This window comes from Pinus tabuliformis, chromosome 1_2 (genome assembly GCF_031772625.1).
Source record: "Pinus tabuliformis cultivar Carrire ecotype Pingquan chromosome 1_2, CPIR1, whole genome shotgun sequence".
In the NCBI taxonomy this organism is placed as follows: domain Eukaryota; kingdom Viridiplantae; phylum Streptophyta; class Pinopsida; order Pinales; family Pinaceae; genus Pinus; species Pinus tabuliformis.
Genome location: NC_142298.1, coordinates 377,618,338 through 377,762,516, shown reverse-complemented (window position 1 = coordinate 377,762,516; position 144,179 = coordinate 377,618,338). Strand labels below are relative to the sequence as shown.

At 39.7% G+C, this 144,179-nt stretch overlaps 1 protein-coding gene and 1 pseudogene across 4 annotated transcripts; one reads left to right on the top strand and one right to left on the bottom strand.

The window, feature by feature from the left end:
- Positions 1 to 21,994: 21,994 nt before the first annotated feature.
- LOC149205950 (E3 ubiquitin-protein ligase BRE1-like 1 pseudogene) lies at positions 21,995 to 22,453 on the top strand (annotated as a pseudogene).
- A 12,644-nt stretch (positions 22,454 to 35,097) lies between these two features.
- LOC149205949 (uncharacterized) lies at positions 35,098 to 113,776 on the bottom strand. 4 transcript variants are annotated; one of them, XM_089393594.1, is made up of 4 exons: positions 113,615 to 113,772; positions 105,899 to 105,994; positions 105,074 to 105,267; positions 35,098 to 35,335 (listed from the first exon to the last, which is right to left on the bottom strand). In XM_089393594.1, the coding sequence occupies exons 2-4, from the start codon at positions 105,976 to 105,978 to the stop codon at positions 35,283 to 35,285; spliced, it is 327 nt and encodes a 108-aa protein (XP_089249720.1). In that variant the 5' UTR covers positions 105,979 to 105,994; positions 113,615 to 113,772; the 3' UTR covers positions 35,098 to 35,282. The 4 variants fall into 4 exon arrangements, with proteins under 4 accessions (XP_089249720.1, XP_089249719.1, XP_089249718.1 ...); XM_089393593.1 differs by having other exon boundaries at positions 35,135 to 35,335; positions 105,899 to 106,030; positions 113,615 to 113,768; XM_089393592.1 differs by having other exon boundaries at positions 35,137 to 35,335; positions 105,899 to 106,030; positions 113,599 to 113,776.
- Between the last annotated feature and the right edge of the window lie 30,403 nt (positions 113,777 to 144,179).

The window sequence follows — 144,179 nt, the reverse complement described above, 5'->3', positions numbered from 1 at the left end:
ACATGGTTTTAGAGCTAAGGTGAACAAGGAAGGCAACTGGAAGGACACTAGAAAGAATTGTTGATCAAAGATAAGAAGTTGTCAAAGCCTGAAAGAAGAAGACTACAAGGAAAATTGTCTCTAGAAGGGATTTGGTTAAAGACTCGTTGGTAGAAGACCCTTTTAATCTAGGGTTTCTACATTGAAGAAGACCGAGACTACATCAATCTCGCAAAAAGGAAGTCTATTTTCAAGGCATCAATCTTGGAAGTTGTTGGTGGAGGAATCCTAGGGAACATCTTTCAAGGACATCATCAAGAACTCTCCGAAGGTCTTGAAAGAATCAAGAAGGTTCGAGACATCATCAAGAAGAATCTTGGTTACCAAAGTAAGTATTTTATTATTACACTATGTCTGAATCTTCAAGTCATATGGGTTCTTTTTGCAAGGAGAGAAATAACCTTATTGGGGCTTCAAACTATCTAGCATGGAAGAAAAGAATTGACTTGATACTCACAGAACAAGTAATGGATATGTTACTGGAGAAATCACTGAACCTGAGAAAGATAAGACACAAGAACTAGCAAAGTACAATAAAGGGGAAGTAAGAGCTCAAAGGATCATAGTTGAATCAATTAAGGATTCTCTTGTTCCATTTGTTGCAAATATGAAGACTTCCAAGGCCATGTATGACAAGCTAGTGAATTTGTATTCGGTAAGTACAACAAGACAAAAGATGTTGTTGAGGAACAAGTTGTACAAAATGAAGAAGTCAAAGGATGAGGATGTGGCATCCTTTCTCATGAGAGTCTCTCAACTAAGAGACCATCTACAAGGACTTGGGGAACCAATTACTGATTCTAAAGTAACCATCTATGTACTGAATGCATTGCCACCAAAATGGAGCAGCTTTGCAACAAGCATCTACTCCAAGAAGGATTCAACTCCCTTTGATGAGTTGTGGGCACAGTGCATATTGGAAGAATCAAGGATCAAGGTCAAGGATGATATTGGATTTGATGAGAAATCTCAAGCCTTTCTAGCCCGAGTCAAGAAGTTGAAGAAGGGAAAGTTTGGTAAGTCCAAGAAGAAAGACATGTCCAAAGTGCAATGTTTTGGATGCAATGAATTTGGACACTTTAAGAGGGATTGTCCAAACAAGTAGAACAACAAGAGAAAGGAAAGGAGTGAAGCTCATGTAGCTGAGGCAGTGGGAGAACCTGAGAAGAAAGCAAAGAAGGAAGAAGTGAAGGATCTTTACTACTAAAGAAGGTTCACTGACTGTCAGGTTCTCTGTGAAGTTTAATCTTTCTTTTAGGATAGTATGTTTTGCATAGCATCATAAAAAGAAGCATATGATAGTAGCATGTCTATAATTTACATGATTAAGTTGCTTTGTAGAGATCATCTAGATAAATGGATAGATAGACCATTTTTCATATTGATCATCTGAATATTGTCTAACATTATGTTAGAGGTTGTCATCTTGCTTAGTTGAATCATCATGATTTAGGAAAGATCATCATTTTGGAAGGTCTTTTGGAAAAGCACCATGACAAAGGTTAGTAGACATTCCATGTAATGTGGAATCAATACTGGTAAAGGGATAAAGAATGCAATGGCTCAAGATGCATGCTCTTTGTGAGATATATGAATAGCTAGATGATCGGATGAAAGCACAGGAATACATGGTAGATATAAAACTTTGGATAAGATTCGTGTAGAATCTTGTAGAAAGTAAGTTGGTCATAAAACATGCTTAGATATATGATGTTTGAAAGGAATAGGATTTGACTTACCTAAGAGTGTATAAAAGAATTTAAGGTTTTCTTTGGAATATATATAATGATTAACATCCAAAATAGTCTCCGGAAGAAAAGTTGTAACTTGGTAATCAAGTTCGATCCTTGGGCACTCTGATGCATGAAGGAAGATTCATATGGAGATGGACCAAGAGGATATTGATGGAACAAGAAGGTCACCATGGTAAGTTTGATTTTAATTATTGTTGGTTATATGGTTAACATATTATTTTGCTACCTGGAAGATGTTGCAAGAATATATGATGGCAGTTGAGGCAAGTTCAACTGTATGGATGAAGGATATTGAGGGAAGCTCGATATCTAGTACCTAGCAACTGTGAAGTCAAGATATGGACATCTTGGGATTAAAAGGTAGTAGTGCGAGAAGATAACTTGAAGGTCAAAGGAAGATCACTTTCAAGAAGAAGCTATGATCAACTCGAAGTATGGGAAGGCTCAATGTAATGCCTTCATATCGAAGAAGAAAGTGATGAGCAAGAAGATTGGCTTGGAACCTGTCACAAGATTGAAAAGAGAAGGTGGCTCCATGATACCTTGAAAGAAAGAAAGCTCGATGATGTAGAGGAAAGAGGGAGTCAGACAGCTATGAAGAACTGGTAGTTGATACTCTTATGAAGACAAGTTGTAAGGCTTGTGATGATGACTTCCCAAATAGAAAGGAAGTATAGATCTCCTCTGATTTTGAGAGGGAATAAAGGAGTCTCCTTGTATAGGAGCAAGGTTTTATTCTCAAGATTAAAGGAGAATAGGGATGTCCTCTTTGGTTGAGAGGGAGTGATGTTGGACATCACATGTGAATTCTCCTCTTCAGGTAATCAAGAGAGAGTGGCGGTGAATGGATTAGCATCTGTAATTTCCTTGAGGATATAGCATCCAAGAAAGGAAAAGGATCGATACTCTTTGAGAATGTGACAAGTATCCAACAGAAGAGTGGTCGAAGAGGATTGATATTCTTTGAGGACATAGGATTAGAGATCCAAGATAAGAATAGTCCTAAAAGGGCATACCTTGTAGACATTCGGATGGGGTATGTACCTTGTAGAGGTAGGGCGGTATCACATGTAAATCCTCCCAGCATAATGCTCTTGATTAAAGTAGAACTTGTCTAATTAGGCCTCAAGGACAATGTTCATGATAATGATGCTAATAGTATAGCTTATCAATCTGACTCTTCTTGTGAGAACTCTTTAGTTTGAGACATGACGTTGTATTGGTTGTACAATTATGAATACCTCCCTACCTAAGAGGGAGTGTTGAGAAATGTAACTAGTTTCGGTCTTCCTAATTATTGTACTCATTTCAATATGTATCCTAAGTAACAAACAAGAAAAGAAAAGAAAAAGTTATTATTATTAAAGCATGTGTTTCATGCTCATTATTGATGGTCTTCTCGTTAAAAGCATGTTTTTCGTGCTTCTAAGATTTGTTAGGTCATAGGATTTATCGTCATGAGTCAAAGGAGTCAACATCATGTTTATAAGACCCTTCCGGGCAAAATGAAATTATAAAAAAATATATATCTTGAGTCTAGAAAGTTTGGGAAACTCCAAAACTACAAGTCGGCCTAAAAGGAGGGAATTCGACCCCTTTAGAAGGCTATATAAAGAAGCAATTTGACCTCATTTGGAACACACTCACTCACAAGTTCGATCTACAAGAAAGAGTTTGATCTGTAGCTGGGAAGGATAGAAAAAAGGAGAGCGAAGGTCTAGAAAAAGTTGGGAGGACTAAATTTCTTGTTTTTTGGGCTCTATCTCTCTCACACGTGCGAAATTCTAAGGTTTATAGGTTGCAGAAAGTTCGGTCTTCATAATGGCATATGTAATGTTGATTTTATGTATTCAATGAAAAGAGAAAAATGAATTTATTACTATTGTTCTTAACGCATGGGTTTCATGCTCAAGGGAAATCTATTTTAGGTCAAGCTCCCATTGAGAGCTTCTAGGATTTGTCATTGAGTCTATAAAGTCAAAAGGGTCATTGTAATGTATGAATAACCCTTCTTGGGCATGTTACATATTGTAAGAAAATTATTTGAGTCAAAGACAAAGTCAAATACCCCTCCAAGACCTTGTCAAATGCAAAGGATCAAGTCGGCCTACAAAAGTGCAGTCGGACCTCTCTAGAAGGTAAAGTCGCCTAGTTTGAGGGCTTAAGAAGGGCTATATAAAGAGCAACTCGACCTCACTCAAGACACATTCACTCAAGCATACAAGAGTTCGATCTAAGCAAGAAAAGAAGTCTATTACCTGGCGAAGGAGGAAGGAAGAAGGGTGAAGTTTTTTTTTGATCTGTTTTGGGCTAATATTCCTCCACATGTGCAAAAACTAGGGCATCATCCTGTAGCTAAAGAAGCCGAAAATTGCAATCCCTCAAAGAAGCCAAAGTTTGGGTCAAGGAAGGTCAATTTGGCAAGCCAAATAGTCAAAAGGAGAGGAAAAGACCAAGCGAAGTCAGAAAGAGGCAAATCAAACCATATTCCAGCCACATGTGTGACCTAGGGTTTCTGTAGTAGAAGCCGAAATTGCAGGTTTGCTATAGCCACCTGAAAATTTTGAGTTAGGGCCGAAATTTGAAGTTGTGACACAGGTTTGACTAGAATTAACTTGGAGAAGAAGAAGTTCATCCAGAAGAAGCATTAACTTGGTCTTGGAGAGGTTGTAGGTCAAGGGTCAAAGGTCTAGGAATTTGTTAATTGAAGATTCTATAAGAAGAAGAATTTTGTGGGTTTTCCTCTCAAGCTTGGGGATGTTTTGGCCCTGGACGATAGCCTATATCTTGTGTCCTCTGTCTCATTGTTCTTTATGGTTTGGTAGCTATTTGATGAAGAAGAACACATAATAATAAACAAGTCAAAGAAGAACCTAGTTAATAAAAGTAAGGAGTCTTCACAAGCAGTTATCATTGCCAAGAAAACACCTCATCTCTCTGCCCTGGATTTCTCAACAGGGTCTTTGTCCCATTGTTGTCACTTGGTCTAGTAGTTGTCCCTTAGGTACCCCTCCAAGGATCCCTACAGGATTGTGTGGCAACAAATCCATAAATCCTCAATCAATATCAAATATATGATTATTATAATCCTTGATGTCTTGCACATGATATCTTATGGCAGATTCTCTATAAAGGATAAATTGTTTTCCATCAAAGCTGGGTATGGTAGCATAAGACAAGTCCATTTGCAAATGCCCACCTATCATGGTTGACCATTGTCTTGATAAGAGCATAACCTAGGCATCAGGGAAATCTATTAAACAACATCCGTGAGCATAGTAATGTCTGGGTTAGTTGCCAAATAAACCTTCAAATCTTTGATCAAACCATAAACTTGGATAGGTTTAAAATAAAAAGCACACACATTTCTATAAGGTCTTACAATTTGCAACTTTAATTGGTTCATGACCTTCAATGTCGTCACATTAGCAAAGGCACCAGAATCAAGCATATAATTATACATAATTAAGTCATTCATTATTAATTAAAGAAAGAAAGTTGTGTGTCCTTCATTTCTTCTATCATAATGCATATTTTGCAAAATCACAAGAGGATCCTCAAGTTCCCTATCAAGGTTAAGTATTTTCTTTATTTGACCTCTTTTAGGTTCAAGATTGGCCAATTCAAGAAAAGGAACATGAAAATTTATTTTAATGAGCGCATTCCCCAAATCAACATCTAAGAAGAATCACTATTCTTTCTGCTTGGAGTGGGTTTGGGGTTGTTACGAAAAGGTAAATATGTTTTAGTCCAATTCTTTTTAGTTGGGCATCATTATTGTTTGCCTTAGGGTTTTTTTATCGTTTGTTTTTCCTAGTATAGTGCAACCTTTTAACCTATTCCCTACTTCTATAGCAGTAACATGTTCATTTGAATTCTTTACACATCCTTCGATCATTTCATCATGTTGTTGCTTGGAAATAGAAAAAAATTATTTGGCACAACAAAGATCCTTTATTGAGTTTAGATGCTTTGAGTTTTCCTCGCTCACCCAATTAGGAGGACATTCCACTTCACAATGAAACGCATTACAATAAGGACACCAAAGAAACCCTTCATGATTGATCATGTTAGTAGGAGCAAGAGTGTTAGGCACATGTTGTTGAGGATGAGGCTTGCTACTACTTGGGCCTAGGTTCCTTCTAGGAAATTTGTCATTACTATAAAAAGGTATAGGGAGGATAACTTGGATGAGACCCTCTCTCTTTATCCAATAGAGTCAACTTATTCATCATGGTAATTTGACCGTGCATAAGCTCATTAGTCACTTTATCAAATTTTTGGGCAAAGGCTTGTAAGGTTGCGTCAACATCATTTATAGGTTTAGACTTGAGTTCAACCTTAGCTCTAGTTTATGAGAAGAAGTAAGCTTTGGAAGTTGCAAGGTTGTGTTCAAAACAAACAACAAATTCCTTTCCTTGATCCAAATTTGTAGGACCCTTGTCTCTCAGCGCATAGCCAAATTGTCCTTCAAAAGAAATAATGTATTACATTAGTATAGTATCTGCAGTGAGTTTGAAATTAGTTGGTATCTCCTTGACTAAGATTTCAAAACTTTGGTTAAAGTCCTGGACACATTCATTATATTTCTTGTTTATTTCATGAAATCGAGTCATTAACCGGGATAGGGGGGTCTGTACACGAGAATGGATCTATACCCTGCTTAGGACAGAGATGGTCTGGCTGCGTTTTTGGACAGAGTTTCTAACCTCAATGACAACAGGAAACCCCTGTGGAATAAAAAGACTCTGCATGTCAAAGATTTTCTTGCACACTATAGTACAAAGGAGCCTCTTATTTACGCTTCCATCTCTGAAATTTTATTTGGACAGTATGAGCATGCGACAAAGAAATCACAGTTTTTTCATGCCCCTTTCTGTACAAAGGCTACTTTATTTATCTTTATTTTTTATCAGAGGGTTTTGTCGAGGGTTAATGGTCCTTATCATTTCCCCAACAAAGGACTAGTGTTGCATGCAAGGCAATCCGCCCTTTTCACCAGGGTTGGGCACAGATCGAGGGGAAGAACAGAAGAAGATAAGAGGTGGGATTTATGCAGTATCGGTTCATGGCATCATCCATCAACAAAGGAAAGCAAAGGATTAATGCCGGATCAGAGGACATATATCATATCTTCATCAAAACCATATCTGGGAAATCGTTAATGATATGGGTTCAAGGAACGGATCTGGTGATCGATCTGAAGCAAAAAGCCCAAAAAGATACAGGTATTCCTATTTTATCACAAAGTTTGATATTCTTTAGGAAAGTGTTGCAGGAAGAGATCCAGTTGAAATATTATGGGATTCAACGTGATTGCACCATTATCCTGAATCTAAGATTACAAGGCGAGGCCACAGGAGCAAGCACAACAGCAAGAGAAAATCCGACCAACAAGGGTCAGGCCTCTTTCAAAGATGCACTAAGAGGGAAACCTACAACACAGGACAAACAAGCCTCAAATCTAACAATTCCAGGTCCATACATTGTAGAAAAGATGGAAAAAGCGCCAGATCTGTCCATTGAATTACCAGAAGTAAGTGATTTCTTCACTATTTTACACACAAACGCCATCATTTGTCGCTTTAATGGATTTTGGCCAAAATCTAAAGAGCTTAATGAATGGATCTACCAAAACTAGACCAAAGAATGTAATATTTACTTGTGCGCAAAAGTTTTTTTTGTGGTTCAGTTTGATACCCAAAAATATTACAACTACGTCATAAATGATGGGCCATGGTTCTCGGGAAGGGTGGGCCTCTTTGTAACACCATGGTTCTCTAGTTTTGATGCAAATACAATGGTGGTCACAAAAATGCCGGTATGGGTTAGGCTACATAACCTTCCGCTTCCTTTTTGGCACCATCAGGTTCTAGAAGGCATAGGGAACTCCCTTGGAAGGTACCTAAAGACAAATCGAGAAAGAATGGAAAAAGGGATCTTCACCTTTGCACGTATTTGTGTGGAGATGGATTTGAGTAAAGGCCTCCCTGATTGTATAAATCTGACACATAAATATTTTAAGTGGATACAATGGCTAGATTTTGAAAACACTGCCTTTAGATGCAAGGTCTGCCACCAAACAAGGCATTTGCAAAATACATGCAAACAAGAAAAGAAAAAAACAAAAAAGAGAACGCAAAAGCAAAAAGGATGGCAATTTCCAGAACCCCCTTCATCAGATGATGATGAAGAAGAACAGGATGAAACCCAGCAACAATAGGAGACAAAAAAACAACAAGGCTCATGAGAGATGGGAGATGAAAAGGAGGAAGATCAGAAGAAACAACTAGAGAATCCAAATAACTCAGTACTAAACCCGATACTTGAAAGCCAAGTAGAGGGAAATAACAACAACCAGGGCAATGGTGGAAATAAGAGACCGCATGTTTCCGAAAGCTCTGATTCAGACAAAGATATCCCAAATCTTACAAGCAATAATCAGCTGGCAATCGTCACTACCTCTCCACCTCCGAGGGTCTAGCAAGAAGTTCAAAAGAAAAAAGGCAAAAAAGACAAGTCCAGTTTAGCTGGCAATGTGTAATTTTATTTTTTATTTTTATTTATTATCTTTTTATATTTCTTGGTAGCTTTGCTACTATGTGTGTGTCATGCACACGGGTCCTTCGGGACAACCTCTGGAATGCTTCAATGCATCTACTAAATGTAACTTTTCATTTTAATTAATAGAAAGTCACTGATTTTTTCCTTGGAAAAAAAAGAAATCGTGTCATTAATTGTCTTCCATCTTTAATGGTTACCCATCTCTTGTTTAAAGCTTCATGGAATTGCTCCCAATTCCTGATCCCTCCGTTAAGCAAGTCTATGGAAAACAGTCTCGTGACAACATCTTCCTCTTTGATATGTTGGCCACCAACATGCCAATAAAAGAATATTATATGTTGCTCAATCGTGACCACATCATTTCCTTTGGACTTAGGCAACCATTCCTCAAATTTATCAGGCATTTTGTTAGTGAATCCCTAAATGGCACTCATGTCCAAGAGCCTAAAAACATTTGTGAGCCATGGCTTAGTCATCGTTGTTGAGGTAGAAAGGCCTTTGAAGAGGGCTTTAACTACAAGAGTCTTTTGAGAGTTCTTCCTTTTTGGTGGAATATTAGTTTTCTTACCAGGCCTAGAACTAGGGGCTCCTGAACTAAAATGAGATTTTGGAATCACCATATGAGAAATTTTAACCTTGGCTTTAGAATTGCCTCATCAAAAGAAATTGAAGAATAAATTTCAGACCATGAGGGCTCAACTACTCCTCGACAACGACGCCAAAAATGTTACTGCAAAATGTAGCACCTTAGTGCAAAACCTCACTAAGCACTCTAGATTAACCACCACTGGGATCAATGGGATCAACCACCACTACCACCTTAGTAAATGTTTCCTTGTTGTTTTTTGGATGGATATTATCCCCACAAGAGAGGCTTCCGCAGCATATCTTTGAGATTAGATAACCCAAGAACTCCAAGGTTAAATATCCTCCAAGGATTCTAGTAAATAGAACACCCAAGGTTAATGTTCAATAAAGTAGGACTATGGGGGAGATGAGAGATAAATCAAGGTAATGAGTTCAACGAACCTATTACCCCTCTATCAGTGGGGATACATAGAATATTTTAGTGCATCATTCACCACCATTGTAAGACCAAGGTCACAAGTAAAAGCCATGTAAAAAACCATGTGAGGCCCTATATGAGGTCTCTTAGACATGCATCTTGCCAATTTGAGTCTATATCTATTGTGTTTGGTTAGACCATGCCCTATCCCATAAAATCTTCACCTAGGCGATCTCATCCCTGATCGGATTGAAGGACCTTGGGAGGCTTCTAATCAAGACTCATGGTTTTATGGGAGCCTGCATTTTGTATGGGTGATACTCAGTCTATTTTTACCACCCCTATGGTGTGCCTTTTGCTTTAATGCTTTTCTTTTTCTTGCATAGCTTGGGTTACAAGCTTTCATTTATGCATCATTGACCTCTTAAGGATGAAGCAATTTATTGTTCATCGAGGTTGGGATATTCAAATTTCTTTTCATTTTGATAACTTATGCATTAGCCAGGAATTGGGTGAGGGCTAATAAGGGGGGTAGATCTCAAACTAGGATTTTGTCCATGCACTTTATTATATCCCAACAAATCTTTTGTGCTTTATCGTTATGGTTCATGCTCTTTCTTTTCTTTTAGTTGCATCAACCTCTTAAGGGGAAGTTTCTTGACCCCTACTCAATGGTGAGGAAAATAAGGAGCCAATACCGGTGATAGATAGCAATCATGTAATGTCCCTTCCTAATTAATTGCCCTAAGGGGGACAGAATAGTCTATCCAACCTCAAAGGCTGTTGTTTTGATAAAGGGGGAAAACCCAATTATCCAATGTTTGGGGCAACATTGGGCAAATTTTGGGTTGGCTAGGGCAAAAAATCCCAAATTGGAGTTTGCACTTGAAACCCCTCACATTAGAGACATCCCATGAGGGAATCCATAAATAGAGGAGAGTTGGAATCATTTTGGATCATCAATTTGGAATCTTGGATTGAGATATCTCTAATTTTCATGAACCTGAGACTTTGAGGGTTTTAAGACAACTCTTTGATTAGTTTCGGTAGAGGTGATCCCACCCTAGCTAATCATTCCATCTAGTTTCGATGGAGATGATCCCACCCTACCTAGACACCACATATTTTCTTGTTCTGGCACAATATAGAAATTGGAGCAACTCTAGCTTGGTCTGGTGGATTATCTGGTTATCAAATCTATACTATTGCAACATTTTCCCTTGAAGTAATTCAGATCCATTCTAGGACAGAAAACAACTTTCTATCGTAATCATATAGTCAGTGAGTTCCCTTTAAAGGCAGGGAAGGTAATTATGTGGAGTCTCTACTCAATACAACGTACTAGGCAGCATTCTAGGCAATTTGACAATGCTATCAGGAGACTGCTAGGATGAGGGTTGCAGGGCTACAGGGGTCGCAGACTAGGGCCGCAAACTTGAATTTCAGATATGAAAGAGCGAGTCAATCTGAGAGCAGCAAGGAAGGATTTCAGAAATCAGCAATCAATTCCGCAGACAGTGATCAAGATAAGAATAGTCCTAAAAGGACATACCTTGTAGACATTCGGATGGGGTATGTACCTTGTAGAGGTAGTGCAGTATCACACGTAAAGCCTCCCAGCATAATGCTCTTGATTAAAGTAGAGCTTGTCTAGTTAGGCCTCAAGGACAATGTTGGTCATGATAATGATGCTAATAGTATGGCTTATTAATCTGACTCTTCTTGTGAGAACTCTTTAGTTTGAGACATGATGTTGTACTGGTTGTACAATTATGAATATCTCCCTAGTTAAGAGGGAGTGTTGAGAAATGTAACTAGTTTCGGTCTTCATAATTATTGTACTCATTTCAATATGTATCCTATGTAACAAATAAGAAAAGAAAAGAAAAAGTTATTATTATTAAAGCATGGGTTTCATGCTCATTATTGATGGTCTTCTCAGTAAAAGGATGTTTTTCATGCTTCTAGGGTTTGTTAGGTCTTAGGATTTATTGTCAAGAGTCAAAGGAGTCAACAACATGTTTATAAGACCCTTCTGCGCAAAATGAAATTATAAAAAAAAAAATATCTTGGGTCTAGAAAGTTCGGGAAACTCCAAAAGTACAAGTTAGCCTAAAGGAGGGAATTCGACCCCTTTAAAAGGCTATATAAAGAAGTAATTTGACCTCATTTGGAACACACTCACTCACAAGTTTGATCTACAAGAAAGAGTTTGATCTGTAGTTGGGAAGCACAGAAAAAAAGGGGAGCGAAGGTCTAGAAAAAGCTAGGAGGACTAAATTTCTTGCACGTGCGAAATTCTAAGGTTTATAGGTTGCAGAAAGTTCGGTCTTCATAATGGCATATGTAATGTTGATTTTATGTATTCAATGAAAAGAGAAAAATAAATTTATTATTATTGTTCTTGAGGCATGGGTTTCATGCTCAAGGGAAATTTATTTTAGGTCAAGCTCCCATTGAGAGCTTCTAGGATTTGTCATTGAGTCTATAAAGTCAAAAGAGTCATTGTCATGTATGAATAACCCTTCTTGGGCATGTTACATATTGTAAGAAAAATTATTTGAGTCAAAGACAAAGTCAAATACCCCTCCAAGACCTTGTCAAATGCAAAGGATCAAGTCAGCCTACAAAAGTGCAGTCGGCCTCTCTAGAAGGTAAAGTCGGCCTATTTGAGGGCTCAAGAAGGGCTATATAAAGAGCAACTCGGCCTCACTCAAGACACATTCACTCAAGCATACAAGAGTTTGATCTAAGCAAGAAAAGAAGTCTATTACCTAGCGAAGGAGGAAGGAAGAAGAGCGAAGTGTTTTTTGATCTGTTTTGGGCTAATATTCCTCCACACATGCGAAAACTAGGGCATCATCATGTAGCTAAAGAAGCCAAAAATTGCAATCCCTCAAAGAAGCCAAAGTTTGGGTCAAGGAAGGTCAATTTGGCAAGCCAAATAGTCAAAAGGAGAAGAAAAGACCAAGCGAATTCAGAAAGAGGCAAATCAAACCATATTCTAGCCACACGTGTGACCTAGGGTTTCTGTAGTAGAAGCCGAAATTGCAGGTCTGCTACAGCCACCTGAAAATTTTGAGTTAGGGCCGAAATTTGAAGTTGTGACACAGGTTTGACTAGAATTTACTTGGAGAAGAAGAAGTTCATCCAGAAGAAGCATTGACTTGATCTTGGAGAGGTTGTAGGTCAAGGGTCAAATGTCTTGGAATTTGTTAATTGAAGATTCTATAAGAAGAAGAATTTTGTGGGTTTTCCTCTCAAGCTTGGAGGGGTTTTGGCCCTGGATGATAGCCTATATCTTGTGTCCTTTGTCTCATTGTTCTTTATGGTTTGGTAGTTATTTGATGAAGAAGAACACATAATAATAAACAAGTCAAAGAAGAACCTAATTAATAAAAGTAAAGAGTCTTCACAAGCAGTTATCATTGCCAGAGAAATCACCTCATTTATCTGCCCTGTGTTTCTCAATAGGGTCTTTGTCCCATTGTTGTCATTTGGTGTAGTAGTTGTCCCTTAGGTACCCCTCCAAGGATCCCTATAGGATTGTGTGGCAACAAATCCATAAATCCTTGATCAATATCAAATATATGATTATTATAATCCTTGATGTCTTCCACATGATATCTTATGGCAGATTCTCTATAAAGGATAAATTGTTTTCCATCAAAGGTGGGTATGGTAGCATAAGACCAGTCCATTTGCAAATGCCCACCTATTATGGTTGATCATTTTCTTGATAAGAGCAAAACCTAGGCGTCAGGGAAATCTATTAAACAACATCCATCAGCATAGCAATGTCTTGGTTAGTTGCCAAATAAACCTTCAAATCTTTGATCTAACCATAAACTTGGATAGGTTTAAAATAAAAAGGACACACATTTCTATAAGGTCTTAAAATTTGCAACTTTAATTGGTTCATGACCTTCAATGTCATCACATTAGCAAAGGCACCAGAATCAAGCATACAATTATGCATAATTAAGTCATTCATTATTAATGAAAGAAAGAAAGTTGTGTGTCCTTCATTTCTTCTATCTAATGCATATTTTGCAAAATCACAAGAGGATCCTCAAGTTCTCTATCAAGGTTAAGTATTTTCTTTATTTGACCTCTTTTAGGTTCAAGATTGGTCAATTCAAGAAAGAAATAGGGAAATTTATTTTAATGAGCGCATTCCCCAAATCAACATCTAAGAAGCATCACTATTCTTTCTGCTTGGAGTGGGTTTGGGGTTGTTGCAAAAAGGTAATTATGTTTTATTCCAATTCTTTTTAGTTGGGCATCATTATTGTTTGCCTTAGGGTTTTTTTATCGTTTGCTTGTCCTAGTATAGTGCAACCTTTTAATCTATTCCCTACTTCTATAATAGTAACATGTTCATTTGAATTCTTTACACATCCTTCGATCATTTCATCATGTTGTTGCTTGGAAATAGGAAAATTTTTATTTGGCACAACAAAGATCCTTTATTGAGTTTAGATAATTTGAGTTTTCCTCTCTCCCCTAATTAGGAGGACATTCCACTTCACAATGAAACACATTACAATAAGGACACCAAAGAAACCCTTCATGATTGATCATGTTAGTAGGTGCAAGAGTGTTAGGCACATGTTGTTGAGGATGAGGCTTGCTACTACTTGGGCCTAGGTTCCTTCTAGGAAATTTGTCATTTTAGGGAGGATAACTTGGATGAGACCCTCTCTCTTTATCCAATAGAGACAACTTAGTCATCATGGTAATTTGACTGTGCATAAGCTCATTAGTCACTTTATCAAATTTTTGGGCAAAGGCTTGTAAGGTTCATTTATAGGTTTAGACTTGAGTTCAACCTTAGCTCTAGGATATGAGAAGAAGTAAACTTTGGAAGTTGCAAGGTTGTGTTCAAAACAAATAACAAATTCCTTTCCTTGATCAAAATTTGTAGGACCCTTGTCTCTAAGCACATAGCCAAATTGTCCTTCAAAATTATATTACATTAGTATAGTATCTGCAGTGAGCTTGAAATTAGTTGGTATCTCGTTGACTAAGATTTCAAAACTTTGGTTAAAGTCCTGGACACATTCATTATATTTCTTGTTTATTTCATGAAATCGAGTCATTAACCGGGACAGGGGAATCTGTAAACGGGAATGGATCTATACTCTGCTCAGGAGAGAGATGTTCTGGCTGCGTTTTTGGACAGAGTTTCTAACCTCAATGACAACAAGAAACCCCTGTGGAATAAAAAGACTCTCCATGTCAAAGATTTTCTTGCACACTACAATACAAAGGAGTCTCTTATTTACGCTTCCATCTCTGAAATTTTATTTGGACGGTATGAGCATGCGGCAAAGAAATCACAGATTTTTCATGCCCCTTTCTGTACAAAGGTTGCTTTATTTATCTCTATTTTTTATCAAAGGGTTTTGTCGAGGGTTAATAGTCCTTATCGTTTTCCCAACAAAGGACTAGTGTTGCATGCAAGGCAATCCGCCCTTTTCACCAGGGTTGGGCACAGATCGAGGGGAAGAACAGAAGAAGAGAAGAGGTGGGATTTATGTAGCATCAGTTCATGGCATCATCCATCAAGCAAGGAAAGCAGAGGATTAACGCCAGATCCAGAGGACGTATATCAAATCTTCATCAAAACCATATATGGGAAATCGTTAATGATATGGGTTCGAGGAACAGATCTGGTTATTGATTTGAAGAAAAAATCCCAAAAAGCTACAGGTATTCCTATTTTATCACAAAGTTTGATATTCTTTAGGAAAGTGTTGCAGGAAGAGATCTAGTTGAAATATTATGGGATTCAATGTGATTGCACCATTATCCTGAATCTAAGATTACAAGGCAAGGCCACAAGAGCAAGCACAACAGCAAGAGCAAATCCGACCAACAAGGGTCAAGCCTCTTTCAAAGACGCATTAAAAGGGTAACCTACAACACAGGACAAACAAGCCTCAAATATAACAATTCCAAGTCCATGCATTGTAGAAAAGATGGAAAAAGCGCCAGATCTGTCCATTGAATTACCAAAAGTAAGTGATTTCTTCACTATTTTACACACAAACGCCATCATTTGTCGCTTCAATGGATTTTGGCCAAAATCTAAAGAGCTTAATGAATGTATCTACCAAAACTAGACCAAAGAATGTGATATTTACTTGTGCGCAAAAGGTTTTTTTGTGGTTCAGTTTGATACCCAAAAAGATTACAACTACGTCATAAATGATGGGCCATGGTTCTGGGGAAGGGTGGGCCTCTTCGTAACCCCATGGTTCTCTGGTTTTGACACAAATACAATGGTGGTCACAAAAATGTCGGTATGGGTTAGGCTACATAACCTTCCGCTTCCTTTTTGGCACCATCAGGTTCTAGAAGGCATAGGGAACTCCCTCAAAAGGTACCTAAAGACAGATCGAGAAAGAATGGAAAAAGGGATCTTCACCTTTGCACGTATTTGTGTGGAGATGGATTTGAGTAAAGGCTTCCCTGATTGTATAAATCTGACACATAAATATTTTAAGTGGATACAATGCCTAGATTTTGAAAATACTGCCTTTAGATGCAGGGTTTGCCACCAAACAAGGCATCTGCATAATACATGAAACAGACAAGGGTTAAAATACAAAGGAAAGAGTCAGACCTTCACTTTCTCAAGTTTATATCTTCTGTCTCTCTCCTTTGTAAATCAAGTCCTGATGATGAGTCTGGGTCTAGACTCGAAATGTTGACAAAGCAAAAATGAAAACTGTGGAATATCCGAGTGTAAATTCTAAAAAACCTGACCACAGAAATCTACAATCCATTACAAGAGTCTTTTGAGAGTTCTCCCTTTTTGGTGGAATATTAGTTTTCTTACCAGGCCTAGAACTAGGGGCTCTTGAACTAAAATGAGATTTTGGAATCACCATATGAGAAATTTTAACCTTGGCTTTAGAATTGCCTCATCAAAAGAGATTGAAGAATAAATTTCAGACCATGAGGGCTCAACTACTCCTCGACAACGACGCCAAAAATGTTACTGCAAAATGTAGCACCTTAGTGAAAAACCTCACTAAGCACTCTAGATTAACCACCACTACCACCTTAGTAAATGTTTCCTTGTTGTTTTTTGGATGGATATTATCCCCACAAGAGAGGCTTCCGCAGCATATCTTTGAGATTAGATAACCCAAGAACTCCAAGGTTAAATATCCTCCAAGGATTCTGGTAAATAGAACACCCAAGGTTAATGTTCAATAAAGTAGGACTATGGGGGAGATGAGAGATAAATCAAGGTAATGAGTTCAACAAACCTATTACCCCTCTATCAGTGGGGATACATAGAATTTTTTAGTGCATCATTCACCACCATTGTAAGACCAAGGTCACAAGTAAAAGCCATGTAAAAACCATTTGAGGCCCTATATGAGGTCTCCTAGACATGCATCTTGCCAATTTGAGTCTATATCTATTGCGTTTGGTTAGACCATGCCCTATCCCATAAAAGCTTCACCTAGGCGATCTCATCCCTGATCGGATTGGAGGACCTTTGGAGGCTTCTAATCAAGACTCATGGTTTTATGGGAGCCTGCATTTTGTAAGGGTGATCCTCAGTCTATTTTTACCACCCCTATGGTGTGCCTTTTGCTTTAATGATTTTCTTTTTCTTGCATAGCTTGGTTTACAAGCTTTCATTTATGCATCATTGACCTCTTAAGGATGAAGCAATTTATTGTTCATCAAGGTTGGGATATTCAAATTTCTTTTCATTTTGATAACTTATGCATTAGCCAGGAATTGGGTGAGGGCTAATAAGGGGGGTAGATCTCAAACTAGGATTTTGTCCATGCACTTTATTATATCCCAACAAATCTTTTGTTCTTTATCATTATGGTTCTTGCTCTTTCTTTTCTTTCAGTTGCATCAACCTCTTAAGGGAAAGTTTATTGGCCCCTACTCAATGGTGAGGAAAACAAGGAGCCAATACCGGTGATAGATAGTAATCATGTAATGTCCCTTCCTAATTAATTGCCCTAAGGGGGACAGAATAGTCTATCCAACCTCGAAGGCTATTGTTTTGATAAAGGAGGGAAAACCCAATTATCCAATGTTTGGGGCAACATCAGGCAAAATTTTGGTCGGCTAGGGCAAAAAAACTCAAATTGGAGTTTGCACTTGAAACCCCTCACATTTGAGAAATCCCATGAGGGAATCCATAAATAGAGGAGAGTTGGAATCATTTTGGATCATCAATTTGGAATCTTGGATTGAGATATCTCTGATTTTCATGAACCTGAGGCTTTGAGGGTTTTAAGACATTTCTTTGATTAGTTTCGGTAGAGGTGATATCACCCTAGCTAATCATTCCATCTAGTTTCGATGGAGATGATCCCACCCTACCTAGACACCACATATTTTCTTGTTCTGGCACAATATAGAAATTGGAGCAACTCTAGCTTGGTCTGGTGGATTATCTGGTTATCAAATCTATCCTATTGCAACATTTTCCCTTGAAGTAATTCAGTTCCATTCTAGGACAGAAAACAACTTTCTATCGTAATCATATAGTCAGCGAGTTCCTTTTAAAGGCAGGGAAGGTAATTATGTGGAGTCTCTACTCAATACAACGTTCTAGGCAGCATTCTGGGCAGTTTGACAGTGCTATCAGGAGACTGCAAGGATAAGGGTCGCAGGGCTACAGGGGCCGCAGACTAGGGCCGCAAACTTGAATTTCAGATATGAAACAAGTCAGTCTGAGAGCAGCAAGGAAGGATTTCAGAAATCAGCAATCAATTCCGCAGACAGTGATCAAGAACCTCACGGACCCTGTGCAGTAAGCCTGTAATAACCTAGTAGTAATAACTAGTTGTAGCAGACTTGATATAGCATAGCGAGGACTGTACTGGTTATATATGTATTAAATCAGCACTGTTGAAGGGTTAATGGTTTGGATATACTCAATTGTTATTGGGCAGTCAGCCCTGAAGTATTGTGCTCTGATTAAAGTATTAAAATTACTATGGAATTCTAGCATACATAGAAGATATCTACTATGGTGTAAATGTCTACTGTATGACTGTGTATGTGTTTTTGTCGCATGGAAAGGTAATAACCCTTGCTAGTTTTAGAAACCCTAAGGGAAAATTACCCTAGAACATTACAGTGGTATCAGAGTTGGCTCACCCTGCCAGCCTGTGAGCAATTGGGTTGATGTCATGAACCCAAGGTCTTCAGGTAAGGCTCAATGGAGAACGAACAGTTTTGGGAAAAGTTGTGGCAGCAGCACCAGCAAGTGATGTCTCAACTTCTTGCCCCACTTGGGATTAATACAGGCAGCAATCACTATGTTCCTGTTCAATTTAATGCCCTCAGGCAAACTAGCACTGGGATCAGTTTGCAAGGATCAGAGATTGCAAAGGATTGCAAGGGTCAAACACACGTGACTCCCAAGACTGATCAAGCACCTGAATTGAAGGATAAGGGCACACAGTAGAAAGCAATCAATGATTTTTGGGCTAGCTGCAGGAAAGACAGATCTAGTGATATTGATGGTAACCCCAAGATAGAAAGACAAAGTACAAGAGAAGTTGAAGCAGGGGCAAAGGCATGCCCAAATGATTGGTCATGGCTATACCCTCCTAAAAAGAATAAATGACCTCAATATTTTGAATCTGGTGGTATGAGAAAATCAGAATCTTTGCCTTACACTAGTGGTGGGGCTCAAAACAAGTCCAAAAATGGTGAAAAATCTGAACAATGATTATCAAAGAAACAGGATTCAGCCTGTAATGTTGAGTCCCAGCGTTTGGTTGATGAGAACCATGAGTTTGAATCTCAGGGTATCTCAATGGCAAAGAAGAAAGGGGTTGAAAATGATAGCCAGCCTGAGAAGAGTAGAGGCAGTGACTCATCTGGAAATGTAAACAGTGGGGACAAGCTTACTATAGGGAACCATCAAGAATCTCCAAGTCACACCACTGATGGAAATGCTTCAGAACTTGTTTTTGATGGTAGATATGTTGACTGTCCAATAAAACAATGGGATTTAGACGAAAATAACAAGAAGGATGATCCTGTCTATATCAGGAAGTTTGTAGAAGATGAGGCCTGTACTTTGGCTCATGGGGCAGATCATAATGTACAGAGAAAGGAAGAAGGCCAAAATATTGTTGATGAAGAAGTTAAGATTAATGTGGTGCCTAATGCTGAATAGGAATCTTATACTCGGAGGGAACAAACACTTATTGGTAAGGGTAAAGATACTGAAAACTGAATGCACAGACTAAAAAATTTACAAAAAATTGCCAAGGTTGGCACTGATAGAACAACCAATAATGACCAAAACAATGAATATCTTCTATAAATAATTCTGTGAAGTGAGGAAGATCGATAAGTGAGCCCCCTGTACCCTTTCCTTCTTTTCCTTCCCCATAAAGCAACATAAATGGATTAGATGGTGTGTTGCCATGCAGCACAGAGGATAGGGTTGTGGAAAATAGTTTAGTTGCAACTATGGACTGCTCTACTTCAATTAATGCTGCTTTACAATGCAACAATGAAATACAACAGTGTACTATTGACCTTCTTAATAGTACTTATGATGAACAGTTGTCTAGGATGGAAGTAACGAGAAGGGAATCTTCTGATGAGCCCTGTATAGAAGAATCAACAACTAGAAGTATTGTCATAAGAGAAGAAACTTCTGGCACTGTCAAGACAAGAGTGAATAGAGATACACAAAGAGCAAGGAGCAAGGAACCGTGCAGATTATAAGCAGGATGTAGAAAAAAGAAGTCAACAAGCATTATTAAAGGAAATGAAAAGCTTTTAGAGGGTACAAAAATATCTCAACCAAGTTTTAAGGAAGAGATCCCTTCTTCTGGAAAGCAGTCAGAAGAAAGTCCTGAGAAATGCTCCACTGACAAAGTTTTCAATGTTTTATAATCAGTGGGTAACCCCCATAATGGAGATATTGATCTATGTTGTCATAAGGATAATAACTTTCTCTCTGAAGACATGAATGGACAATAGGTTAAGGAGATGCGCCGTGGGAAAGATGACTTATTAGTTCAAGATAGTTTGGCCTCTGATTTGTGATGCCCCAATGTAATTGATGTAGCAGCAACCAAGGATCAGCAGAAGAGAGCCTGTGAATTAGTTTCAAAGATTGACAAAGAGAAAAAGAGGGTGACATCCATGGAAGTTGGATCAAAATGGAAGGACACTTCATTTGAAGAAAGGCCTCAACTTGGCAAGGATAATCAACATACATAGAAGTTTCAGCATGATCATGATCGCCCTAAAGAGCAAGTCATTCTTCAAGCTGGGAATTGAACTGAAAGGTACCTGGATGACCATAGAGGGGAATCACCTGTGCAAAGTTCTGACAACTCACTCAAGTCAATTGTTTTCCTTTCACCTATGAAAATGACTCATCAATCACCATCCTCATCTACTAATGACATGAGCCACCATTTGTCTTATGGAAAAACCAGCAAAAGAAAATGGTTGGAAAATGATTGTGGTTTTAGCAGTATTGCTAGTATGTGGGGGGAGACAAGGATAGGGAGAAGTGTAGATCGTGTTGTGGATTCAGATAGATGCAGGTCACATATAGATCATCCAGATAAAATGAGAGACAAAGAGTCTGTAATTGTTTGAAGACCGTAGTTGTAGGTCTCGAAGTAGAGATAGAGTTGGCAAGTCTCGAAGTACAGAAAAAGTTTTCAGTTCTCCCTTGAACAATTCAAAAGGTGATAGCTTCTCCATAACTCCATCAGTGCATGCCATGGACTCGACAGTTACTGAGCTACAGGATGATGCTTCTAATGTTGATCACTATTCCAAGCAGCCTTTCACTTCAGGCAATTCCTAAGTGTCTAATAATGGGCCTAATACTTGGTATCATTCAGATAAGATGATTACTATTAAGCTAGGCTGGTTTCATTTTACCTCAAATTCTAGGTCAGTTGGACCTCCTGTACAACAATGTACAACTTTTCATGTTCGGCCTTCTGTACCAAGGATTGACAATCCTTCTGTTTTGTGTCCATATGATTATGGTTGTGAAGAGGGGCATCGTTCTAAGGATCAAGGAAGAGCTAACTGGAACACTAGTGCCTCTTTTAATAGAGGTAAGTTCAATGAGATTGTCAGAAATTGGAACTCACAGGCTCAGGGACCTGGGTCAAGTAACTTTTTTATTCCATTTCACCATCAATCGGGTGATCATCCACCTGGAGTCTTCCATAATATTGGACAACAGCATGCAAGTCCACCCTTATTCAGAGGACTGAGGCCTCTGGTAGATATGGTTAACACTGGAATTATATATCATATGTGGGACAATGGAGATGGGAACCCTGCCCATAATGGTGCCTTTGGGTGGCAAAGACAAGCTGAGGGTTGGAATCTTGTTCAAGGTTCTCTTAATGGATGGGATGGGTGTGCAGAAGAATATATGATATATGGATGACAAGAGTGGTATGCAATTGGGCCAGGATTGGGTAACCATTGTTGGGACAGGTCAACTGGTATCAGGTACAAGATATTTAATGTTCAGTCCAGGAAAACCTATCATATGAGGTTACATAATGTTAGGATTACAACTTTCATAATCATAAACTGTTCAGAAGGATCCTATACATCACAGCAGAATTACATGGACTTGGATGCCATGGAAGCAAGGCAGGCAGAAGGAAAGGATTGGGCACAGGTGCATAACTTAAAGTGGGCCCTTGATGTACACAGTTTGGAATTGCTGGTCAAAATAGCCAACGAAGTTGAGGCACTCTACCAAAAGAGACGAGCTGTTGATGCAACTGAGTTAGCTGACTCAAGGAAAAAGCTTCATGATGCAAAGAAGGACGTATTAAGACTCACTGAAGCTCTGAAAGCTAAAAATGAAGAAGGAGAAGCCTATATAGCTGAGATTGAGACTATTGGGCAAGCATATGAAGATATGCAAACTCAAAATCAACAATTACTTCAGCAGATAACAGAGAGAGGTGAGTACAATAACAGGCTTGTATCAGAATGTATGAAGGCAAAGCAGGTTCAAAGTTCTCTTCTTATTAAAATAAGGGAGACAACAAAGCAATTGCAATTTGCAACAGGCTAGTGTTTCAGCTTAGCCATATAAGCATAAGATTATGTGCAGTGTTACTTGGGAGTGGGAGCGAAAGCGGGGAGTGGGAGCGAAAACGGGAGCGGGAGCGACATTTTCAGAAGCTCCTGGTTTGGGAGCAAATCCCGGAGCATTTTTTATATAATATATATATTTTTTATATTTTGATACATATATGTCAACAAAAACACATAGAATAATGAATTAGATATAAAAAACATAGATTGAACCATATAACAACAATCACCTAGAAGTTATAATCTTCATCAACCACGTCCACAAGTTAGTAACGTAGTAACATACAACATATTGATTCTCATGATTCATCAATCTTAAAGTTTCAAGCTTTCAAAATTCAATATATAACATTTATCATCATTGATCACCAAAGTTGTACTTGTAAGCTAAGTGTAACCATTACAACAAATAATATCTAACATGAAATGAAACAACTTTCAACTTTCATGAAGCATCATATTCATAATTCATTACTAATGAGTTATAATTGCCAACTTCAAACTTAAATTGTCATATATTGTTTAAAAATATATCATAATAAATATGAAAGAGTCAATAGTTATAAAAAGTACTAGAAACTAGAAAAGAGAAGTAAATCTATTATCTATTTCTTATGCTTAGGACTCTTGCCACCACGAGAAATGTCTAATTTTTTAGTCTAGGAAAATCAGGATTTTTGTCATTAATATCACCCTCTAAGAATTAATATCTAGAGGTATCTTTGTCATTACCTCTGTATCTGTATAGGGATCTTTGTCATTAATATCACCCTCTAAGCATTAACATAAGATAGAAAAAGCATAGCATGTCAAGTCAAGATTTTGTTTGAGTGATGCGTACATTTTTAGGAGGGTCATGATAGAGGAGTTCGACAACCAATGTCACTAACATCAAGGTACATAGAGGGATTGGTGCTCTTGATTAAATACGAGTTCCATACCCTAATACATGACAAAATTCAATGGAAACATTGCAATCCCCCAATCCTGAAATCCTAAAAAATTGATAAGTCTGCTGGATTTTGAATGAAATCTAAAATTCTACTTTCTCCATATGAAATCGAATGAGGTCGGAACCACTCTCAAACATCCTGAGTCATTTCATGGTAATGTTAAAAATTTAAGTAAAAGGATGAAAATGAAGATTAATTTCATCATTTTACTTTAAGAATTTAACATTACCATGAATAGCATATCAATACTAGGGCCATAGACTTCATCATTAAGTTGCCCCACTCAAAAATTATTTGTTTCTTTCAAAAAATATCGCATTTCGAACATTTATACGAAAGAAAAATTGCAAAAAAGGCAAAATGCTCCCGAAAAGGCAGGGAGCAAAAAAAATTTTAGGGAGCGTGCTCCCGTAATCGCTCCCGATTCGCTTCCGCCCGGAGCGCGGATTGGGAGCGGGATCGAGGGGGGGGGGCTCCCCTGCAACACTAATTATGCATCTTGAAAAATAGGTGAGAGTTCGCTTGGATCAAATGAGAAGGGTTGCTGAAGATGGTCAACAGTATGCACTTACTCTGGATAGTACAAAATAGAAATCCGTAGTAGTAGAGAGAGAGTCACGTTTCTCAAGGCTTGTCTTGAGGTTGTGCAAATGAAGATTGAATAATATGAACACAGAATTGTTGATTTGCAAATGGAGTTGAAGAATGAGAAGTCCTCATTCTAGAAAGCAGGGGGGCAACTTTTGCAGCATCCAAACTTGCAATTGCTTGAGGACAAGCAATGTCAGGAAGGGAGAACTGTAATGTCCCTCTCTAATTAATTGCCCTAAGGGGGACAGAATATCTTATCCAACCCGATTGGCTATAGTCTTGATAAAAAGGGGAAAAAACCCCAATTATCCAATGTTTAGGGCAACATTGGGCAAATTTTGGGTTGGTTGAGGCAAAAAATCCCAAATTGGGGGTTGCACTTGTTAAATTTCCAAACTATGCAACTACTTAAATGAATAACTGAAAACTCAAACTAGTTAACTTTCACCAAGATATAGATCCTCTTAACAACTTACAAGTAGCGGAATAAAAACATAGAGATAAAAACACATCACACAAATATTGACAATCTTGTATTCTTAGGAAACCCAATAGGGAAAACCTGCTTGCTTGATGTGGCTATTTTATTGATTTCCCTTGGAGCAATTGAATCTATTACAAAGCAATTTGTCTCTCTTGAGAAAGCGTTCTGCTTCTCACACAAATCTCAGCTAATACAATTGATCTTGGCCTGCCTTGATCACTACTTGATCTTGGTTCCTGCACACAATTCTTCCTTTGTTGCCTCCTTGACTTGCTCTGCAAACCCTGCTATCTTGCTTCAATTTTGCTCCTCCTTCCTTGCGCACTTGGCCTCCTTATTCCTTGCGTTGATCTCCTATTTCCTAGCGCACTTCTGGCCCTATTTCTTAGCGCACTTGAGCTCCTATTTTTTAGGACCCCAACTCCACACAACCTACACAACCAATTCTCCTAAATTCTAGTGCACTTGTGCCTCCTATTATTTAGGACACAATTATTGCACTCCACAATCAAGGCTCTCTCTCACAAACTCGTGAGTTTATTTATCTCACAACCTTGTGCACAAAACAATGAATAATTATTGTGCCTTCGTCCTTCTTTTATAGGCAAACTTCGATCCATGCAAGGAGGCCCAGCTTAATTTAGAACTCGAGCTCTAATAGCAAGTTAACTAAGAGTGTTACTCGCTCTCCTTCCAATCATCATTGGAGTTGTTAACTTGTGCTCTCTCCAATCAACACTAGAGATCTAACTTGCTCTTCCTTCAATCAAGATTGAAGACTAACTCGCTCTAATTGAACTACTAACTGCCACCTTGTTCTATAGTCAAACTAATGAAGACTCCACTTAACTAAAGCTCCAACTCTACGCATGCTAACTTGATGATTATTCCAGTACACTGTAAATAACTCATCCTAACTAAAGTCTAACTCATGAGGACAACTTGAGGTCTTCACTGGCTAAGGCATAACCCAAAATGCCTTGCTCGCTACATTTTCAACACTCCCTCTTAGCGAGGAAGGTACTTCTGGAAGAACCTCTTCCTCCTGGATCGGTCTTCAACACTACCACATTCTTTGTTGCTGCAGCTGCTCCCTCTGAATTAGAGCACTTACCTGCTTTCTACCGTGGAATCTGATATGAAGATCTGTTCTTTTCAACCATGTTTTGTGAGTTTATCACCTCAGTGATAAGTGCCATGTACCTCGTGTATCTTTATGGTTGCTTACTTTGTCTAAAGTTGGTACTAGGAGGTCCAACTCTCTTCTAATTCTCCCCAAACAACTCTTCTTCCCACTTGGCTCAAACTCTCCCTACACTGGGAGTCATTAACTGAGTGGTTGCCTCCACTCGCCCTAGGCTTTGCTCCTCATCATCTTGCTAGTCGATCTAACTGTCGACTAGCCGAGACTCAAACTGAGATACTAGTTGAGGCTCCTTCTTGAGTAGCTTCTTCTCAAGTACTCTAACTTGATCTTGCTCTAAGGACTCCCTCAGAGCTCTGCTCTCCTCAACCATCACTTCTCTACTCTAGCACTTCCTACCTTGTTGCTCAAGGCTACACCTGTCTCTACCTAGAACTTGTAGAGATTCTTCATCCTCACACCTATCTGCTTCTTACATCCAAAAGCTAAGTGTTGGAGGTAAGCCTTACCTCTGTTGAAGATGACATCATAACCCTTGTCCTCAAGGGTAGCTACTGAAACAAGATTTTGCTTCAAGCCTGGAACATAGAGGACATCTCTGAGATGGAGAGGATTACTTGACACCCTTTGAAAATTGATAGTATCAACTCCTCTAATTGCATACATGCCATCATCTCCTAGCTCAATCTAAAACTGCATGTCCTTCTCCTTCATGTGGCTAAAATACTTCTTGTTCCCAATCATGTGGAAGGATGCTCCTGAATCTATATACCATACATTGTTGTCTATTGAGTTTTCCATGCAAGTTATCAATGAGAAATCTTTCTCGAACTGGACAGAAAATGCATCTACCTCCGTTAATGCAGCGACATGATCCTTACTCGACTCCTTTCGATTAGGACACTTAGTGGCATAGTGTTCGAACTCATGGCAATGGAAGCACTTGATCTTGGTCAAATCCTTCATCTTCTTCTCGCCCTTCTGACTGGACTCGGCCTCTCCTTTGCCCTTCTTTCCATTAGCTCTGTTACCTTTACCTGCTAGGCAAAGTTCTCCTCATCCTCTGCTGGAGGTTCTCTACCAGCTCTCATCCCTCTCTAGATTTCTTCTTGAACACAGTCACTCCATAACCTTTCCCAATTGGGAATATTTTCTCTGCCACTTATTGCATCCTGGAAACTATACCAAGAATTATGAAGTCCTAGAAGTGCAAGAGTCACAAGGTCTTTTTTTGCTATAGTCTCGCCCATACCACCTAGCTCATCCTGAACCTAAGTAAAATTTGAAAGATGTGCGATGATGGGCTCTCCTTTGCTCATCAGGATACTTCTTCGCTTCTCTTTGAGAGCAAACTTCTTGCCATCACTAGAACCCTGAGACAAATCTAAGATGGCTTTAAACATCTCATATGTTGTCTTCTTCTCATGGAGATGAGGGATAATATGGTCTTTGATCCCCTCAAGAATGATCCTCCCCGCCTTGATGTCATTATTGTTATGCTAAGCCAATTGTTGGGCATCTATAGGTGGCACTATTTTCTACTTCACAAACTCTAGCACCCCACTGTCTTCCAACACCATTGATATTCGCTCCTTCCATGCGCATAAATTCAAGGCTCCCTCTAAACTGTGATCTGACCTTAGTCCTTGGAACGCCATACTGTTATCCAAAGAATTACTTTGCTCTTCAAACTCTAGCACAAACCTTCTGCTTGGTTTACGCTATCTACTAATTGGTCAATCTAGTGTTGGTCTTTATACTGAGCTTTGTGCTAATACCATGTTAAATTTCCATGAAACTCTACAACTACTTAAATGAATAATTCTAAATTGAAACTAGTTAACTTTCACCAAGATACAAAGCCTCTTAACAACATATAAGCAGTGGAATAAAAACATAGAGATAAAAACACATCACATAAATATTGACACACTTGTATTCTCACGAAACCCAACAGGGAAAACATGCTTGCTTGATGTGATTATTTTATTGATTGTCCTTGGAGCAATTGAATCTATTACAAAGCAATTTGTCTCTCTTGAGAAACCATTATGGTTCTCACACAAATCTTAGCTAATACAATTGATCTTGCCCTGCCTTGATCACTACTTGATCTCAATTCCTACACACAATTCTTCCTTTGTTGCCTCCTTGACTTTCTTTGCAAACCTTGTTGTCTTGTTTCAATTATGCTCCTCCTTCCTTCTACACTTGGCCTCCTTATTCCTTGTGATGATCTCCCATTTCCGAGCACACTTCTGGCCCTATTTCTTAGCACACTTGAGCTCCTATTTTTTAGGACCCCAGCTCCACACAACTTGTGCACAACTAATTCTCCTAAATTATAGCACACTTGTGCCTTCTATTCTTTAAGACACAATTCCTGTGCTCCACAAGTAAGGCTCTTTCTCACAAACTTGTGAGCTTCTCTGTCTCACAAAACAATGAATAATCCTTCTTTTATAGGAAAACTTCGATCCATGCAAGGAGGCCCAGCTTAATTTAGAACTCGAACTCTGATAGCAATTTAACTGAGAGTGTTACTCACTCTGCTTCCAATATTACTAGAGTTGTTAACTTGTGCTCTCTAAACAACACTAGAGATCTAATTCACTCTTCGTTCAATCAAGACTGAAGACTATCTCACTCTTACTGAACTACTAACAGCCACCTTGTTCTGTAGTCAAACTAATGAAGACTCCACTTAACTGAAGCTCCAACTCTACGCACGCTTATTTGATTATTATTCTAGTGAACTGGAGATAACTCATTTTAACTAAAGTCTAACTCATGAGGATAACTCGAGGTCTTCATTGGCTAAGGCGCAAGCCAAAAGACCTTGCTCGCTACATTTTCAACAACACTTGCAACCCCTCACATTTGAAAAATCCCATGACGAAATATACAAATAGAGGAGAGTTGGAATCAATTTGGATTGGAATATCTCTGATTTTCTTGAGCCTGAGGCTCTGAGGGTTTTAAAGCCCCTTCTCTTTGATTAGTTTCAGTGGAGGTTATCCCACCCTAGCTAATCATTACATCTAGTTTCAGTGGAGCTAATCCCACCCTACCTAGACACCACATCTTTTCTTGTTTTTGGCACATCATAGAAATTGGAGCAACTCTGGCTTGGTCTGGTGGATTATCTTGTTATCAAAACTATCTTATTGCAACACTTTCCGTTGGAGTAATTCAGATCTATTCTGGGACAAAAAATAGCTTTATGTGGTAATTATCTAGTCAGCAAGTTCCCTTCAAAGGAAGGGAAGGTAATTATGTAGAGTCTCTACTAAATACAGTGTTTTGGGCAGCATTATTGGCAGTTTGACAATGCTATCAGCATACTGCAGGGACGAGGGTTGCAGGTCTGCACGCTAAGGCTGCAGGGCCACAAGCCAGAGCCACAAGGGCCGCAAGCCAAGGTTGCAAGGACAAATTTCAGATCTGAAACAGCGAGTCAATCTAAAATCAGTGAGGAAGGATTTCAGAAATCAGCAATCAATTCCGTAGACGGTGATCAAGAACCTCATTGACCTTGCGCAGTAAGCATGTAATAGCCTAGTAGTAATAACTAGTTGTAGCAGACTTGATACAACATAGCTAGAACTGTGCTGGTTAAAAATCTATTAAATCGGCACTGTTGAAGGGTTAAAGGTTTGGATATACTCACTGTTATTGGGCAGTTAGCCCTGAAGTACTATGCTCTGATTGAAGTATTAAAATTACAGTGGAATTCTTGCATACATAGGAGATATCTACTGTGATGTAAATATCTATTGTATGAGTGTGCATTTGTCTCTATTGCATTGGAAAGGTAATAACTCTTGCTAGTTTTAGAAACCCTAAGAGAAAATTACCCTAGAACAATTCAAATCAACACAAAAATGGGACATGGATATAAGGTAGCGATGGAATGTGCTAAGCATGGATTGTTCTGGACATGCAACATCAATCAGTTCATCTTATTTGTACCACTCCTAAACAATAGAAAGAAAAGCCTCAAGGAAGGCCAAACTAGACTAGGGGAAAAGGATAACCACCAAGGTGAAGCACGGGAACAAGAATACAATCAAATGCGGTCATTCATCCAATTCAACCTATGATCCATACTAGAATGCCCTAAAACATTATGTGAAAGCACTTGATTACAAAAAAACGGTTAATGTACCTTACTAATAATTATAGATGACCCACCTTCATCTAATGAGTAATCCAAATGAAATAAAGCATTGATCAAAGCATGGAATGAAGGCCTTTGAGGCTCATTATCTATTAGAAATCCATGTACCCCAGGTCTGGTCTATGTCTTAACTAGAAATATAAACACACTATCAGTGCCTAACTTCAAACAATTTTGCACAGCGGAAATTACACCAGCAATCAAATCAAAGTATAGTACACACTATATATATGCCCAACTTGTTTCTTACAATTCCTTTAATAAGAATATCACATGGCTCCTGTACTAGGGATAATGGCCCTTGATATCCTTGTACAAATGCAAGTTTGTCCTTTGACCAAATACCTTTGACTGAACCTTTGTACTCTAAGCCTTTCCTCCCCAACACTTACACACCTACAACACTTAAATCACACAGTTGTAGCACTACTAGGGCTTTTATAGGCCACATTAAATTACCAAACGCAAATTAGCTTAGCTAGTAGGCTTTTCTTCCTTGTTGTAGCAAACAGACCTCCTTTTCCATGCACAGCAGCCCTCTGTCAGTCCTTACCATACTCAGATAGCTCTTTATGTCTTGGCTTATCCTTTTAGCCCTCGCTGCCACACAATTGCACCTTTCAGTCTTCTTTTTTGGCCCTCAGCAAGCTCAACGGATTTTTTGTCCTTCCCAACCAGGCCTGTGGCCTCCTTGTTTCATCCTCGGCCCTCCAAAGAACAGTCTTCCACAAGGCCTGTGGCCTTTTTTCCTTGGTTGCGGCCTCCTTTGGTTGTCTACGACCAGTTTTTTCTCCAACAATAGATGCCTTCCAGCCCTACTCAGCGTCCTCTATGACCACAGAAACTTAGTTGTCCTACTCGGCCTCCTCTTCCTTGGTTATGACTCCTTTTGCTGCCCTTTCTCACTCACGAGAGAATTGTCCTTTATGCTCCTTGTCCCTTATAACCCCGAGGGTCATGTCTCTTGGCCTTGCTAGACGCACTGAGCCGACTTGACCCTTAAGTTGCCTTGTAATTAAATTAGATTTATAAATGTTTTTCCTTGGGTTCCAAGCCCACTCCTTTGGGTCCAAAACCCAAACTTTAGGTGCAATGCCCACACATCATCCTTTGTGGGTGTTTCTCTCTCACAAGTCTAGCACCAAGGGCATGTGAGAGTACCTCCCGATGCTACCCAATTTCAACCTATCTATGGATCATCATAGGTATTGGTTAGCAAGCTAAACAAAAAATATTATCCAAGGGGTTACCCACTTGGATGGGTAACAATGCTCTCATCATCAAATAAAGGTTTGGACACTAACTAGACTAAATCTTTTGAAAAATCCTCAAGTACAAATGAGATTGCAAAGGAGTTATCTCCACAAGGCATCAATAATAAAAATCAGAATGGTTAGCAACAACAAGGGAGGAAAACACCGAAGGTAAGAAAAGGTCATGTCAAGTGGGTTCCCAAGAATAATAATGTTCTAAGAGATAAGAGTAAAGAGCCTCTCAAAACCAAGGAAAGACTCTTCAAACCACCTTTTATGAAAATGATGTTTCCATCGCAAGTGGGTTCCTAAGAATAACAATGTCTAGAAGATCACACTAAAGAACTCCCAAAACTATAGAGAAAAATCTCTTCAAACCACCCCTTATAAAAATGATATCATAGCGAGTGGATTCCCAATAATAATGATGTTTTAGAAGATTAAACTCAAGAGCTTCTCAAAACTACAGAGGAAAGGCTCTTCAAACCACCCCTTATAAAAATGATGTTGTCACTACCATAGGTAACACCACTAAAGCTACTTTTTATTTCAAGAATCGATCTCCTTGAGGGAAGGTAAAAGCTTTAATCATTTTACTTCTCTTTATATTAATAATGCTTTTGAAGCTCTTCAATCAACCGATAGGAAATTCAATAGGTCTGTTGATCCATTTTTTTATCTAGCTTATATCTTGCTTACCAAATCAAAATAATTACATGCTTAGTTTTATGCATGAAAAACATACAATAAGGTTCAATTAGGAAAGGTTCATTTTCGACATGTTACTCACCAAAATGGGTAAACCCATAGAAGAAAACTTTTCTCCTACACTTGACAGCCAGTTGGTCAGCCAGACAGCCAACAACCCTTGCCAACAACCATTAGTTGATGATATGCCATGTATCTCTACCATTTGCATTAGTAATGTGCTTCTCACCCACTAGCACTAGCACTTGGATGAAGGTGGATTGTCATTCAAAATGTACTTTAATCCAAGGTTGCTTAGAAGCGAGAGTGGAAGCGGGAAGCGAGAGCAAAAGTGGGAGCGGGGAGCGACAATTTTCAAAAGCTTCTGGGTCGAGAGCGATTTTTAAATAATATATATTTTCATAAATTTTGATGCATATACACAACAAAAGCATGTAGAATATGAATTAGTTATAAAAAGCATAAAAACTTGGATTAAACCATATAACATCAATCATCTTGTAGTTATAATCTTCATCAACCACAGGTCCACAAGTGCTCATCATGTTGGGTCTGGAACCTGATTATCTCCCTGATTTAGAGGTCTTGTTTTGGTCGTGTTTGAATCCTAGTCCATGGCAAAGGGTGTGGGGGGGCTTCCCCCCCACTACCTTTGAGCCCCCCCAGCAGGGGTTCGGTGGCAGCACCCGTGAAAGGAATTTTTTGAGAAAATTGCCTTGTAAAATATTGTAATTTTGTAGTCAATCTGGACCGTTCATTAGGTAGAAGATTTGACGGTAGAAGTTATGTTAATTTAGGGTTTTTTTCCTTAGAAAGAACCCTTTGTTTGTATGAGGGAATTGTATTGTGGCTAGGTATTATTTTGTATCTATTCCTATCTTTTGCTAGCACTTGATCACAAGTTTTGACTCATACAATCTTATTTTCATCACATGGCATAATCTTGTAGAGATGCTTTCTTACACAAGTATATGAACTAGTGTAGGTTGTTTTACAACCGGAGCATGTAAAATTTGTTGTTCCAACCCTTTTCCTTCTCACTAGCTTTGTCACATACTTTTACAGCGGTGTTAAACAATAGAGCAAAATTTTTTTTGCGAAGAAAAGCTAGGGAGCATAATTCTTTTGCAGGAGCGTGCTCCTGAAAATCAATCCCAAATGGAAAAGATTCAAGAGCGTGCTCCTGGGGTCACTCCCTAAATGCTTCCATTCAGAGTGTGCTTCAGGAGCGGGAGTTAGGGGAGAGGGGTGCTCCTCCGCAGCTTTTTTTTATCATTTTGCAATCGCGTGCTTATACTTGTTTGTTTTTTCCATTTGGGCATTTAGTATGTATTATGGGGTGATCTAGAAGATTGATAGACCTTGACCATGACCTTGTTCTCTCACCTTACTTGTAAGGCTCTAAGTCATTTAACCAGAAATGTAAAGCTCTAAAACATAATATGTGTTTTCTTCAAATCTGCTTGCAACTTAAATGACTTAACCAACATTCATATAACTAAATTACTCAGTTTGGTATGGAGTACCTACCTATATTCCTGCGGTTGATGATGCCTCAAGCTGCTTCCGCTTTTGTTACCAAAAGACCGAAACCACCCAGCCAAACTGAGCATAACCTCGATACTCAATCCAGTAAGCTTCTCAATTGAAGCAGACTGTTCCCCCGTGCCCAAAAACCTCAGAACAACAAGGCTCTCCTTCTGTTGGTAACTCCGGTTTATAAATTTCGCCCCTCTTCAGTATGTCTCTTCCCTTGGTTCTTTCTTCTGCTCCCGATGCCCCTCCAAAACTGTTCCCTGCCCCCTATATGTTGTTTCTTGGTGGTGGCTGCCCCCTCCACCAGCAACCCACCGCTTCTCCTTATGGTGACACCCTTCCCATGTCACATGATATGTATTTCTTTTTAAAGGTATATTGATACGTATTATGAGTTTTGGTTTAATATTCTTTTTTGTTTGTTTTTAATATAAAGGTCCTAGGTTCATACTAGGTACCTTATCTTTAATTTTTTTTTATCATTTTATTAATTTATTAATATTCTAAGATATATAATTATATAACCATCTTTTAAGATTAGCTTAATTTTTAACATCTATCTCTTTATAATTATTTTTACGTTATACATTTTAAATTTATATCATTGGTATTTGCCCATTAATCATGATGCATTAAGCAATATGGGTGTTGGTGGGTGAATATATCTTCTATTTGAAATAGTGTCATGATATTTAATACTTATAGTTAATTTAGTATATAAATACTAGTGCGGTGCATGCGATACATGCATATGTAGCTATCATATGCATGCATCGTATGCATGCTAATATTCTTGTGTTCTCTATATTATAGATAGGTCATTACATACACCCCCCTTTAGAAAACTTCGTCCCGAAGTTAGAGTTTTTATCTTATATGAATACTTATGATAGCAATTAGTACATTCTTCTTAGGATTGTGTATCGAGGTTAAATTATTACTTAATGTGAGGACACTATAAAATTGGTGTTTTGAATACTTCTAGGTTTATAACTTTAATGATCATGCCTTACTTCAATCAGGTTCCCAAGCTATTACAAAATCATCCTATCCTTCCTAATCTCTTCCGCCCCCATCCTATCCGTCCTCTACTGGAGTATGCCATGGCATCAGTTATACTGACCTAACCATTCATAAACTCTAAGGATGGCAGCATCGGCTATACCGACCTAATTCCCAGTAGGCATCTGGCAGTCATCATCACACGTCTAGGGGAGCGTGATTCGCATAGTCCTCCCATGACTCCAGGGTTCGGAAGATAAACAGTGGGCAACACCTCCATCCCTCCCAATAGAATCAGGGTTAATACCCTATCATGGAATCTCTTTGAGCCTTAATTGTTCTGAAGTTTCTGTCATCACGTGGTCATTTTGGTAACGGATATTATCTGCAATCATAAACACTTGTCCATGCATTTATAAAATGTGCATTAACATATTCAAAAACAAATAGCTTATGTATAATTCATACATGTCAACTACAGTATAACATACTTTGCCATATTCTATTCATGTCATTAGCTTTCATATTAAAATGTAATCATTCTTTGATTTCTATCTCATCAATCATATTGATATGCATAAATGAAACAAAATTATAATATCTTAATTTTCATCAGCAGCAAAATTACTCAAATATTTAAACTTTACCCTGATAACTAAAATTGAGTAAGATCAATAACATATTCCGTCTTGGTATCCATGTACTAGCGGAATTAAACAGATATCATGTCATAAAAGTTCATGTTTATATATGGTCATTCTAAAATGGTTCTGAGTCTCTGATTTAAAGTAAAGTAAATATATACAAAACATGGTTTAAAGTTCTTCAAAATTGACACAAGTTGGGGTATTTTTGACATATGATCTCTATATCTTCCCAAGTAGCTGATCCAAGACTATACTTGTCCCACTGGACCTTAACTTGGTCTACCAGATGATTCCTAAGCTGTCAAACCCTACATTCCAGTATACGTAATGGTTCGACCGATATGATTCCTTCGTCCGATACCTGCAGTTACTTCCATTGAAAGTTATGAGATTGGTCAGCTATGTAATGCCTTAATACAGATACATGAAATACATTATGAACTTTATGCAAGTGAGGTGGCAGTGCAAGACAATAGGCGACAGGTCCAACTCTTTCCATGACTTTAAATGGTCCAATAAATTGGGGTGATAATTTTGTCCCTTTTTCCGAATCAAATAGTACTTTTATTCGGTTTGATGCGGATGAAAACCTAATCCCCTAATTCATACTTCCTATCAGTTTTGTGAGCATCAGCATAACTCTTTTGTCTATCCTGTGCTTCTTTTAACCGTTGTTTAATTTGTTTTACCTACTCTTCCATTTCTTGGATTAATTCTGGCGCTACTGTCACTCGATCTTCTAATTTGTCCCAACTTAATGGTGTTCTACAAGGTCTACCGTATAATGCTTCAAATGGAGGCATTCCGATTGAACTGTGATAACTGTTATTGTATGCAAATTCGACTAAGGATAAATACTTTTTCCAGTGTGATTGTTGATCCATAACATACATCCTCAACATATCTTCAAGTACTTGATTTACCCTTTCTGTTTGCCCATCAGTTTCAGGATGATAAGTTGTGCTTAAATTTAATTGAGTTCCTAAGGCTGACTTCATGCAAAACCAAAACCTTGAAGTAAATCGTGAATCTCTATCTGATATAATCTTCTTAGGTACTTTATGAAATCTGATAATTTCGTTTATGAATACTCGAGCTACGTCAGCAACTTCGTAAGTATCTCTTATGGGAATGAAATGGGCGCTTTTCGTTAATTTATCCACTACTACCAGAATGGCATTGTGTCTTTGAGAAATAAGAGGTAGCCCAGTGATGAAATCCATAGAAATGATCTCCCATTTGGTCATAGGAATGTCATGAGGTTGTAAGAGACCCGCTGGATGACAATGATCTGCTTTTACTTGTTGACATTCCAAACATCTTGCAACGAATTGAACAATATCACGTTTCATGCCCGACTAGAAGAAGAGTTTCTTGGTATCCGTATACATTTTCTTTACTCCAGGATGTGCACAATATACTGCTTTGTGGGCTTCCTTAAGGATGGTGTCTCGAAGATCCCTATTATCAGGAATATACATCATTCCATGAAATCGTAAGATTCTATCATCTTCTAACTCATATCCTTCAAACTTAGATTCTTTTGGCTTTTTACTATCAAGACTAGATCTTACCTTTAAATACTAGCTATCTTTTATGAGATGTTCTAGTACTCGTTGCCTTAAGTCTACTTTGATAGGTATGAGGGAGAATATCCGTGGTCTTTTGCTTAAAGCATCTGCTACTACATTTTCTTTTCCTTTAATATATGATATTCCAAAGTCATATTCACTTAGGAATTCACTCCATCATCTTTGTTTAGCATTTAAGTCTCTTTTGGTGAACAAATATTGTAGACTTTGATGGTCGCTTTTAAGTGTAAAACTTCGCCCCACTAGATAGTGTCTCCAAATTTTTAAAACTAGTACTACAACGGCTAACTCTAAATCGTGAGTAGCGTAGAGTTCTTCATGAGGCTTTAACTTTCTTGAGACATACGCTATTACTCCTCTATCCTGCATTAATACTGCACCTAACCCATGTTTGGATGCATCAGTACATACCGTAAAATCTTTGTCCATATCAGGGACTCTTAAGATTGGTGCATTGGTCAGTAGTCTTTTGAGTTCAGAGAATGCTTTATTACATTCCTCAGTCCATTCATACTTAACACCTTTACGCTGAAGGGTTCTAATCGGCTTTGCAATTTTGGAGAATCCTTCCACAAATCTTCGATAGTAACCGACTAAACCCATAAAGCTTCGTACTTCATGTGCGTTTTTCGGTATTGGCCATTCCATGATTGCTTTTACCTTCTCAAGGTCTACTGAGATCCCTTCACCGGATATGATATGACCTAAGTAATGAATCTTTTTCTGAAAGAACGAACACTTGGATAACTTTCCGTATAACTGGTGTTCTCTGAGACAGGATAATACTATCCGTAAATGGTCTTCATGCTCTTCCTCATTCTTAGAGTAGATGAGAATATCATCTAAAAAGACTTGTACAAATTGATAAAGATATTTGCGAAAAATGTTGCTCATAAGATTCATGAATACTGCTGGTGCATTAGTTAATCCAAACGGTACCACAATAAATTCATAATGCCCAAAGCGTGTTCGGAATGCAGTCTTCGAAATATCGCTTTCGGAAATCCTTAGCTGATGATAGCCTGATCGAAGATCAATTTTTGAAAAGACAGCAGCTCCTTTCATTTGATCGAAGAGATCATCAATTCGAGGCATAGGATAACGATTCTTTACTATAGCTCGATTTAAGTCCTGATAATCTATGCATAATCTTAAGGATCCATCTTTCTTCTTGACAAAAATTACAGGAGCACCCCAAGGTGATATACTGGGTTGAATATGTCCTATATCCAATAGTTCCTTCAATTGAATTTGTAATTCTTGAAGTTCCGGAGCTGTCATTCTATAAGGTGTTTTAGAGATTGGTTGAGTACCAGGTTTCAATTCTATTGTGAGGTCTAGCTCTCTTTCGGGGGGTAATCCTGGTAATTCCTTTGGAAATACATCTGGAAATTCGGCTAATACCAAATATTGTTCTAAGGATGGCCCTTTTTCTTTACTTACTTCCTGAATTATATAAGCCTGACACTCTTTCCTTAAGCAACGCTTCATTTTCATTGCAGATATGCAGCGTAAAGATATTTTTCTCTTGATACCTTGAATTTGGATCGCTTCTCCTTCATCATTTATACCTAGAATTTTTTTCCCATAACAGTCTACCCAAGCTTGATGAGCTTTTAGCCAATCCATACCTATGACAAGATCATAAGTCCCTAAGGTTGTGACATAAACTTTCAATTTAGTCAAACAGACCCCTAGGTCAATTTTGTATTGATCCACACTTAAGTCTACGGATTGGAGTTCTCCTAAGGCCATTTCTACTTGTCTGAAATCATTTTGTCTGCAAGCTACCAACCCACATTTGTTTAATGCATATGACGAAATGAAACTATTTGTGGCACCAATATCAAATAAGATTTTGAGTTTTATACCATTAATAATACCTGAAGATTCCACTACAGTGGATTGATGTGCTGCTTGATTGTTGTTGACTAATGCATGAATTCTATGATTGCCTTGGGTATTTGGTATTGGTTCCTTTCCAGTCCTATGCAATATACTTGATGAAGTTTCTGGACAATCACGTTGAAAATGTGGTCCTCCACATCCCCAACAATTAACCTGGGTCGGTCCTCTTGAATCATACTGTGAATTTCTAGATAAAGAGCTTCGTCCTCTCATGCTGCTTCCTCTTGAATTTCTTCCTCTATTAGCAGTTCCACGGGATTTCCATGGACTTGTGTTTGATGATTCAACGGCTATAGTATTAACTGCCATGGAAGCTCTTGTTCCTACATTTCTTGGGATAAATCTATTACCATAAGGTGGTCTTGAGCTACCTCCCCTGAAGAAATTTCGGGGAGTCTTTCCTGAAAACCCTAATTGTAAAGGTTCTGCTGGCCCGACATCCTTTTTGATTCCTAGATGTTCTTCTGCATAACGGCCACATTCTACCGCCTCAGCGACTGATGATGGTTTCCACATCCTCACCAAGGCCCTGATGCGAGGATTTAACCCAAATATGAAGCGTTCAGCCTGACGTTCATTAGAATCTAAGTAGTGAATGTATTTCACAAGCTCCATAAACCTTATCTCGTATTCCTCCACTATTTTATTACCTTGAACTAATGTATGAAAGGCTCCGGCTTGTTGTTCTTGAAAATATGGAGGTAAATACTTCGCACAAAATCTTTCCTCGAACAATTCCCAAGGAACATTATCCGTTGTGAGGTGTAGTTGTTTTTCCAGATTTCCCCACCAAATCAAGACACTTTCCTTTAATTGAAATACAACAATTTTTGTTTTTGCAGAAGAAGAGTATTCTCTTAATTTAAAACATCTGTTCATTCCTTCTAGCCATGCCTCAGCACATTCTCCAGCTCGACCTCCTGAAAATTCTGGGAGTTTAATTTTCTGAAGCTCCCTAGAAATATCTTCCTTTGATCTTTTATACTCAAAATTCTTTGGTTCCACTGAATTGGTTGCTAAGGGTTGAGGTTCTTCTTTGGTCTTAGCCATTGTTGACCCTTTTAATGTTTCCAATAAGGCTTCTAATGAATGCATTATCACATTCAACTCTGGTGCTGGAGCAATTGGTGTTGATGTTGGTAACGAGGGAGATGATGATGGTGGTGGCGATGGAGATGGTGATGACGACGGTGGTGGTATTAATGACGGTGATGTTGCCTAATCACGTCGTCGTCGCTCATATGTCCTTACCATTGTAATGTTTCCTGTATACATAATAAAATTTGTAAAAAATTTGAGGTATACATTCGGATTTAACATATAGTTTTTGCAATTTCACATTTACAAACGGGTTTAGTATTTTGCTATTTTTACTTACTAGGCAAGTCTTACTAGTAAGAGAGCGCCTGGAATGCCCTTTGAAGTGGGAGGTTTCTTTTGGTGAGGGCTTAAACATAAATTATGACATTGTGTTGTTTCTTTAACATGTCTACCTAAGCCTATTTGAGATTTGAGTCATTAGTATGACCATTATTCCCTCCTTGTTGATATTTGGAGATTAAACTACCAACTTGATTATATTTAAATTAATTGTCAGCAACTGATTATAATCTTAACCCATGTGTTTTCCCAGTTTGCTATTGCATATTGGTATTTCCAATATCCTTGCTTAGTCATGGGTTGTATCTCATACGCTTACCTATGATAACCCCTGAATGCCATAATCATATTATTTCCTAGCTAATCCCGCAAAATAAATCTACATCAATGACAATGATGAAAAAAATTATTAAATCATAATACATAAATATTTAATTAATATCAATTAATTTTATAGAATCCAAATTATTTTATGCATTGGCTTTTTAAAAAATAACGATAATTATATAAAATTAATTATGTAGAACTCATTTAGTCAAAATGGTAAATACATATTTTGAACTTCCCAGAAAATCAACACACTGTACATATGATATATATATTCTCTCGTAGGAGCACACGCATCATTGAAACCACAGTGACGTCTTGCAAATATTTGCCCAGCATACATACATTCCGACAAATATGAACCAGCTTGCATAGCGATGTTTTAACCATTGCAGAGAAGGGACCGCTTGTACCATTCAGCATAGAGAAGGAAAATCACAAGTGGGAAACGTGCAGATGGGCTAGACAACAGTCTTTAAGAATCAATGCATAGAAGGGATAATTTGAGATGTAACCAGCGTATATATATCAAGAGGGACCCGCTATCAAATGCACAAAAAATAGGGACATAGGTTATAGTTTAATGAAACGGCCAGACGAATAGTGGACGCTGCAAAGGAAGAGCATTTGACAATTGCAAAGAATGCCCAAAATGAAAAGAAAACAGGTTTACGCAGGGAAAGCCCAAAGTGTCTACCGACAAAACCAAAAGATAACAGATGTCGGTTAAAAAATGCGGTGAACGAACCTTCCAATGAATCCGCGGGCTGTACATCCGAGTACACAGAAATTTATACGATGCGTAGGGCCTATGAGGTCAAAAGGGTTTTAACCTGAGCTCTGATACCAAAATGTAAGGCTCTGAGTCATTTAACCAGAAATGTAAAGCTCTAAAACATAATATGTGTTTTCTTCAAATCTACTTGCAGTTTAAATGACTTAACCAACATTCATATAACTAAATTACTCAGTTTGGTATGGAGTACCTACCTGTATTCATGCGGTTGATGATGCCTCAAACTGCTCCCGCTTCTGTTACCAAAAGACCGAAACCACCCAGCCAAACTGAGCATAACCTCGATACTCAGTCCAATAAGCTTCTCAATTGAAGTAAACTGTTCCCCTGTGCCCAGAAACCTCAGAACAACAAGGTTCTCCTTCTGTTGGTAACTCCAGTTTATAAATTAAGCCCCTCTTCAGTATGTCTCTTCCCTTGGTTCTTGATGCCCCTCCAAAACTATTCCCCTGCCCCCTATATGTTGTTTCTTGGCGGTGGCTGCCCCCTCCACTAGCAACCCATCGCTTCTCTTTATGGTGACACCCTTCCCATGTCACGTGATATGTATTTCTTTTTAAAGGTATATTGATATGTATTATGAGTTTTGGTTTAATATTCTTTTTTGTTTGTTTTTAATATAAAGGTCCTAGGTTCATACTAGGTACCTTATCTTTAATTTATTTTTTTATCATTTTATTAATTTATTAATATTCTAAGATATATAATTATATAACCATCTTTTAAGATTAGCTTAATTTTTAACATCTATCTCTTTATAATTATTTTTACGTTATACATTTTAAATTTATATCATTGGTATTTGCCCATTAATCATGATGCATTAAGCAATATGGGTGTTGATGGGTGAATATAACTTCTATTTGAAGGAGTGTCATGATATTTAATACTTATAGTTAATTTAGTATATAAATACTAGTGCGGTGCATGCGATACATGCATATGTAGCTATCATATGCATGCATCGTATGCATGCTAATATTCTTGTGTTCTCTATATTATAGATAGGTTGTTACATTACTTGGGGGGTTAATCTTCAATCCTAGTCTAGTTGCAACTCACTAAAGGCCCTTTGGGTATTGAAGGGGCACTAATTAAGAAGCCCTGATTGAGATAGCGAAGTTCCATCTTCATATATGTCATAATTAACACTTTCCATCTTACATTACAAACCCATATCTCACCTCCATTCTTCGAGTTCAACTTGTCATTAGTTCTTTGGGATTTCGCTCTCATATGTCCGCATACCTTGGATAAGGCCCAAAAACTTAGCCCTGGGTGGTTTATGTAGCTAAAAGAAACGGAAAGATGATATCATGGCCACAACTAATGAAAGAAAGAAAAATCAAAATACAAAAGATGGTCATGGACATAAAGATTAGCACATGGGAAAAATCCTAGCATGAGCTCTACCTCACTCATGGCCATCGCCCAATTCTCGAGCACATGTTGCTCCATTACATCAAAGGAAGGAACGCTTGACCCCAATGAGCGATAAATTGACTCATCTTAAAGGGGTAATACAACTGCTACATCATACAAAGCAAGCTCTAACCCTTGAGCTATAAGCAACTATACAAAGAAAAATCAACAAGAAGTAAAAGGCGTGTTGTCGCACAAAGTGTCTAGGCACCACGACAACGCTCAAAGTAAGGGTTGTCACTCTAATCCTTACTCACTCCGTTTAAACTCTCTCCTAGACAAGTCAAGAGAGTAGTCCCTAAAGTGAATGAATGAGAATATCCTGTGAAACACAGGCTCTAGGAGACTTAAAGATGGACAACTTGATGAATTTAGAACAAATCTTGGTCAACTGAGATGGATAGAATAAAATAAGACACAACTGCAAGATAAAAATAATTATAGACCAGTGCCTTTATATTCAATTAAACATAGACTAAACATAAACAAGTTATCCCGAGCAGTTTATAGATGTGGCAAAGCAACGATTGTGAATAATTAAATGTCAACGCCCAAAACCTTATCACGCAAGATATTCTAGCAATTAAATCCTGTGAAGAATTATGAAATTTAAATGCTAGATAATGATTCCAGGTTTAAAATGATTTTCATTAATAACCCAGATCTAGAATAATTTATCATTCTCCAATAGTCAATGATTTTAAAACATTAATCACACCTGACAATATAGAAATCACTACCACGAAAGGACACCAAGGAACTTTAGATTAACAATTTAATTATTCCTTAGGAAATTAATTTGATGTGGTAAAATGAAGAGATTAAATTTTTAATGTGACTAAAAATCAAATCAAAAGACCTTAGTCAAAATTTAAAAAAATTATGGGCCATAGGCCACATAAAAATTATTTTTTTTAAATATGAAAGCTTAAGTTCTACTTTTGATTTATTTCATTAGCAATCAAAGTCACCAAAATTTAAAAATTTTAGATTTTTTTAATTTTTTTAAAGCAAAATCAAAAATAAAAATAAAAAATAAAAGGAAAGGAAATCAAAATCAAAATAAAATAAAAAAATCACAAGTAAAAAAAATGTGAAATCAAAACAAGACAAAAAAATAAAAAACAAAAATCAAATTTTAAATCAAAACAAATCTAAAAGACAAAATAAAATAAATCTAACGCAAATCCTAAACTAAACAAACACAAATAATAAAAATCAAAATTAAAATAAAAAATGAATAAGTTAACCAAAGTAGTAAAAAAAAAAAAGAAAAAAAAAATCAAATGAAATCAAAAGGAACTAACTAAACTAACCTAGCATAAATAAAAATAATAAAAAGTAAAACCTAAACCTAACCTAACACATACAAATGAAGCAAAGAGAAAAAAAAATCAAATGTTTGTTTTGTTGTGCAGGTCAACAGTGGATGGAGAAATGAACAGCGAAAAAGGGAGCTGGCATTGGTGGAGATAGTGGCAAGTCGAGAGGGAGGAGCAGGAGCCGCGAATCGAAGATTTTTGCAGGGACGACAACGAGGGATAGAGCAGGGATGGCAGGAAGAGCTGCGGTTTTGGAGCAGAAAAAAGCGGAACGATGAGCAGCGTAAGAAATGGAGAACGAGGGCAGCAAAGAAGATTTTTGAAAATGAAAGAAAGGATGCAGAAAAAACACAGAAAACGCAGGCAGAAAGAGGGAAAAAGGTTGGAGTAATGGAGGGATAAGGGTTTTTCTTAAAAACAAAATTGAAATTTTGCAGCGAATCGAAAAACCTAGTCAGCGGATCAGAAAACTCAATCAATAGATAAATGGTAGCCAAAAAACCCTTTAAAACATTTCCGGAAATTCTAATTAAAATGTTAAATCCTTTTGCTTCGGATTTCCCTGAAACCCTTATAAAAATTTCCAGATTTAAAATTTTCAAATCCTCGGACTACAAAAAATTTGAATAATATCCCTGGAAAATTATGTTGATAAACCCTAGAGATCTAGATCTTACCCTCTAGGGCCTAGGCCCTAGACCTGGACTCTACACAAATTTCTTCCTCAGATTTGTAGCTGCACGACAACAAGAAAACACCCAAACGATATATACAGTGATAAAAACTAAAACCCAGAAAAACCCACGTTAAAAAAAATAATTACAAAATTTACAAACTGCAGGCTCTAATCAGCCAGATCTATCATTATGTTGCACATAAATTAAAAGATTTTTAAACTTTAAAAGTGCTAACTCGAAACCTTCATGCATCAAAATAAAGAATAAAAAATCTTATGATAAGCCTGGGATTAATTTTGTTGGGCTCTTTAGAAAACACGGATCGGTAGTTGGCTAGTCCAACTAAAAACTTCCCCTAATACCCGAGGATTTAAAATCAAGATTTTCCTGCAAAACTCGATCCAACCATTAAAAATAGAGCAAGAAAACAATAATAAAACTCAGACAAATAGAGATACCTTCTATTACGTTTAAAATTTAGATTATTATTCAAACCCCAGCAACTGAGCAAGATACATGTACTCAAATCACTTTTTAAAAGTTATCATCAATGGCTTTAGAAAAAATTATGCATGAAAACAACACGTCTTACAGTATTCCCATGAAGAGTAACACCAGTAGAACTTAACCCCAAAGTCTTTCTTTATTATCCAGAAAAAAGATTACACAAAACCGTCTTGCTAAGCACACGACTCATAGGTCAGATGGATCCACTGACAAATGACCTTCTATTTAAAAATAAATCCTCCAACGGCTAGTTCGAGTGATCCTCGTTAAAGCAATCTCGACCGTTAATGAAGATTAAAATTTCTTTTAATCTCATCCATCGAAATATTTAAATATTTGGGGAAATTCGAAATGTTTAATTAAATGTATTTTAATTAACTCAAAAAAAAATTGAGTTAATTTCCCCAAAAATTTGACTTTGACTTAACTCCCAAGGATCAAAGGTTTAAAATTTAGCAAAATAATTAATTTACCTTAGTCTCGGGACCTTTTAAAATTTAATTTTTAAGGACCAACGAATTTTGCCTTTGGAGAATTTAAATTTACCTAGGGCCTAGAATGGACCTAGAATTAATTAAATTTCTGGCTTAGGATTTTAATTATTTTTTGGCCAGAAAATTTAATTAATTAACCTATAAGGGGATAAATTATTTTTTCAACCCTCAAGACACTTTACATCATGATTTTCATATTTTTTACATCATAAGGGGGAAAACTCATTTGCAATTGATCCTCACAGACTACCCATTTCTGCGACACAAATATAATCCAGCAAACCAAGCGATTTGTAATAAAATAACCGAACCTAATAGTCAGGATTATTCCCAAATTACTTTTACATAGACTCGATTTAGAACACTAGGACTCGCCTAAGATCCTAGCGACAAAATCCATTCCAACTTTGGGGTAAGACTGGAGGAAAACTTTGTTGACCATCCAAGAATGGATCAGTGAGACAAAAAAACTCCCAGAATGGAGATCGTCACTAGAAAAGTAGGTTTACCTAGGTCGTTACATACATGACACGGATCTGCTGAGATTATTTACATTATACACATGCAGAAAGGGTTTACATAACATCTTGGAAGTCAAGCTGATGATGATAGCTAGACGGCACAGACACATCGATCAAGTGCTATCCCTTTTGCAAAAAAAAGGGGTGTATTGCTATGAGTCGTTGACACGTAGTGGTCAACAAGGTGTACAAGAGGGGTGGAAAAAAAAATGTCGAGTTGGTAACTCATGCATCCACAAATGCTCCCTCTTCACATCTGCACACTCAAGATGTGAATGCACCCATCCCTTAGTTGGTCCCTTTAGCCATGGCACTTGGCCTTGGGAAAGGTTCTTACTTCTTCCCCTCGGGGGGTGGAAGCACATAATAGGGTCAACCTTTAGCTACCCCTACTTAGGGAGAAAACACCCTTGCAAGATCACAATCTTGATTTTGCAAGGGGATCCTTGTTTGAAGTATTAAATTGCCCTTAACATTCGAGTTTGGTTCACATAGATGCATTATTGATCTTGGTCTCGACGATTGGTTGCTTTCACTAGATTGAATGTTGTTCTTGTCATGTGGTTGAATAACCCAGGCCTTGGGCACCTACTCCACAGGTACCCTGATCCAGGTGGATATTGGTGGCCACCCGCCTATACCACTTGGACCTCCACCATTGTTTCTTTCAGTTTTTCAGTTTCCTTATTTGTAGCACAATTTACTATTTTTGGAAATGTTTTTGGGTCCTGAACTTCTAGAGCCATTTTGAGGCCCTAAACAATGTTTTTTGGGAAAACTGTGATAGATCTTTCTAACGAGGTATTGTGCACGTAAAACGGAGATCGTATGCCAAAGTTACAACCCCGGGAAGTTGATGTACCAATTTACTCAAAACGGGGCCCATAGTTTGGCGCTTCATCTCCTAGGGTTAGGTTTTTTTATGTTTAGGGTTTTCCATTGTTTCTCAACAATAAATAGGCCTTTGAGCCTCATTGTAAGACAATTGAAAGGCATGTAGCCGCCACATCTCTTCTCAGAAATAAGATACCATTCCTTGAGCTAGTTTATTTCAATTTATGTTTGTAAGCATATTTCAGTATTTTACATCAATGAAATGAAGTATCATTTTTGTTGCATATCTATATTTATGGTCATATCTGTAATTTGTTGAGTTCCTGTTTAAATTTGGATCAGTGGTATCAGAGCAGTCTTCTCTTTCTCTATTTTTTTTTGCATGTCCCCAACGAGGTCGGGATATAAGGAGTTAAGACTTGAACTGGTCGAACCTTTGCAAGACCAGCCTCGCAAATCTCGATAGCCTCCCATGGTGGATGAAAAGAAAGATGAGGGGGCAGGAGATCCTATCAAAATCTTGCTCGAAGAGGCCCTCGAGCGACAAAGGAACGCGATGATGGACAACTTTGCCCAGATCCTTCAGCAGCTACCCAGGGGCGACACATCTACTTCCAGCGGCTACTCTGGAAGCGCCACACCCTTTAAGGTACAAGTTAACTTTGACATTCTCATATTTGAGGGTCAGATAGATGCAGACGTTGTAGATAAATGGTTAAATCTACTAGAAGGGTATTTTTTTGTTCATGATTTTTCCGGTCGGGAAAAGATTACTTTCGCTCTTCTCAAAGCCGCCCCCCACATCAAGGACTGGTGGGAAACCTACTGCGAGCAGAAGGATGAAAATACGACCTCACTGTTTTCAACCGCACCCACTTGGAATTCATTCTGGAATGCCATCAAGGAGCAGTACTGCCCTGTCAGAAGCTATGAAGATAAATACATAAAGCGGACCACACTGCGGCAGGGAAGGGACCAAGACGTGTCGGAGTTTACCAATATTTTTCATACCCTTTGCACAAAGTTGGGTATCAAGAATTCTGAGTTGCATTTGGTACTCAAATATCGCGGATGCCTACACAGGTACATCCGGGACGAGATGGAATTTCTGGACATCTCCTCGCTCAGCACAGCGTACCGATATGCTGTCAAGATCGAGCAGAAGTTTAAACAGAAAAAGCGAGACTTTGGATCTGCGAATCTGACGCAAGGGAAAGGTGCCCCCAAACCGCTGAACAAAGGACAAAGCGAAGGCCGGGTGGCCCAGGACAACCCGCCAAAGCCGCAAGCAAAGAACAACACCGCAAAGCCAAAGAAAGACACAGAAAAGTGGTGTGAGTTCCATAAGAGCTCCACTCACAACACAAGCCAGTGTCGGGCCAAGCAGTCACTGGTGGCCGAGCTCAAGTCTTCGAAATCAGATGCATGTTCCGACTCTGAATCAGAACCCGATAAGGGGAATGAAAAAGGGAAGCAGATTATTGATGCGGAGACAAATGCCACTGTTGCCACCACGAAGATCCAGAAGGAGGAATTCGAAGATCCAGAGGAGGAGGAGCGCCTCTTTCACTCCTAGATGTGGGTAAAGGGTTCCCCGCTACAGTTCATTGTCAATAGCGGGAGCCAAAAGATCCTCATTTCGGCAGAGGTCGTGAAGCGGTTGGGCTTACCAACCACAGCACATCCACAACCGTACACCATCGGGTGGCTTCACCAAGGACGGGATCTTCGCGTGAGCCAGCAGTGTCGCCTTCCATACAACATCAAGCCCTTCACAAATGAGGTATTGTGTGACGTTGCTCCCCTTGATGTTTGTGATGTATTATTAGGCCAACCATACTTGTGGAAGCGACATGTTGTGTATGAGTCAAGGCCTCGTGTTGTTATTGTTACTTTGGGAAATAGTTGTTCAAGATACCGGAGGTAGCACCGCCTATGCCATCTCTTTGGTTACTGCAAAACAATGCAGTAAGCTCATTTCCAAAATCGGGAAATTTGTTTTCCTGATGATACGCCCTCAAGGAAAGAAGAAGACGGTGGCCATGACCTCTAGACAGGGCCCCTCTGCACGACAACAACAAATGAACAAGGTCGTGGAGGAGTACGAGGACATCTTCACCTCCCCCGCAGGGGTGCCTCTGCACTACCAGGTCAAGCACTCCATCGATCTGACCCCAGGTGCACCACTGCCCAATGGACCAATCTATCGGTGCTCCGTTCTAGAGAACAACGAAATCAAGAGGCAGATTCAGGAACTGCTGCAGAAAGGTCACATCCGACCAAGTTCATCGCCCTGTGGGAGCCCGATCGTGTTGGTACAGAAGAAGGATGGGACTTGGAGACTCTGTATTGACTATCGGGCGCTGAACAAGATCACTGTCCGGAATAGGTACCCGATCCCACGAATTGATGACCTTCTAGACCAACTGAAGGGGGCAAAATATTTCAGCAAGATCGACTTGAAGTCAGGATATCACCAGGTACCAATCGAACCCTCCGATGTGTGGAAGACTGCCTTCAAAGCCAAGGAGGGCCTTTTCGAATGGTTGGTTATGCCTTTCGGGTTGAAAAATGCTCCTGCAACCTTCATGACGCTGATGGATGACATCCTGAACTGCAGCGAAAGTTGGGAAGAGCACCTCCATCACATCCGACAAGTTCTCCAAACACTGCGGCAACACAAGCTATGTGCCAATTTGGAGAAATGCACTTTTGGCATGACCCAAGTTCAGTATCTGGGATACATTATTGATGAACGGGAAGTGCATGTGGATCCAGCCAAGATCCAAGTCATTCGGGATTGGACAGCTCCAACCACTCTGACAGAGCTCCGCAACTTTCTGGGTCTTGCCAATTTCTACCGCAGGTTCGTGTGGGGAGTCTCTCATATCACTTGGCCCTTGAGTCAAGTCACCAAGGGAGGAGCAAATGAAAAATTCTTTTGGTCTGAATCTCAACAGAAGGCAATCAGAAAGTTGAAACATCGCCTCTGCTCGGCACCAGTGCTCGCACTACCAGACTTGCAACAGCCATTTGAGGTCGAGACAGATGCCTCTGACTATGCTATCGGGCTTGTCCTTACTCAACACGGGCATCCAGTGGCATATCATAATGAGACACTTTTAGACACAGTCTGGAAGTATCCCACTTATGGCAAAGAGATGTATTCCATTGTGCGGGCTTGCTGACAATGGAAGCATTACATTTTGGGGAAGGAAACGGTCATCCACACAGACCACTGGCCCCTGTAGTTCATACAGACGCAAGGGAAGTTGCAGAACGATCGCCATCAGAAGTGGTCCACATACCTACAACAGTTCCATTTCAATATCAAGTACAAGAAGGGTAGCACCAATAATGTTGCAAACTGCCTCAGCCGACCATCGATCATGGCGTTAACCACCATGATCAACTCTTGTGGGCACGAGACTTCTGATTGGCCACTTCTCTACAAAAGCGACCCAGAATTCAGCCACACATACCAAACGCTCTTGGAGGGTCAACATGTTCTAGATTTTCACCTCTAGGATGCCCTATTATGCCACCTGGGTCACCTTTGTGTTCCTTCAAGCGAGCGTGCCAAGATGATTTGGGAAGCGCACTATAGTCAGGCTGCTGGGCATTTCGGGGTCGAGAAAACGATGGCAGTACTGCAGAAGTATTTCTATTGGTCGAATCTTCGACAAGATGTCGGGAAGTACATCAGATCCTGCACTGCTTGCGCCATTGCCAAACCAACCATCAAGAAGCAAGGCCTCTATACTCCACTGCCTACCCCTAGTCGCCCTTGGGAATCCATCTCCATGGATTACATGTCGGGCCTTCCTTATAATAATCATGGAAACGACTGTGTTTTTCTAATCATCAACAGATTCTCGAAGACGGCCATTATGGTGGCCTGCAAGAAGAATATCACAGCAGAAGCCACTGCTAAACTCTTCTTTGAACAAGTGTGGTACACTTTGGGATCCCACAATCTATCATCTCAGATCAAGACAGGAAGTTCCTCAGTACATTTACTAAGTCCACAGCTTTCCATCCCCAAACCGATGGCCCGACAGACGTACACATTCTGCACATGTACAACTCAAAGCATCCACGCACATGGGATGAGAGCCTCCCCTATGTCCATCACAACTATAACCGGGCTCTCCACAACTCGACTGGCCACAACCCCTTTTAGGTGGGCCTGGGATTCCAGCCACTATGTCCCATTGATGTGGTCATGCCATTTGCAGCTACTCAGGCAGATTCGGCTCATGTCCAGTCCGAAACCGATAAGGCAAACAACATCATTGAGCACATCCAACATATCCGCTAGCAGGTACACGACATTCTGGAGAAATCAAATGCCAAGTACAAGCAGCGACATGATCAACATTGGGTGCCACACAAGTTTCAGGTGGGCAACAAAATCTGGTTGCATTTGCAAAAGGAACGCCTTACCTGAACCTATCGGAAACTCAGACCACTCTGATATGGTCCTTACACTATTACCAAGGCTATGGGAGACAATGCATTTGAGCTCAACATTCCCCCATTCCTTGGCCTGCACCCAGTGTTCAATGTGGACCGCCTTCGACCATACTTCCCACCATTGCTAGACACATCAGACATTGCAAAACAACTCACACCTACAGATTTAAATCCAGATTGCATGGAACAGGCCACAATTGATCAGATCATGGACACGCAGATCAAGAACACCCGACAGCAAAGGATCCAACTATATCGAGTTGTCAAAGCAGGCCAACTCCTTCACCAGGGCAAGTGGCTCACCAAGGACCGAGTTCAGCAGAAGTTTCCTCATCTCATGGAGGAACTCAATGCAACGGGAACCATTGCTTCCTAAGGGGGGAGGAATGATCCAGGTGGATATTGGTGGCCACCCACCTATTTTACTTGAACCTCCACCATTGTTTCTTTCAGTTTTTCAGTTTCCTTATTTGTAGCACAATTTACTATTTTTGGCAGTTTTTTGGGTCCTGAACTTCCGGAGCCGTTTTGAGGCCCTAAACGATGTTTTTTGGGAAAACTAGGAGCAAGATGGGTTCATGGACCCGGTCCTCGGATAAATCTTTCTAACCAGGTATTGTGCGCGTGAAATGGAGATTGTATGCCAAAGTTACGACCTTGGGTAGTTGATGTACCAATTTACCCAAAACGGGGCCCATAATTTAGCGCTTCATCTCCTAGGGTTAGGTTTTTGGACGTTTAGGGTTTTCCATTGTTTCTCAACAATAAATAGGCCTTCGAACCTCATTGTAAGACAGTTGAGAGGCATGTAGCCGCCACATCTCTTCTCAAAGATAAGCTACCATCGCCCGAGCTAGTTTATTTCAATTTATGTTTGTAAGCATATTTCAGTATTTTACATCAATGAAATGAAGTATTATTTATGTTGTGTCTTTGCATTTATGGTCATATCTGTAATTTGTGGCGTTCCTGTTTAAATCTGGATCATACCCAAGCCTTTTTTAGGAGTAAATTAGCACCAACAAGTGAAGTGTTCAACATTTTGATCCTCCTAGAAGCATCATCAAATGGCACATGTTCCAAAGCAACTAGAACACCCAAGGTGTAGGTTGACTTTAAGCTAGACTTGAGGATTCTTCAGGATGACATAGCTGGACCCAGCATGCCCCCGGGCTGGCCTTGACACAGCTTGATGGGAAGCAGTTGATTTAGATCCCATATGAGGATGTTCTCACATTGAGAGACTTGGGAGGGTTTCTTTCACCTAAGAACCCCCTTACGCTGGAGCAAAAGAGGCCTTGTTGAGAAGTTGGAGAACCATGGAGACCACTTTATGGCACCCAACTAGATCTTGGGACCCCATAGGAGGACTGAGGTGAATTTGAGGGCCAACCCTCAAATCATGGACTTCACATGCATCTCCATCATCTTGGACACCTCAGTACCCTTAGACATGGTTGTTGGAGCACTTACACTGGATGACATTAGCCATAGAGAGCTTACGACTCACGTGTGGGCTAATTAGGGCATATTTTCATATCGCTAGTGGGTTGGCTTGTAACCCAAGTTCATTTTAGCACCAAACTTGTTTTTAGGGGTTTGTAGGCTAATTAGTAGTCCTAATCCTCATATAAATAGAGGATAGGCTCATTTGTATTGGATCATCATCACTTGTGACTATTTCGGCCCTCTTGGAGAATTTTGGCCTTCTTGAATTCTTGTGGAGATGTGACTCTATGGTGTATTTTGCTTGTTGGAGCTATTTATTTGGTCTTGGAGATGTTACTTTGGAGCAATAAAGGATTGTACATGCATTTTATCTTGTAAGTGTTCCTTGACTTTGATAAATTTTTAATCGTGTCTAATGTATGGAATGATTTGTTATCTAGGGTTTCTATTGTGCTAGTAATTGTTGAAGATCAATGTATGGAATCTACATGATGACATTGTATGCATTACTCAGTAGAATATGAAAGGCAATCTCCTTGGGGTTTCTTTAAACTAGCTCTCCCAAGTGAATTTGTTCCCTCACAAAAGTAATAGTTATAGTTTTGAAAGTTAGGGCTTCATTATTCCCTTACTCCTTACCAAGACTTAGCATATTTTCACTCCCATAGACTCCATCATCCCAAGGACAAGGCACTGGTCTTGTCACTTGATTGATCACCTTCAAAATCAACCATAAATCTGATTTTCTCTCACCTAGTCTCGTTTTCGGCGCCTTAAGATCAAGTCGGTAGCTAGGGCTAAGCACAAAATTCACTAGGGTTGAAGTCGTTTGCTACTGGAGGTATTCAACATTGAGAGGGGTGTTGGTTGCCTCAAAATCAACCCCTTTTAGTGGCTAATCTATACATTTCAAAGAAAAATTTGTTTTCCTTAGGTTAGACTTGCCCTAGAAAAACCCTAGTTCGCCCTAGGCTTCAACTTGGGCCTTACTGAAGGTTTCTTGTTCCTTTGGTTGTTGATATTCATTGTTGGGAAACCTTTTTTTGACCTCTTGACTATATGTTAATCCACTTGACTTGCTATGTCTCAAGGTCATTTGTGCCCTAAATCGGCCTTATTAGAGGATGCAAATTCCCCTATTACACTCACTAAATTTTTTTCTTAGAAAGAGTTGTCCTCCATAAGTCTTCCTCGTCATGTTGATCCTTGAACTGGATATATCACTAGGTGACCTATCTAAAGGGAACCCTCCCTAGTGGTGAAATTCCATAAAGAGCAAGAGGTAGTGGTTGTGGTGACAGTTTGCAACACCTCATTGTTGTCCCTTGGTCTAGTTTTTGCCTTGTAGGTCACCCCTTACAATACCTACTAGATTTTGAGGCAATAGGGAAAATAAAATTAGATTAAAGAAAGTATGCTTTTGGGCAAGAGAATACAATTATTAATTAATACTAGTTTTAGAACAAGGATATAATTTATTAATTAGTAAATGGCACTAAGATTTGGCAAATATCTTCATTAGTAAGTATATTGTGTGTTATGAATAAATATATAGGAAATAATGTCTATGATAATAATCATAAATAATGATTAGTTAATTCGTAATTAGGTTGAAGAGTCATGTCTAGATGAGACACGACTCTCCATGAAGAGACACCTGCTTGGTATATAAGCAAGCCTCTCGCTCTCATTGTATCATCATTCTTATTCACTCATTTTAATATATAATATTTGTATCCTCAATGGATATCTTCATATTCCAAGTCTTTTGGAGTAATTAATCTAAAGAAGGAACTTTGTTCGCTTCATTTGGTATCAGAGCAGTCAATCCTCTGGCCACTCCACTACTGTACAGAGCCATGTTCTCCGATCCAGGTCTTTAGCCGTTGAAATTCGCCAACTTTGTTTCCGTTGAAGCATTTCGCTACAAGATTTTGGAGGTTCTCCATTTTCGCTATCAGGCCCTTGGCCGTTTAAAGAAAAAAAATATACATACACATACAAAGTCGTAAGCAAAAAGAAAAGGGGATTGTCGACTAAAGGTCACACGCTACACACGGTAGTCACTTGATGAGCCCCAATTTTGGTACAATTTGGGCTCATTTTGGCCTATTCTACTTGCTCAAACCATTCATTTTTTATTGCTTATGCATGCATTTCTTAGTTTATTCATGTTGTTTGTAGGAAGAAGGGTAGGCACTCTATCTACGTGACTAATGCATTGTGATTCCAGGTTTTGGCATTAAAAGGGAGCAAGAGACAACGAAAAAGGAGATAAGGAGACAATGAGGTGGCACTGCTGGTTTTTAGGAGAGGATGTCCACGGTCTTGGGACATTCCTCGTGATTCCCACCAAGAACTCCGAGCTCCAATCCATCTCCCCTCCGAGCTTAAGAAGCAGCCAGCTGTCCTACAGGAACAGTAGTTATAACTGTTCTACAGGAACAGTAGTTATGACTGTCCTACAGGATCAGCAGTTAAACTCGAAGTTGGACAGCCGAGCTCCTAAAATCAAGGACACTTGTTGGATCATCGTTTTTGTATAAGTATGGAGGCCTTAGCCTTAGATAGGTTGTTGAAACTCTCGTATTGCTATTGTAATTTTGGAGCACAGTTCAGTTTTCGTTCCTTTTTGTAAGCCAATGTGGCATGACATCAGATTATGAATAAAGAAGGCAGTTTGTGATCTAGTTCTGAGTTTCTTAAGGAGACTATAGCTCTCAGGTTAGGGCCCAACCTGAGAGCCATAGGTCCCCTCTGCTGTAGTGTTGTTTCCATTTCATTTCAGCACTTTGAGCTTTTCATTTGCACATGCAATTCGAATTACAGGTTGTTAAGTTGGTCTTTTTCATGAGTTAGATAGGAGTTGCTTATGGTGAATTTGTTTCCACTTGCGTAGTGTAGCAGAGGATAGATATAATCGATTGGAGCTCCAACAAAAAGGTTGTTAAGGCTCACTGCCGTCTCATCTGGGATTGGAGTGCAGTCCATGACTAGCCACCAAAAATACGCATTTCTTTATTCCATGATTGCTGCAAACACAGTCACGTTATGTTAGATGCTTCCTTGTCATTCACACCTGCACCACACACCTTCATCACAACTTCATACACCTTTCTCTTCACGTTTTGGATTGCTGTTCAGTGAATTCACGGCACAGGTAGTTTAGGTTAATGCAATTTCGGTTTGGTGACAGTCATAAACATTTGTTCCATTTACACTGCTTTCTCTCGTTCCATTACTTCATTCTCCATCTTGATCCCGCATGCACACACATCTTCGACCCCTGCTCCGCTCTGTCATCTCCCAAAGTCTTTCACTCCTCACGTACTTCCATTCTCTAGCCCTTTCATTGACCTAGCCCTCTATCTTCCAACCTACTCCCTACATTCACTCCCTATCCTATTCCTCCACTTCTACAGCCATCACCAGCCTCATTCCTACCTTACACATCTCCCCCTACCATTCCATTACTCCTCCATCACTCCAAACACTCACGGTAGGTCATCCTGTAGCCATTTGTAGACATCCTGTAGAAAACAGAGTATCCTGTAGGATCCTCCACAACCATCCTGTAGAAAACAGAGTATCCTGTAGGATCCTCCACAGCCATCCTGTAGGAGGCCACTCTCTCGGTTGCTGAGCATCTGAATGCGAGGAACCTCTGTGGATGGATGCTAAGGATCCTTAGGGACCTCTCCTAGCCTCCCCAACCTGTCCCACGCTTTCCTTCCTTCTCCATCCCATCTGCACAACCAAACCCTAGTTAGCACAAGATCACAATCATTCCACACACTTAAAGGAAAAATACAAAAACATATCTTTCATGATGCAAGTAGTTTAGATCCATGCATTTGCACTTATTAGAGGTAACAGCAGCATTGGTAGAAGTTTCATTCACATTTCTTGCATCGTAGAGGTTAGACTAGTTAAATTAGGGTTTCCTAGGTTTACATGCTTTGATTTGCTTTCAGTCCATTTTGTCAAGTAGAGTAGTTTTCCTTTGAGAATAGCTTTCGTCCATCAATTAGCAAGCTTCTTCTGAGAGCCTATAGAAGTTGGCTTGAGCCCTAGCGGACTTGTGCCAGCTGACCAAGTGACAGCTGCGACAAGAGCTAGTACTTGTGCATATAGCACCGTCGCTTCCAAGTTTGTACGAACTACCGGGTTGATAAAATGAGAGACAGGAAGCCCCAGGAGTTGTAGCATTATTGCTACAATACTGGAGCTCACCATCTTTTTGGCGCCGTTGCCGGGGAAGCGTCAGAGTATTAGTAATTGTTGCTTTTCTTCTACTTTCGTACTCTTACTTCTGCTCAGTAGTTTATTTCATTTCCATTCTGCAAAAGTAGCTTAGCATTTCCTGCTTTCCTAGATTAGCATTTCCTGCTTTCATAGCCTAATATTTCCTGCTTTCCTAGATTAATATTTCCTGCTTTCATAGATTAGCATTTCCTGCTTTCATAGCCTAATATTTCCTGCTTTCCTAGATTAATATTTCTTGCTTTCCTAGACTAATATTTCTTGCTTTCCTAGAGTAATTTTTCTTGCTTTCCTAGATTAGCTTTCCAACTCTGCAATTTCATTTGAGCAATATAGCTAGTTGTAGATCACTTTGTTTCAGTTTTGCAGGTACCAAAGAAAAAGCAAAAGCAATCAAAAAAGAAAAGTCTTTTCCATTTCATGCCTCGTAGGAACCGAGATAGATCAGGCAAATTCCTACCAAACACCCCCACCACATCACTGAGTCACCCTTCTCTCTTCTTTGGTGACAGTGACCCAGAGGAACCTATAGGTGAACATCCTGAGATATACCAAGACCCTATAGAAGAAGAAGAGTTAGAGACCACTCCATCCGAAGCTATGGCTGACAATAGAGAAGATGAGAGAATAGAAGGAGCTTTCCCCATCCGAGAGACCAATGGAGAGATGAAAATGAAAAACATTAGCCCCTCTGCTTTGCCTCACTTCCATGGACTGACCACTGAGGATCCTGATACCTTCCTATTTGAGTTTGCTGTCCTCTGTAGAACCTATGACTATACTGAAGATGAGCAAAAGCTGAAGCTTTTCCCTTCCACTCTTAAGGATGCAGCACTACGCTGGTTCATGGGATTACCTGGGAATAGCATCGCTACTTGGGCTCAGATGCAGCAAGCCTTCAATACCAAGTATAGGGATTATTGTAGGTCCAAGGAAACCAAGGGAGAGATCTTTTGAATGACCATGGGGAATGATGAGTCTTTAGAGGATTATGAGGAGAGGTTCCAACTTAGCTATAAACGGGCCAGGTGCACACTTGACCCTGAATCCCTCAAGTTGGTTCTACTCCGAGGAGTCCCTGAAGATCTCTTAGACACCCTTCACATGTTAGCTGGGGGGGACATTTACCAACTGCCTTATGAGGACATTAAGACTGTGTTTCAAAATCATTCCAGGGCAGCTAGAAAACGAGGTAGAGGAAATCTCCTCTCCACTGGTGTCCCTTTCTCCAAACATGAGTTTACAAACCAATTAGAAGATCTTAAGAGTGAGGTGAGACAGACCATCGCCATGCAGCTGGACACATTCAGGATCCAGCAGAAGAAAGAAGAAGCTGAGAGAGCCCTGGCTGTCTTCTGCCCTAGGTGCACAAGAAGACATCCTAAGAACGAATGCCCATTGCATTCGGTTGAAGTGTGTTTTGTGTGTGAGGAGGACCATCCTACCAATCAGTGTCCCACCTTACCTGGGTTTAAAGCCATGTACCAAGGGACTGAAGCCCCCACTGAACCTCTCTACTTCATCAACCAAAGGAGGCCTCAAGGATCTAGACCCTACCAGCAGGGAATGCAAGGGGCATCTCAAGCTTATTACAACCCCAACCACTCGACTCCCATGCCTTCCTGGGGTCCCCCTGCTCATCCTTCTTGGTCCATGCCTCCTCCATGGTCTTATCCACCTCAGTATCCTACTCAACCCACTACTCACTCATATCACTCACATGCCCAGTCACAGCCTCAGTGGAGTGCACCTCAGTCGGGGTGGAGGCCCCAATACAACACTCCTCCTGCCATTTTGCCTCCACCACCAGTTCAACCTCAGCCTTTACCTCCTGCTCCTCCAAGGCAACCTCAGATGCCTGCTCAACCGAACCCGAACCCCAACAATAGACAGGCTCAGCAGGTATATACTGGGGAGACCTCATGCCCTACCTATGCTGTGGAGATCCAGGAGATCAATCTTAGATCTGGAAAGACTCTTCCAGATCGCCAACCTCCTCCCCCAGAGGATGAGGAAAACCATCAGGAGAGTGAACCAAAGCCTATTCCACCCTTTCCTGAGAGACTTACAGCCACCACACAACCCAACCCAGAAGAAGATGAGCTTCTGGGAGAGCTCAAGCAGTTGTGTGTGAAGATACCCCTTCTCCAGGCCATCAAGGATGTGCCAATCTATAACAAGCTGGTTAAGGAGAAGTGTTTCAAACATCCAGGCAGACGGAAGAAAGATGCTTCAACTATCAATGTCATAGGACAACTGTCTGACCTTATGCTAGGACAAGTCATCTGCCCAAAGTACTTAGATCCTGGAAGTCCTGTAGTAGATGTCCACATCAATGGCACCATCATACCCCACACCCTGATTGATCTGGGGGCTGCCATTAATGTAATGACCAGGGATACCATGCTCAAGCTCAATCTTCAAGGTTCCTTGAGGAAGACCTCGACAGTACTGCAATTAGCAGATCGCTCCACTGTGACTCCCGAAGGGATTGTGGAGGATGTCTTGGTCTCTATTGACTCTTGGGAGTATCCTGCAGACTTCCTGGTTCTGCAACCAAAGGCAAAGCTTACTGGATATCCCCTCATTTTGGGAAGGCCTTGGTTAGCCACTGCAGATGCCTATATCAGTTGTCGTGCCGGAAATATGACCATCAAAAATGGTCCTATGTCCAAACAACTTGTCCTATACCCTCCTGCCCAACCCTCTTTGGAGCATGACTTACCACTCTGGTTGGAAGAAGGAGAAGAAGACGAGGTGTATTCAGCACCTCTGTGTACCATAGAAACCAATAGAAGAAATCCCCCAACCGAGGATGATTTGATCGAGAACTTGATCCAAAACCCACCTACCAGTGCCCTACCTTTAGAAAAATTGGTGGAGGATGCCCAAGCTAGCACCTTAGTGGATCTTTGTACAACCAACCCTGTCACTCCCAGAGTTAAGAATGTGGAGTTCGGCCCTGAGAGAGCATTGAAAATCAGCTCCTCCCTATCTCCTTCTCAGGAAAAGGAGCTATGCAACCTGTTGGCCAGCCACCTAGATGCTTTTGCTTGGAGCTATAAGGAGATGAAAGGAGTCCATCCCTCGGTCTGTACTCATCATATATACATCAAAGAGGACTGTAAACCGGTTAGGCAACCTCAGAGGAGAATGAATCCAGCCCTTAAAGACATTGTCAAGGAAGAATTGCAAAAACTGTTGGATGCCGGATTCATCTACCCCATCTCAGATAGTGAATGGGTGTCCCCTCTAGTGTTGGTTCCCAAGAAGAATGGGAAGTGGAGGATCTGTGTAGATTACCGTGAGCTGAACAAAGCTACCAAGAAAGACCATTTCTCTCTACCTTTCATAGATCAAGTGTTGGATGGACTGGCAGGAAAGAAGTTCTTCTCTTTCCTGGATGGGTTTAGCGGGTACAATCAAATCCAAATCAGCCCGGAAGACCAAGATAAGACCACCTTCACTTGTCCTTGGGGTACCTTTGCCTACCGAGTCCTTCCCTTTGGGCTATGCAATGCTCCTGCTACTTTTCAGAGAGCTGTCTTGAGCATCTTCTCGGAGTTGGTCCATGATGCAGTGGAAATATACATGGATGACTTTACTCCTTATGGGGCCAACTTCCAGGAAGCATTGTCCAACCTGGGGAAAGTCCTAACCAAATGCATTGAGATGAACCTATCCCTCAGTCCCGAAAAATGTGAATTCCTGATGACTGAAGGGACCGTGCTAGGCCATACCATCTCTAGCCAAGGATTACAGGTGGATCCTAACAAAATTGCTCTAATCAAGAAGGTTCCACCTCCACAAAAGGTAAGGGATGTTAGGAGTTTCTTGGGATTAGCAGGATACTACAAGAGATTCATTAAGGACTTCAGCAAGCTCGCCTCGCCATTGTTTGGCCTGTTGGCAAAGGATGTGGAGTTTAAGTGGACTGACGATTGTCAGAAGAGTTTGAATGAGTTAAAGGACAAGTTGGTGTCAGCACCAATCTTGAGAGGTCCAAACTGGGCCCTACCTTTCCACATCCACACTGATGCCTCGAACAAAGCCATAGGTGCAGCCTTAGGACAAGTTGAGCAAAAACTTCCATATGCCATTTACTTTGTCAGCAAAAACTTGTCCAAAGCAGAGCTGAATTACACTGTAACCGAGAAAGAGTTCTTAGTTGTAGTCCATGCACTAAACAAGTTCCGTCATTACATTACCGGGTATCAAACATTTGTACATACTGACCATGCTGCTATTAGATATTTGATGAATAAACCAGATGTGAATGCTCGTATTATTAGATGGTTACTTTTATTGCAGCAGTTTGATCTAACCATTGTTGATAAACCAGGTAGAGAGAATGTTGTTGCTGACTTTTTATCTAGATTGGATTTGTCTGCAGGTGAAGATGGGACGGTGGATGACCAGATGTTTGATGAGCATCTGTTTGCTATCTCAGTACTCTCTCCATGGTTTGCTGATATAGCAAACTACCTTGTTTCAACTCAGTTCCCTCCGCACCTCTCTTCAAAAGAGAAGAGCAAAATCATCAGAAAGAGTGCCTCATTTACTTGGATCGGAGGCAACCTGTTCAAGCTTGGCCCCGATCAGATCTTAAGGCGTTATGTAAGGGAGGAGGAAGTCTTTGACATCCTCCTCACCTGTCATGATGGGCCTTGTGGAGGACATTTTGCAGCAAAGAGAACTGCCTTCAAGATCCTGCAGGTAGGCTACTATTGGCCCACACTTCATCAAGATGTCAGAAGATATGTCAGCCAGTGTGACCAATGCCAAAGAATGGGGAAACCGACCCAAAGGGATGAGATGCCTCTCCAACCTCAAGTGACTCTTGAGCCATTTGAGAAGTGGGGCATGGACTTTGTGGGCCCAATCAATCCCTCTTCGAGGCAGAGATCCTACATCATTGTGTGTACTGACTACTTGACAAAGTGGGCAGAGACTAAAGCAATCAAAGCAGCAACAGAAGAGAAGGTGGTCGAGTTCTTAAGAGAGAACATCTTCTACAAGTTTGGCTACCCAAGAGAGCTGGTGACCGATCAGGGGAGCCAGTTCACATCCAACTTGATTGAAGATCTTCTAGCTCATCACAAGATCAAGCACAGGACTTCCACCCCCTATCACCCTCAAGCAAATGGGCAGGTGGAAGTCACCAATAGAGCATTAGAAGGGATCTTGACCAAAGTGGTGAGCAGCAGCAGAAAGGACTGGGCAGATCGCCTGGTTGAGGCCACATGGGCTTACAACACCACTTGGAAGACCACCACCGGCTTCACACCTTATGAGCTGGTCTATGGGAAGAAAGCTTTGCTGTCCATTGAGTTTGAGTATAACACTTTGAGGATGGCAGCTCAGCTGGACCTAGATCTCAGCCATGCACAGCAAGAAAGGTTATTGCAGCTGAATGGACTGGATGAGCACCGCATGCAGGCCCTCCTTCACTCAGAAGTGGTTCAACTTCAGAGAAAGGTGTGGCATGACCAACATCTCCATGACAAGCAATTCCAGCCGGGAGATTGGGCTTTGTTGTATGACTCCAGATTCAAAGATTTCAAGGGGAAGTTGAGAACCAGATGGCTAGGACCATATGTAGTGGAGCAGTGCCATGACAATGGATCTGTCCTCATTCGAACCATTGATGAGGAAGCCATTCCCATGCTTGTCAATGGGCACCGATTGAAGATCTACAGAAGACCTCTCTCAAGACAAGAGTTTATCAGCACTATGGAGAAATCTGTTTTGGTCATAGAGAAGGGTTCTGCCTCCACTTTGGGCATACCCTGAAGAGAAAAAAAAAAAAAAAAAAAAAGAGAGAAAAAATAAAGATCCTTGGGTGAAAACCTCTCTGAGGCGCCCAAGGCAGGCAGTAGGGGTGAAAACCTCATTGAGGCGCTCCTATTGTCTTTCAAAAAAAAAAAAAGAAGAAGAAAGTTTAAAAAAGATCCTTGAGTGAAAACCTCTTTGAGGCGCTCAGGGCAGGTAGCAAGGGTGAAAACCTCTTTGGGGCGCCCCTGCTATCTTTTCAAAAAAAAAAAAAAAAAAAAAGAGAGAAAAAAAAAGAAAAAACAATAAGCACAATAAAAGTTTTGCATGCAGATGTTCTATGGAGGAGAAGAAGCCTCTCCACTCCGAGCCAGGGGCCTTCATCATGCTATCAAAGGATGTCATCAACACCTCCTCCGAGAATAACAATGTTTTTCAAGGTATGTGCAATTTTTATCATGATTTGGATCTTCTACAGGAAGATACAGTTTTCTACAGGAACAGACAGTCTTCCTACAGGAAGACGCGGATCTTCTACAGGAAAGTGCAAAACTTCTACAGGAAGCTCTGTGTTCTACAGAAAACTTCCTGTAGAAGGTTGCGACGGCCAAAATGTGTTTCAAATGAAGATCTAGCGACTGAGGAGTGGATTGAATGCATGCATGCCACGGATGGCACCCTTGAACATTGCTATTATTTTGCTCCACCATCCTCGTCGCCATGCAACCGAGATCCCTGCAGCAGCACAATAAAGCAATGAGTTCTCGTGAAAAAACATCTGTCAAAGAAAAACCAAGCACCGAGAGCCATACCACATCCACGTTATGCATCAGAAGCGCTGGGATTGTGATCGAGAAGCCAGAACCGCCAGCATGCAGCATGCACCCAAGGAGAAAGGACTGTGACAAGACCCCTCGCGGGGATCCTGTAACAGTTCAACCTGCTCGAGTGAATACCGTCCACAGCACCGCCATCCGAGATAAAACACGGGCGCATGAACGCAAAACCATCCACTCCAGCGTCAGCAACCGGTAGCCATGTGCCTCCGGGTCTGTGTAAGCCGCGTGCAGCAGGTAAATCCATCGTCCACAAACTGGAAATCATGTGCAGCCGCGCGCAGGTAAGTGTTCTAATCCTTCTCTCCATCAAATCGCATGGATATTACTTTGATTTGTTTTGCATGGCATAAAGGTGAATGGTTGAGCGGCCGTAAGGCCAGTTGACTGGCCACATCGGCTAGTGAAGGGACAGTCAGATGATGAGGTGGCAGCCACGACAAAAGACACACGTAGCACGCACGTGAAGATTAGTCCCGTCAACCGTGAAACGAGTTTAACCGAAAAGGGCGGCGGCAGATCTGTGGGAATGAATGCGACAGCAAGCGAATGTGCAGGCGGATGATGGGTGACGTCACCCAACGGTCCGGCGGGGACAGCTCACCCCCCGCGCCACGAGCTGCGCCGATTCAAAATCTAATCGGCTCGATTAAGCGTGTATATCCATCAACCTCACTTCAAAACTTGAGTAGCTCCTCTGATTACCTCTGCATGTTGATACGCCAAGCTCTCGGCTACCTGAATGCTGGTAAGGCACCTCTCGACCGCTGTCCAACTATAGCTCCCCCCGAAGTCTGCGCACTGCTCCTACAGGAACAGTTTCTACAGGAACGCAGTCCTACAGGAAGCAGTATCTACAGGAAAGCAGTCTCTACAGGAAGGTGAAGTCTTCACGTAAAAAAGGTGGCGGAAAAGAGGTAACCCTGAAACTCCTTCCGCAATTGGTTTTCAAAGGTGGCAAGGTCATTATTCACAGTCTGGTCATAAAAAAATATTGGATTGTCGTGCCTATACTATCGCTTCTACAGGATAGCAGTATAATTAGATTGTGGTCTGTGAATTCATTGCATGCTCTGTCTATAAGACCGAATTCCCTTTGTATTTACCACCTGTGGTCAAAACCACCGTGCTCATCATGCCTGGTGGGTTTATCAGACGAGAGCCCACTGATTCAACCACATTGAGGAGAAATCAGGCAGTGGTAGAGCTCTTTACACAAGCACAGTGGATGTCTTTTTGTGATAAGTTGCAGGGGTACGATGAGGAAGTGGCCGAGGAATTCTTGCAGGCCCTGAGGCCAAAATCCAAGGTGCTGGCCACAGTCAATTTCAGAGGCCTAAGCCTCAAGATAACCCCGCAGTCCATCAGTAGAATCACTGAGCTTCCTATGGGTCTCCCGTGGGATAAAGAGGAACGAAAACAGAGCCAGCAAGCAAAGAAGGAATTCTTTCCACCTGAGGAAGAATTCTCCGAGGATAAGAATGGAGTACGAAGGAACAGTTTGACACCACCTTGGAACGAGGTCAGCTTACAGATTATGAAATATATTACATGTGAGGGGCGCTATAGCATCGTCTACGGGTACCATTTCCGATTGCTGAACGAATTAAGGCACCGAAGTGAGCTTCCTGTAGAAAAGAAATTAAGCATTCCTTATTTCCTGTTGCAATCTTTAATGGAATGTGCTACGAAGCTGAAGGGTGGCGTCCCAGATCAGGTGGCACACCATGGGCTGATCAAGTTGCTTGTAGAGGATGCACTGCACTCCTATAAAGTTCCCCTCTCCTGGGAGTCATTTAGAAATCTAACACGAGATGGGGACATCAAAATGCTGGTCGAAGATAGTGGCTCCTCCAGCAGTGAAGACAAAGAGGCAGTGGCCAAAGAAAAGAGGAAACCAGGTCCGAAGACCCCTGCCACGGTGCAGAGGAAGGAACAAAAGAGGGAGCAAGAAGAAAAGGAAGACGAAGAGGAGGGTGACACACCTGTTTTGACAGCAAGAGAACAGAGGATGAAGAGCAGAATGGACAAAGCGGAGGTGGTCCCTGTCAGCCCAAGCACCTCGTCAGCTCCTGCAGTCAAAGCCAAAAGCAAAATCTATGCAGCCAAGCAAGAAAAGGTGGTGACAGTTACATCTACAGGGAAACAAACGCAGGCTTCTACAGGAAGCCCGAAAATCACTAAGGAACAGACTTCTACAGGAAGTCTGGAAACAAAGACAAAGGCTTCTACAGGAAGCCCAAAAATTCAAGAAAAGGCTTCTACAGGAAGCCCAAAACTGCTAAAGGAAAGAGCTCCTGCAGGAAGCCCAGACGTGCTAAAAGAAAAGGCTCCTACGGGAAGCCCAAGAGCTAAGGAAGATGCTCCTGCAGGGAGCCCAAAACCGGTCAAGGAAGGGTCTTCTGCAGGAAGCCCGAAACCAAAGGAGGAGGGACCCTCTACAAGGAGCTCTGAGAGAGCAAAGCACAAGAAAGAGAAGTCTAGCATCCTCGAAAAGGAGGCGGCAGCGGCACTGGCTGCCCTCAACACACCGGCAAAACCCAAAGAAAAAAGAGAGAGGGAGATCCCTCTACCTTCCGAAGCAAGGAGGAGTCAGAGAATGAAAACAGACAAGTCGCAGCCTCCACCCAGCAGCCAACCCACTTCAGGAGACATCCCTACTTCACCCAGTACAAGAACTCCCTCTAAAACACAGGCCACCCCTGAGAAGGGAAGCCCAAAAGTCACTTCCTGGACGCGGAAAATAGGCCAGTCGCCTTCTGAAACCCGGCTCAAGGAAATGAAAAAGGGGGAAGAAGCACCACCCTCGTCTCCACCTGAGGCAGAGAAAACAGAGGCCCCAAAAATAGAGAAGAAGGAGCAGGTTCTGGGCCCCAGCTCTCGGCCAAGGACAAGGAGCCGGGGCAAAATTGCTCAAGGATGAGCAAATGGTTCAGCTGGGGGGTGATGATGAGCCCCAATTTTGGTACAATTTGGGCTCATTTTGGCCTATTCTACTTGCTCAAACCATTCATTTTTTATTGCTTATGCATGCATTTCTTAGTTTATTCATGTTGTTTGTAGGAAGAAGGGTAGGCACTCTATCTACGTGACTAATGCATTGTGATTCCAGGTTTTGGCATTAAAAGGGAGCAAGAGACAACGAAAAAGGAGATAAGGAGACAATGAGGTGGCACTGCTGGTTTTTAGGAGAGGATGTCCACGGTCTTGGGACATTCCTCGTGATTCCCACCAAGAACTCCGAGCTCCAATCCATCTCCCCTCCGAGCTTAAGAAGCAGCCAGCTGTCCTACAGGAACAGCAGTTATAACTGTTCTACAGGAACAGTAGTTATGACTGTCCTACAGGATCAGCAGTTAAACTCGAAGTTGGACAGCCGAGCTCCTAAAATCAAGGACACTTGTTGGATCATCGTTTTTGTATAAGTATGGAGGCCTTAGCCTTAGATAGGTTGTTGAAACTCTCGTATTGCTATTGTAATTTTGGAGCACAGTTCAGTTTTCGTTCCTTTTTGTAAGCCAATTTGGCATGACATCAGATTATGAATAAAGAAGGCAGTTTGTGATCTAGTTCTGAGTTTCTTAAGGAGACTATAGCTCTCAGGTTAGGGCCCAACCTGAGAGCCATAGGTCCCCTCTGCTGTAGTGTTGTTTCCATTTCATTTCAGCACTTTGAGCTTTTCATTTGCACATGCAATTCGAATTACAGGTTGTTAAGTTGGTCTTTTTCATGAGTTAGATAGGAGTTGCTTATGGTGAATTTGTTTCCACTTGCGTAGTGTAGCAGAGGATAGATATAATCGATTGGAGCTCCAACAAAAAGGTTGTTAAGGCTCACTGCCGTCTCATCTGGGATTGGAGTGCAGTCCATGACTAGCCACCAAAAATACGCATTTCTTTATTCCATGATTGCTGCAAACACAGTCACGTTATGTTAGATGCTTCCTTGTCATTCACACCTGCACCACACACCTTCATCACAACTTCATACACCTTTCTCTTCACGTTTTGGATTGCTGTTCAGTGAATTCACGGCACAGGTAGTTTAGGTTAATGCAATTTCGGTTTGGTGACAGTCATAAACATTTGTTCCATTTACACTGCTTTCTCTCGTTCCATTACTTCATTCTCCATCTTGATCCCGCATGCACACACATCTTCGACCCCTGCTCCGCTCTGTCATCTCCCAAAGTCTTTCACTCCTCACGTACTTCCATTCTCTAGCCCTTTCATTGACCTAGCCCTCTATCTTCCAACCTACTCCCTACATTCACTCCCTATCCTATTCCTCCACTTCTACAGCCATCACCAGCCTCATTCCTACCTTACACATCTCCCCCTACCATTCCATTACTCCTCCATCACTCCAAACACTCACGGTAGGTCATCCTGTAGCCATTTGTAGACATCCTGTAGAAAACAGAGTATCCTGTAGGATCCTCCACAGCCATCCTGTAGAAAACAGAGTATCCTGTAGGATCCTCCACAGCCATCCTGTAGGAGGCCACTCTCTCGGTTGCTGAGCATCTGAATGCGAGGAACCTCTGTGGATGGATGCTAAGGATCCTTAGGGACCTCTCCTAGCCTCCCCAACCTGTCCCACGCTTTCCTTCCTTCTCCATCCCATCTGCACAACCAAACCCTAGTTAGCACAAGATCACAATCATTCCACACACTTAAAGGAAAAATACAAAAACATATCTTTCATGATGCAAGTAGTTTAGATCCATGCATTTGCACTTATTAGAGGTAACAGCAGCATTGGTAGAAGTTTCATTCACATTTCTTGCATCGTAGAGGTTAGACTAGTTAAATTAGGGTTTCCTAGGTTTACATGCTTTGATTTGCTTTCAGTCCATTTTGTCAAGTAGAGTAGTTTTCCTTTGAGAATAGCTTTCGTCCATCAATTAGCAAGCTTCTTCTGAGAGCCTATAGAAGTTGGCTTGAGCCCTAGCGGACTTGTGCCAGCTGACCAAGTGACAGCTGCGACAAGAGCTAGTACTTGTGCATATAGCACCGTCGCTTCCAAGTTTGTACGAACTACCGGGTTGATAAAATGAGAGACAGGAAGCCCCAGGAGTTGTAGCATTATTGCTACAATACTGGAGCTCACCATCACTGCAGCATTTTCCATCACAAGCCCCATCGTTCTTCTCTGCCCGACTGCCACCAACGTTATCCCAACCTCGTTTCTCAGCCAACCGACACTGCTAAGCCGACCACATCCTCCCTGGACCCGTCCGGCCAGGAACTCGATGAATTTAGATAGTCGATTCACTTTTTCATTGACCATTGCAGGATCAACCGTCCCCTACCCATCGTTATAGCTGCCACTTCGTCTGGCAGTTTCCTTGCTTCCTTTATCCAGCTGCCACTGCTTACATCTGCGAGTTTTCCAACATACCGCTGTCACCCAAAACACTCACTACCATCCACTTTTCGTCCACCCTTCCACCTTTCTCTCGCTTCTTTCTGCCAGTCAACCAATGTATTTCCTACCATCGACATATTCTCCAGCCACTTCTGTTGGAGTCACCACCACAACCACTAGCCACCTCTTGATGGGTCGTTACCAAGTTTGTTCTTTTCTTTGTTGTTGATGCCAATCCTGTCAGCCGCTACCTCCATAGCCAATATCTCCACATGCTTGCCCCCCAAACTCTAGTAGAAATTGTCGCCATAATAACCTTTACTTCCCTATAACTTGTGACCCTGGAACTGCAACACCATTTTCTGCACAAATTCGTCTGTACAGAATTGTGAAATTTATGTCAATGAAATCAGTGGTATAGGCTCGTGAAATCCGTTCAGAGTTGTGTCTGCCCTTGGCTCATAAGTAGGGCGAACAAATTAACAAAATACATCAACAAGCTAACAATTTTACAACCTCTGTGTTAGTTTCTAGCACAAGTTTCTCCGTACAACCTATACACTGTAAATATTAATTAAAAATAATAAAAATAAAAACTCCCATCTAAAGGGTCGCACCTATGCAACATAGTCAAAGTCCAAATTTATTAATAAGTAGTTGAGTTATATGGTGAACATATTGTCAAAAAAAAATGGAATTATAGAAATATTAAAGGGCTAAGTGTCTAAAATCAAATAAAAATATCCCATGCCCATTTAAAGAAAAATAATTAGTAAAGATATATTACTCAGCTTTGAAGAAGGAATAAGGATTACTTAAAAATATATATATATTATTACAAGAATTAAAAGGTCACTTTAAACCCTTTAATCAAAGTATCATTTGACGAAAAATAAAGTCAATCACTGAAGGAGAAAAAAAATTTAAAAAAAGAGAAGTAAAAGGATGATTTCCACAAAGAATAGTGGTTTCTTTTCAATATGTCCTTTTTGTTCAGAAGGATACCCTAATTGTCAAGAATCATTCAAATATCAAAACATTTTTTGCATAAAATGTTACAAAACTTTTACCTTAGTCGAGTTTCTAAGTGATGCACAAAAACAATCAATTGCAAGAGATATAGGACAATTAATGGCAATATATAAGCGACAAAATGCTGATTTTAATAAGGAAATGAAGAAAACAGAATCCACATTGCAAGTTAAAAGCCCATCATCACTCCTACAAAACGATGCAATCCAGTGTACCAAGAAATTGCAGCTAGAAGATCAAGAGAAAGGAAAAATAGCCAAACTTTGACAAAACAAGAAAGCGTTACAACAGGGACATAAAAATCTTGTGGATATGCATTACAAGGAAGTAATGGAAAAGGATGAAAAAATCTCTCGCCTCAAGAACCATGTCGAAAAATTACTTGCACAAGTGAAGAAGACTAAGGTCACAAAGAAAGAACTCAAGAAGCACTTATCAGAACAAGATGAGGAAACTTTATGTTTAAATAACCTTAATAAAAATTTATTAGAACAGATCAGAGATCTAAAAAATGAAAAACTTAAAAGTCAAAACAGTGAAAATAAGGTTGATGAATCAGAAACCAAAGAGGTTTTACGTCTAAGGAATCATAACCAAAACCTCTTTACACAAATAAAGAATCTTAATTGTGATAAGACGTCACCTAAAGACAAGTTAGAGCAACTTACTCAAGAAGTATCGAAGTATCCAGACGTAACAGTCCAGGTTGAAGATAAGGAAATTAATACCGAACCAATCAATAGCAGAACTCAAGAAGAGAATCAATTAGTGGAAGGAAAAACACATTCACATGTTACAATCCAGATGATGAAAATTCCAAATGAAGATAATGTAGCTAATTCAAAAACCGTAGTACCAGAAGGAAATCAAAAAATTCCCACACACCTAATAAGGGAAAGTCAAACCAAAAAGGTTCCCTATCGACATCCAAATCATGAGAGTAGACAACTCAACCAAACTACGTATCGGGACCATTCAGAACAGAAACAAAAAACTGATGTTCGAGAGAATAGCGATGTATCCTCAATCCAGTCCTATGATGACAAGTCGTTACAAAATTCCAGTGATCATAATATTCCACAGAAGCTTAATCTAGGATGGTTTGATCCCTTCTCAGTGCGATAGTTTTGTTCGTCACTTAGAAGATCATATCAACTTGTATCGACGAGGATGATTGTTCTGAGACGAGAAGACATTGGAAATCGAAAAAGAGATCAAGCCTTTTACATCGACAAGCTTTGAAGACAAAGCTTTTTGAGGAGAAAGGCAATGTTATGAATAAATATATAGGAAATAATGTAAATGATAATAATCATAAATAATGATTAGTTAATTAGTAATTAGGTTGAAGAGTCATGTCTAAATGAGACATGACTCTCCATGAAGAGACACCTGCTTGGTATATAAGCAATCCTCTCGCTCTCATTGTATCATCATTCTTATTCACTCATTTTAATATATAATATTTGTATCCTCAATGGATATCTTCATATTCCAAGTCTTCTGGAGTAATTAATCTAAAGAAGGAACTTTGTTCGTTTCATTGTGTGTGTAAGAAATAGGGCTTTTAGTTAGGCTTAAAGATTGAGTGAAAGATTGGCTTTTTCCTCTGTTAGAGAACAAAGACAATCTCAGAGTAGATTCTTTGTATTTTGTTTCAACATCTAAATCTTAATGAATAAAATTTGGTCCCTTCCTCCCTTTCCCCTTCCCTTGGTCTCTATTTCTGAACCTATTATGCTGGCCATTACAAATATTTTGGTATCAAGGTTGTAGTATTTCTCTTCCATTGCATCTGTATTATAGATCAGTCTTCCTAACACCCTGCAATCACAATTTCATATACATATACACTTAGAGAAAAACATAACGGTTAGCATGCAATGCAACGTACTGAAACTATGGGGGGTAATTGGTTTTCATCCATCATAAAGGGAACTGTTACCACTCAAACTAGCATTCTCATTAAGGTCCTTATGAGACCCTAAGGCAGCACCACACAAGACAAGTTCCCACTGTTACCATGGCACAATTCCCCACTCTTTAAGCCCACTCCTACAAAACCAAGGGAAGCTTTCCTACACTAAAATATCCTCCACACAGGTTAGTAGACTAGTGTCTTGTAATACCTCTTGGATGATGGGGTCTAGGAGTTAACTTGAATTCCTCGCAAATTTGAAAATGAAATTCTTTTGCTAAAAATACAAACCAGCAAGTGAAAGACACTTTAACTATGAGAAATAAACCTTGAAATGGAACAATAATTGAGTGTTGAGAACCCTTATCAAGCTTGAGATGACATATCTTATTGATGACATTAGTATACAGATGAAAGTGAACAATTAGCTTGATTTTCCGGTGCTTCAGACCTGCAAAATTGCAGAAAAATGCAGAAACCAACAAGCTAGATTTGCATTTGGGGCCATCCACAAGCCTACCAATACTTAAATAAAGTGTGATTATTAGGCGGAAGTGTTAGTGTTCTGAAATATGAACAAAATAAGCAGCCAACACTTGAAAATAATGAGTAGTTTGGGAGATATTCAAATCTGGAAAATAGTACTCAAAATGAGGGGTCAAATCCCCACTAGCGTCAAAACCCTTTTCTTATTGCAGATTTTTGTTTCCAGCAAGCTGGAATTTGATTTTTTACTTCTAAAAATGTTCAAATAAAGATTGGAAATGAAGAAAATGAAAGGGGATAATGGAATATACCTTTAAGCTCAAAACCTCAATGAAAGAGCTTCACTTACCATATGAATTTGCTATTGTAAATCGAGATTACAGACTTGCAAAACCTTTGTATGGCCACTTGAATTGCTTATAATCAGCCTTTCCAACACAATTCAAACAACTATACCTTCCTTGGGCCGATAAGATAAAACCTTAATAGCAAACCCAAATGAGAAAACTAGCTGAAAAATATGGGTTTAGGCTCAAGCTAGTGAAATATTTTTAGCATTTTGTATCTTTTGATTTTTTAGTTTTTAAATTTATAATAGACACAAATTTAGAGAATTTTTTTCTGAATTTTTTAAATAAACGGAGATGAAGGTGAGGATTACCTTTGTCATGGCAATTACCTCTTCTGGTGTTGGATTGTGATCACAACCCTCTCTAAATCAACCTCTTATTTTGAACAATAAAAGTGAGTTTGGAGTCTTGGACTAGTCACCCTCACTTATGTCTAAGACAATTTACTGGTACCAAATTCAACTAGGAGTGATTTCCTCCTGGAATACATTCAGTCAATGGATCAGCTATGGATTTAGGAGAAATCTTGTCCTTTAAGGAGAAAACCCCGACAAGGGCTAGTCCAAAAATCAAATTTTGCTAACCCTAGTCCAACAAAGAGAAAGTGAGGCCTAGTGTCCTAACCCTTTCCTTCCACATTACTATGTAGCCCCTCAATAGATCAATTCACTAACTTTGTGTAACTTGGAAAAATCCTCCAAAATATCTTATGAAAGTACAATAGCCAATAAGAAAGAGAATAGAAAAAACAATCCACAAGACAGGTTGTTTGCACCAAATGAAGTTCTTATTATGGCATAATGATCTCACAATTTCACAACACACAAATGAGGTGAGGGGCTAGCCTTATATAATTTTCTTTATAATGGTTAGTTTGAAACCCTCCCTCAAAATAATGAGAAGACTTCTCATCCACAACCTGGAGACTAATCCTTACAATGACAAAATATTTGTTTACAAGTGAATCTTCCCACAAAAGACGGTTGATTTGATTACAATAGCCAAATGGCTAGCTCTAGAGGCTCAACTTTCTTTGGTGAAGGTTTGACTTGCTTTAATTTGACTTTAAATGAAGCTGATTTGAGTGAATTAGGCTTGAGTTTACTTGAAGCAACCTTCCAGATAAGGTCCAACAACTTGCTTTACTTTCCTTAGAGCCCTCAATGTCTTGCTTTTTTATGCCCAACATCTCTATTGGAGAAGTTGACTTGGTCCATTTACTTGATTAAGATGCTTTTTCCTTTTTCTTTAATGAATTGCCTTTTACTTTGAGTGAATTTGACCTTTCCCATCCTTGACTTGATCCAACATTCACTTTAGCTTGCTTGAAAGGGTCTCCTAGTGCTCACACAGGTTGTCATCTCCAACGCCTTGCTTGCTTTGACAATTTCAGCACATGGGTTGTCTTGAGAAAAAATTGCAAATGACCTTTGATACCTTGCGTGCCTCATTTGACCAAGATTTGGCACCTTTTTGCCTCAAAAGAGTCCACAAGTGCCAAAAGGAGGATGGCCCTCTTTGATTGAGAATATTTCCCTAATTCTTTGACATTTTCCAAAAATTTCAGGAGGCATGGCAAGTATAAATTACGCTGAGGAATCTAAGCCTTTGTTGACTTTTGACCCTCAAGACCCTATGCATTGGGATTAGTAAACTGCCTTGAGAACTATGAAATGTTTGAAAATGTGAGATTTCCATGTTAAAGAATTGAGACATGAATAATGGGCCATGGCCAAAGAATGCATACATACTCAATAAAACAACCATGCAAGAAAGGCATAGGTGTGCACAAAACATGGGCTAGACTGGCCCTATAATGTGCGATCACCCCTATAAAACCAATGGTTGCTCTAAACCATGAGTCCCAAAAGAATCAAGATTCACCCCAAGTCCTTGTTGCCTCAAAATCTAGCAAGCCTTGTTAAAGGCCTCACAAGGCGAGAACTAGGCTACGACATAACAATGAGGTCGCTTCCACTGTCACCTTAGCACTCCACCTCCTACTCTTATGTGGAATTTCACCACATGGGAGGCTTCCCAATATATATCACCTAAAGGTATTCTAAGTCAATTGGATCAAGGTGATGTAGGAGAGGCTTCATCAAGGTACTTCTCACTTGGATTAGGGCACAATTCTTTATGTAAAGGAACAATGTACCAATGAAGAAGCCTAGAGAATAGCACTTGAAGCCTAGGGTTTCAACATATGATTCAACAATGATGCATCTAGGCATACAAGTACAAGGAAAAGGTTTGTTTGAAGGATATGATCAACAATATGGAATGACAAACTTTCAATAAGCCCTAAGTTGAAGCCTTTTTATTGAACTAGGGTTTCAAGGGGCACTAAATTGTCTAGGGTTGATGACGTCAACACTAATAAGGAAATCCCCACCAAGGAAGAGGCTATATATTGAGTTAACAAGGTCAAAAAAGGAGGAAATATGCCAAATTAGCACCAAGGTCGCCTTGAGGGAAGCCCTAGTTGAATTCAGCCCTTGCCCTAGCCTTAGCAACTAGCCTTGAAGGGTTGAAAACATAAAAGAGAGAGGACAGGTAAATTTTTCAAGGTTTTGATCATCAAGAGGGATCCCAGTGCCTTTTCCTTACTTGGGTGATGGAGATATCAAATCTTTAAAGGGAGTAAGGGAGAAAAACCTATTTTTCACTTTCTAACCCTAGTTATCTTTACGAGGGGAGAAATTAACTAGAAAAAGGCTCACTAAGAGGCTTTCTAGGGAGTTCAAGGATAATTGGTTTTAACATGCAATAATTAATAATTTCCAATAAACATTTGCATTTAGACAAGGAAAAATATAGAAACCCTAGCGATATTCCATTATATGTAAAACCATAAAAGATATGCAATAAAATATTCACAATTTATCCAAGAGCATGCCTTCTTTCAATCCCAAAAAGATGTTTGCACAACAAAAACTAGTCTTCAATAGCCAAAATCAAAATAAGATTACATCTTCTCAAGCAACGAAGTACAAGGCTAAGTCGAGCTCTTCTAGAGAGGTCGAAATCCACAGGTGTGATGATGAGAAATGAAAAGAAGTGATCATCCTTTTATAGGAGGTCTATCATCTCTAATAATCCACTAAAAACCCCTAAAACAAGTTTAACCTTGAGTGGACACAAAGTAAAATGGGTTACAAGCCAATCCACTAGCTCAACAAATAAAATATGCCAATAAATTCCCACACCTTTGAGTTGTAAGCCCCTAGTGTGTTGAAGAATGTAACTAGTGTCGGTCTTCATAATTGAATTTGAGTCATGATGTAATTTATTTATCAAAAGAAGAATTTTTTATTATTTAAGAAATTGACTTATTAAAGCACGAATTTCATGCTTGGGTCAATGGTCAATAGGTCAAAGCACCCATTGAGTGCTCTAGGATCTTTGTTAAGTCAAAGTCAAAGAAAGAAATTTATTTTATCTTGCCGAACCCTCCTCCATCAAGTCACCTTGCAAATTGACCTTAAAATTGATCTTCTACAAGTCGGCTTCTACCATTACTTATGTCAACTCAATTATAGGCAGGAACAACTATATATACCCAAGTGACCTCGACCCTACAAGTGCATAGAACAAGGTTGGGATAGGGATTACAACTCTGAAGTTTCAAGGGTAATCACAGATCCAAAGTTTCAAGGGTAACCACAGGTCCAAATTTTCAGGAGGTAATCACAAGATCGAAGTTTCAGGAGGTAGCCACAAATCCGAAGTTTCAGGAGGTAACTATAGGACCGAAGTATGATTTCAGGAGGTGACTACAGAACGAAGTATAAGGTACAGAATAAAAGCACAAGACTACGGGACCGAAACTCCATATGATCACAGAATTGTACCTTCATGAGACTATAGGACTGAAGGATAAGATAGATCAAGGTTTCATATTATTGTAGAACCAAAAGGAAGCTACACGTGTACACTTCATGATGAACTACTTGAACTAGCAGATGTGATTGTTTTTTAGCAAGATTAACTTGATGGATGGAGAGAGATTTAGGTCAAGGATCCAGGATGGTCTCAATTCGATTTTGATTCTTCTAAGGAAGAGTTTGACTAGGTTTTCCCCTCTTTAGGGATTTTTCCCTAGCTGAGTGCCTACATCTTGTGTCCCTGGTTGTGATCTTCATTGTTTGGCATTTATCTTGATGAAGGAAACATAATAATTGAAAGAAGAACTAATAAGAAGAAAAGAACTATCACAAGAAAATGTCAAAGTCTAAGAGAAATCTAATTTAAGATTCTAATCTATAAGATGCCCTTGATTTCTCAACATGGTATCAGAGCTTGGTTTACTTGCATAAGGGCGGAAAGAAGGTCACAGAAGGCTTCAAGACAGGAAACATAAGTGAGTTATAGAGGACCAAACTCCTACAGGAAAGAAGAATGAATTATGGGCAAGTAACTTGGCCACAGGCCTGAAATAGGAGGATCATCCATAAGACATACTGTGATCTACAATTTCGATAAGAAGAGTAGTTCGTGGATAATACATAAAGCAGAACAAAATTGAAGATTCTTATGACTACAAGACCGAAACAACACTTGGCTACAAGAACGAAACTCTTCTTGAATACAGGACCAAAGATATCCATGATTATAGGATCAAAATTCTTCATGAATGCAGAAAGAAGAAAACACATAAGTATAAGGGAAGTCGAGTGACTTAATGAACTATTTGGAAAGAAGTTATAATCCTAATCTCCAACGAAGAATCTAGCAACATAGAGACATTCTTAACAATCTTTGGAAAACCTTACTACAAATTACAATCACCTCAAAACTAGTGAGGTCGAGATCACTGTAGCAGCTTATCGATTATTATAGTTTAAGAATCAAAGGAGACAAAAATCATGTTAAAAGGTTCTTTGTGGAGCAGAAAAGAAATTGTTCCTCTTCAGTTTGTGAAATAAATCCTGAAGTCCTCATCCAAATACAAGTACTAACATTGCTCCTTATGTTAACTAACAATCTATCTTTAGTTTGCAAGAAAAAGGGAAACAAGCTTAATGGACTATCAAGCATAAAAGACAAAGGTATGTAAGATTTGAGGTATGTATGACATAATTATTTGTCTAAGTTTTAAAGTTGAGTTACTTCTAGGATTTGCGAAGTTTTCTTTGTGACAAAATTAGAACATATGAAAAACATTCTACTCTTGTTTCTAACTCATAATATCTAGGGCTTGAAGATATATGACAATTCATTATGAAAAATAAATTTGAATTATGTTTAGACTTTGACTCAATAGCTAATTAAGGGTTAGTACTCAAAATCCCTTGAAACTCATTCAAAGTAACAGAAACCCTAGATAGTCATTATATACTTGTATATTTCGGTTGTGCTTGTTAATAAACATTGCAGGTATAAATCAAGTTGGTTCTTTGGACTCATAAAGGAATAAACCATGAAGACATTGTCATAATTCAGAGGGAGCATTTCAATAAAGAAAACCCTATCATGTTTGTAAAAGAAGCAACTTCAAGTACGTTTAAAGAACACATGATTTGTAGTTAATCCTTAAATGGGTACAATCATTTTGAAATTTACTTGGATCACTAACTCTCTTATGACTAGAACTTTGAATCATAAAGATTCTTGTTAGGGTGATTAATCATTAGATTGAATCTACCCGTGTTAACCATTTTGATCATTCTTATGAAACCCTAACGTTTAGGGTTCACTATAAAAACCCTAGCCTCTTGATGCTAAGGGTATGTCAATAAAACCCTAATCTACTTAGAGTTTGTACAATGAAATTCTATCTTTGCTTAGGATATGTTAACAATAATGTTGAAACCCTAGTCCTCTTAGGGTTTGTTGACACCTAATCTTCATGATTGGGGGATTTTGTGTAAATAAATAAATTAGGAATGTGAACAGTCATCGAGAGATGAACTGAACAATCACTCCTATTGTATATAACAATGACCTACCTATGGAATAATAAATGAATCAGTTGTTTGTTTTGTGGAGTTACTGCCTGGCCTGACATGGTATCAGAGCCAGCTCTTTTTAGCCTTTGTGTCCCTTGTAACTCCCTGTCTGCTCTCCATATAGCTGAGCAGGTTCTTCATAAAATTAGTTGCCCCACTGTCTGACTGTTCAGCTCTCTGTTTGATTCATAAACGTTTCTGACATGGTAGCTGCGCCTGACATGGTATCATTGCATACTATGACTATGCGGATGACTGATTCATAAACGTTTCTGCCATGGACGCAGGCTTTGCCAGAGAATTGCAGTCTACGAGCCCTTTCTAGATTCCAATCTCTGCGTAGTCTATTCGTCTCTCTCATTCTGTTGTTTGATATGATTATGAGGCTTTGAAGTCTATCGCATACAAACGAACTGCTGTCTTCTTCCCGATTCAGATTACAAAAGTTCTGAGTTTCCATATTTTCGTTTCTCCTTTGAAAATCCTCTGAGAGCGAGACTGTAACAGAATTATTAAACGCAGGAATTTTTAAAGTGTTTGAGTTCGTATTTCTCTGGACTGACATGGTATACGAGTGGTATACGTTTGCATAACGTTTGGTAACGCTGTCCATAACGTTTGGTATTGAACCGCTTGTCCATAACGTTTGGTATCGTTGTATATGCCGTGTTGTTGTTTGACACAGCGTTTGAGTTTTGAATATTGAATGCGTTTGAATTATTGGACGCTGTTTGAATATTAACGTTGTCCCATTGAACTGTGTTGAATGGTTCTAACGCTGTCCAGTTTTCCTGTTTTAACGCTATATGGTATTGAACTGTGCGGTTGAAATGGTATTTGAAACCCTGACATGGTATTTGAACTGCGGCTTTATTGAGTGATATACACCGCTTATGAACTGCATTTGAATCCGTTGAATGGTCCAGCGAATGGTCTAGCGTATATATATTGAATGGTATATATATTGAATGGTTTCCATTTGAATCCTTTGTTGACTTTATATGTGCGTGGAGCTCTTGTTTAAAAGAAAAAAAGGGAGGTGATATGGAAATATTATATGAGGATGTTTTTATAAACATTGGAGGGATTTGAAGAAAACATAGTGCATAAAGTATTTGAAATCTTTTTGCCCTTTTGAGTACAATTTCACTGTATATCAGCAGAAGTATTTTTTTTTACAGAATGCATTCAATCATCTCTATGGTAGGAATAGTTCTCACTGGCAAGGAGAACTATCCTGAATGGTCCCGGATGATAAAACACACCCTCATCTTCAATGAGTTGTGGAAAGGAGTGTGTGTCGGAGAAGGAGACAATGACCCTGTACAGCCTACCTCAGACAAAGAGCTCGTCATTTGGGAAAACAAGAACAGCAAAGCCTATGCATTAATCGCAGCATCTGTAAATGAAGAGGTGAGTCGTCATATTTCATCATATTCAACTACCTTTGAAGCCTTACAAAAGCTGAAAGAACTCTATGACTCACATTCTGCACTTGAAGTTGTTCAGCTCATGATTAAACTCTTCACTCTTGAACTGAAAAATAATGATCCTCTTGCTCTTGCATCTGAAGTAAAGTCTATAATGCATGATATCAAATCCACTAAGGTTGAGCTGGATATCCCTCTTATTGCTTTTCTCAAGGCACTCTATCCTACTTACTCCAATTATCTTGAGTCTTTACAAGCAAATGGAAATCTTAAAGATATAACCTTTGACTCTCTTGTGAAAAAGTTTGCTGAAAGAGAGAAAGCCTTTGGAAAGAAGACAACCCCTGAATCTTCTGAAGAGACTGTGTGCCTTGCTCATAAAGAAATGCATCCTGCTCAAGATTCTACAAGAGGAAGAGGTGGATGAAGAGGAAGAGGAAGATATTTCAGAGGCAGGGGGGGCAGACATTCTCAAGGAGAAAAGGCAGACTTACACTGCATTCGCTGCAAAAGAAATGGATCACATGATGCCTCTACATGCAAGCTACCATGGGACAAAATTGAGCAGAAAAGAAACCAACAGAAAGATAAAACTGATGATACAGACAAAGGTATAGCACCTGAATCCGCTCACTATATTGAGGCACAATGTAACATTGGAGTAAATGAAGATTTGTTTAATGCTTCACTTGCTTCTTCGAAAAATGATTGGTTGCTTGATTCAGGAGCAACCTGTCACATGACTCATAGAAAATATTTTTTTGAAGATTTCACTGATAATGTTGATGGAGCAGTATACTTTGCAGATCAGTCAAAAATCAAGCCATCAAGGCTTGGCACAATCAGGCTTAAACTGCCTGGTCTTCCAGACTTTCTTCTGGATCATGTTCTATATCTCCCACAGCTCAAGAGAAACTTGTTGTCCTTGGTCCACATCTGCCAGCAAGGTCACTCCATTCATATGTTTGATGGCAAGCTTGAGGTAAGAAAAGCTTCTGACCACTCACTTGTCATGAGGGGAATAGAAGAAGAAAGGATTCTCAAACTACAAGGAACCTCTACTCATACACAACATTTCTCATATATTTCTCATCATGAAGAAGGTACACTTCCATCAAGTTTATTATGGCATGCTAGATTTGGACATTTAAACTATGACAGTCTCCGCTTATTGAAGAAAAATGGTGTTGTTGGTTTGCCTACAATTCCTAGGAAACATAAGCAATGTGATGCTTGCATTCTAGGAAAGCATAGCAAACAGTCTTTTCATGATTCACATTCAAGAGCACATAGGAAGCTTGAACTCATTCATTCAGATTTATGTGGTCCAATGCCTGTTCCTTCTGCAAATGGAAATAAATATATCATGACATTTATTGATGATTACACCAGAATGTGTTGGGTTTATTTATTGAAGAACAAATCTGATGCCTTTCAAACATTCAAGAATTTTCATAAATGGATTGAAAATGATGCACAATCTCATATTGGGTCTATTCGCACTGATAATGGAAAAGAATATACATCAAATGAATTTGAAAACTATCTTCGCCAACATGGGATCAAACATCAAACAATTGTGCCTTATAATCCCCAGCAGAATGGTGTAGCTGAAAGAATGAATAGAACAATCTTGAATATGGTACGATCCATGCTTTTCTTCAAAAATGTAAAGATAATGTTTTGGGTTGATGCTGTTCTATGTGCTGCATATATAAAGAATAGATGTCCATCTAATGCTATAAGAAACAAGACTCCTTATGAATTATGGTATGGACATGTTCCTTCAGTAAAACATCTCATGATCTTTGGTTCCACCTGTTATGCTTTGATACCAAAGGTACATAGAAACAAACTTGGTGCTAGAAGTCGTAAGTGTATCTTCCTGGGGTATTCAACAACCTCCAAAGCATACCGCCTCTATGATGAAGTAAATAAAAAGTTTGTTGTATCTAGAGATGTAATTTTTCTTGAATCATCCAAATCTGACAATGTTGTTGAGCGGCAACTTGATCGCTTGGATAGATTCGCAAAAACGAAATCATTTCAAGAATTTGATAATCAGATTCCACATCTTGAAGGGGGGATTCCTATACTAGATCAACATGTGGAATCTTCTTCTGAAGAACACTCTCCCCCGACTGAAACTCCAACAACGGATGATGCTTTAAGTGATGTAATTGATAGAATTGGGAGACTCAATCTTGATTCAGTCCCAACTCAATCAACAGAGCAGCCTGGACCATCTCAGAAAGGTCCCCCAAAGTGGCTGACAAAGACACTTGAAAGTGTTCATCCTGATGAAATTGGAAAAACAGGAACCAGAAATTCAAACCAACAAAATGGAGGTGATGTAGATGACTCTAATTCACCTATTGATATGGATGTTTCTTATGATTGTGAATTGAACTTGTCTACAGATTTTGAACCAACTTCCTTTAAAGAAGCTGCTTCTCATGATGAATGGAAAGAAGCGATGCAAAAGGAGTATGATGCCCTCATAAAGAACGGCACTTGGAAGCTGGTTGATCCTCCATTTGGAACCAAACCAATTGGCTGAAAGTGAGTCTACAAGAACAAGTACAAAGTTGATGGCTCACTTGACAAGCACAAAGCTAGGCTTGTGGCAAAAGGTTTTGCACAGAAGGAAGGGGTCGATTATGAGGAAACTTTTGCCCCCACAACAAAATGGGCCACCATCCAGACACTCTTTGCACTAGCAGCCCAGAACGGTTGGAAAGTCCATCAAATGGATGTAAAAACTGCCTTCTTGAATGGAGATCTAAAAAAGAATGTTTTTATGTCCCAGCTTGAAGGATTTGCTGTGAAAGGACATGAACATAAAGTATGCAAACTTGTGAAGTCCTTGTATGGCCTCAAACAAGCACCACGAGCCTGGTATGAAAAACTAACTTAGCATCTTCTGAAACTCAACTTCAATCATTTTGATCTTGATGATGCAACTTTATTTGTCAAGAAAGTTGGCAAAACAGTTGTATATCTTGTGGTATATGTAGATGATCTTTTAATGACAGGGAACAATGAAAGCTACATTGCATCCATAAAGAAGGAATTGGGGAAAAGTTTTGAAATGACTGATTTGGGCTATGTTCATTACTATCTTGGCATTGAAGTAACCCAACATCCAAAGTCCATATTTCTTTCTCAAAAGATATACATTGGAGATTTGTTGAAAAGGTTTGGCATGACAGAGTGCAATCCTCTTACTACTCCAATGGAACAAAACTTAAAGCTCACATCTATTGAAGGAAAGGAATTTGAGGATGCAACAAAGTATAGACAGCTTGTAGGAAGTCTCATCTACCTCACTACTACCAAACCAGACATTTCATTTGCTGTTGGAATCCTCTCCAGGTTTATGCAAAAGCCTTGTGAGGGACATTGGTCTGCTGCAAAAAAAATTCTAAGGTACTTGAAGGGAACTCAAGACCTTGGAATCAAGTATACACAGGTGGACGACTTCAGCTTGATTGGATACTCTGATTCAGACTTCGATGGAGACAAAGAAACTGGGTATCTACTTCAGGATATGCTATGAGTCTTGGATCAGGAGCTATCTCCTGGAGATCACGCAAACAATCAGTTCCAACAGATTCCACAATAGAAGCAGAATACGTGGCAGCAACTGAAGCAAAGAAAGTAATTGTGTGGCTTAGGAAAATTCTTGAAGATTTGCGGGTAAAACAAGTACAATCAACTCCACTCATGATTGACAACACCTCTGCAATAAAGTTGGCCAAGAACCCAAAGTTCCATGATCGAACAAAGAATATCAATACTAAATATCATCTGATTCGACATCATGTTGAGGCCAAAACAATCCATCTCCGTCATTGTTCCACAAATGAGCAAATTGCAGACATCTTCACCGAAGCACTTGGAAGGGAAAAGCTTGAACGATTCAGAATTATGCTTGGACTCACCAACATCCCTTCAGATTAAGGGGGGGAATGTTGACACCTAATCTTCATGATTGGGGGAATTTTGTGTAAATAAATAAATTAGGAATGTGAACAGTCATCGGGAGATGAACTAAACAATCACTCCTATTGTATATAACAATGACCTACCTATGGAATAATAAATGAATCAGTTGTTTGTTTTGTGGAGTTACTGCCTAGCCTGACAGGGTTGTCAATAGAGAACCAATGATGAAAGTCTATTCTTGTGATAATTAGGGTTTTGGTATTGTTATGGCAAAATCCTAGTCTTTTAGGGTTTGTTGTTATTGTCCTAGTTATAAAACCAAAGCCCTAGATCTTTAAAGGTTCGTTAAGTTAGGGTTTGTTGCTAATGGGTCGAAACCCTAGATTTTTTGGGTTTGGTAAATTAGGGTTTATAAGCAACCTTATAACAACAAATGTAAAGTCCTAGGAATAAAACATTAGGTGTGTATCCTTCCGCATAATCGAAACCCTAGCTTGATTGAAATTGTTGGATATCTAACTTTGATGTATTGATCTAGGGTTTACCGAAGTAAGTAGCAATATAAGTTACTAGTATATGATGATGAAACCCTAGATATGCATATGCTACTATGTTAACTTCATTATTGATGTATCTAGGATATATAACAAAAACCCTAGTAGAGTTTGTTACGAAGTCCTGAATGCATATTGTCGAAACCCTAGATGTATGATTAATTGCTAAATTGATCTAGTTGCTAATTAGGCTTTATGTTTTGAAGATGGCGTCTAGGGTTTATAACAAATCCCTAGCAAGTTATTAAAGTCTAGTATGTAAAAAGATGTGTCTTTGTTGATTGTAAACCTAACTAGGTTTAGATGTTTAATGTTTAAAAGTCTAGATGCTTCCATTATAGTAACATGATTTTGATATAGTTAACTTCATGCTTTTGTATGTTTGTATTTGGTTGCACTTGCTATTAAAGTTTTGCAGGTACATAATCTTCAAGATAATGAAGATGTTTGTATGATAATAATAAGCATGATGAAGGAAGTTATATGAATGATGATGATCAAGATGACCTTGATGCCGTGAAAGGTTCTTTGATGTTATAGAAGAAGGAAGTGGTTGATCTCCCTAAGTTGAGAGGGAGCCTGGATAGAAGAAAGGTTATATCTCCCTTGTTGAGAGGGAGGGCATATTGTGACAATCATAATCCTGAAGTAAGAATGAAACTACAAATGTTCGTGAAAAGGACTTGAGAAGTACTGAGACTGTAGTTGGTGCTGCTAAAAAAGTAAAAGAATAAGAAAACTTCCAACAAGTTATAGTTGGATAACTTGAAGACGATATAAGCAGCATTAGAATGATTGACAACCCCGATGGTTTGTGTTTAGTTGTATATATATTTGAAAATTTATTACTGATTGGGATTGTGTTTGTATAGGTAAATCTCTCCATATGAAGGTTGAACACTTTACAAGCATGCTTGGACAAATGGATATATTTGGTTTAGTTTATCAGGGAGAGATGAAGCATCTAATGTCAAGATGCTTGGGAGGACATATGGTCGGCCTATGTGTTGATTTCTAGATCCCGAAGAGGGAGGGTGGAGTTGGTCATGGAGCTTCGGCCTTGGATACGCGTCTAGATCCCTAGGTTGGTGTAGAGCTTAAAAGCCTAATGGTACCTAGAGTTGGCTAAAGTTTGAGTACCCTTAGTCCCACCAAGGATAGAATACCTTGGTTAGGTATCTAGTTCGTAGCACTAAGTGTGCTAGAAATCTTCGTAGTTCATATCATTTTGAGATCTTCCATGTACCTCTATGTACGTAATTATGAATACCTCCCTTCATACCTCCATAGTTAAGAGGGAGCGTTGAAGAATGTAACTAGTGTCGGTCTTCATAATTCAATTTGAGTCATGATGTAATTTATTTATCAAAAGAAGGAATTTTTATTACTTAAGAAATTGACTTATTAAAGCATGGATTTCATGCTTGGGTCAATGTTCAATAGGTCAAAGCACCCATTGAGTGCTTTAGGATCTTTGTTGAGCCAAAGTCAAAGAAAGAAATTTATTTTATCTTGTCAAACCCTCCTCCATCAAGTCACCTTGCAAGTCAGCCTCAAAATTGATCTTCTACAAGTCAGCTTCTACCATTACTTATGTCGGCTCAATTACAGGCAGGAACAACTATATATACCCAAGTGACCTTGACCCTACAAGTGCATAGAACAAAGTTTGGATAGGGATTACACATCTGAAATTTCAAGGGTAACCACAGGTCCAAAGTTTCAGGGGTAATCACAGGTCCGAAGTTTCAGGAGGTAACCATAGATCCGAAGTTCAAGGAGGTAGTCACAAATCTGCAATTTCAAGAGGTAACCACAGGACCGAAGTATGATTTCAGGAGGTGACTACAGAACAAAGTATAAGGTATAGAATAAAAGCACAAGGATGCAGGACCGAAACTCCATATGATCACAGAATTGTACCTTCATGAGACTACAAGACCGAAGTATAAGATAGATCGAGGTTTCATATTATTGCAAGACCAAAAGGAAGCTACATGTGTACACTTCATGATGAACTACTTGAACTAGCAGATGTGATTGTTTCTGAGCAAGGCTGACTTAATGGATGGAGAGAGATTTAGGTCAAGGGTCTAGGATGGTCTCAATTTGATTTTGATTCTACTAAGGAAGAGTTTGACTGGGTTTTCTCCTCTTTAGGGGTTTTGCCCTGGTTGAGTGCCTACATCTTATGTCCCTGGTTGTGATCTTCATTGATTAGCATTTATCTTGATGAATGAAACATAATAATTGAAAGAACTAATAAGAAGAAAAGAACTATCACAAGAAAATGTCAAAGTCTAAGAGAAATCTATTTTGAGATTCTAATCTATAAGATGCCCTTTATTTCTCAACATAGTGAGCATGAAATCATGCCCTTTTAGGGCTCAAAATGTTCCAAAGGTGCACTAGAAGGGCTAAATGAGTCTCCAAGCATTATGATCAACCATCAATTTGAGGAAGGGACCTCCAATCAAGCCTCAAAGCATCTCCATTTGTCCAAAGCCAACTTTGAGTACCCTACATCATTTATATAGGTGCCATGTAAACAATGTGGTTCACTCTCTCTCTAGCGTTGGGGGTCCATCAAGTACAACAAGCCCTCTTCAATTATCCTAGGGGATAATCACCCTCATCTCGGCTCTGGATCAATGTATGCCCACAAGTAGTGCCAAGGCCATCCTAGGGCCATGCTAGGTCCAACGGTACATCATCAAGAATCCTCAATGCTAATAAATAGAAGCTCAGCATTCTAGCATCTACGGGTGCTCTCGAGTGTCCATCAACTGCCAAGATCATCTAAGTGCCCAATGCTTTGTTGAATAAGCACAACATTGCATCTACTAGGTCACTATACTCTCCAGAAATGTAGTATGGCCTAGGCATCATGATCTAGATTGGATCATTATATTGTTTGTCATCCATCTTGATGCATTTAGAGTGGAAAAAGTGGAGGAATCAACTCATGGGACCGTTTTTACTGGCGGAACCCAGTTTGGCAAAACAGGGTCAGAAACCTTCCAGGAGCGTTTCGAGGGATCAAACACCATTTTATAGGGGTAAAACTTTGTCACTTTAATGCTACACCTTTTCATGTTATTTTATGCATTGAGATCTTTCCAACAGGGCAAGAATCGCGTCAATCAGAGTCTGTATGCGAAAGTTATGCCACTCAGAAGATGACCTTCCTATTTTCACCACGATAATTCGAGAGGATGCCATGACAACCCACATTATTCATGGAAAAGGAGCTAGCCACGTGATTATGATGTAAAAGACTCTAGAAGAGTCTATATTGGAACTCTAGTTAAGAGTTGAGGTAGTCAAACCTAACTACTAGGGGGCTATTGGGTTGTGATATAACCAGGCCACTAGGAGGAAAATGCGATTCCATTTCTTTCGAGTGCAATTGTTCCATAGCTGAGCAAAACTAGCCAAGAGAGACTATAATATATCTGGCCTGCAAATATATAATATATAACAATGCAAAATATGCCCAAGAAATAACTCAATAGATGATAGAACTTCAGATCTTTATTAATATCAAAACCCTTGAAGTAGGGTAAACACCATACAACTACTCCTTAAGGAAGAAGATCACTCCACAAGCTAATGTTTATCAATATAAAACAATACTCGACATCTCTCAATGGGGAGTCTCTAGCCTCTATATAGGCTTCATACCATGGGTAATTACTATGGGTCTCTCAATACCATACATCTAATACAATGGGCTTATCACATTATTCCCTAACTGCTTGTGGTCCCTTGCATAATGTGGGTTAACCACTTTTTTTATTAATTATGGCTCATTTATTTATCATCCTTACATTATTACATTACATTATTCCCTTGGGTACCTCCTCTGTACCCCATATTATCCCCCCTAGGTATACTACATTCCACCCCCCTTAAACATGTTTCGTCCCCAAAACATGAGAAGAACACAAATAATAAGATCTACTCAAAAGAGTAGTCCACTGGTACCATGCATGTGCATCTAGCCATCCTAAAGAAAGGTGAGCGCTCAATCTAGTTGGCGCCTTACTCGCTTGAGATGGAAGTTGGTTCTGGCGATTCCTCTGTGTTGATGTATTGTGGGTGGATCGTCGCACCTCTCTATGTGTCGTCCAAGGGTTGTTGTCCTTGTTGCTAATTCATTGCCACCTTGTTGGTTGTTGTCTCGCTGAGTGATGCAGGTGGTGATATGTTGAGGCTTTAACTGATGGAATATCTTTCATTAATTCCTCCACTATTGGTGCCTGGGTGGTGTCTGGTGCTTTTTCTAGCACCTGGTTTGATGTTTGTGTTTGGTTGTCGACCATCAAAGACTCATCATCTGATGTGTCAGTGCCGTTAGAGCTTTGTGCTTCTACCTCCTCAGTCTCTACCTGGTTCCTAATGGAAATATCTTACAATGTAATTTCTTCTATTTATACCAGAGCTTCATGAATTTCTTCTACACATTAATATTGACAGTTCCAACAGATTCCATCCAAGGGTATCCCAAAACAACATCCACATTGTCCATATCTGAAATATAAAAATCAGAATGCAACACATACTTATCTATAGAAATCTTCAAATCTTTATAAATTTGAACATCCTTTTTATCAACTTGTGTGTTTTCAATATGTTTTGTTGGAACTTGTAATTTTTTTGCCAAATTAACATTGATAAAATTATGCTTGCAACGAGGGTTGATAGACACAATGATTTTCTCTTTCTGAATACATCCACGAACCTGTAATATAGAGATACCAGCAAAAAATAACCCCTTACGTTTCTCAATATCCTACTTTCTAACATGAGACAATTTTTGTCCAAAAAGACTTTTTCAAATTCTTTATCGGAAAGTCTCATCCACTAATTTTTGTCAAGTGAGCTCCACCATATGGCAACCTCATCTCTAAAACTAAGCCTTGCTAAAGATTTCCAAAATCTCAGACATGTTGACTTTTCCACTTCTAGGAATTCTTCAATATTAGGGCCATCATCTTTTCCTGTAAAAATCATCTTGCTAAAAATCTAAAATAGAGTGGAGATTTTTAAATAAAATCACTTACTTTGGAGAAAATATAAAATAGGCAAAACTTGGTCAATATAACTCATAATCATTATTATAACATGTTTTCAGAAATGGAATGGTCATTCTGCATCTTCTCATGCGATTGAAATCTCGATTTGAGCACTCTGGAAACCCAGATTCGTGCTGCAACTGTCCAGTTGTCACAAAAAAATTGAAAAAATCATTGTTTTTAAATCAGCGATGTCTTTCTCATCCGGACTCCAATTCGACCGATTTTTTTTTAATTGGGTGTTTTTCAAGAGGAGCTCAAATCTATAATCCTTTTTTCAAAAATTCTGCACAAAAACTGCAAAAAAATCGCTGGAGACCTGTCATCCATGAATTGTCGTCATAAAAATTTATGCAATGCAGTTGATTTTAAATCAACGATATCTCCCTCATCCAGAGTCTAATTCGGCCAATTTTTTTTTAATTTGGGTATTTTTCACAAGAAATTCAAATCTGTAATTTGTTTTCACAGATTTTGCACCAAAATTTTTAGATCTGATTTGCAAACTCGCCGCCCAAAAAATCCTGCAAAAAATGAAAAAAACAAATTATCCCCGCTTTGCCCAAGAAAGAGCTATGATACCACTTGTAATATATTTGGCCTGCAAATATATAACAATGCAAAATATGCCAAAGAAATAACTCAATAGATGATAGAACTTCAAATCTTTATTAATATCAAAACCCTTGAAGTAGGGTAACACCATACAACTACTCCTTAAGGAAGGAGATCACTCCACAAACTAATGCCTGTCAATACAAAACAATACTCGACATATCTTAATGGGGAGTCTCTAGCCTCTATATAAGCTTCATACATACAATACCATGGGTAATTACTTTGAATCTCTCAACACCATACATCTAATACAATGGGTTTATCACATTATTCCCTAATTGCTTGTGGTCCCTTGCATAATGTGGGTTAACCACTTTATTATTAATTATGGTCCATTTATTTATCATCTTTACATTATTACATTGCATTATTCCCTTGGGTACCTCCCTTTGTACCCCATATTATCCCCCCTAGGTATATTACAAAGATAGGAAGTAGAGCATACACAGAGAATTTGTGCATTGTAGCAGCCCACAGGCCACAGGCCATACTTCTTTGTACTTGCAGCCATATATTTTCATTCAGAGAAAGAGAGCAAAGTTGCCTCACCTTCTAACTGGGCTTTCTCCAGAAAAAATTTCCCAGAGCAAATCTTGTGTCTAATGTGTGTGAGGCTTTATTTTTCCATTCTCTATTTTCTACATAATTTTCATTTGCGTGCATGCACTATTTATAGTAAAATTTACAGATCTATAAATCTAGGAAAACTATAATAGTGTAGAATTTCATATTTTAAATATAATATTATCATATTTGTTGTGACGAACTATCCAGTGGAATATCCACGGCAGTTTACTGATCACGGCATGTGGAGTAGGAGTGGAATAGTGCGCCCTCAAGGCCTCAACTACTCAAAAGCACCTCGCAAAACCATCTCAAGCTCAAGTGAAAGCAACCATTCATTAGATACAATAACCATAGATGCATCTAAGTGGACCATACTTACTGTTAAGGGCATAATAGTACTTCAAACCAGGATCACTTTCAAATATCTAACTAGACCAAGTGTTGTAAAAGTGTTCCCTACCTTTGTAGGGGTGGCTAGGTAATCAACCCTATTAGGTGCTTCCAGGCCCGTAAGGGGAGGTGGCATTTCCAAGGTCAACCTTTTAATCCATAAGTGTTAGTGGGAATATGTGGCAATGGAGTGTTGATTTCTGTAGCATCGGATGTGCTCTTGCTTCGAAATTTTGCAAAGAGGCTAAGACGCATACATTTTCCAATACCCAGAAATCGTTTGGGAAAATTCCACCTAGAGATGGTTTAATTAAAATAATTAACTTTTTTAAATGGTTCCCTAAGTCTAAACTTAGGAAATTTGGTTACTTAAAGGGTATTAATTAAATTAGGTGTGAATCTTCTAGAAGAAAACAAGGATCAACTCTTAGTTACTCTTAGCCCTTGATTATGTTTTAATATTAGCCGTTGGAGCTCCAACGAGAGATTATAAGGAGTTCGATGGGCACTTGGAGGACACATCGAGTGAGAGATCAAAGATTGAATTTCTCAAGAGTAGCAGTGTTGAGTTGCGAGAGTGAGATCGAGTGATCTTCTTGCAGTGAGGGGCAGGGATATTAGTCTCGAGAAGAGTTTTCCAGATCCAAAGAGTGCAAAGCAAAGAAGGCTTAGAGCAGCTCAAAGAGGCAACATAGTGCCATGCAAAGGCAGCGCAGAGCCTCAGAGGGAGTTTGAAATCCAGCTGGGAGAATCGAAATCCAGTGCCAGAAGCCGAGGTGTGAGACCAAAGGGTCAGAAGGTCGAATTTCTAGACAACAGGAGATCAGCAAAGGAGGTGACGTAGAGCCCAGCCAGTGTGACACAGATCTGCGTAGGATTGACGCAGAAGTTGTGCAGAGGCAGTGTGGGGCCAGCCAGCTAGCCCCTGATTAGTGTCGAATCTCCCGAATCAGTGTGAGATTTTTCTCACTAACTCTTTGCCAACATTTCTCTGTATCGAATAACCAGTTTGGGCATCCAACGATTTGTACTTAAGATTTACTACTGCATAATAATTAAAACACTCAGTTGCTGCACCGGTTTTCCCACATTAGGATTTTTCGGGGACATTGTCCAAAAACAATTGTGTTGATGTGTGTGTTTATTTCTCTCTAGTGCAGTATTTAGTTTCTGCGGTATTTTATTTTGTGTAGGTTGCAGTGTATGTATTTCAGTATTTGTCGTAGAAAACTGCAAGTAACTTGTTCAAGTAATTTAACAAGTAGGTGAAATATTATCAGTTTGTTGCAGTAGGAATCGGGTAACCAATTTTTCACATGGTATTAGAGCACAGATCGTGAGCAGAAGAGCTCAGTTGCAGAAAGGAAGAGGGAGTTTGAAACTACTGCAAAGGAAGCAATTCGAAACCCGAGAGGCAGCGTAGTCCTTGGGCCAAGGAGGTCAAAGTTTTGAGTGAGATTGATTTCTCTAAGTGAGTCGACAGAGAAATTCGATTCTCCAAATCGAAGCTTTCCAGAGGCAGAAGGGAGCAGCGTATTTTTCCTTGCAGAGCAGATCTTTAGCTGGGACACAGTTATTTTGCAGCAGTTGCTAGCAGAATAACATCAGAAGGAGAGGATAGCACATACTGAGGGAATTTCTTCCTCGAAGGACTTCTAGCCAAGAAGTTCTAATTTTCTTAGCAAAGCAACAGTAGCTATGTGCAGGATTTCTCACTCCAAAAGGGAGTGCGAATAGCTAGGCAGCAGTTGCACAGAAGAGAAGAGGAAGCAGTTCGACTTTTTTTGGGAGAAATGGCATCAGTTGGGTTGAGAGATCAAGATTGGTTTGACGGAGCCTCCAACTATGTGATCTGGAAGGCTAGGATCTCTTGCCTTCTAAATGAGCATGATCTCAAAACTTATGTCTATAGTGTGGTAGTTGTCCCTGCCAATGCAGATTCGCCCAAGAAGTACAAGGTTGAGATAGTGAAGACTAAGAGGATCATTCTCGATGGGGTTCGAGATCATGTAGTATCCAATATAGCCGGCAAGGATACTGCCCGGCAGATGTGGGAAGCCTTAGCTACGCTATACAAAGGATCTTTCGAGCAGCAGAAGATGTACTTAGAGGAGAAGTTGAGATCCACGAGGGTGCAGAAAGGGGAGCGAGTAGACCCCTTCCTTACGAGGCTTCAGGATGTTGGGACCAGCTGGCTTCAGTATGGTCAACTCCCCAACCCTTAGAGTTTGTACAATTAGCGTTGAATAGCGTTTTAGAAGATTAGCAAGTTTTCGTCGAAAGGATCTTAGGCAGAGAAAAACTGCCAGATTAGGAACGTGTATGGGTTGATTTGCGACAAGAGGAAATGAGGCGTGATCTAGTGAAGGCCACAATCAGTGGCAGTAGCAGCAGTGGGACGAAGTAGGTGAAGGAAAAGGAGGACGTGGCCCTTGCATCAAATGGGCAGCAGGAGTAGCGCAGAAGAAAGAAGGATATTTTGAAGATCAAATGCTTCAGGTGTGGCGAGTTGGGCCACTATAACACTTAGTGTCCTTTCAGAAAGAAAGACAAGAAGAAGAAGCAGGATCAGCAAGCTGCATCCTCAAAGATCGACACATTGTCCTCCAAACTAGAGGAAGAGTTTGCCATGATTGTCGAGATGCCTCCAGGGGTGAGGTGGGGCAATCTGGAGTTGTAGCCCCAGAGAGCTATAGGATGGGCAAGATCCTTGAGGAGTCCACCTCTTGGATCAAAACCTTGCTATGGGAGCCCATAGTCAGTGGTAGCAGGATGGACCAGTGGAAGCTGGTGCAGTCAGGTGCCAGATTGACAAATGCAGTAGCTAGTAGCAATTTGAGACTGAGCAGCGCAGAGAAAAGTTGGTAGCAGTGCAGTTGGCACAGTGCCGAGTCAATAGCAGCGTAGAGGCTTCAGTGACAGCGCAAAGGCTAGCAGCAGCCAGAACTCAGACGACAGATGCATCATACTAAACACAGTTGGTTCAGTATTTTGGATGCTTTTCCATTGCAGATGTTGTAGTTGCAGCAGCAGCAGATGGAGAGAGGGTTGCAGTGCAGATGCAGTAGTTGACAACAGTTTAGCAGGGTCAGCAGCAGCACAGATGTAGCTCATATCAGAGTTGCATAGTAATTGGTGGGCAGTAGATTCAAACATCAGCAGCGCAGCAAGAGATGGTGCAAAAACAAAGTAATGCTTTAGCAGGTTGCTGCACTATAGCACATTCCTCGCTAAGAGGGAGTGTTGATTTTTGTAGCATCGGATGTGCTCTTGCCTCGAGATTTTGCAGAGAGGCTAAGACACATGCATTCTCCAATACCCAGAAATCGTTTGGGAAAATTCCACCTAGAGATGGCTTAATTAAAATAATTAACTTTTTTAGATGGTTTCCTAAGTCTAAACTTAGGAAAATTAAATCAGGTGTGAATCTTCTCGAAGAAAATGAGGATCAACTCCCAGTTAATCTTAGCCCTTGATTATGTTTTAATCTTGGCCGTTGGAGCTCCAACGAGAGATTAGGAGGCGTTCAATGGGCACTTGGAGGACACATTGAGTGAGAGATCAGAGATCGAATTTCTCAAGAGTAGCAGCGTTGAGTTGTCGGAGTGAGATCGAGTGATATTCTTGCAGTGAGGGGCAGTGACAGTAGTCCAGAGGAGAGTTTTCCAAATCCAAAGAGTGCAAAGCAGAGAAGGCTTAGAGCAGCTCAGAGAGGCAGCATAGTGCCATGTAGAGGCAGTGCAGAGCTTCAGAGGGAGTTTGAAATCCAACTGGGAGAATCGAGATCCAGTGCCAAAAGCCAGGGTGTGAGACCGGAGGGCCAAAAGGTTGAATTTCTAGACAGCAGGAGATCAACAGAGGAGGTAGCGCAAAGCCCAGCCAGTGTGATGCAGATCTGCGTAGGATTGACGCAAAATTGCGTAGAGGCAGTGTGGGGCCAGCCAACTATCCCTTGGTCAGTGTCGGATCTCCCAAATCAGTGTGATATTTTTCTCGCTAACCCTTTGCTAACATTTCTCTGTATCGGATCGCCAGTTTGGGCACCCAACAATTTGTACTCAAATTTACTACTGCATAATAATTAAAACCCTTAGCTGCTGCATCGGTTTTCCCGGGGACATTGTCCAAAAACAATTGTGTGATGTGTGTGTTTATTTCTCTCCAGTGCAGTATTTAGTTTCCAGTGTTCCACAATATTTTATTTTGTGTAGGTTGCAGTGTATGTATTTCAATATTTGCCGTGGAAAACTACAAGTAACTTGTTCAAGTAATTTAACAAGTAGGTGAAATATTATCAGTTTGTTGCAGTAGGAATCGGGTAACCGATTTTTCACATGGAGGGGAATGACTTCATGGTTAAATACCATGGACAGGGGACCAACTAATAAGAGTCAACATCCTCAGTGTATAGATGTAATGGGGGAGCAATGGTGGAGGAAAGAGTTACCCCTTTCCTCGGCCTCATTTTTCCACCTCAAGGATCAAAGCTTGTTCTTTATGATATAGCATTTATTATACCCCTTAAAATGAGTTAATTTCTCACTCATCAGGTTTGGGGCATGCAAGGGTTCCTTATGATGAGATGGAGCATCAAGTGGTCAAGAACCGAGTGATGGCTAATGAGGGGGCTAGAGCTCATGCTAGTGTTTTTCCCATGAGCTAACTTTTGTCTCAGACATCTTTTTCATTTTATTTTTTCTTTTTCTTTTGTTGTGGCCATCTTATGCTTTTTCATCCTTTTAGTTGCATCAACCTCCAAGGAAAAGTTTTCCGACCCTACTCAGGATTTGGATATGTGAGTGTCAAATCCCAATGAACCAATCATAGTAAACTCGAAGGATGGAGGTGGTATCAAGGGAATGATGAATGATGGAAATTGTTAAGTATGGAAACGAAAATGGACACGCTACTTCAATCAAGGTATCTTAGGTAGTGCCCCTCCTATAACCCTAAGGCCTTAGAGGAGGTCCCAATGGACTAGGGCTAAAGGCTAACCTCCTTGGTAAGGTGAGAGAACAAGTTTACAATCAAGATCAATCAATCACACAAATCACCCCTTTACCAATGTTAAATTGCCCAAAACATTAAGTAAAAGCACTTGATTGCAAAATGGTTAAAGTACTTGCTATGTGGTAGCCCACCTTCATTAAAGAGGGATGTCAAATGGTGAAAGATGCATGACTAGTGTAGATGGCAGAGGAATGTGGCATATCATCACCAATGACCAATGTGTAGGGTTGTTGGCTAACTGGTTGTCCAAGATAGGAGAAAAAAATTCTCCTATAGGGTTACCCATTTTGGTGGGTAACAATTCTCTAATCCTATCTAGGATGAAAGGAGCTGAGAGTGGGTACTAGCAGGACTAACCATGGCTGACCATAATAGGCCTAGGATACCATAATAAATAGCCTCCACATAGCCAACAAGTATTTTGACTTGCATTCTTTGGGCTTACAATGGTGCTACCAAAAATGAAAATATGTATATATGTACCCTTGCTGAAATGAGGGGTAACATAAACCTTGAGTGATGTATGAAGCATGCTGTTAAAATTGGCAACTAGGTCCAAACTCCATGTGGGTCATCTTATTTATGGCAGCGGATATTTTTCTTGGATCCCTCTCATTGAGAGGTGTAGGATTGATCTAAAGATCATCCGATTCCGATAACTATTCATGGAGTTATGAATTTATTTGTGTTATAAGATAATTCCTCAAGGTCGACCAGCAACCAAATAAACCCCACATGTGCTCAACGTTTTAGTATAAAAGGAGATGACTTGAGAGTCATTTCTCACACACACTTCTATCTTGATTTCTCTCCACTTGTCTTGAGTTTTAGTGGAAAAGAAATCTAGGAGTGGAAGCCCTAGACGTTGGAGGAAAGAAGACTAAGGGAGCTGCCCTAGAGGAGATGCCCTAGCCCTAGACGTTGTCAAAGAAGAAGTCAAAGACATTGCCAAAGAAGAAGTCAAAAACGTTGTCATGGAAGCATGCCCTAGCCATAGTCTTGGAGGAATCTTATCACAGAAAAGAGAGGCCCTAACATTGTCCAAAAGGAAGCCCTAAACGCAATCTAAGAGCAGCCCTAAACGCTGTCAAAAGGGAAGCCCTAAACGCTTTCTAAAGGCAGCCCTAATGCAGTCTAAAGGGATCCCTAACGCTAACCTACGGTGCCCTAGATGCAGACCTAATACGGCTGAAAAGGTGGGTTGTAGGTGACCCTCAAAATAGGGACAACATGAGAGTTTGAGGACTCAAACATGCCCAGGACAGCAATGCTAATAAATGGGACAGTTGGGCTACATGATGCTGCTAAGACACATGGGATAGCAGCAGGTATGGCAAGGCTAAGGGGATGGCAACAAGGGGACAGCAACAAGGTATAGCATGACTGTTAGGGACAGCAGCTACACCTATATATTTAGGCAGCAGTGGCAAGAGACAACTATATAGTAAACCCCACAGCAAAGGCAAGCATGGTGCTGCAAGCACATGAGACATGTTGTGTGTCAACATGGTCAGCATACCACTTGGGACAGTTGTGTGGCAACATGATTAGCTTCAGAACAATAATGGGATAGCAGCATGTTGGGACAGAACTATGATGGGACAGCAATGACATTGATGGGACAACAACATGTTGGAACAGAACTATGATGGGACAGTAATGACACTGTGCAACAGTGGCACAAAGAGATAGCAGCAACAGCAAGGTGCAGCAAGTACATGGTGCAGCTAGGTGCAGCAATAGTACTTGGGACAACAATGATGCTTGGTGCAGCGAGTACATGGTACAGTCATGATTGGTGAAGCATGATGAGATGCAACATAGAGATGATTGGTGCAGCATGGTGCAGCGCGGTGAGGTGCAGCATGATGACGAGATTCAACACAATGATAGGTGAAGGAATCACCTTGGAGAATCAGTTGAAACAGCATGTCTTCAACTAATCTCATGTATCATCTTCTTAGAGATGATCTATGCTCTTATCTAGATAAGTCAAAGTGTTGACTTCTGTTGTAAATGTACTATCTCTCTCTCTCTCTCTGTTGAACTATTGAAGAACACATAAGAGGAATTGATCAAGGGTTCCCCACATTGGGGTTTGTCCTGGCTAGCGCCACATCTTGTGTCCTCTTGTCTTGGCTTGCCTTCAACGATTTATGTTTATGTTCTATCTGCAGTTTACTTTAATGTTGATGTGATTGCTAATCTGGAAAAGATATTGAGCTAACTGTGAAAATTGAAATAAATTGCTCTAAGCATAAAACATACCTAAAATTAACATGGTATCGGAGTTGAGGTGAAGACAAAGCCCAAGCAAGAGTGAAAGAGAAATCACCGAAGACAGTTTGGAAATGACAAAAGGCTCAATGGGTTCATCATCCCTCTTCTAATTCACCAAAGGTGAAGTCGAAGTAGAGAACATTATCAGAATGACGCAGCGAAAGCTTCTGGTGGCCTACCTAAAGATCACTTCAATGGGAAGTACGGATCTAAGGGTGGAAGGAAAGGCAGATGCCTTGTTTGTAATAAGTTCAACCATTATGCGAAGGAGTGTCCAAATGGCAGGGACACATCACTTGATGAAGATAACAATCATTCTAGGGACATCTTCAATGATCGAAGGAATGACAGGTAATGCAGGTCATCAAGGAAATAGCCGACTCTTCAAAGAAAGCAAGGAACCCCATGTATGAAGAATAAAATGTTGTTTCTGATAAAATAAAGAAACATTATCTTATATTGGCCCTCTCCTCTAGACTCTTTGGGAATCTGGCTTATTGATTGTAGTGCTTCAAGGCACTTCATCGGATAGGAGGGTGCTCTCTCTAATTTGGTAGATATGGAAACACTCGTGGGATTATACTTGGCGTCAATGCCACCTATCCCGGAAAGGGTGTAGGGAATGTTACCTCTCAATTGAATAAGGGTAACTCGATTCATTTACAGAATCTCTTTTATGTACCTGATCGCAAGAAGAATCTGGTTTCCATTTCAGCAATGGAAGTCAAAGGTTTCAGGGTGGCATTCATCGATGGAAAGGTACGTGTTTGAAAATAGAATTTTCAAAGATGTTTTTACTCATGGGTCCATGGTTGGCAATTTGTATCAAGTTGCAAGATGGTCCATTGGGGACCATGTCAGTTGACACATCTCATCTATAGCACCGGAGGTCTACTTATTATGGGGCCCTACCCGATGTGAGTCAGATGGTGATAGGGATGCCTAAATTCAAAAAGAGCATGAAGGTACATGTATGAGATGTACCGAAGGAAAACCTTACAAGGGGACCATTCCCCTCATGTAGCAGGTCCACAGGTTTGGAACAACCTGAGGGGTTTGATATTCATAATCAGGAATCTCATGTATGCAGGTGGAAGAAAGCCCTTTATGGCTTGAAGCAAAACACCTCGGGCATAGTATGAGAGGATTGATAGTTGTCTGATGAAGCTGAGACTCACTAGGAGTGAAGCCGATCCAAACCATTGCTCGAAGGTTGTGGATGATAGGCCGCTCATACCGGCACCTTTGGAGGATGACCTATTTCTGACAGGTGCAGACCCTCTCATTTGTAGAAGTAAGAGGGAGTTGGATTCCAGATGTGGAATGGTAAACTGCAAGCCCATGACTACCTCGAGGACCTTAACTTTCAGAAGTTATATGGTAGTGATGCCAGACCAGATTTGGGAAATGCCTCTAAGTTTCTTAAACTCATTCTCGTTGATGTTCTTGGTGAACTTCCATCCGGACATATGATTTGCAGTTAGTATGATGAGCTCATATATGGTTGAGCCTCATTGGATTGGTGCCAAGAATCTTCTAAGATGTCTTTGAGGCACAATCTCTCATAGATTCCGAAAATATGAAGTTGCATGATTATTTGAATACTGATTGGGCAGACAGTATGGAGGATTGCAAGAGCACTTCCGAGCACTAGTTCTCTTTGGGTTCTGTCGATATCCTAGATGAGCAGGAAGCAGAAGTCAATTGCTATAAGCACCGCTGAGACCAAATACATAGCTATGAGTATGATCTTGTGTGTAGCTGACTGGTTGTGGAAGCTCTTCAGCGAGCTGTTTGTACACATGATGAATACCACCATGATCCTCTGTGAAAACCAGGGGGGATTCGATTGTTGAGGAATCATGTATTCTATGATTGCTCCAGCAGATAGACATCAGATACTACCTTATCTGGGATATGGTACATCGATGAGCGAGGATGCTCCATCGCATTGAGACTAATGTACAGGTCGCAGACATTTTGTCAAAGCCCCAGGGAACCGTCCAATTTGTGACTTTCCCGAACGACTTGGAGTCGTGTAGAGACCTTCTTATAAGGATCTTGCATGTTGCATGCATTGAGCTCTGGGAGCTCCAGGGGGCTTGGTGTACTTACTGGAGCAACACGCGACCATAGGGCAACTCACCCTCCCCTAATGGTGCGTTGTGTACAGGGTGAATGGCTCAGCCTTCCCCTGTGATACCCCGAGGCGACTTAGGGACAGGATGAATGGTTCTCCTGTTGAGGCATCCTACCCATGCAGTCTGGGACTCATGGGAAGTACCTCTCATCTGGCCAATGAGCAGGGAAATGGGATCAGGGACCATAGTAGTACTATCGATCAACGCATCGTTGTATCTACCGTACTCCCTATGCTAGGATGACCTCCATTGATCTGGGATCAATGAAACTGATCTGGGATCAATATGAGTGGTTTGAGACACTCTCTTGTGATATTGATCTGGGATCAATAAAACTGACTTTGGGTCAGTAGAGAATGGTATGAGACATTCTCGATCAATTCTTCTTCTTCATGGTTCAGCAGAGCAGAGCAGAACAGTGCAGAGCACTGATGCCAGAGATAGTACAGTCGGACATATGGATCAGCGGATGGAATTCTCCCTAGTTGAGAGGGAGTGTTAAAATTGGCAACTAGGGCCAAACTCCAAGTGGTCATTTTATTTATGGCAGCTGATATTTTTCTTGGATCCCTCTCATTGAGAAGTGTAGGATTGATCTAAAGATCATCCGATTCCGATAAGTATTTATGGAGTTATGAATTTATTTGTGTTATAAGACAATTCGTCAAGGTCGGCCAGCAACCAAATAAACCCCACATGTGCTCAACGTTTTAGTATAAAAGGAGATAACTTGAGAGTCATTTCTCACACACACTTCTATCTTGATTTCTCTCCACTTGTCTTCGGTTTTAGTGGAAGAGAAATCTAGGAGTGGAAGACCTAGACGTTGGAGGAAAGAAGACTAAGGGAGCTGCCCTAGAGGAGATGCCCTAGCCCTAGACGTCGTCAAATAAGAAGTCAAAGACGCTATCAAAGAAGAAGTCAAAAATGTTGTCAAGGAAGCATGCCCTAGCTGCAGTCTTGGAGGAATCTTATCACAGCAAAGAGAGGCCCTAACGCTGTCCAAAAGGCAACCCTAAACGCAGTCTAAGAGCAGCCCTAAACGTTGTCTAAAGGGCAGCCCTAAACGTTGTCTAAAGGCAGCCCTAACGCAGTCTAAAGGGAGCCCTAACACTAACCTACAGTGCCCTAGATGTAGGCCTAATACGGCTGAAAAGGTGGGTTGTAGGTGACCCTCAAAACAAGGACAGCATGAGAGTTTGAGGACTCAAACATGCCCAGGACAGCAATGCTAATAAATGGGACAGTTGGGCTACATGGTGCTGCTAAGACACATGGGACAACAACAGGTATGGCAAGGCTAAGGGGACAGCAGCAAGGTATAGCATCACTGTTAGGGATAGCAGCCACACCTATATATCTAGGCAGCAGTGGCAAGGGACAGTTGTATAGTAAATGGGACAGCAAAGGCAAGCATGGTGCTGTAAGCAAATGAGACACGCTGTGTGTCAACATGGTTCAGCATACCACTTGGGACAGCTATGTGGCAACATGATCAGCTTTTGGGACAGCAGCATGTTGGGACAGAACTATGATGGGACAGCAATGACATTGATGGGACAACAGCATGTTGGGACAGAACTATGATGGGACAGCAATGACACTGTGCAACAGTGGCACCATGGGATAGCAGCAACAACAAGGTGCAGCGAGTACATGGTGCAGCTAGGTGCAGCAATAGTACTTGGGACAACAATGATGCTTGGTGCAGCAAGTACATGGTACAGTCATGATTGGTGAACCATGATGAGATGCAACATAGTGATGATGGGTGCAGCACGGTGAGGTGCAGCATGATGACGAGATTCAGCACAATGATAGGTGAAGGAGTCACCTTGGAGAATCAGTTGAAGCAACATGTCTTCAACTGATCTCATGTATCTACTTCTTAGAGATGATCTATGCTCTTATCTAGATAAGTCAAAGTGTTGACTTCTGTTGTAAATGTACTCTCTCTCTCTCTCTCTCTCTCTCTCTGTTGAACTATTGAAGAACATATAAGAAGAATTGATCAAGGGTTTCCCCACATTGGGGTTTGTCCCTAGCTAGCACCACATCTTGTGTCCTCTTGTTTTGGCTTGTCTTCAGTGATTTATGTTTATGTTCTATCTGCAGTTTACTTTAATGTTGATGTGATTGCTAATCTAGAAAAGATATTGAGCTAACTGTGAAAATTGAAATAAATTGCTCTAATCATAGAACATACCCAAAATTAGCACATGCCCATCAATAAACCTCTAATGTAGCAAAAGTCACACAAGGATAGTGCCACTTGATGTTCAATGCCATTATTCATTCAGTAAAAATAACACAGTCTTGGACCTGAAAGGTGGTAAACTACTGAAAGGTATGGTGCCTTGATGCAATTGATATTGTTTTGAAACCTGAAAGAGTAACCCGTTCAATACAATGAGGGCTTTATCTTGCATTAGCAAAACCAGAATCAATATTTGACATTTGTTTGTGCCAGTGCATAGATCTTTTTGTGGGACCCCCAAAGTCATGTGCCAGAAGACATACTTTCAACATCATATGCGAAAGTTATGGCTTTCAATGTTACAAGTGAGAACTCATTCCAATTTCCAGATTTTCTTAATTGAAGGAGAAATGTGCAATAATTTAGAGAGAGAATATGTGAATTGATGAATAAAAATGGGTGCACCCATGTCCAGATGAAATGCTAGTCCATAAACCTCATAGGAAAGTTTGGTCCAAATTCCAATATGGTGTGGTGGCATCCTGCAATAACTTTATACAAGGTGACCTTCCATAGGCCAATATCCTAAATCATCCAGCTTCTAAGTAGTTTTTTCCCTTGTGATGCAAATTATTGCATGTGCAGGGATGTGTTCCATGTTGATCTGAGTATTCTCTTCCAATCGTAGCAGCAATATTTTCATAAAGGGGGGCTATATTAAACAAAGTCACCACATAGTTTCACTAAATCTTATCAAACAAATATCAATAGAAAGCAACAGACAGCCTTGAAATTTCTACAAATTGCAACAACTAGATATTATTCTCCTAACTTATGCAATTTACTTGTCGTATGTTAATTATTAATGCCAATATTGAATAACTCACACTACAATTCTTCACACATAAAAACATTGTGGAAAATAGAACACTAGAATTGAGAAAATAACGCAAACACACAATAATTTTGACATTGTTATTTTTGGACAATTGTCCCAGGAAAAACCCCGAAGGGAAAACCAGTGCAGCAGATGAGGGTTTATATTATTCTTTAGCAAAATGGAGAATTACAATTGGTTGCCTAATTACTGGTAAAGCTTTTGGTAATTTTATCTCACTGGAAAAATTGCTGGGAAATTCCTTTTCCCTCCAACAAATTGATTTGACCTCCTCCAAGCCACTCGCACTCCTCTTTCGCACTTGCACTGTCTGCCCAGAATGCGCACTGCCTACTCAGATTAATTCGTACAACCTCTGAGAATGCCTCCCTACAAGTCGTTTTGCCTCCAGCGACTCCTCTAACTCACACCCTTTGTCTCCGAGTGATAGATATGACACTGACAAACTGAAACGAGCTCCTCTAGGCAACTCTCACTATCTAACTAGCAACTCACACTAGCTGAATCAGCCTCCTCTGCTGGAAATCTCAGCCTCCTTCCCTGACACTAGAATGTTGGAAACCTCTTGAGAATTTCTCCAAAAATTCTCACTGCTAAAAACCCCGTTGCTGACTCTCTTTGGATGGAACTGCGCCTTGCCCTCTACAACTGGCCAATTCAGACTACCTCCCTCAGTGTCTCAACAGTCTCGTTTCTTCTCCAAACCCCATCGACTTGCTCTTATAATCTTTTGTTGGGCAACCAATGGCCATGATCACATCTCAATTGATGGCTAAGATCATCTTGACCCCATCAAGTGACTTTTTTGGAAGTCTCTAGAGCAAAATCGATTTCCCTCAATTAATCTGATTTAATTAACCAGTTTTCCTAAGTTAGACTTAGTAAATATTTAATTATTGGTTGATTAATCTAATCGTGGTGTTTCGAAGGCTTTTCTTGCAAAACTTTTTTGGGTTTTGGAGATCATGTGTTCCTTAGCCTCTTAGACACCATAGAGACTAGAACACATGTCCGCTGCTACCAAAAACTAACAACTACTAAGGAGAGAGCCCTGATAGTCATTGAATGGGGCCAAACAGGAGAATGGTTGTGTTAAAAGCCTGAATATAGCAGTGGGCATCAAAGTTTATTCCTTGCAAAGGTAAATTGATAGAGTGAGCTGGTTCTTGAATTTTGCATGCAATGATGAAGACATGACTATGTGAAAAGATTAATTGACAAAACAAATAGAATATTCAGTACATATAAAGAGAAATAATAAACTACTGAATTACAGTGAAAAAATAGGTGGAATAGCATGCATACCTTTGGCTTTCTTGTCACTTGTTTTGTTGATAACAGAGTCTGAATTAAGAGGTGTTTCAGTGACACCGTTTTCATCAGAAGAGGCCCATGGCCTTACTACATAATGCTCTAGACTTGTCCCATATTCAAGATATTTGTGACTTTGAAATCTGTGCTTCATGATACTCCGGGACAGAAGTGACAACATATGGCATCTGCACAATACACATGTTAGTATCTCTCTCATGAATAGAGAAACAATTCAGGCCACCTTGGCTGCTGGTGAAGTTATGATATTCTATTTTTATCTTCAAGAAGATAATACATGTCCCAGATTCATTTTCCGATACGCACAAATGGGCATATGAAAAAACCACAAGGGAAGAACATCTCACTGTCACAGGTCATAAACATTCTTGACAGAAAAACCAAAATACTTATACAGTACAATTGTTAGCTTTTTGCAGTATGTTCAGGCCATCCAGCCAGGCTCCTCATAATATGCATAAGAAAAGAAAATGTCATTCTGAGGATGGAAACAAAAGTCAATAGCACAAAGTAAAATGTTCTGATTACCTTATGTGGCCATTAGTCAAGAAATACAAGTAAATTGATGGTAAAATTTGCATGCACCAGAAAAACTCATTATACACACTACGAGATATTATTTCTATCATTTGTTTGCATGTGGATGTAATTATAAATCCTGTGTAGCTTCAGAGCTCAACTCATTATTAGAGGGGAAAGGAAAACAAGAAAACTGGAAGAACATGGCAATCAAACTAGAGAATAAGTTCTGATTCCCCCATAGAAAAAGAAAATAGATAATGGAAGAGATTATATTACCTAGACTGCAGACATCTATTAGTATATTGTGTCAACGAGGCAACTGTATGGAATGTTGGGCCTCCAAATATCACCGCCATGGATGATGTGAATCCTCTGCACAGTAACACATAAGACTGACAAAACTGTTGCCTGGGATAAAGTAAAGAAATTTAGTTCATTTCAAGGATAGGATATATAAAAGAAAGGCATTTCCTAATAATATATTCTCAATCTCTGCAAATGTCAGCACAAGTACATTATTTGAAATGACCACAGCATCATATCGGCATGGAAGTAAGGTTTCACATGCTCCAGAAACATATTGCCATGGACTAAAATATGGCATGTAACCATTCCTTGTTAGAGCCCAGAGCTCAACGCAAAAAAGCAAGCAATTAAGTAATTGATTGATGCACAAGATTGTAACTATTGTACTTAAGAGTTAGGACAATAAATAACGATATAGAAAGAAACTGAGAGGTGGTGCCACTCTTCTTGACAACAGCACCCCACTTCTGGTGATAAAATTTGATCGATGGCCCCCAATCGGCAGTGCATGACAGCCATGCTTCATGACAGAAGGGTCCATGCAGGGCAATCTAGCTAATGGGTGTATATTGGCTAGAAGGGTACCCACAGGTTCTATTTAGAAAAGCATACCCAAATCTTCCTCATTTTGTCATCAGGCATGACTTGTATCAAGATGTCTTGCTTATTGTGCAGTAGTTTTGGGCTTTAGTGTCCTGAAGGAAAATAGGAGAAAGATGTTAGTTTACTTGTTGCTTGAAGTGTGTTTGACACTTGTTGTAAGTGGGTGCATCAATAAGAGAGAGTTTCATGAGGGCATTTTGCATCGTAGCCCACATTTTATCTATTCTGTCAGTTGGCTTAGGAGGGTGCACTTTTCGCATAAAAGTATGTAGTGTGGCATTGAAAGATGTGGGGTGGGCAAGTTGGATCTTTTGGGTGCATAAAAAATGCAGAGTATAGTTGGCATTTGTGAGTATCAACTTACCTACTTAGGGCATGTAGAGTGCTGCACTTGTGGATCTAGTCTAGGGTTAGGGTTTTACCTTAATTGTGATTGACTCATTCTCTTCCTTCTAAAATGAAATAGAAGCACATCACTTCATAACATTATTAGCTTGTTGAATGAGAACTAGAGCAATGTGAGAAAAGGTTGCAATATCTAGGGCTTGCTATGTGTTTGTTTTGCTTCATGAGCTTGAGAGAAGCTGTTGGCTTTGTATTGTAAGATTGGGAGAAGTTGATTTGTTGCTTGGATTTTGCATTTCCAGCTTGTAAGAAATTGATTTTTGGTAATGTAATCATCTTTCATGTGTAACAGAAAGAGATGTGTTTGTTTTGCCAAATTTGCATGCAAATAGCACAAGTGATTCGCTCAACTGGTTGTTGCCAATGTTGTTGGGCACATTACCTCTCAAAAATGCCCATGCATTTTGAGTTTCTAGATGGTAAAACATTTCCAGCACACAAGGGAAATAAGAATCCAAGTGAGCATTATCCTTCAAGAAGAAAATCAATTGCATTTGAATCATTGTGGAGGGACATGGTCAATAAGCTGGAGTCTGGACACAGAATCAGTGTATGGTGCTTTTTTACATCTTGATCAGATTGACAAATTGAAAGCTCTTCAATACTTGGAATCTCAAGAATTGCATGCACCTCCATCTAATCAAGTGGAAGAATAGAGGAATATTGTCATGCATACAAGTTGATGATCATCCTGTACTAACTGATTTCTGCAAAATTTTGGCTAGAAGCATGTTAACTAAACCAACGGAAGAAACATCTAAGGTCACAATGAATATCATGGATCAAAGGGGGAGATAACTGGAGCATGTCTCTTTAAGAACATTTAATGGAATTCAGGGCTTAGGTCACCACTTGCAAACACTGAAATTGACAAGGTTACTCTACCTGAGCTTGTAGAGCATTTCAGTTACAGAATGAGATGTAGGCAGCTTTGATAAAAAGCTTACCCTGGAGCTGCTCATGGTTGGACTGTAAACTACACCTATGGCTAATGAAAGTGCTGCAACAAAAGGTTTTCCGGAAAGACTGAGTGAGAACCCCCATGTAAACAAGCTTAGCTTGGGAATGCATGTGACACAGCGATGGTGAATACAGAAAGAAGGTTTGCTGCCAAAATACGTCTCTTTTAACAATGCAGCTACTTCCATGCTGAAGGGTTCTAGTGCTTATTGAAAATATGGGTCTACTTTATTGGTGTTTCAAGCAATATACCTGCTGTAAATTCCAAAAATTCAGAACATTTTACAATCTGGTCAAGAGAAGAAATTAATACTGTTTGGAGATCGTCCCTGGACCTAGTTTGGATCCTTCACACAGCAGCCAGCATACTCAAGACAGTTCATGGGTTACACCAGCAATAAAAGCATGTAGCAGAGAAGTTTTAAAGAGTAATCAAAGCCTATTTAAGGGAATACCTCACTTCTTAAAGTTGTTAAGGTGTGACTGTTGACTAGTGAAAGGAGCACTCCCATTTAGGAGGGATTTATTGCATATTTTGTGAACAGAAAAGGGTTAAAGGAAGAGGATATTAAGCAGTTACCTAGAAGAGTGTTCCCAGGAGACTAGTGGCGTAAAAAACGTTGCATTTTGACATGGTCAACAAGTGTATTTTAAGGCAGGCTATATAACAGTTTCCTGAGTAATTTAAGGAGGATACCCACGCTTGAAGAGGTATCCGAGGCATATATAGCACATATACAAAGGGTGCAGTGTTCCATCCTAAGAGTTGTCCTATGCACATGCTTTGAGGTGCTTCTTGCACTGATGATTATGCTAGGTCCATGATTTGAGGGAGTTGGTTAACTTGGTCAAGGGGCATCCAACATGAAGGATATGTAAAGGAGCTGTCGCAGCAGTATTTAAGGACGAAAAGGTTATATCATATGAGGATCACCTTTAATGATATGGTTTCACTTGAGACATAGCAGATTTACCCCTTCATTGAAGCATCTTTGGTGGTCCCAAGTCTCGTATTAATATATTTCCAAAGAAAGAGGCCCGCCTTAGGAGGTTGTCCAGCTGAGAGAAGGTCAAACCAGGTTGCTTAACCAGACTTTTGGAAGGAATAGCCATTCCAAGAAGGAATGTTTTTTATCCTAGGAATGACACATGGCAAAATACCAATTCTTCTTGGAGGATGTTGTGAATCTAGAATCCACTTTATTAGTATTTTATTATAAGAGGTTGATCTAGAGGCTGCTCACTTGTTTCTCATTGTTGGATTTGGGAGATTTGTGAAAATTCCTTGAACTGCAATAACTCGATACTATTCTCCTAACTTTAACAGTTTATTTGTCTTCTACTAAATTATTAACAGCAAATAGCGAATAATTCACACTGCAATTCTTCACCAATAAAAAAATACACTGCAGAAATAAAATAGGAATTGAGTAATAGATGCACACAATAAAAAATTACACCATTGTTTTTGGACAATTGTCTCTGGAAAAACCCTGAAGGGAAAATCGGTGCAGCAGATTAGGGTTTTATTATTATGTAGCAATTTGAGAGAAATATTACAACTAGTTGCCTAATTGGCAAACCTCTGGCAATCTACTAGCAAAATAGTTTGGAGAGACCCTGGTCTCCCTCTACAACCGATCTAGCCTCTATCCCGGAAACTCGCACTCCTCTTGGGATTTGCATTTCCTTCAGAAATGCACACTGCTGCCCAGAATAAATCTGCACAGCCCCAAAACTGTCTCTAATTGAGACGTCTTGCCTCCCTCTACCTCTGGAGGGAATTCGCTTTGCTTTCAGGAAACTGATTTGGCACTTGGTAACTAAAACAAGTCTCTTTTGGCGGCTCGGATTGGGGTTTCTGGCTATTCGCACTAGCTGTAGCAGCTCTCTTTGCAAATAATTCAACCCCCCTTCTCTTGTCTCTTTGACACTAGAAAATCACAGGGAATCTCTCCGGAATCTTGCTACTCCAAATCTCTGCTACTCCCTTTCTCCAATGCTCTTCCCTGGCTCGAACTATGCCCTCACTAAATACTGCATACTGGGGAATTCGAACTACCTTGCTCACAAATTGTAAACTGTCTCTTCTCCAAGCCCCTTTGACTTGCTCTTATAATCTCTTGCTAGAGCATCAATGACCAAGATCTAATCATGATCGATGGCTCAGATCATCTTAGACTCCGTCAAATCACTTTTCCGGAAGTCTCTAGAGCAAAATCGATTTTCTCAATTAATACCCATTAATTAATCAATTTTCCTAAGTTAGACTTAGGAACTTTTTAATTATTGATCAATTAATTTAATTGAGAGGTTTCTAAGTGTTTTCTCTTGAAACCTTTTCTGGGTTTTGGAGTCCTTGTGTTCCTTAGCCTCTCTGACACCTTAGAGACTAGAACACCTATCTGATGCTACCATATCCATCAAAAACTAACAAAATTCCCCTTAGGAGCCTAGTTGAAAATCTTATAAAGGAATATGAAAGCCAAGGGTTTTTCTTAATGTGAAGTGTTATGTGCCAGATATACCTAGCAAAGATAGGAAGAAGAACATCAAAGTTGGGCAAGGCAACAGTCAAATTTTCAAGTCCATAAGTCATACAAGGCAATTTTGCCCCTTCTTCTTCTCTCTTATTTCTCTATGCAATTTTTGTGCCTTACGGGGGAATTGTAAAAACTGTCACTAGCATGATAAACTTATATAAAATGCTTAGCCCCTTGGGACCTAGTTACTAAGGAAGTTGCTTTAGAGTGTTTTTTTCACTTAATTAATATTTTTTGCTTTTTAGCAATAAATAATTAATTGAGTTTTTTCACTCACACCCTCCAAAGCTAGAGTATGTCTTAATAACTAGGCTTTGTGTGTGTTTTATAAGTCTAGAGTCAATATATAATACCATACTAGACATTATCTTGAGTCTCGTAGAATTGTATTAGGTTTTTATAGGATTTTTTAATAAGTAAAAAATTCCCGCAATACAGTCCCACTAAGTGTGTATAGGGTTGGTGTTAATTTTGGCAGCTCAAGGACAAATTCCCTCCTTTGGACAATCTTCCTCGTCAAGGAAGACCCCTACTAGCCCTTGGAAGAATTTAATTTGCTTAAGGAAAAATATATTTCAATATGGAAACCCCCATGTGCAAAAAAGGACAGGTCAACACAAGAGTGAAATTGGACACCTTTGGATGGTTGTAAATACAAGTCAAGTGAGTCTCATTTGGAGATCAATCAATCATTCTTCTTTAGTTGTTTTGGCTCGCAGAAGTGTGAGGTTGGTTCACGGAAGTTGGTTCGCATAGGTCCGAAATTGCAAGGTTTGAAGCTCGCACGTATGATTAGGGTTTTTGGTTCTAAATCGCAGGGATGCTTCAGGATATTTTTGGTTGCAACCACAGGCACGCAAGCCTATGAGTGTAGTTGGAACCTAGGGTTTCATTTTTCAGTTGACAGCAAATCCTGACAGTTGACGACAGTTGATCGCAGGCTTCTGAATCAAGGTTTTGATTATTAGCATTGTTGGGTTCATCTCTTGGATGTTGTTTAGTTGATTTTGTTGGATAGTTTTGTGGTTGAAGATATGGATCATTGTACTCTCTCTTTGCTGAAACATTCAATGACAATCTAATAAGAAGAAGAATTTGAAAGGGCTTTCCCCATTGTGGGGTTTTGCCCTAGTCTTCGACCAATCTTGGTGTCTCTATGTATGAATGCTTTTCTTCTATTGTTCCTTTCTATATCGCTACATTGATGATGATATTGTTCTTTCTATATAGTTGCATATGTTGTTGAATAATGTTATAATGTTGTGGGGTGAATTCAGTGTGTAAATGATGAAATGCAATTATCTAAAACAAAGAACAATATAGACCTAAGAAAAACTAACAGTTGGTAATAGGAGACAACTCAGCTCCTCCAATTGGTCGCCATCTCCTTGTCCATCTACCTGCTCTCAACTACTTTTTCAATAAGCAACCTCTTGCCAACTATATAGGATAAATCAAACCATTAGAGTGGACATCTACAAATTTTACCTCTAGGTTATTTCAACCACACATTCACTTAGGCTCAAAGATGGTTTTCTATTTGGAGCACTTCTTATAGTCGTGTGACATTATCTTATCCATCCCCTTTACATATGTTCACACTAGATGCAATCACTCAATATCCCCTTTGGATACTTTCAGGTGGGCTCCTACAAACTCCAAATAGAAACCCACCATCATATCCAATGGCCAAACAAGATTTCCTAAATCTGTCACAAAAGCTTGAGATGGACATGTATCTCATCTTTAAATGCCCCTTCTATTACGCAATCAAAGATCATTACTACTACCTACACCATGAATTGAGTTCTCTCTCCAACTTCGTCTGACATCACAATAAAAATTGCCTTGCTCTCCTAGTGAGAAAAATAATCAATCAAAGACCTCAGTTTTGCTTGCCCCGCCCCATTTGGAGACCACTAAGATGATCACCTCATATTTCCAAGTTGCCCCATTCAATCAGGACTTAGGAGCAATAAGTGACCACCTAAATGTCAAGAAACCTCAAACCACAAATTAGTGAGACCTCAATCACCTCCCAAGTGGCCAACTGACGTCTTCAAGCCCTACGAGGAGTTGTCCTAACAGACGACATACCATGCAGTGTGCACCACCAAACTTGACAGATGGACCAACTCTAGAAGGATCTGAAGTAGGTTGCCTTATTCCCACCAAACTGCCTCCCAAGATTCAGCCAACAAGTCGGGGGTCTATCTGGAGTTTCTTTCCTTAAACATGGGATGGTAGGAAAGTGTGGCAACCTCACTATTATGCACCCCCTAGGATCATACACTGGGGTCCCCTCAACCCTGGTCAACTCTCGGAAGACATCATCCACCATTGCATCAGTCTTTTCACAACGATCAATGACTCGAGCAACCAGCCTATACCTCAATTTCCCTCACCCTCAACCATCAAGACTAGCAAGCCCTAACATACTCTTTCTCTCTCTGTCAATCAACGCCAGAATCTCCAATCTCAAGCCTCTCTATTGTATTGCTTCACTTATACTTACACTGCTAGGGTATAGCTTAGCTAAACACTTAGTTATGCATTTTTTTTTTACGGTCTTGTTGCTTTCAGCCTTTCAGCATTGATATAGAAGTTGCTTTCGCACCCCCTCATTGTTCACACTGGATATACATCCTAGTCTTATTGACCTGCTTTCGTGGTTATATGTCGCACATTATCTTATCTAAAGGCATAGGTAGAAGTTGAAACCATTCTATCCATGGGCATATCATGGGAGCAGTTAGGATTTTTAGAGAGCGTCATGGTTGATAAGGGTGGAGCCTGGAAGCGAAAATCCCCAGTTGCCAATGCTAAGCAATAAAATGTTATGCCATATTTGCCATAAATGGTAGTTAAGAATCTACCATTGCCACGTATGTCAGACCAATTGGGGCAACGAAATATAAAATTGAAACTTCCATATTTAATGCTTATACAGTTAATGGATATTAATTTTAAGGAATTTGATGTGAAATCCTAACTGAATTACAAGTTGGTGCAAACATATGTGCTGTGTATACTGTCTGCATTCCTAGCAAGTAATTATGTGCAACTAATTCAGGCAGTTCGTTACTCTAAGACTCTGAAGCACCTAGGAGTTTGCCTGCGATGAATGAAATGGAGAGCAACGAAGAAAAAAACACGAACCTTAGTAGGATTGTACCTTATTCTATCCACAAATAATCAGGAGTTCTGCCCCAAAACACGTAATGGTCTTTCAGCTCCTCATTCCTATAATCTTGCATGGACGAGAAATTTCACTCGCTTTTTACACTTATCTACTTGAACACACGTGAGAGGGAGGAAGCAAAGGTATTAAGCGGTCAAAATGATAACAATGTGACGATATTATAGTAAAGTTTGATGGGACTTTACAAATGTAAATTCTATTATACCAATTATATATTCTTAGAAAATGTGAAATAAAAAACTAATCATGGATGTTAATACTAAAGACGGAGAACAGTGCGAATGTATTAAGGAAAAGTTTGACGGTATCAGCAATGTGACGATATTAAGGTAAAGTTGGATGGAATTTTACAGTGTAAATTTTGTTATAATGTTTGTCATAGGAATTTATTATATCAATTATATTTATAAGGTTTGTTATAGGAATTTATTATATCAATTATATTTATAAAGAAAATGTGAAATTATTTAGTGTGAACTTAAAAAATTAATATGGATCTTAATAAAAAAAATAATCTTGTGATTTTTAATTAATTTCAAATAATACTATAAAGATTATGCATTCAATGTTACATACTTGGATAATTGTGACATATGTCTCCACATTTAATATTCCCCAAGATAATTGTGACATATGTCTTCACATTTAATATTCCCCAAGAGGCTATGGCATTAGCATTAGGGTTTACACTTTTAATAGTGACACAATGTTAGGGAGCCATAATCTATGTAAAAGAGCAATTTTACTTTATTCTAAGGTGTAAAAGGTTGGTAACACAGGTGACGTTAGATACCAGTAACTTACCAGCAAATAACTTACGAGGTTATCTTTAGCCTTGTGGACGTTAAAATAATTTCTTTCTTTCTTCTTTCTACATTTGGAAGAGCATTGTTGAAAAGGAGTTTTAAGCTCTATCTCATGTGAATTTCAAAGTTTGTTGTGCTCTCTTGTCTATGCTTATTGGGTGTGTGCCAAGAGAAGTGTGGCATAGGTTGCATAAGTTTCTCCTCACTTTGTGGTCGAGGCTCGAGTCTATCTAGAATTATTGGTTCCTGTCTAGGGTGTTGGTATATTTGTTAGTATTTTTTGGGCCGCTAGGTTGGAATTTTTGTTTGAGGGGTCTTCTCACTTCTGAACGGGAACTAGACATGTTTTTAGTTTCTCTCCTTTCTCGGATGACAATCTTCTTTGTCTCGGAGCTTTTTCAAATTGTTGTCCTTTTCCTCTATGCACTTTACATATTGTATCTCATCACTATTGAACATTTGTGGGTATATCGTCAGAGGACCAATGTCCTTTTGGATAGACCGTATTAAGTTTGTTTTCTCTGGCTCTGACATTGAACCTGGTGCATGCCTGGAAATGACGAGTTTCTCCCTACTGTGAATGAAGTGGATCACCTCCTTCAATATTTCTAGATCATACAAAGATATTGGTTTTCGATGTTGTCATAAATGGTGGAAATGTTTGGGATGTTGATGTTGTTACTGTTGTGAGGGTTGGCTGTTTTTTTTATCCATCGGAAGGTTGGATTTACAGTTCTCTGGTTGTGGCTTCCATTGCTCTGGGGTGGTGGAACTTTCTCCGGTGATTGCTCTAAGATTTTGCCTTTTTCTGACATCGTTTTTTATTTTATTTTCTAACTATCAGTTCACTGGGTATGTAGATTGGACATATGTCTTTATTACATTCTCTTGGTCGGTTGGCATACTTACTCCTTTCGAGGTAGACTATTATGTGTTATTGATTTGGCCTTATGCAGGAATGTAACAAAATATAGATATAAACAAAAACACAGAGATGCAGTAGGAATAAAACTTCATTTCATTAATATCGAAGAACTGGAATATGCTTACATAAAGAATGGAAATGAACTAGCTTGGGCGATGGTAGTTTATCTCTGAGAATAGATGTGGCGGCTACATGCCTCTGAACTGTGTTACAATGAGGCTCGAAGGCCTATTTATTATTAAGAAATAATGGAAAACCCTAAACATCCAAAAACCTAACCCTAGGAGATGAAGCGCAAAAACTATGGGCCTCGTTTGGGTAAATTGGTGCATCAACTTCCCGAGGTCGTAACTTTGGCATACGATCTTTGTTTGACGCGCACAATACCTCGTTAGAAATATATATCTGAGGACTACCATTTTCGAATGCAAACATCAACCAAAGGCCCTTAGTTGCCTAGTTTTCCCCAAAAAAGGGTTGCTTTGGGCCTCAAAATGACTCTGGAAGTTCATGACCCAAAAAAATTGCCAAAAATAGTAAATTGTGCTACAATTAAGGAAACTGGAAAATTGAAAGAAACAGTGGTGGGGGTCCAAGTGGAATAGGTAGGTGGCCTCCAATATCCACCTGGATCAGTCCCCCCCCCCCTTAGGAAGTAATGGTCCCCATTGTGTTGAGTGCCTCCATGAGATGGGGAAACTTCTTTTGAACTTGGTCCTTGGTGAGCTGCTTGCCTTGGTGCAAGAGTTGGCCAGCTTTGACAACCTGATATAGTTGGATCTTCTATTTGCGAGTGCTCTTGATCTGTGTGTCCATGATCCGATCAGTTGTGGCATGTTCCATGCAGTCTGGGTTTAGCTTTGTTGGTGTGAGTTGTTCTGCAATGTCTGATGTGTCCAGTAATGTTAGAAAGTATGGTCGAAGGAGGTCCACATTGAACACTGGGTGCACGGCAAGGAATGGTGGAATGTTGAGCTCAAAAGAATTGTCTCCCATAGCCTTGGTAATGGTGTAAGGCCCATATCAGAGTGGTATGAGCTTCCAATGGGCTTCGATAAGGCATTCTTTCTGCAAATGAAACCAAACTTTGTCGCCCACCTGAAACTTATGTGGCACTCGATGTTGATCATGTCGCTTCTTGTACTTGGCATTTGACTTCTCCAAGATGTCATGAACCTGCTAGCGGATGTGTGGATGCGTTCAATAAATCCAATTTCTTTATCAACCTCGGACAATACATGTGTGGATTTTGTCTCTGTAGTCGCATGAGGCATGGCAACATCAATCAGACATAATGGTTGAAATCCTAGGCCCACTTGAAAGGGACTACGACCAGTCGAGTTATGGAGAGTTATGTTATAACTGTGTTTCACATAGGGAATATTATCATCCCAAGTTCGTGGATGCTTGGAGTTGTACATGTGGGGTATGTGTATTATCATCCTATTGACGACCTCTGTCTGGTCATCAGTGTGGGGATGGAATGCAATCGACTTTGTGAGCTTGGTGTCCATTAGTGTCCAGAGGCTTTCCAGAATGTGCTCAGGAACCTGTTATCCTGATCTAATATAATGGTCTACAGGATCCCAAAATGTACCCGCACTCGTTCAAAGAAGAGTTTGGCAGTGTCCTCTGTTGTGATACTCTTCTTGTAGGCCGCCAATATAGCCATCTTAGAAAATTTGTCCACGGCTACAAATACACAACCATTACCATGCTTGGTAGAAGGGAGGCCAGATATATAGTCCATGGAGATGGATTCCCAAGGCTAGCTGGGAGTAGGCAGAGGAGTGTACAGACCTTGCTTCTTGATGGTTGGCTTGGCGATGGTGCAGGCACTGCAGGATTTGATATATTTCCCAATATCTTGTCGAAGTTTTGGCCAATAAAAGTACTTTTGTAGTACAGCCATAGTTTTCTCCACACCAAAGTGTCCTGCGACCTGACCGTAGTGCGCCTCCCAAATCAGCTTAGCCCGCTCGCTTGAAGGAACACAAAGGTGGTCCAAGTAGCATAATAATGCGTCCTGGAGGTGGAAATCATGAACTTGCTTGCCATCTACTAGCATCTGGGATGTGGAAGTGAACTCTGGATCATTTTTATATAGTTGCGGCCATCCAGAGGTCTCGTGGCCACAAGAGTTGAGAACAATAGTCAGTGCTGCAACTGGGGGTCGGTTGAGGCAGTCTGCAACATGATTGGTGCTGCCCTTTTTGTATTTAATGTTCAAGTGGAATTGTTGCAGATATGTAGACCACTTCTGATGGCAATCATTCTGCAACTTCCCTTATGTTTGTATAAACTGAAGAGGTTGGTGATCGGTGTGGATGGCCGTCTCCTTCCCTGTAATTTAATGCTTCCATTGAAGACAAGCCTACACGATAGGTGGGATACTTCTGAATTGTATTGGAAAGTATCTCACTATGATAGGCCACTAGATGCTCGTGTTGTTTGAGAACTGCACCAATAGCATAGTCGGAGGCATTTATCTCAATTTCAAATGTTGTTGCAAGCCTGGAAATGTGAGTACTGGTGCAGAGCAGAGGTGGTAATTGAACTCAACGAATGCATTACATTGGGACTCGGACCAGGAAAACTTTTTTTCGCTCCGCCCTTGGTAATCTGACTCAAAGGCCAAGTGATGTGGGAGAATCCCAACACGAACCTTTGATAAAAAAATTGCAAGGCCCAAAAAGTTACGAAGCTCTATTAGAGTGGTCAGGGCTGGCCAATCTCGAATGACTTGGATCTAAGTTGGAACCACATGCACGCTATGCTCATGCCAAAGGTGCATTTCTCCAAGTTGGCATAGTTTGTGTTGTCGAAGGGTTTGAAGGACCCGCCGAATGTGTTGCAAGTGTTCTTCCCAACTCTTGTTGAAGATGAGGATGTTGTCCAGATAAACAACCATGAAGGAGTTGGTGAAGGGTTGCAAGATGTCATCCATTAGCCTCATAAAAGTAGCAGGGGCATTTGTCAACTCAAAGGGAATTACTAACCATTCAAAAAGGCCTTCCTTGGATTTGAAGGTAGTCTTCCATACATCTGTGGGCTCTATTGGTAGCTGGTGATAGCCAGACTTCAGATATATCTTGCTAAAATACTTGGCCCCCTTGAGTTGGTCCAGAAGGTCATCAATCTGTGGGATTGGATACCTGTTCCTGACAATGATTTTGTTTAGTGCCTGATAATCAATGCAGAGCCTCTAGGTCCCATCCTTCTTTTATACAAGTACAATCAGGCTCCCACAAGGCGAGGAACTTGGTTGGATGTGCCCTTTTTGTAGCAACTCTTGGATTTTCCACTTGATCTCTTCATTTTCTAGAATGGAGCGGTGATATATCAGCCCATTGGGTAGAGGTTCCCTAGGAGTCAGAGCAATCAAATGCTTGAATTGACAGTGCAAGGGTACCCCTGTGGGTGAGGAGAAGATGTCCTTGTTTTCTTCCACGACTGTATCCACCTGCTTTTGCTGCATGGAGGAACCCTTCCCCGGGGCCATGGATGTGGCTACGATCTTCCCCTTACTTTGAGAGTGAATAAAAAAGAAAACAAATTTCCCGGTCTGGGATATGACATTACTGCATTCCTTAGCAGAGATCAAAGAGATGGGAGTAGGTGGGGCTACCTCCGGTGTCTTGTGTAACTTATTACCCAAATAAATAATAATAGTGTGAGGCCTCGACTCATATACAGCATGACACTTCGACAAGTATGGTTGGCCTAATCATACATCATAAACTTCAAGAGGAGCAACATCACATAATACCTCATCCGTGAAGGGCTTGATGTTGTATGGAAGGCGACATTGTTGGTTGACGGAAAGATCTCGTCCTTGGTGAAGCCACCTGATGGCGTACGGCTGCGAGTTTGGTGTGGTCAGTAGGCCTAACTACTTCATGACCTCTTCTGAAATGAGGTTATGCTGTCTCCCGTTGTCGACAATGAATTGCAGCGGCGAACCCTTCACCCACATTTGTGAGTGGAAGAGATGCTCCCCCTCCTCTGGATGTTCGGGCTCAATATTATAGATATTGGTGGTGGAAGCAATAGTGTTGGGCTCTACATCAGTAAGCTTTTTCCCTTTGTCATTCCCCTTGTCGGGGTCTGACTCAAAGTTGGAACATGCATCTGATTCTGAAGCCTTCAACTCGACCACCAGTGACTACTTGGCTTGACACTCACTTGCGTTGTAAGTGGGGCTCTTATGGAACTCACACCACTTCCCTATGTGCTTCTTTATCTTTGTGGTGTTTTTCCTTTCTTGCGTCTTCGACGGTTTGTCCTAGGTCACCCCGCCTTAACTTTGTCCTTTGTTCTACGGTTTGGGGGTGCCTTTCCCTTGCTTCAGATTCACAAATCTAAAGTATCACTTCTTCACTTCTGCTTGATCTTGATAGTGTATTGATAGGCAGCACAAAGCGAGGATATTTCTAGGAACTCCATCTCGTCTTGGATGTATTTGTGTAGACAACTGCGGTACTTGAGTACCAGATGTCACTCAAAATCCTTGATACCCAACTTCATGCTAAGGGTATGAAAATTATTTGTGAACTCCAGAACGTCTTAGTCCCTTCCCTGTCGTAGTGTGGTCCACTTTATTTACTTATCTTCATAGCTCCCGATAGGGTAATACTACTTGATGACGTCTCAGACAGAGTTCCAAGTGGGTGCGGCTGAAAATAGTGAGGGTTCCCCCCATCCTTATGCTCACAGTAGGTTTCCTACCAGTCTTGGACATGGGGGGCGACTTTGAGGAGTTCAAAATTAATATTTTTCCTACTCAAAAATTGATGAATCGAAAGATACCCTTCCAATAGATTTAACTATCTATCTATGGCATCTGCATCTATCTGGCCTTCAAATATGGGAATTTCAAAGTTGACTTGTACCTTGAAGGGAGTGGTGCCTCCAGAGTGGTTTTCAAATGAAGCTGTGTCGCATGTGGGCATTCGCCGAAGGATCTGGTCAAAGTTGCCCATCATTGCGTTCCTTTGTCGCTCGAGGGATTCTTCGAGCAATATTTTGAAGGGATCTCCTACTCCATCGTCTTTCTTTTCTTCCGCCATGGGAGGTCGTCGGGGTTTGCAAGGTTGGTCTTGCAAAGGTTCAACCAGTTTAAGCCCTAACTCCTTATACCGTGACCTTGTTGGGGACATGCAAAGAAAAACAGAAAAAGAGCAGACCGCTCTGATACCACTGATCCAGACTTATGCAAGAACGCGACAAAATATAGAGATAAACATAAACACAGAGATGCAACATGAATAAAACTTTATTTCATTAATATCAAAGCACTGAAATATGCTTACATACATAATGGAAATAAACTAGCTTGGGAAATGGTAGCTTATCTCTGAGAAGAGATGTGGCGACTACATGCCTCTGAAATGTGTTACAATAAGGCTCGAAGGCCTATTTATTATTGAGAAACAATGGAAAACCCTAAACATCAAAAAACCTAACCCTAGGAGATGAAGCACAAAAATCATGGGCCCTGTTTGGGTAAATTGGTACATCAACTTCCCAGTGTCATAACTTTGGCATATGGTCTTCATTTGAAGCACACAATACCTCGTTAGAAATATCTATTTGAGGAATACAACTTTGGAATGCAAACATCAAGTAAAGATTCATGTTTGCCAGGTTTTCCCAAAAAACATCGTTTAGGGCCTCAAAATGACTCCAGAAGTTCAGGACCCAAAAAACTACCAACAATAGTAAATTGTGCTACAATTAAGGAAACTGAAAAACTGAAAGAGGTAGTGGTGGGGGTCCAAGTGGAATAGGTGGGTGACCACTAACATCCACCTGGAACAGTTATGATCTGGGATCTAGGTAGGTGGGAACTCTGCACATTTTGAGCTCTTGATAGATGTGATGACATTTCTTTTACATAAGATCTCTCCCCTGTGCTCTGACGCTTACATTAATTTTTCCAAATTGGGAAACTGGATGTGGCAGCGTGGTTGGATGCTTTGTGGGACTCTCCTCGAGGATCTTGGTGTGACATTTACATTTACTCCCATTTACTTATATACCTCGGGGTACATGCATTGCTGATGATTATTGCCATTTTTTGGGACTGTCAGTGGGTTGTTACTTTGCTGATCTGTACATGGTATGTATTCCTTTTTATCTCATTATTGTTGATCTAGATGTTTCCTATCCAAGTTGGTGGTTCGGGCCATGGATTGTCCTGATTTATTTAAAACGAATGTCTTATATCACGAAGCTTTCATTTGAGCTACTTTGGATGTCGAACTGGCACACAAAAAAGCTCGTTAGGTGGCGGGACACTTGGATCCTTTGGCTCCCTTGCATAATTCTTCGTTTAACAATCCCCCATCTCGTGTCTGAAATGCAAATGAACAAGTACATTTTTTGCATATTACTTCCACGTGACCGCATGCGAAGAAGAAGAATCGAGGAAAAACTATAGGGGAGGTCACGTAGACGAAACTCTTGAGCATATTACCAGCCTGCAAAAATGTGCACTTGTGGGTCGATGAGTTTTCTCGGATTTACAGGAACATGAGATGTGTGACTGGGCTTCATCACAGTGGAAGATTTTATTAGGATATACTCCTACAGTCAGTAGACTTATGAACTCCTGGTATAGCTTCCACTTTTTACACTAGGAGGATTTGGAGAAAATTCTCAAGACTCCCTGGGTGTGAGGGCGAATTTTTCTTTTGCTACACAGATGGTATATTGGGTTCAATCCCCTTAGAGACACACCAAATAACAATATGATATGGGTAAATCTCCCTAGTTTTCTCAATGAATTTTGGACCAGACAGGTACCGAAGGACATCAAAGATGCCATTGGCTGTTGCATATATGTTGACCCATGATGCCTGAGTGCGAGGGATAAAAGGGTGGCTTGTATTTTGGTCAAACTTAGTTTATCTGGGGGACTTCCGGTCCACATCGACTTGGGATGGGAGCAGATCCACATTCACCAAAGGTTGGATACTTGGGAATCCCCTTTCGTTGCCTTTTATGCCATCACACTGGACATCTCATGGCACGTTGTCCACGGAAACACTACATGGCGGATGGAGATGGTGGACGCGGGAGAGGTCGTCGAAAGCCACACCCCAGTCACAACAATGCATGGTTGGAATGAGCATGGGTAATGTATTTGCCCCATTGTCTTCTTATATTAATTTGGATTGTCAGTACTCATCAAACTCTTTCTCCTCCCTCTCCTCCCATGCATATTTCCCCTCTCCCGAGGATGATCGGACCCTTATTGCGGAACTTATGAAGGTATCCTCCCAGCCCTACCCTTCTTTGTCCCCTCTTTCCCAGGACTCTTCCCCCACCCATGTATCCCACCCAAATTATTGACAGATAGTGAACATCTAATGATCCCCATGTGCTTTATGTACTTATTGAAAGTCCCCTACAATTGGTTCACCCCTTGTAGGCTTCCCCTTGAGGGCCTCAACCTTCTTCTTCCCACCTCCCTTCGAATGACCACGCTCTGTTTTCTTCCCCTCATAACTCTATTGGAAGTGACATTGAATTTCTTCTTGTTAACCCTGTCATGGATTTGGCGTCCCTCTCTATCCATTGTGGAACAGAACCCCTAGCGCCCATCCATTAGCCCTAAATATGCCCTCAATATCACTATCTATCGTAAGGGGGCAAGGGTAGCTTCCATTTTAGAGGTCGTTCGAAGATGAAATCCTTCCCCTTCTAGGAGTCCTCTGATCTTCACGATATTCCCATCCATACTACATATGATCCTCGGGCCCTTAGATCAGACGAGATCGCGCCTCAGGCTCCATGATGATGTGCCTATCCTTAAACTTATGGGGTCTGAGGGATTCCTATAAGTTTCTCTCCCTCAAAAAACTATTTTTCTCAGTTCATCCTTGTATCATTCTATTACAAGAAATGATGACGGTTTCTGATAAAGTCTTCGAATATTTTCGACGTCTGTTCCCAGAATGGTATATGGTGGTGGTTGAATCTCAAGGTCTTTCTGGTGGGACGAATGCACTTTGGGATCCCCGATGGGAATCGTTGAGTGCTTTTAAATGTTTTGCCAACATTTTCCTAATTGGGCACTTCGTGGTTAGGCAGAACAAATCCATTTTCTAAATCTATATGCTCCATATAGGGACAGAGCAACTTTCTGGGATTGACTAGAGGCTAGTGACATATTAAAGGTTGGTTCTTTAATCATAGCTAGAGATTTCAATGCCACCCTTTCTATGGAAGAATGTTGGGGTATACATTGGAGGAGGGACCCTCTGACGGATAGGCTACAACAACTATTTTTTTCAAATAATTTGATGGACATCATGCCCAACCCGTTGTCTCTCACATGGCATAATGGCAGATCTAGGGAATTTCACATTGGAAAAAGGCTGGATTGTTTTTTGGTGCATGAAAATTTGCTAAAATGCTTGGGGCACCTCCACACTTTGGTACAACAAACCTATATATCTGACCATCTCCCCATCATATTACAATGGTGGTCTGAGTCAGTTCAATTGGGAATTCCTTTTAAATTTAACCAGGTATGGTTGGAGGATGAGGAGTTCAATGATTTTACCAAAACCTCTTATAATTCTGTGGTTTCAATGCTTGATACATCAGCTATGAATATCATCCTAAATAAATACAGTCCTTAAAAAGTAAGGTATGCATCTGGGAGCGTTAGAAGAAAAAATCAATGTACATGGATTTACAACATATAATGGTGGAGATGGAATGCCTCGGAAGAATCATGGAAAGAGGTCCTTCCCATCACTTATTGAAAAGATAAAGGAGATGGAGGGGAACAAAAGGAAGATTCTACACATACAGGAGGTCACATGGCATTTGAAAAGATGGGCATTATGGCTAAAAGAAGGGGACCGAAACACAAAAAAATTCCACAGGTATGCAATTCATAGAATAAATCTAAACACTATCTGGCACATTGGATGGGAAAATGATACTCAGGTGCACACTACAACATATATTCAAAGGTAATTTGTTTCATATTTTAAATCTTTCTACAGTGCTCTTAATGGAACTCATATAGAAGATCAAATGTGGGGATCAAATAGTTATCCTACCATATTTGATGAGGCAAAAAATCAGCATATTTATAGGCGTATTGAAATGGATGAATTACATAGGGTCCTCAAATATTTTGCAAAAGATAAGTGTCCTGGATCGAATGGTTGGATCGTTGATTTTTTTCTTCACTTCTTTAACCTCATGGGGATGGAAATTCTGAATATGGTTGAATCATCTAGGATTAATGGTAATATTTTTGGGGCCATTAATTCCACTTTCATTTCTCTCATTCCAAAGAAATATGAGCCAGACACCTTTATGGATTTTAGACCCATCTCTTTGTGTAACGTCACCTACAAAGTGATATCTAAGATTATTTCAGAACGCCTAAAGTCGGCCCTCTATACCTTCATCTCCAAGGAACAATATGGCTTTATGCACAATCAATTGATACATGATGTCGTGGCCACGGCCCAAGAAAGCCTTCACTTCATCCACACAAAGAAAATGGAGGTGATTGTTATGAAGGTGGACCTGCAGAAATCTTATGACTACATGGATTGGACCTTTCTGCATCTCATTCTGTCTACGATCAGACTGGAGATGTATAACATTGAATGGATCATGGCATGTGTGACCTCGGTACAATTTGTAGTACTCATCAATGGTTATCCCTCTAATATTTTTGGTGCTAGTAGGGGTTTACGATCGGGTTTCTCTCTGTCGCCCCTTTATTTATTCTTGTTATGGATGGACTCAATCATAAAATCCGAGAGGCAAGGTCTGTGGATATTTTCTGTGGCATTAAAATGGAAGGGATGACGAAGTTACCCATAACTTCTTTGTTGACAACATCCTTACATTTGGGATAGTATCCAGAGCTCAGTGACAAGCTCTACATCATATATTCCAGAGATTTGGAGAGGCATTGATTTTGTAGGTAAATGAAAGAAAATCACTTATGCTATATGTAGGTGGAGACCAAGAAGGTATTTATTTTATTGATGGTATTTTTGGAGTGGCTACACAACCCATGTGTGAGGGCCTTACTTATTTGGGTTTCAGGATCAAGATCAACAACTACATGATTGTTGATTGGTTATGGATTATTGATAAATTTTGCATGAAATTATTTGGCTGGTCACATAGATGCCTTTCTATGGGAGGAAGGGTCACTCTTGCACAGTCTATCCTCCAACATATTTCGGTATACTAGGCTCACTTATTATGTCTTCCCACAACAATCATTTCCAGAATCTGCAGCATTATAGCTCACTTCATATGGGAGGGCACTATGGAGGAATGTAAATTCCAATTGATTAAATGGGTGAAGATCTCAATCCAAAAACTATATGGAGGTTGGAGGATATTAGACGTGAAAATATTTGGATGGGCACTATTGATCAAGTCTTTATGGCGTGCTTTATTTTGTGAGGGCTCTTGGAGGGATATCATTTAGGCTAAGTACATTGGACACCGAGAAGTTGTGGATTGGATCAAGGATGGCCACATTGGTAAATGTTTTGGCTCTAGTATCTGGATGATCTCATGTAAGATTAAATATTGGTTCCTCAAGCGCATCCACTAGTCTTTGGCATAGGTATTAGTATTATCATTGGTCGAGACAAAATTATGGGGGTCGATTCAGAAAATTATCTCTTTGAAGGTATCATCGATAGACTCCATACACGGGGATTAATCTACATGGCACAAGTCATTCAATCCTGGCATGGAATATTCCTTGTTTGGAAGAAGGTGATAACCTTGGATTGATGGGACAACATGCAATAAGCTGCGAAAACTATATCACATAACTCAACAGATCGGGACTATGTAAGACAGAGGAGGCAACCATATATCATGGGATGGAATTTTCCACAAAGGTTCTGTTGTGGTAGCTGATACTTACCAATACATAATATGCTCTAGACTATCACTACAAAACAAGAGTTGGTTTTGGAAGTTTTGGAAATTGTAGGTCCCTATCAAGATCATCATTTATTCTTGGTTGGTCTGGCAAGACAAAATGCTGATATGGAAAATTTTTAAAAAGAGAGGCATACATGGACCAGGATTGTGCGTTCTATGTAAATATTCTACTGATAGTAATTTACACCTTCTGTTGGAATGCCCGATTGCTACTCATGTATGGAGATGGACCTCTTCCTTCTTTAATTTCCCACTTTGTACTCATCACTTGATTGAACAATGTTTGCTATGGTGGAGTGGGAGATGACAAAAAAAAATCAATCCATTTTTATATCTTCTGTGAATTATGGAAAGAGAGGAATGCAATCATATTTGACAATATTCCACTTAACATACACAAAATATGTTCCAACATAGTGACGTGGATGGGTACTCAGCATAAAAAAAGAACACGAGGAGAAAGACATGAGCTATCGATGTATACTTTCTAACATCTCATTCCCTGCAGGATATTTCGATGGAGCAACTCAAACAAGTGCATGTGGATGTGGAGCATGGCTGAGATTATATCATAGGAAGCAATATAAAAAAAATTGGTTCGATGGCAACTGTAAAAACATGAGAGCATAAATCTTGGCATTATGGTGACTCATGTGGTTTGAAAAACAAATTAATTTGGATTCTATTAACATATATTGGGATTCTAAGGCCCTCATTGATGGTATGTTGGGTATTTCTACTCTTTCCCCTCCAAATCTTGTCGGTTGTCTAGACCATATTCAACATCTTAAACAGTCCTTTTCAAACGTTACCTTTCAGCACATTCTCAGGGAGAGGAACTCTATTGCTAATGCTCTGTCAAAGAGGGGTCCACTGTGGCCACTGGCTCGATGAACTTTCAACTTCTGGAGGAAAATACTTTGTCTAGGGTGGGCACCTTATTGCTCCCTTAGTACTATTACAGACAACATACTTTTTGTTGTTTTGAAATTTTTGCTTATTTCATGGAACAAATTCATATTTTGATCCATGTTTTATGTTTCTCCATTTTGATGCCTAATGACATGTTCTGCGGTATTATTATTTGTTTCACATGTTGGACATGGGTGACTATCTATTTCCCATATATGAGAACTTACATATGTATGAAAATTTCTGAATATTGTACATGTACATTATATAAACCAGTGTTTTTTCCTTTGAAAAGAAAAATATATCTTCTTAATGTTATTCTAAACCCTTGTTGCTTCAATGTCAAACTCATCGATAACTCTTTTTATATTAAGCATTTTACATCAAGTGTTTTAATGATAATGTCAAACCTATTATGTGTCAATTGAGTAGTTAACTCCTTACATGTCAACACCGTGATGTTAAGCGATTGCATGAGTGATTAAAGTTAGTCACAACAATGAACCTTAGGTGCCCAAGTTAAAGATTAAGTTTTATTAAACCATGTCATGGTTGACTTGATTTTAAGGAAATGAATAACTATTATCATCCCTTCTTCTTTATCTAATCATTTGAAATTGACTTGATTTATTAACGGTTCTCTTGTGTAAACATGAAATATGTAGCATCACAAAATCTTTTAGCTTCGTAAGTATCAAAATATATCTTCAATTATTCTAAACAATTATATAATTATGAGGTTCGGTGAAGCAACCTTTCTTCCACGAAGATTATAAAACACAATATTTTTCTACAATAATATAACTTCTCTTCAATTTTGCACTATTATGATGACAATATTTAAGCAATATTTTGCGTATATGTTTTTGGATCTATTTTTTTTCTCTTTATTATTATTATTATTTCTATTTCCATGTGGTTCATGATTTATAGAGATCAGTGACTAGCTACGTCCACAGAATATTGTTCCAAATAGATCCACCCAAAGGGATCACTTCCCGTCAATGCAAACATGGAACCTGAGCCCGATTGTTTCTAGTTTATTATCATGGTCACTCTCATTCAAATGAAAGAATGTTGCATTTGTTTATTAATTTAACCTTATATTTTATTTCTTATTTGTATTAGTATATTACATTTTCTAATTTGTGTTGCTTTAATTTGTAATTGTATGATATTTTTTTGCTTGGACAAGATATAACAATATTATTTTTTTCACTTTATTATAATTTTATTTTAAACTTTTATTGTCATGTGTATCAATGTGATCATATATGTTACATCTGTTTGCGGATTTAACCATGTGTTTTATTTCTTATTCTTATTAGCATATTACATTTTCTATTTTATGTTGCTTTAATTTATAGTTGAATAATATTTTTTGCTTGGACAAGATATAGCAACATGGTTTTCTAATTTATTGTAATTTGTTTTTGAACTTTTATTATCTTGTATATCAATGTGATGATATATTATGTGATGTTGGTAATGTATCAGCTAAATTTTTTATTCTATAACATGATTAAAATAATATTGTGACACCCTTTACCCACATCCACCCAAGTAACCATGCCATCTAGGGTAAACATGAGATGAGAGGCTACTATTATTAGATTCGACCTCCTAGGTAACCTTAAGGAAGTGGAATCAACAGAACATCACACACAGTCATCCAACATCATCAACAGAACCTTCACGAGACAAGTTAACCACTCAGATATCCTGTCCCTCGATCCCATTGTTGTTGTGGACCTCTAAGGCCATAGTCGCTCTCATGATATGGACAAAGGAGTGACCACAAACCCAAATTTGCTCTCATAGGTTTACCTTCTAGTGACTGTGGACTAAATTTGCCAATTATGTGCCAGTGACCCCAGGATTTAAGCCACTTTTTCCAGGCCATTGCCTAGAATGGAATGGAAGCTCAAAATCAAGTAAAGTGTAGGGAAACAATGATGCAAAAGCAATAAACTCAACAAGACCTTAACTATACCCCTACTAGCCATGACAGGTATTTCGTTAAACATATCATCGACATGTAATCTACAAGCTTAAACAACAAAATTAAGTGTAGGGATCTCATACTTATCTGAGAATCGTTATGAACAATTGTTCTCTTATGCCATTTGCTGCATTATCCTCTATTAGGTCATAGACACATTATCCATTCATGTACAAGTAGAAAAATGCTGAGAGCCATACATATTTGTTGTCATAAAATGTGCATATAACCAACATAATAGGAACATAAATACAATAAACATATCATCCATCAAAATCCATATATACCTCAGTACATTTGCACATAGAAATCAAGGGAATGAATTTCTCATTAATGAATGCAAATATACCAACCGGAGATGGGACTACCACGTTCCACCTGACCATAGAATGGATGAGCCAAATCTCTCTTCATCCATTCATCCCCGTGCCATATTCGAAGCATGAATGTGGGACTCAAACCAAAAGAACCAACTAGGGCATACTGAGGCTAAACCACCTCATCCTCATCAATAGAAACTAGGCTTTACCATAATCCATCTTAGATCACTAGGCCAACACAATGAACAAATCATAACAGGTTTTACCATGATCTCCACCTGATCACTAGGTCAAACAAGCATGGATTCCATCGGATTTCTCCATCTACACCGTGAGGAATTTTCTTGTCTCCTAGTCTCTTAAGATTTACCACAATTCAAACCCGATCATTAGGCCCTAAACCGAGACCCATTCTCCAGGCTTTATCGCATATCCTAAACCTAGGATTACTATGCCCAAGGGAGAGAAAACCACCTCTAGGCTTTATCGTATATCCTATCATTCATTGGCAATGATTCTTAGGCCATCCGAAGCAACACAATCCTAACTTTACCGCAACCCACAGTCTCGCTCAGGGGTCACTAGGCCAGTGGCTTTACTGTGATCCACAGTTTGGTTCAGGGACCACTAGGCCATGTGCTTTATCATTCAAATATCCACCCCACCCAGCTTTGAATCCATCCAGAAATCTAGCTCAACCAAAACATGAGAAACCCATCAGACGATGGCTATCCATAAATGGCAAGGCTAGGTTGAAAAACACTGTTACACCTAGCAAAACCCATGCCATGATAGAAAATAACCACATGCAATATCATGCATGCCAAATCTAGCAAGGAAAATACACATGCAAGTCGATACCAACAATGAAGCCTATTGTAGCTGCTTGATCCTGCCTTTCCCTTCTTTATATTTACTTCCCCTTGCCTTTTTTGGCTTTCTTGCTCCAATGCTAAAGTGCTCCAAGAAAAACTCTAAGTATCCAAGAGTATGAGAGAGAGAATAATGAGAGTGCTCCAAAACTGAACTGACAAAAGGTTCATCTAACAAAAGGTTACCAACTGATCCTCGGAAGCCTTTTTATGAATGAGGCCTCTACTTTCTTCATTTTCCATGATTTTCCTTCATTTTCCTCCTCACATGCAACATGTGACCTTTCACCTCTTTTTTCTCCTAATTTCCATTATTTTCATAAATAAATGTGCCAAAAATTCCATTTTTCCTTTCCAAAGCCTTAGCCATTGGTTTTGCCAATTCCCTTAGCCATAAACAACCAAATGAACACCCTCTAGGATGTCTTGCCCAACATTCATCTTGGAATAAGTGTCCCATTCATCCATGGTTATTGTTTTTAATTTTATTACATTAAATTTTCACTAGGGTTGTTATAGAACCCTTCGCCTTGGGGGACACCGTCCTTTGTGTTCAATCACACATATACCTCAACAAACTACTGAAAGAAGACATATTTCTCATTGAGCTTTATAACACAGCTCGATGCAATATTTACAATTAAATATCTTCTCAAGAGAAAAACACCATGACAACATGACAACATACCACATAATGGAGCTTTATAACACAACTCATTATGGTATTTACAGTGATCATCCTGTTGAGTGCCAACTCATATAACATCATAACATCATGATAACATAATAACATAATAACATGACACCCATACCGCATAGTGGAGCTTTATAACACAACTCGTTACGTTATTTACATCCATACACAAGTGTACATATAGCAACATCATCAAAATTATAGATACCAAAACATATGCCAAATCATATATCAAAACATATACTAAACACCATGTCTAAGCATATATGAAAACATCATATAGCATATATCAAACCATTATAAAGCATATATCAAACCACCATAAAGAAAATACCAAACCACCATAAGCAAATACCAAACCACCATAAGAAAATACCAAACCACCATGCTAAGTTGCTTTGCCTCAATCAGAAAAAAAGGAAGGATACATGGCCTACATCTGATCTGCCATCTCCCATGTAGCTTCATTGGGCCCAAAGTGCTTCCATTGCACTTTAAATTTATCGATTGCTTGGTTCCAGATCATGAACACCTTTTTCTACAATATACACTGAGGCTCTGGCTAGAACTCTCCATCTCGTTCCACCTGTAATACAGACCAGTCAATCACATGATCAACATCCTTAACATGCTTCTTAAGCAAAGATACATGAAAAACATCACAGACTTTCACTGTCGGAGGCAGTGCAAGTCGATAGGCTACTGGCCCAATTCTCTCAATAATAGTAAAGGGTCCACAAAATTGTGGGCCATCTTGGCATATGATCCAATCCGCAAGGAGCTCTTTTTCAGTTTGATGTGCAAGTACACATGTTCCATGACCTGGAACTCCTTGAACAACTTGTTCTGATCTGCATTACTTTTCTGCCTATCCTATGTTACCTTTAGATTTTTCTTGATCACCTACATTTCCTGTTCCATTTCTGCCAACATTTTTGGTCCAATCAATACCCTGCGAACTTGATCACTCCAACTGATGGGAGTGTTACAACTCCACCCATACAATGCCTCAAAAGGAGTCATCCTGAGTGATTCCTGATAACCATTGTTTTAAGCGAACTCTACCAAAGGGAGATACTCTTCCCACTTCTGTTGCTGATGCATCACATGCATCCTCAACATATCCTCCAATATCCTGTTGACCCTCTCTGTCTGTCCATCTGTTTATGGATGATAAGTTGTGTTGAAGGTCAACTTTGTGCCCAAACCTGCAAATAACTCCTTTCAAAAATTGGAAGTGAACTTCGCATCCTCAACACAATATTCTTTGGAACACCATGTAGTCTAACCACATCTCTGATGAATACATGTGCCACATCACTAGCTGAGAACGTAGACTTCACCGGAATGAAGTGTGCAACCTTTGTCAACCTGTCCACAATTACCATGATGGAATCATTTTGCTTCACTGTCTTTGGAAATGTTGTGATGAAGTCCATGGAAATGACCTCCCATTTCCATTCTGGAATTGTGATTAGTTGTAGCAGTCCGCCTGGATGCTTATACTTTGCTTTCACTTGCTGACAATCAAAACATCTTGCCACAAACTCTGCTACATCCCTCTTTAAGTTCAACCAATAGTAAGATCTCTTCACTGTTGTCAGTATCTTCTAGTAACCTGGGTGACCTGAATATGGTTTCACATGAAACTCCCTCAAGATCACCTTCTTGATATCACTGTCATCTAGCACATATATCCTCTCTTGGAACCTGACCAATCCATCTATTGTAAGACAATAGTCCATGCCCTGTGCACTTGCACCTATACCTGTACTACCACTTGTACCTGTACCACTACATGTGCATGTACCTACACATGTACCTGTACCATCACCCTGCTGCAACCTGTGAAAAATCTCCATATACATGACATCCTATTGTCTTGCCTGCAAGATCCTATCTTGTAAGTTTGTCCCATAGGAGCTCACAACTGCCAAGTGATGTACCTGTCTACTGAGAGCATTTGTCACTCTGTTCTCTTTACCTCTGATGTACCTAATCTCAAAATCAAACTTGCTGGTCGTGGCCAACCATCTAACCTTCCTGGCATTCAGATTCGGTTGGTCAAACAAGTATATCAACCCTATGTGATCACTCATAAGCACAAACTGCTTGCCAAGAAGATAGGGCCTCCACATCTTCAATGCATGTATAATTGTTGCTAACTCAAGATCATGTGTTGGGTAGTTCTACTCATGCTCATTTAGTTTCCTCAATCATAGCATACCAACTGTCCATCCTACATAAGGACTCCACCAAGTCCTCTCTTGCAAGCATCTATGCATACCACAAACTTTTTGTCTGAATTTGCAATTTGTAGTACTGGTGCATGTGGCAACAACTGTTTAAGATTCTTAAATCTAACCTCGCACTCCTCGGTCCATTCGAAATTCTTATCTTTCCTTTGCAAGGATTTAATGGGATCTTAAATCTATGAGAAGTTCCCGATGAACCTCCTGTAATAGTCTGCCAGACTCATGAAAGATCTCACCTCATCCACACTCTTAGGAGCTACCCACTCCATGATGGCTCTTATCTTCTCTGGATCTACTGCAATGCCTTCCTTGAAGACAAAATTCCCCAAGTAGTGTATCTCAGTCTGAAAGAAAATACACTTGTTGAGCTTAGCATACAACTGATGCTCTCTCAACAACCTCAATACTGTTGCTAAGTGCTCAGCATGTTCTTCCTCATTTTTAGAATATACCAATATATCATCAATGAACATAATAACAAACTTATCAAAATATGGATGCAACACACTATTTATCAAACACATGAATGTAGTTGGAGCATTAGTTAAGCCAAATGGAACAAAAACAAACTCATAATGCCCATACCTAGTCCTGGATGCAGTCTTGTAAATGTCCTCCTCTTTGATGCGTACCTGATGGTATCCAGATCTCAAGTCAATCTTCAAGAATATTGTTGCTCCCTTCCACTGATCAAACAAGTCATCAATCCTCGGCAAAGGATATCTGTACTTGATAGTCACTTTCTTCAATTACTAGTAATCAATGCATAATCTGAGGGTACCATCTTTCTTCCTCACAAACAAGACCGGTGCGCCCCAAGGTGATACACTTGGCCTAATGTATCCTTTGTCCAACATTTCCTTCAGTTGCAATTTTAACTCGAAAAACTCAGGCATGCTCATCCTTTAAGGTTCTTTCGATGTTGGAGCTACTCCTGGCACTAACTCAATCAAAAAGTATACCTCCCTGTGAGGTGGCAACTCTGTAATGTCCTCAGGAAATACATCCTGAAACCGCTGCAAAACTAGGTACTTGTTCAACACATCTGCATCCTCAGCCTACTTACCCTTATCATTAGAAATGTGTACTACAAATAGCTTTCACCCTTTTCTGCAGCTATGCTTTGCTTTCATAGTTGTCACCATCCTAACTGATGTGGCTTTCTTATTACCTTGTAAGACTCTTGGTTCTCCATTGTCATCAACACAATCAATAGCTTTGTCATAGAACTCAACCTTGGTTCTATGTAGATACAACCAATCCATGCCCAACAACATATTGTATGATCCCAACGGTAACACATTCAAATTTGTTGTTGTAGGCATACCATTTAAATCAAATGCGCAAGCTCTTACCCAATGATGCACTTGCTTCTTTGTACATGTAGCCAACTTCACTAACCAAGACTCTGCATCCAACTCCTTATTCAAACCAAACTTATCCACCAAGTCAGGACTAACATAGTTGTAATTAGATCCAGGGTCAATCAAAATAGAAATAACTTGATCACAAATCTTACCATCCATCTCGATGATAGATGCATGGTGTTTTGCCTGCTTGTTGTCCACTGCTTCATTGATACGTGGAATACTTTGACCAACACCCTCAACAGTTTGCGCCTCTTGTGCACTGTATATTTGAGGCATACCTCCCTGATTCTGTGGATAATCTCTCTTAAGGTGTTCCTTGCCAGATGTCCATCACTCCTACCGACCAGTACCAACACCTCTATGTTGTTGCTGCGACTCATGTCCCTATCTAGCTGTGCTAAATGTCTTTTGTGGTGCCACATTTTCTTTCTCATCTGCATGCTGAGGCCTTGTCCTCTTAGGCTGCCATTTACCTTTACCTTTGTCCTTTCCTTTCCATCCATGCTAAGATTCATTATTATTCTCATATTGTTCATAACAATGCTTGAGCTTCCCAATAACTTCCTCGAGTAACCGAGGCTCATCATACTCAATCCGATCTCTAAATACTAATGGAAAACCACTGAAAAATCTATGAACTTTGGTCTTCTCATCAGTGAGATACGATACATACCTCAATAGTTCCAAAAACTTGGTTGTGTACTCTTCGTCTGTCATTGATCCCATCTTTAGCTCATAGAATTCTTTTGCCTTACTGTCATAGTACCTTTCTGACAAGTACTTCTTCCTAAAAAGTCTCTTGAACTCCTACCAGCTCAAGTCATTTGTCTTGATGTCTCTCGTGTCTGTATGATCTAATCATTATCTGCCTTACAACTCCTTATCACTTCCTTCAAACTTCTCAATGTATTGGCCAAATTAGAAGTATGCCCTACACCACACTGTTCATGTAGGGATATTCGACATAATCTACCACCTTGCTAGACATTTGATCTTTCTCTTCCTGTGGTGCATAATATGTCATATAAACCAAATCACAATAAACCAATGTACCTTAGTATAGCTTGGGGGGGATATTTTGTCTGCAAGATCACCAAATCAACATGATACATGTACAACATAAACATAATAGCATGTAGACATACAAAAATGAATGTATCAACATATAAACATCACTCTAATTAGGGTCCAGCCATCCATGTAAATCCATATCAACAATGCATGCTATGACCTCATGCATGAAACCAACCATTATTCCATTATACACATTGCTACATGCAACCAACATCATGCATAAGCAATGCCTAACCAACTACATAAACGCATGTAGTCGAACATAATCGATCAGTTCTTGCAATCAACCTACAAGGCTAATACATGTAATTAAAATATTAAAAATGTAACCTACCATACAAGGATGTAAGTAGGTGACATAAAATCAACATGTAAGCGACAAATAACCATATACAGCCAGTCAAATACTCATGCCAAATACTCTTCACGAAATCAACATCAAATTCTCCATGATAACCATAATACAATCCTAATCCAACATCAAGCAATTACAACAAGTATATAAGTGTAAGAGACACACATGCAACTGACATGTATGCATGACTAACACATTCAACCCATCCAGTCCGAGTGTTGAACCATGCTCTGATACCACTCTGTAACATCTCCCTCCCACATCCACCCAAGTAACCATTCCAACTGGGGTAAACATGAGACGAGAGACTACTATGATTAGATTTTACCCCCTAGGTAACCTTAATAAAGTGGAACATCACACATAGTCATCCAACATCATCAACAAAACCCTCAGGAGACAAGTTAGCCACTCAGACTGCCTGTCTCTCGGTCCCACTATTGTTCTGGACCTCTAAGGCCATAGTCACTCTCATGCTATGGGCAAGGGAGAGACCAAAAACCCAAATTCACTCTCATAGGTTTGCCTGCTAGCGACTGTGGACTAAATTCCAATTATGTGCCAGCAACCCCGTGATTTAAGCCACTTTTTCAGGCCCAGAGCCCAGGCCACTGCCTATAATGGAATGAAAGCTCAGAATCAAGTAAATTAAATGGAAATAATGATGCAAAAGCAATAAACTCAACAAGACCTTAACCAGACCCCTACTAGCCATGACAGGTATTTCGTCAAACATATCATTGACATGTAACCTATAGGTGTAAACAACATAATTAAGTGTAGGGATCTCATACTTATCTGAGAATCACTATGAACCATTGTTCCCTCATGCCATTTGCTGCATTATCCTCTATTAGGTCATAGACACATTATCCATTCATATACAAGTAAAAACATGCTGAGAGCCATACATAGATGTTGTCATAAAATGTGCATATAACTAGCATAATAGGAACATAAATACAATAAACATATCAGCCATCAAAATCCATATATACCTCAGTACATTTTCACATAGAATTCAAGGGAATGAATTTCTCATTAATGAATGAAATCAACCAATCGAAGATGGGAATACCACGTCCCACCTGACCATAGAATGGTTGAGCCAAATCTCTCTTTAGCCATTCACCCCCATACCATATTCCAAGCATGAATGTGGGACTCAAAATAAAAGAAATAACTCAGGCATACTGAGGCTAAACCACCTCACCCTCATCGATAGAAACCAGTCTTTACCTTAATCCATCCCAGATCATTGGGCCAACACAATGAACACATCATAACAGGCTTTTACCATGAACTCCAGCCGATCACTAGGTCAAACAAGCATGGATGCCACTAGATTTCTCCACCTACACCGTGAGGAATTTTCTTGTATCCTAGTCTCTCAGGATTTACCGCAATGCAAACCCAGATCACTATGCCTAAAACGAGACCCACTCTCCAGGATTTACCACATATCCCAAACCCAAGATTACAGGGCCCAATGGAGAGCAAACCACCTCTAGGCTTTTTTGTATATCCTGTCATTCATCGGAAAGGATTCCTAGGCCATTTGAGGTAACATAATCCTGGCTTTACCGTAACCCATAGTCTATCTCAAGGGTCACTAGGCCAGTGGCTTTACTGTGATCCATAGTCCGGTTTAGGGACCACTAGGCCATGTGCTCTATCATTCGGAGATCCACCCCACTCAGCGTTGAATCCATCCGGAAATCCAGCTCAACCAAACCATGAGAACCCCATCACACCATGACTATCCGGAAATGGAAAGGCTAGGTTGAAAAACATTGTTACACCTAGCAAAACCCATGCCATTATAGAAAAGAACCACATGCATGCCAAATCTCGCAAGGAAAATACACATGCAAGTTGATACCTGCAATGAAGCCTGTTGTAGCTGCTTGATCCTGCCTTTCCCTGCTTGATCTTTGCTTCCTCTTGCCTTCTTTGCCTTTCTTGCTCCAATACCAAAGTTCTCCAAGAAAAACTCTAAGTATCCAGGAGTATGAGAGAGAGAGAATAATGAGAGTGCTCTAAAACTAAATCGACAAAAGGTTCGTCTGACAAAAGGTTACCTACTGATTCTCATAAGCCTTTTTATGAATGAGTCTTATATTTTCTTCATTTTCTATTATTTTCCTTCATTTCCTCCTCACATGCAACCTGTGACCTTTCACCTCCTTTTTCTCCTAATTTCCACTATTTTCATAAATAAATGTGCCAAAAATGTCATTTTGCCTTACCAAATCCTTAGCCATTTCCTTTTCCAATTTCCTTAGCCATAAACAACCAAATGAACACCCCCTAGGATGTCTTGCCCAATATTCAGCTTGGAATAAGTGTCTCATTCATCCGTTGTTATTGTTTTTAACTTTTATTACATGAAATTTTCACCATGGTTGTTACAAATATAGTTGATGAGTCTCTTTACAAATTCAAGGTTGGCATAACTAAGTGATATTATTGACGACCATGTTAGTAAATATAATTGAATAATGACTAACATTTTATTTGTTTTGACTAACCAAGTGCTATATGAAAGGAAATTCATTAAAATTTTCAATTGTCCTCGTTAAATTTTCCTTTTTCAACATATTAACATACCATTTTTGCATTTCTAAATGAATATTCTAACTTCGAAATAGAAATAAAGAAACTTCTAAAAATGTTTAACAATCCATTGAAATTTCAATTATAGAGTTATCCAAACTTTGTATCATCATATTTTTCATAAAAAATTATTCCTTGAGTATCCAAATAAAGAGACTATTAGGAGTCTAAAAGAGATATCATTGCATTAATTCATATAAAGTTATAAACTTAAAAACATACTCGTGATAAATTAAAAAAATGAATTTATTTACTCATGGTTGAAGCACTACTCTCCTTGTGAATAACAGTGATATGTCTTTTTGATGTTGGGATTTCTCGATATTTTCCATAACATCTGACAAGTAAAAGGATAACCTGAAGGACATGTTGACAGTGCAAGAAATTCGTTAACCAAGGGGGTCTCCCTGATATGAAGTCCCAATTAGACCTTACACCATTTGGAGTAGGATCCCCAACTAGAAATACAGTCAGTTACCATAATTGTGATCTTAAATATGTGCCTTGGATACAATTAACACATAAGAAGACATACACATATCTTTGTATCAACAAGTAAGTAAACTTTGTGTAATATCGATTCTAATGCATAAGATGTTCATTCACACAAAGGAAAAGGAGAGTGAGCCTCTAGAAGAAAAGTAGTAGTATTTTCCTAGAGTCACACACAAATATGAAAAAATCATTAGTTAGCCTACAAAATAGTTCACAAGATAATAACGATCATGAAAAAAAACACAACACACATCTAACAAGAAACATACTCGAAATAGTTCATTGACATTAGCATGAATGAAATAACATATATCGTAAAGATTTAAAGAATAGTCTTACAACATCCATGATACATGCATGAAAGTGTGTTGGCTTTGAGAGCTTCTAATCATTAAGTGAGAATTCCAAGTATACAATACAATGATATGACACTAGTCCCAATAGTGTAACATGAAGTTACTTCTTGCTTCTCCAAAGAATGATACTTACTTCTATGTTAGACTAGAGAATCCAAAGCAACTAATCTCCAATTCTAAGGCCCTTTTTGAGTTATGAGGGTTTATTTATAACATATGAGGTGACATTTCACCTTCCCCTATGACCTTTGAGCTCCCTCATGATCCTTGAGCTTCTTTTGTCTCTATTCTATCTAATGACTCTTCATATTCCATAATTGATTCTTGGACTTCCACATACATTTACATTTCTCATTATTTTCTAAATACAAAATCACATAAGACAAAAATGTGATTGGAGCCTAATAGGACAAAACTATATACATTATGCTTGAGCTTTAGGAAACTCTAGCTTGACAACTTATACTTGTAGCTCTTATGTAACATAATGGTACCAAGCCTTGTACTATACTTCTATGACCTCAAGATTTGATGGAAGATCTGGTTTATGTCTGACTCTTGCCTCCATTGCATCTGAATAATTATTTTTGGAACCTGTTTGAAACTATTCCATAATAATAACAACTTCATGTTTAACTTGGCAAGTTCGACTACAATTTGTTGAATGCTATACCTTGTGATCTCGAAATCTTCTTTAATAACTACTTGTCTTAGATTTATCAAGAATTCTTCATTTTCCTGCCCGACAATCTTTTTTCCCTTTGTTTTTACAAATTCTCCTACATAAGGAATCTTGTGCACTATGACCAAGGACTCCAAACTATGGTACAATAGTGAATAGGCAGTTATGATGTTGACAACATAAGTGTAGAGTTTTTTGTTTCCTTGTACAAGCATTCTAACCTCAATCCTTCCAAGTTTGCTTCCTTCATTGTTTTCCTAGCCAACTCTGATGGTGCATTTTTGTACTTTGTGCTCCATTCTTGGATTGCATCGATGACTACATGAATTACCTTTAGAACTTTCACATTCTCCCACGATTATTTTTGCATTGCATGCAATGGCACCATCGCCTTATGAAGGGTGATCATGTCTTCATACAGTTGTCTCATAGTGTCACCCAATGATTGAATTTACTCACCTATAGATGCTCACAACTCCCTCATGTAAGAATCAACAAAAGACAACCTTTGGTTCTTGGTGAAGATATGGTCAATTTTTTGTCTTGCTGCAGCTAGGTCCTTTTCCAATTGCTTGTTTTCTTCTATCAATAAATTTGTGTTTACTTTTGTAGCTTGTGCAAAGGCGAAGTTTATTTTTGTGATTTTCTTCAAATTCTTCTTGGTAGTATGCACAATCACCCTCTTTGTATGAATGGAAACGGGATTGACCAAGTCATTAGGAAAATATTTCCAACTTTCTTGCACTATTATGTTCTTTCACTGATTAGAGGTAAGGTTGGAAATATCCATGACCATATCATCATCTGGAGGATATATTCCCATCTTAGTGAATGGGATGTGGCCACCAGTAAGAGGAGGTGAAGGATGACTATTGGATTGTTGTGATGGGCACAATGTCAACCTCTTGGTTATCCTCCTCTCATTCAACCTCCATGTCTTGGGCCTATATTTGTTCCTCTATTTCTCTTACAAATTCATCATCTTACTTTTTCCTGTTTTCTTCATCCATCAATTGTTTTTGTTGTTCTTACTCAAATTGTTTATGTCTTTCTTCTTCTTCTTCCTTCTTTCTCAATTCTTCTTGTTCATGCATGTATTCTTTTTATTTCCTTTCATGTTCCTCTTTTTGTATTCATTCCTCCTCCTGTATTTTTTCTTCTTCATGTTGCTTCTTCTTTAATTCTTTTGATTTCTTTCTCCTCTTATCTATTGCAATGGTCGCTCTTAGTATAACAATATTCTACATTGAACTTTCAACTCTGCTTTGCTACAAGAGTATGCACAACTTTCCTCTTATACTTAGAAATGGTGACCAGAGTGGTAAATTCATGTTGATTCCATTCCTAGACATCATTATGCTCATGCACTGCACTGGAAGGGCCTTCCTCATTGCCTGATGCATGTAGTCGGGAAGCATTGTAACAATTCTTTATCTTCTCTTCCTCTTTTTAGCAATAAGACTCATAAGCCCAAGAAAAATGTAACTTGGCACAATGTCTTTTACATACTCCCCTGGGATCATATCTATGAAAGCTCATCTCGCTAAACTTAAAGTGGGTAAGTTCTTCAAATTCTACTTCTGCATCCTTTAAGCTCTTGAGCTCATAGGATCCCACTTGTAGAGGGAAGGAAGGCCAAGGTGCCTTCTTATTCTTTTACAACAACTAGCATAGACCCATGCTAAGATGATAAGCAACCTCTTGTATGACCACCTTATCGGTCACATACCCCAACAAAATATGTGGATGCTTATGAAAAAACAAACACTTTGAGGTATGTGCCCTGATGTGAGGCAAACCAATCTGTAATCTCTGCCACTACTTTCCTAGCCTTGTGGGACATGCAATGAGCTTATTCCTCAAATATTATATGATATAGAACCATGAAGAAGTGCTCAACAATTTTATCACTTACCCCTTTGTAATTGTACTCTGACAATACTTTGTAATTCACATTGATATGGAGCTCCCTCAGAATCCACCTCCATTCTAGAACTGGAAATTCATGGCAAGAATAAATAACATCCAGTAAGTAGGTCTACATGTAAAATTATGGTTTCTTTCCCTTAGGTGTTTCTTTCACCTTGTTCAAATTAACCCTCAGCTAATTGGATAACATATGACCAATTGAATACTTTGCCTTGAGCGATGAGCGAATATAACATGAATATCCACCCTTCAACAAAGGATTTAGTACAATTCATTCCATAGATCCTATGGCACATAGCCATCAAGTAATTCTATACTCTTATGAGAGACTTACTCTTGTAATTACTATTAGGCTTCTGGAAAAACTTCGTTGGTTCCCGCCACCATGACTTGATCACTTCTTTAGTGTCCAAATAACTCCAAGTTGCATAAAATTGGGAATCCAAGTGTTTCTCAGGTTTGGGAAAGTTGTAATATAAGCGAAATTCATGTGGTTGGTATGAGGCAATTTGATTCCCATTGGCACTTTTGAGCACAATGTTCTTAGTTTCTAGAACCTACAATATCCACTTGATGACACCAACACAGGGAAGCACTAGATACCTGCAGGAAACTTTATGGAGCCCTGACTTCTGAATATTCTCATAGACTTCCCTATATTCCAAATCTTATACGAACTTCTTTGAATTGAATACATATTTGACAGTGAGTCATGTGACAGTAGAGGCTTTGTCGATAAAGCATTGAGTGTATCACAAGATAGGAAATCTTGTCAAGGTGCTGTCAATGGCATCTTTAGAAATGCTTTTTGTGACCTCCTTAGATGATCCCTTCTTTGGAGGCATGGTGGTAGTGGAAGATGAAAGACTGATGTGTCCTAGATCTACAGTACCTGGCGAACAAGATGCACTCATGGAAACTACAAGTTAGTTTCGCAAGTGATTATCTAACCTAACAATTCACAAGTAGAAGACGGTCACTAAGAAGAGGGATTGCATAGTTCTAGAGCAATAAGTGAGGCAGAGTGACCTCACTAGTCATTGGAAATGTGCACTATGTAACTTCTAAAGGAGGATTGCGTAATTTCTAATCGTAAGGGAGCCCGACTGAGGATTGGATCTGCACAATGAGCAGTTACTGCTGGATAAAAAGGTATGGATTGCGTAGTGCGCAGTTGCAAGGGGCAAGAAGGTCGCCCTGCTAACTATGATTATGCAATGCGTAATTGGGGACCCATTAACTATGTAGTGTGCAGGTTCAAATGGAAAGAGGGAGTCACTACTGGAAGAAATAGGGTAATGTACAGTTTTGGAGGGGAGAAGACTTTGAAAATTGCGTAGTTTTATCTAGTAGGATGGAAAGCTCCATTTATGCTAGATGAAGAGAGGAAGGATGTGGATTGGCCCAAGATTCATACAAACAAGGTACCCACATCAGGAAAGCAAGAAAATGAAAGGAAAATGACATGCATGCATAAATACACCCAACAACAATAATTACTTGTACGTAAAAAGACAAGGAATGTGATGAGACACTTGAAAAGAAGATCAAAAGATTGAAACAACACTTATAAAAGCTAGTAATAGCACAAATGACACTTATTATAAGAAAAGTAGGTCAAAATGACACTTGCAAAAACAAAAGCGATAAAAGAGAAAGCAAAAGCGACAAAAAGAGATAGTTGAGAAACTTACCTGGAAAAACAACACAAATGGAATCCAATACTCCTTGTGCTCACCAGAATCAATAGAACTCCAAATATGATGCCTTTCTTATATAGGTTTTGACTCACGGGATTAGGGTTAGGGTTTAAGACTTACATGCCTAAAATCAAGGAGTGGTTTTTAATTAATTGACACATGTCAGATAATGAAATTAGGATCACATGCCACCTGCTGATTAGAAGTATGCACTTCCTATTT

What these genes read in the sequence shown, in the direction of transcription:
- LOC149205949 (XM_089393592.1), bottom strand. Translation starts at nt 105,978, where the DNA reads ATGGCGGTGATATTTGGAGGCCCAACATTCCATACAGTTGCCTCGTTG. An exon ending in AATAGATGTCTGCAGTCTAG is followed by an intron (nt 105,268 to 105,898) that starts GTAATATAATCT and finishes TGTATTGTGCAG; the next exon opens with ATGCCATATGTTGTCACTTC. An exon ending in AAGTGACAAGAAAGCCAAAG is followed by an intron (nt 35,336 to 105,073) that starts GTATGCATGCTA and finishes AAGTAACTGCAG; the next exon opens with GTATCGGACGAAGGAATCAT.